The sequence below is a fragment of the Eleutherodactylus coqui genome, chromosome 13 (assembly GCF_035609145.1).
Source record: "Eleutherodactylus coqui strain aEleCoq1 chromosome 13, aEleCoq1.hap1, whole genome shotgun sequence".
In the NCBI taxonomy this organism is placed as follows: Eukaryota; Metazoa; Chordata; class Amphibia; order Anura; family Eleutherodactylidae; genus Eleutherodactylus; species Eleutherodactylus coqui.
The window spans coordinates 122,973,043-123,098,547 of record NC_089849.1 but is presented as its reverse complement, the minus strand read 5'-3'; the positions used below and the strand labels follow the sequence as shown (position 1 = coordinate 123,098,547).

General features: G+C 46.6%; 2 protein-coding genes across 7 annotated transcripts; one reads left to right on the top strand and one right to left on the bottom strand.

Moving 5' to 3' along the window:
- The first annotated feature begins 41,350 nt into the window (after window positions 1-41,350).
- Window positions 41,351-82,800, top strand: LOC136588088 (zinc finger protein 436-like). Of its 3 annotated transcripts, none has more exons than XM_066587034.1 (8): window positions 41,351-41,649; window positions 64,854-64,987; window positions 67,136-67,303; window positions 67,389-67,512; window positions 67,630-67,760; window positions 71,146-71,251; window positions 73,094-73,486; window positions 81,297-82,800. In XM_066587034.1, exons 2-8 carry the CDS (start codon window positions 64,910-64,912, stop codon window positions 82,064-82,066), a joined length of 1,770 nt encoding a protein of 589 aa, XP_066443131.1. In that variant the 5' UTR covers window positions 41,351-41,649; window positions 64,854-64,909; the 3' UTR covers window positions 82,067-82,800. The 3 variants fall into 3 exon arrangements, with proteins under 3 accessions (XP_066443131.1, XP_066443129.1, XP_066443130.1); XM_066587032.1 differs by having other exon boundaries at window positions 81,294-82,800; XM_066587033.1 differs by having other exon boundaries at window positions 41,352-41,649; window positions 73,097-73,486; window positions 81,294-82,800.
- Window positions 82,801-89,929: 7,129 nt separating this feature from the next.
- On the bottom strand, window positions 89,930-112,193 carry LOC136588100 (uncharacterized). 4 transcript variants are annotated; one of them, XM_066587058.1, is made up of 13 exons: window positions 112,112-112,131; window positions 109,020-109,114; window positions 108,865-108,917; window positions 102,122-102,216; window positions 101,943-102,033; window positions 99,428-99,505; window positions 99,223-99,305; window positions 94,310-94,412; window positions 92,226-92,268; window positions 92,066-92,131; window positions 91,800-91,990; window positions 91,426-91,618; window positions 89,930-91,280 (listed from the first exon to the last, which is right to left on the bottom strand). In XM_066587058.1, exons 4-13 carry the CDS (start codon window positions 102,173-102,175, stop codon window positions 90,605-90,607), a joined length of 1,578 nt encoding a protein of 525 aa, XP_066443155.1. In that variant the 5' UTR covers window positions 102,176-102,216; window positions 108,865-108,917; window positions 109,020-109,114; window positions 112,112-112,131; the 3' UTR covers window positions 89,930-90,604. The 4 variants fall into 4 exon arrangements, with proteins under 4 accessions (XP_066443155.1, XP_066443154.1, XP_066443156.1 ...); XM_066587057.1 differs by lacking the exons at window positions 108,865-108,917; window positions 109,020-109,114 and having other exon boundaries at window positions 112,112-112,193; XM_066587059.1 differs by lacking the exons at window positions 108,865-108,917; window positions 109,020-109,114 and having other exon boundaries at window positions 92,226-92,265; window positions 112,112-112,193.
- Between the last annotated feature and the right edge of the window lie 13,312 nt (window positions 112,194-125,505).

The window sequence follows — 125,505 nt, the reverse complement described above, 5'->3', positions numbered from 1 at the left end:
ACCAAGTTGCTGCCTTGCAAATCTGATCTATCGAGGCCCCCCTGCGTTTGGCCCAAGAGGTGGCGAGAGCCCTGGTAGAGTGGGCCCTCGTCCCCTCCAGAGCCACCAAACCTCTGGCTTTGTAAGTCTCCTGGATCGCTAACCTGATCCATCTAGCTATTGTATCTTTAGAGGCCGCCTGGCCTTTTATTCGTACCCTGAAATTGAAGGGAAAAAAAATTTCTGATTTTTCGAAAGGACTGAGTAACTTGTAAGTAGGCTTTGACTACTCTACAGACATCCAGACTATGTAGTTGCTGTTCCTTTATTACTGAAATTTTGACGGAAGGAAGATGGCACTATCTCCTGATTCATATGAAAAGAGGACATGACTTTTGGTAAAAAGTCTGGAGTAGTTTTAAATATTACATGGTCCTTTAAGACCCTTAAATAAGGCTCTATGCTTCGATAATGCCTGTAATTCGCTGACTCTTCTAGCAGATATAATCACAATCAATAAAGCAACTTTCATAGATAAATTTCTAATGGAAATTTGTTGAATGGGTTCGAACAGGGAATCGCAAAGGCCTTCAAGAACCACATTAAGATCCCATGTGGGTGTCAACCCCCCTCACGAAAGGTTTTAACCTGTCTGCTCCTTTTTAGAAACCTTTTTATCCACCTATTTTCCATTAGCCTGACATTAAACAGGGCACTAAGGACTGCCGTCTGTACCCGTAACGTTCTAGGGCTGAGACGGTTTATCTAGCCCCGCTTGCAAAAAATCTAGACTCTTAACATAATATGAGTAATCTACATCCGGAATCTCTGGTTTATACCAGGCACAAAATTTTCCCCATACTTTATAATACATTTTTGAGGTGTAACTACTTTCCGACTCCTGAATACCGTATCAATCACCTTATCGAAAAGACCTTGTTTCCTTAGCCTCTGCCTTTCAGCAGCCAGGCTGTCAATTTTAACCAATTTTCTGAAAAAACACTGGGTCCTGGGATAGGAGGTCTTCAATGAGAGGTAGCGCTATTGGGGTTTGTATTGCCAGAGAGTTCAGCATTGGATACCATTGTCTTTTCAGCCAGACCGGGGCAATGAAGATTACGGTAATCGGACTGTATAGAATTTTTTGGAAGACCTCTAGATATTAGTGGTAGAGGAGGAAATGCATACGCCAGGGACATCTCCCATTCCTGGGATAGCGCGTCTAGTGCTAACGGGTGGACAGTAGGGTCTAGTGAAAAGAAGTCCCGGCACTTGGCATTTTTCCCTGTTGCAAACAGGTCTATTGGAGGTTGGCCCCACTGGTCTGTGAGATAGTGAAACACTTCTACGTTGAGAGCCCAGTTTCCGGGATCCAACCTCTCTCTGCTTAGGAAATCTGCTACTTGATTTAGCGACCCTTTTAGATGGACTGCCATAAGAGATGCGGTGTTGTCCTTTGCCCATGATGGGATTCTTCTCGCCATGTGCTGTAAGCGGGGGTGCCGGGTGCTTCCCTGGTGGCAGAGAAAGGAAACTGTAGTCATGTTATCCGACAACACCTTTTACGTGTTTTCCTCGTAATAAGTCTCCTGATCTAATTAAGGCCTTCCAGACCACCCTCAAATCTCTAAAATTCAAGTAACGGGCGCTAGTGAACTTAGACCAGGAGCCTCACCTGCTACTTGGGCCCCCCAGCCCGAACTGCTGGCATCCGTGGTCACTAACACAAGGAGATAATGACCACTGGACCCCTCTCCTCAGATTGGTGGCTCTCACCCTCAAATCTAGGAATTTTTTTTACCCACTGAGGTAACTCAAATTTTGAATCCCGGGAACTCTGGGATCGATCCCATGATGACAAAAGTTTCTCCTCCAGGGATCTAGAATGAAATTGGGACCACGGTACTGCTGGAAGGCAAGCCGTCATTAGGCCTAGGACGCGCATCGCTTCCCTCACTGAAACAGATTTTTTTTTTCTATTTAAACTTCCGAATCGCCCCCATACTATGGGAAATTTTAATCTCCAGTAAAAAAAGACCGACTTTTTTCTGAATCCAGAAGGATTCCCAGGAATATCTTTTTAGTCTCTGAAATAAGACTGGATTTCTCCCGATTGACAATCCAGCCTAAATCCCTGAGAAGATCTAGAATTTGTTCTAGATGGGACCTCATGGTGCTTGCATCGTTCGCGATTTAATAACAGTTCATCTAAATATGGAATGATCCTGATATTCCTTTCTGAAGGAAATTAATTGGCTCTATCATAACTTTCGTGAAAACTCTTGGTGCTGAGGAGACGCCTAATGGCAAACAAACGAATTGAAAGTGATAAATAACGCTCTTTATACGAACAGGGAATCTCAAAAACTTCTGAGATGCTGCATGGATAGGGATGTGGAAATATGCATCCCTTAAATCTATTGTACACATGACGTGAGCGGGACCTATTAAGGGGACCGTAGAACATATTGTTTCCATTTTAAATGTAGGATTATTCACATATGCATTCAGTGATTTAAGATTCAAAATAACTCCAAAGGAACTAAACATAAACGGGAATAATAACCTCGGCCCTGTTCTAGCACCGGGACAGGTACAACAGCTCCTATCTTAATTAAATTAACGACTCCCTCCTCCAATTGCTCTTGGAGGCCGGGAGACTGAAGAGGTGTTTATGCAAAATTTTTCGGGGCGGGTTTTGAGGCTAGTTCTATTTTGTAACCTGACGAGACTACACTCAATACTCAGCGACTTTCGGAAATCCGATGTCAATTCCCTGAATACCGAAGAACCTTGTTCTTTCCCGTTGGATAGTAATCCCTCCTGAAGGGTACTGCTTTCGTCGGAAGATAATCGGTCGTAAATCCCAACTTCTTGTCTGCCGCCTTCTCTTGAATCTTGTCCAGGGTAGGACCAAAGAGATACTCGCCCTGGAAGGGGATTGTGTATAGTTTACTCTTTTACGTCGGGTCCCCCGCCCATGACCTGAGCCACAGCGCTCTCCTGGCAGAGTTCCCCAGCCCCGCACTTCTTGCGGCTAACCTAACTGACTCCCCCGACGCATCAGCTAAGAAAGCCGTAGCTTTTCTAATCAGCAGCAGGCACTTGAAGATTTCTTCCCTAGGGGTCTTCAAGTGGAGGTGGGACTCTAATTGGTCGAGCCATAAATATAAAGATTTTGCTACGGATGTGGCAGCTATGTTGGCTTTAACGACTGTGGTAGCGGACTCCCACACCCGTTTTAGAAAGCCCTCCATTTTTCGCTCCATCGGGTCTTTAAGTTGAGAACTATCCTCGAAAGGGAGCGATGTTTTCTTTGTTAGTTTAACCACTTGTACGTCCACCTTTGGGATCGTACGCCAAAGGGAGGCATCCTCTGTAGCAAAGGAAAGTCTTTGAATTCCTTCTGAACAATCGAACCCCGTCTGCGTCTATGCCACTCATCCAGAATCATATTTCGAAGATTCTTATTAATGGGAAAACTTTTTTTTTTTACGATGGGTTCTAAGACCCCCGAACCTCTCGTCTTGTACTGATCTGATTTGCGGTACATCCATAACTTCCATGGTATTTCGTACCGCAGAAATTAGCTTGTCTAGATCCAGTTTAGAGAAGTAATATTTTTTTCTCACCCTCAGGCGCAGGAGCTGACACTTCAGATGAATCGTCTGAATCTTCCATCTCAGAGTGTTCAGGTGAAGAGACCTCGTAATCCCTAGTGCGGGCTCTTTTCCTGGACGGCCCTGGCTGGGAGTCAAAGGATTGTTCCTTAAGAACCTGCACTTCCTCTTGGACCATGTCCCAAATTCCTTGTAACAAATTTTGCTGCTCGTCCTTCACAATTTTAGATATACATTCCAAGCAAATTGGTCTCAACGTTATCGTCCAACTTTTTGGAGCATAACGCACACCTTTTAATCCTCTCTTTATCTTGTTTGGCTTTTAATGCTTCCTCCTACAAGTGAGAAGCCATTACCAATACCAGATAAAATAACTGCTCACCCATACCGCCAACATTTTGTCTAAATGGACTACTTACAGCTGGCACACTCCCCTTTTCTCCCTCTGTGCTGTCCATGGTGCCTGCAATAGGAAAAAGGAGCCTGTGGAACATGGAGGAGTCCCAGGATTTGAATTTGGTGCTTTAAACACCGGCGCTCTGCTGACGTCATCGCGCATGACGCAGTGCCGCTACAATCCCGGAAGCCGGATGCCACTGGACGCCGGGGAACAGGAGCGCAGAGCAGACGCCCCTGCAGCTCCCTTCACTGGTGCTGATCAGCCAATAAGACTGCCTGCGCCGGGCTGGATTCTCCACGCCTCGGTGAGTAGTGCCCACAGGAAGTGGGACAGGAAGACACACGAGTTAATCAGTGGGTGGTGGCCTTTTAAAAAAACTCTCATTCCCGTCCCAAGGAACACAGGCGGCGCAATCTCCATGTGTGCTGTCAGGATGGACGTGATGGAAAAAGGGCTTTTACCACATATGCTGTATATGTAAATGACCTGACTCCCCACAGGCGGCTGGTCCAAGTTACTATAAGGGCACGTTCACACACAGCGGGATGGGTGCAGATTTTCCATAGAAAATCCTCAAAATACGTATTAATTTCTGCAACAAAAAACAAGTTAAAATCCGTATCATTCGTGTTGATTGTGATTAGAGATGAGCGAACGTACTCGTCCGAGCTTGATACACATTCGAGTATTAGCGTGTTCGAGATGCTCGTTACTAGAGGCGAGCACCACGCGATGTTCGAGTTACTTTCACTTTCATCTCTGAGACGTTAGCGCGCTTTTCTGGCCAATAGAAAGACAGGGAAGGCATTACAACTTCCCCCTGCGACGGTCAAGCCCTATACCACCCCCCTGCAGTGAGTGGCTGGCGAGATCAGGTGTCACCTCAGTATATAAATCGGCCCCTCCCGCGGCTCGCCACAGATGCATGCTGATAGAGATCAGGGAAAGTGCTGCTGATGCCGGAGCTGCTATAGGGAGAGTGTTAGGAGTGATTTTAGGCTTCAAGAACCCCAACGGTCCTTCTTAGGGCCACATCTGACCGTGTGCAGTACTGTTGAGGCTGCTTTTTGCAGTGTTGCACTTTTTTTTTTGTATATCGGCCGTGCAGAGCATTGCATCCTCAGTCTGCAGTCATTGTACAGAGTATAGGGCCAGTACTGGTGAGGCAGGGAAAGAGATATTCAGGCTATATAGGCAGTGGGCTTTTTCCAAAAAATTGGGGAAAAATACTATATTTGGGCTGCCTGTGACCGTCTTCAGTTTACTGCGTGTCTGCTGGGGGTAGTAGTCCTAATTAATACGCAGCTAAGCGTTACAGCAGGCTGGCGCAAAATTGTTTCCTGGATCTGCTGCCTCTGTTACATCAGCGCCGTCATCCCGCCAGAGGGAAACAGTATACATAATATTATACGCTGCCTACAGTATCTGCTGGGGGTAGTAGTCCTAATTAATACGCAGCTAAGCGTTACAGCAGGCTTGCGCAAAATTGTTTCCTGGATCTGCTGTCTCTGTTACATCAGCGCCGTCATCCCACCAGAGGGAAACAGTATACATAATATTATACGCTGCCTACAGTATCTATCTGCTGGGGGTAGTAGTCCTAATTAATACGCAGCTAAGCATTACAGCAGGCATGCGCAAAATTGTTTCCTGGATCTGCTGTCTCTGTTACATCAGCGCCATCATACCGCCAGAGGGAAACAGTATACATAATATACGCTGCCTACAGTATCTATCTGCTGGGGGTAGTAGTCCTAATTAATACGCAGCTAAGCGTTACAGCAGGCTGGCGCAAAATTGTTTCCTGGATCTGCTGCCTCTGTTACATCAGCGCCGTCATCCCGCCAGAGGGAAACAGTATACATAATATTATACGCTACCTACAGTATCTATCTGCTGGGGGTAGTAGTCCTAATTAATACGCAGCTAAGCGTTACAGCAGGCTTGCGCAAAATTGTTTCCTGGATCTGCTGTCTCTGTTACATCAGCGCCGTCATCCTGCCAGAGGGAAACAGTATACATAATATTATACGCTGCCTACAGTATCTATCTGCTGGGGGTAGTAGTCCTAATTAATACGCAGCTAAGCGTTACAGCAGGCTTGCGCAAAATTGTTTCCTGGATCTGCTGTCTCTGTTACATCAGCGCCGTCATCCCGCCAGAGGGAAACAGTATACATAATATTATACGCTGCCTACAGTATCTGCTGGGGGTAGTAGTCCTAATTAATACGCAGCTAAGCGTTACAGCAGGCTTGTGCAAAATTGTTTCCTGGATCTGTTGTGCGTTCCGTAAGGGAAGTCAGCCTCCAACCACAGGCCATTAAGCGGCACATTTAATTACAGCGTTCTGTTTCTGCACTACTGGTAATACAGCATGCTGAGGGGTAGCGGTAGGCCTAGAGAACGCGGGGGCGAGGACGCGGAGGCCCAAGTCAGGGTGTGGGCACAGGCCGAGCTCCTGATCCAGGTGTATCGCAGCCGACTGCTGCGGGATTAGGAGAGAGGCACGTTTCTGGTGTCCCCACATTCAACTCACAATAAATGGGTCCGCGCGGTAGACCTTTATTAGAAAATGAGCAGTGTGAGCAGGTCCTGTCGTGGATGGCAGAAAGTGCATCCAGCAATCTATTGACCACCCAGAATTCTGCGCCGTCCACTGCTGCAACTATGAATCCTCTGGCTGCTGCTCCTCCTTCCTCCCAGCCTCCTCACTCCATTACAATCACACATTCTGATGAGCAGGCAGACTCCCAGGAACTGTTCTCGGGCCCCTGCCCAGAATGGGCAGCAATGGTTCCGAATCCTCTCCCACTGGAGGAGTTTGTCGTGACCGATGCCCAACCTTTGGAAAGTTCCCGGGGTCCGGGGGATGAGTCTGGGGACTTCCAGCAACTGTCTCAAGAGCTTTCAGTGGGTGAGGAGGACGATGACGATGAGACACAGTTGTCTATCACTCAGGTAGTAGTAATTGGAGTAAGTCAGAGGGAGGAGCGCACAGAGGATTCGGAGGAAGAGCAGCAGGACGATGAGGTGACTGACCCCACCTGGTTTGCTACGCCTACTGAGGACAGGTCTTCAGAGGGGGAGGCAAGTGCAGCAGCAGGGCAGGTTGGAAGAGGCAGTGCGATGGCCAGGGGTAGAGGCAGGGCCAGACCGAATAATCCACCAACTGTTTCCCAAAGCGCCCCCTCGCGCCATGCCACCCTGCAGAGGCCGAGGTGCTCAAAGGTCTGGCAGTTTTTCACTGAGAGTGCAGACGACCGACGAACTGTGGTGTGCAACCTTTGTCGCGCCAAGATCAGCCGGAGAGCCACCACCACGCGCAGACATATGATGGCCAAGCACCCCACAAGGTGGGACGAAGGCCGTTCACCGTCTCCGGTTTGCACCGCTGCCTCTCCCTCTGTGCCCCAACCTGCCACTGAGATCCAACCCCCCTCTCAGGACACAGGCACTACTGTCTCCTGGCCTGCACCCACACCCTCACCTCCGCTGTGCTCGGCCCCATCCAGCAATGTCTCTCAGCGCAGCGTCCAGCCGTCGCTAGCGCAAGTGTTGGAGCGTAAGCGCAAGTACGCCGCCACGCACCCGCACGCTCAAGCGTTAAACGTGCACATAGCCAAATTTATCAGCCTGGAGATGCTGCCGTATAGGGTTGTGGAAACGGAGGCTTTCAAAGGTATGATGGCGGCCGCGGCCCCGCACTACTCAGTTCCCAGTCGCCACTACTTTTCCCGATGTGCCGTCCCAGCCCTGCACGACTACGTCTCCCGCAACATTGTACGCGCCCTCACCAACGCGGTTACTGGCAAGGTCCACTTAACAACGGACACGTGGACAAGCACAGGCGGGCAGGGCCACTATATCTCCCTGACGGCACATAGGGTGAATTTAGTGGAGGCTGGAACAGAGTCAGAGCCTGGGACCGCTCACATCCTACCCACCCCCAGAATTGCGGGCCCCAGCTCGGTGGTGGTATCTGCGGCGGTGTATGCTTCCTCCACTAAACCACCCTCCTCCTCCTCCTACGCAACCTCTGTCTCGCAATCAAGATGTGTCAGCAGCAGCACGTCGCCACCAGTCGGTGTCGCGCGGCGTGGCAGCACAGCGGTGGCCAAGCGTCAGCAGGCCGTGCTGAAACTACTCAGCTTAGGAGAGAAGAGGCCCACGGCCCACGAACTGCTGCAGGGTCTGACAGAGCAGACCGACCGCTGGCTTGCGCCGCTGAGCCTCCAACCGGGCATGGTCGTGTGTGACAACGGCCGTAACCTGGTGGCGGCTCTGCAGCTCGGCAGCCTCACGCACGTGCCATGCCTGGCCCACGTCTTTAATTTGGTGGTTCAGCGCTTTCTGAAAAGCTACCCACGCTTGTCAGACCTGCTCGGAAAGGTGCGCCGGCTCTGCGCACATTTCCGCAAGTCCCACACGGATGCTGCCACCCTGCGCACCCTGCAACATCGGTTTCATCTGCCAGTGCACCGACTGCTGCGCGACGTGCCCACATGGTGGAACTCTACGCTCCACATGTTGGCCAGGCTCTATGAGCAGCGTAGAGCTATAGTGGAATACCAACTCCAACATGGGCGGCGCAGTGGGAGTCAGCCTCCTCAATTCTTTACAGAAGAGTGGGCCTGGTTGGCAGACATCTGCCAGGTCCTTGGAAACTTTGAGGAGTCTACCCAGATGGTGAGCTGCGATGCTGCAATCATTAGCGTCACCATTCCTCTGCTATGCCTCTTGAGAAGTTCCCTGCAAAGCATAAAGGCAGACGCTTTGCGCTCGGAAACAGAGGCGGGGGAAGACAGTATGTCGCTGGATAGTCAGAGCACCCTCCTGTCTATATCTCAGCGCGTTGAGGAGGAGCATGAGGAGGAGGGGGAAGAGACAGCTTGGCCCACTGCTGAGGGTACCCATGCTGCTTGCCTGTCATCCTTTCAGCGTGTATGGCCTGAGGAGGAGGATCCTGAAAGTGATCTTCCTAGTGAGGACAGCCATGTGTTGCGTACAGGTTACCTGGCACACATGGCTGACTTCATGTTAGGATGCCTTTCTCGTGACCCTCGCGTTACACGCATTCTGGCCACTATGGATTACTGGGTGTACACACTGCTCGACCCACGGTATAAGGAGAACCTTTCCACTCTCATACCCGAAGAGGAAAGGGGTTCGAGAGTGATGCTATACCACAGGACCCTGGCGGACAAACTGATGGTAAAATTCCCATCTCACAGCGCTAGTGGCCGAAGGCGCAGTTCCGAGGGCCAGGTAGCAGGGGAGGCGCAGAGATCAGGCAGCATGTACAGCACAGGCAGGGGAACACTCTCTAAGGCCTTTGACAGCTTTCTGGCTCCCCAGCAAGACTGTGTCACCGCTCCACAGTCAAGGCTGAGTCGGCGGGAGCACTGTAAAAGGATGGTGAGGGAGTACGTAGCCGATCGCACGACCGTCCTCCGTGACGCCTCTGCCCCCTAGAACTACTGGGTGTCGAAGCTGGACACGTGGCCTGAACTCGTGCTGTATGCCCTGGAGGTGCTTGCTTGTCCTGCGGCTAGCGTCTTGTCAGAGAGGGTGTTTAGTGCGGCTGGGGGAATCATCACAGATAAGCGTACCCGCCTGTCAACCAACAGTGCCGACAGGCTTACACTCATCAAGATGAACAAAGCCTGGATTTCCCCAGACTTCTCTTCTCCACCAGCGGACAGCAGCGATACCTAAACAATACGTAGGCTGCACCCGCGGATGGAAGCATTGCTCTCTATCACCATCCAAAACGGGGACCTTTTAGCTTCATCAATCTGTGTATAATATTCATCCTCCTCCTCCTGCTCCTCCTCCTGAAACCTGACGTAATCATGCCGAACGGGCAATTTTTCTTAGGCCCACAAGGCTCAGTCATATAATTTTTGTAAACAACTTTTATACATTTCAATGCGCATTAAAGCGTTGAAACTTGCATCTGAACCAATTTTTATTTTAACTGGGCTGCCTCCAGGCCTAGTTACAAATTAAGCCACATTAACCAAAGCGATTAATGGGTTTCACCTGCCCTCTTCGTTGGGCATGGGCAATTTTTCTGATGTACATTAGTACTGTTGGTACACCAATTTTTTGGGGCCCTCGCCTTCAGTGTAATCCAATTAATTTTTTGCCCACCTGCATTAAAGTTGACGTTACATCAATGGGATATATTTATGTACCGCCGGTGGGTTCCAGGGAGCCACCCATGCTGTGGGTCCACAGGGAGTTGTAACTGCATGTGTCTACTTCTAAAGAACCCCAGTCTGACTGGGGCATGCAGTGTGGGCCGAAGCCCACCTGCATTAAACATGACATTACCTCAGCTGTGATGGGCAATGCAATGGGATATATTTATGTACCGCCGGTGGCTTCCTGGCACCCACCCATGCTGTCGGTCCACACAGAGTTGTAACTGCATGTGTCCACGTCTAAAGAACCCCAGTCTGACTGGGGCATGCAGTGTGGGCCGAAGCCCACCTGCATTTAATCGGACGTTACCTCAGCTGTGATGGGCAATGCAATGGGATACATTTATGTACAGCCGGTGGCTTCCAGGGAGCCACCCATGCTGTGGGTGCACACGGAATTCCCATTGCGGAGTTGTACCTGCCTGTGACTATTTATAAAAAACCACGGTCTGACTGGGGCATGCAGACACCTTGACAGAATGAATAGTGTGTGGCACATAGGTTCCCCATTGCTATGCCCACATGTGCAGCTCCTGATGGCGGTGGCACAGGATTATATTTCTCATTGCTTCTGCACAGCATTGTGGGCTATCGCCCCGCCCCTTTTAAAGAGGGTCGCTGCCTAGCCGTGCCAACCCTCTGCAGTGTGTGCCTGCGGTTCCTCGTCATGGCAGACGCACTTATAAATAGACATGAGGGTGGTGCGGCATGAGTGCAGCTGAAGGCTGCGCAGGGACACTTTGGTGTGCGCTGTGGACACGGGGGGGGGGGCAGCATGTAACCCAGGAGAAGTGGCAGCGGAGTGTCATGCAGGCAGTGATTGTGCTTTGTTGGAGGTAGTGTGGTGCTTAGCTAAGGTATGCATTGCTAATGAGGGCTTTTCAGAAGTAAACATTGTTGGGAGGGGGGGGCCGACTCTTGCCGCTATTGTGGCTTAATAGTGGGACCTGTGAACTTGAGATGCAGCCCAACATGTAGCCCCTCGCCTGCCCTGTCCGTTGCTGTGTCGTTCCCATCACTTTCTTGAATTGCCCAGATTTTCACAAATGGAAACCTTAGCGAGCATCGGCGAAATACAAAAATGCTCGAGTCGCCCATTGACTTCAATGGGGTTCGTTACTCGAAACGAACCCTCGAGCATCGCGAAAATTTCGTCCCGAGTAACGAGCACCCGAGCATTTTGGTGCTCGCTCATCTCTAATTGTGATGCATATTTCACTACTTCAATTGAAAGGTTGAAATCTATTGCAGATTCACATCAAAATCTGCAGTTTTGACATGCAAAATTTGTTACGGTATTGGTTCGGATCCGCACCAAAATAAGCTACGCGAGAACACATCCAATAAGGCTGCTTTCAGATGAGCATATAAAAACACTGTAGAAAGGAATGAGATGGGGAACAGCACTTCCAATATAGATCCAGTTGCACTTACAGGCTTGAAGGGTGCACGATCCACAGCAAAGGTCTGGACCCAAAGACCGGAAGAAGCAGGAAATCCTTACAAGATATGTTGAATCAGCACTCCAGGGGTTAATTATGAATAAAATAGCACTTTATTCCTCAAAGGTAAAACATAGCTGCAACGTTTCGATCCTACACACACTGGATCTTTGTCAAGCATAGAGCAGCATACCAACCCCCATAGTTAAATACCCCCACATAAAACACACAAAGCCAATCAAAAATCTTAGGGTAGGTTCACACCCATCCCACAGAGGTAGTCATAGGGCCAGGAGTATGCAGTACAGCTGAAGAATATGTCAGAAAATGAGCAGCAGAAGTAAAGACAGGTGTAAGCACACACAGGTATACATACCTATACTTGTACTCGCGTTCGTTCTACCCCAGAGCGCAGCCGCACAACATCGGCCAATCAGTGAGGTGCCCATACCCTCACTTAGCCTTTGAGGTCAACTGCGCATGCGCTAATGTCACAGCCCAGTCGCCATACAATGGGGAGTCTGACGTCTGCCCATAAGGACTCAAAAGAGCTACTGCGCATGCGCTGATGACGCAGCGCAGCGGCCATACTGTGGGGAGTTTAACATCTACCCGTATGGACTCAAACGCGCTACCGCGCGTGCGCCACTGACGTCACCGTCAGTGACGTAGCGCAACCCTTTTTAGTGTGGGACATAAAACATGCACATATATCGGCAGTAGGACACTATTGCACATGCTTTCTTAGCATTATCAGGATTCACTATAACCCAAATCCAATCCCAGTATCAAAGATATAGCCCATTGCATATTGTGGTAAATCAACCCAATACAGGGCTATAATATAAAGCAATAAGCTGCGATACTAGAACAGAGACATGCAAGTCTGTGCCTATATATATATATATATATACATATATACCTCTAAAACTACGTACATATATATATCTATACATTGCACAATCTCCTACAAGTGTTAATTAATAATCCCAGGGAGCATAACCTGTTACATAATAACCAATAATTTAAATGGTCCTTTATAATCCCCCCCAAAAATAGAATTTGTTATAAAAAAATGATGTGCTACACCATGATTGCTGCTCAAAATAAATATTTATTTATTAATATGTTTACTCAAAAGAGATTTATTTATTCAGTAACATAACCAAATTTGGTATAAAAATCATCAAATAAAGAAGAAAATTGATCAGCCTTCTGCATAATACTGGTTCCCCATCACCACCTGTAAACAAACAAACAATTAATAAAATTCAAAATCCCAAGATTTCATAGTCCTCAAACGAGCATCATCATAGATTTACCAACATCCTCTATACTATACCGTAAGCGCAACAAGAAGCATATATATACGGGAATGATTGGGATCACTATTTTTAAAACCATTTGTGGAGAATAGCAAGTCATATATTCGTGATACCACATCGTTTCTGCATAAGATTCAGGATGTTGAAATCAATGTAGGATGTATTTTGGGCTCGTTCGGTGTGGTCTCCCTATATACAATCATAGATCACCAGTATGGTCTGGAAGCAGTAAGATGGCACCTAACAAAGTCTCAATTAACTAATAACCAACTAAATTTCACGTTAAGCCTATTGGAAGATGTGCTTTGTAAAAATGTATTTACATGTGACGGCAGTCTCTATAGGCAACAACGTGGGACGGCCATGGAGTCCAATATGGCCCCCAATTATGCCAATTTGTTTCTTGCACATGTGGAAGAATTGTTCATCTATACCTCCCCAGCCTGGACCTTTGTCCAGGCTTTGTGGAGGTATATCGATGACATATTTTTCATCTGGAGGGGTTCGGAGGATGATTTGAAATCTTTTCACACTGAATTAAATACACTATTGCCCTCGCTTAAATTCACTGTCACATACTCGCGTGAGGAGATACAATTTTTGGATGTCAAAGTACTTAAGCAGAATAATAAACTAATTACTGACATCTATCGTAAACCGACAGACAAAAACAATGTCTTGAAATACTCTAGTTTTCACCCTCCAGGCACTTTAAGGTCCCTTCCATGGCGCCAAATGCTCCGTGTGAGGAGAATCACTAATGATGAATTTTTTGAAACCAGACTGGAGGAGATGGCGGCTAGATTTTTGAATCGAGGTTATCCATACGAGTTGGTACAAGAGTATAAAGAAAGGGTAAGAGACAAATCGAGAGAAGACCTACTATCTATTAAGAAACCCAAGAGGGGCTGTAGTCGCATTCCTTTTGTACTACTTTTTCTATGATGAGTCCATCTGTCTCGAACATCTTAAGAAGACATTGGCATCTTCTGAAGATCAGTCATCCTGATATTCAGGAATTCCAAGAGCCTCCACTCATGTCATACCGAAGGGGACCTAACATACGAGACAAAGTAGTCTGCACCAACAGAGTGATTTCCCATAGTGTATCTGATGCCCTGAATGCCCGTAGTCGGGGGTGTTTCCCCTGTATGGGTTGCGCGTCTTGTGGGAATATGATTAAAGGAGACTTCTTCACACATCCAAGAACGGGACGAAAATACTGCATTAGGGGCCTATTTTCGTGTCGCTCAACATATGTCATTTATATGATCGTGTGCCCGTGTGGGCTGATATACGTTGGGGAGACAACGATGGAGATACGTCAGTGCATCTCCAAGCATAAAAGCACGGTCCGCACAAAAAACAAGGATGTTCCGGTATCGAAACATTTTGAAGAAGCTGGTCACACCGTGAGTCAGCTGCGTTATCGGATCATAGATGAGGTTCGTGACTCTCCCAGAGGGGGTGATCGAGAGGGGAAGTTAAAACTCCTTGAACTGAAATGGATCTATGAACTGAATTCCCTGGCACCTGAGGGCTTAAATTTGGAATTTAATATGACACCGTATATATGAATTGGTCAATATTCTTTGGACATACTGTCTATTTTGGCTGATTTTTATTCATCCGTTACTTTTGACAACGTTTGCTATAGTCTATGTACACTTCTTTAGTGATCCCAATCATTCCCGTATATACATGCTTCTTGTTGCGCTTACGGTATAGTATATAGGATGTCGGTAAATCTATGATGATGCTCGTTTGAGGACTATGAAATCTTGGGATTCTGAATTTTATTAATTGTTTGTTTGTTTTTTTACAGGTGGTGATGGGGAACCAGTATTATGCAGAAGGCTGATCAATTTTCTTCTTTATTTGATGATTTTTATACCAAATTTGGTTATGTTACTGAATAAATAAATCTCTTTTGAGTAAACATATTAATAAATAAATAAATATTTATTTTGAGCAGCAATCATGGTGTAGCACATCAATTTTTTTTTTATAACAAATTCTATTTTTTGGGGGATTATAAAGGACCATTTAACCCCTTAGTGACGAAGCCTGTTTGCGCCTTAGTGATGGAGCCAAATTTTGAAAATCTGACATGCGTCGTTCAACGTAGCATAACTCCGTAAAGGCTTTACTTATCCAAGTGATTCTGACATTGTTTTTTCGCCACATGTTGTACTTCATTTTGGTTGTAAAAAGAGACCGATATAATTTGTGTATATTTATTAAAAGCACCAAAATTGGGAAAATGTTGAAAAAATTGTCATTTTTTCACATTTTTAACTGTAATATCTCAAATATGTCCAAACATACTGTACAAATTTTTTATAAGATATATATTTCCATCTGTTTACTTTATTCTGAATGCACACTTGAAAAACTTTTGTGTTTTTTTAACCATTTAGAGGACATACAAATTTAACATTACTTTTCAGCATTTTGAGGAACACTTTGTTTTCCTGCACCAAGCCAAGTTTGCAAAGGCTCATTAGTGTCAGAATAATAGATACCCCCCCAAATGACCCCATTTTAAAAACTACACCCCTTAATGTATCCACTGAGGGGGTCATGAGTATTTTGACCCCACCAGTTTTGTTTCAGGAATTAATTCAATTTAGAGGAGAAAAAATAAAATTTCATATTTTTGCAAATATGTCATTTTAAAGACATATTTTTTCCTATAGTGCCCATGAAAATGAGGATTTACACCCCAAAATGGATACCCACGTTTCTCCCGTGTCCAGAAACATACCCATTGTGGCCCTAATCTTATGTCTGGATGCACAACGGGACCCAAAATGAAAGGAGTAGTCGGTGTCTTTCAGAACATAAATTTTGCTTGAAGGCGTTTTAGGCCCCATAGCACTTTTGTAGAGCTCTTGAGTGGCCAAAACCAAAGAGAACCCCCACAAATGACCCCATTTTGAAAACTAGACCCCTTAGCGAATTTATCCAGCGATGTACTGCCCATTTTGACCCCACAGTTTTTGAATGAATTCAAGCAAAGCAAAAGGAAGAAAATTGTGATTTTTGTTTTTTTGTCAATTCTGTCATTTTAAAAACAGCTTTTTTTGTACAGCACACACATGAATGAAGCCTTGCACCCCAAAATGGATACCCCTGTTTCTCCCGTGTTCAGAGACATACCCATTGTGGCCCTAATCTTATGTCTGGATGCAAAACGGGGCCCAAAATGAAAGGAGTTGTCGGTGTCTTTCAGAACAGAAATTTAGCTTGAAGGCGTTTTAGGCCCCATGGCGCATTTGTAGAGCTCTTGAGCGGCCAAAACCAAAGAGAACCCCCACAAGTGACCCCATTTTGAAAACTACACCCCTTAACGAATTTATCTAGGGGTGTATTGCCCATTTTGACCCCACAGTTTTTGAATGAATTCAAGCAAAGCAAAAGGAAGAAAATTGTGATTTTCGTTTTTTTGTCAATTCTGTCATTTTAAAAACTGCTTTTTTTGTACAGCACACACATGAATGAAGACTTGCACCCCAAAATAGATACCCCTGTTTGTCCCGTGTTCAGAGACATACCCATTGTGGCCCTAATCTTTTGTCTGGATGCACAACGGGGCCCAAAATGAAAGGAGTAGTTGGTGGCTTTCAGAACAGAAATTTAGCATGAAGGTGATTTAGGCCCCATTGCCCACTTTTAGAGCCCTTGAGTGGCCAAAACGACAGAGAACCCCAACAAATGACCCCATTTTGAAAACTAGACCCCCTAACGAATTTATCTAGGGGTGTACTGTGTATTTTTACACTACAATTTTGGAATAAATCTAAGCAAAGCAGTAGGAAAAAAATTACAATTTTCATTTTTTTGGCAGTTGTATCAATTTAAAAACTGTTTTTTTTGTACAGCACACATAGGAATGAAGACTTTCACCCCAAAATGGATACCCCTGTTTGTCCCGTGTTCAGAACCATACCCCTTGTGGCCCTAACCTACTTAAAGGACACATGGCTAGGCCTATAATAGAAGGAGCACCCATTGGATTTCAGGGTACAATGGAATAAATTCCAGGCCCCATTGCCCGCTTGTAGAGCCATTGAGCGGCCAAAACGATAAGGAACCCCCACAAATGACCCCATTTTAAAAACTAGACCCCTTCACGAATTCATCTAGGGGTGTACTGCGTATTTTGACCCCACAGTATTTGAATAAATCTAAGCAAAGCAGAAGGAAAAAATAACGATTTTCATTTTTTTGGCAATTTCGTCAATTTAAAAACTGTTTTTTTTGTACAGTGTACATAGGAATGAGGACGTTCACCCCAAAATGGATACCCCCGTTTGTCCCGTGTTCAAAAACATACCCATCGTGGCCCTAATCTACTTACAGGACACATGGCTAGGCCCATAATGGAGGGAACACCCGTTGGATTGCAGGGCACAACTGAATAAATTACAGGCCCCATTGCCCACTTGTACGGAATAAAAATTGACACCTTAAAAAAATATCCCTACACATACCCCTACCCCTCCGCGCCCTTTTCGGCGTTCCCTAAATCTTAGATAAAAGTAATAATGTGAACTGTGTAGTATTTCCAAAGACAGGGGTAATTATGGAGGCTGGTTGGGATGGGTACATGGGGCAATAAAACCGGGTATCCCCCCTCCTCTCATGCTTTTTGGGGGTATTTCGTGACCTCAGTGGCGGGTATGGGGTGTAAAAAGTGAGGTTCCGTGAGTCTCCGTAAGCTTGATAAGGTGCGGCGGTCTCACACAGAAGGCGCTCAACAAGCTGCTCCTGGAACTGCATGAAGGCGAGCATTACCGGGGCTTCTTGTAAATTGCGTATTACAGGTAGCGGTCTTAATAACGCCGGGCTCACACGGCCGTAGGTGAAATCCGCTTGCGGAGGCCCACAGCGGATCCCAGCTGTGAGTCGGCCGTGACTCTGCGTACGGCCGCGTAATGTACTGCGCATAACTGCATACTCACACAGGCGGTCATGCGGAGTACTTTTTTATTGTTTGTATTACCCGCACCGTGGCTTAGCGATGACACAAGTACCCACAGCCCGTATACAAGGTAGTTGCGTATGGGCTGCGAGTATATTCGCGACCACAGAGCACAATGGGCTCTATGTTGCGGATATCTGTGGTAAAATAGAACCTGCTGCGTTCTCTTTTCTGCGAGTGGATTACACAATTCCGACCCGCTAATGTGAGCGGAATTGTGTAATCTAATGCGATTGATCTGCGTATTACCGCGGATCAGACGCATGCGGAATCCGTAATTCCTATCCGGTCATGTGAGACCGGCCTAAGGTAGATTGCTACCTTTTTATCACGTGACCGGGGACCGCTCAACGAGGCCACCCGTCGCTGCTCCAGGCTTTCGGCGACTGTTGGTCGCTGGGAGTAAGGAGATTTTAAATTTTCGGGGCTCCCCAACTCCTGCGCATGTGTCCGGTGTTTTGCCGGCAGTCGCATGTGCAGAATCCGGGAAGGTTCACGGAGGAAGATCGCGTCGGGGTTCAAATACGCAGGCCTCCGGTAAAAAGTTTCATCTCCTCTCACCGATCGCATCGGTGGGGGGAGATGAACCTTCACCTTTTTTTAACTTTTACGTGATTGCCGTTATCCATTGGATAACGGCAAACATGTGATCAGGAACCGCTCACCGCGGCCCCCCGTGAAATCTCCAGGCTCTCGGCTAAGTTTTGTAGCCAGGAGCAGGGAGATTTTAAATTATCACAGCTTTTGCGCATGCGCCTGCCATTGTGACGATGGCGGCGTGCTTAGAAGCTGGGGTAAGGTCCGCGGATAACTCCGCGGGCCTTAGGTACGTCATTTCATCCTCCCTCACAGATATGATCCGTGGGGGGAGATGAAATGCAAGCTTTTTGTAACTTTTGAAAACTTTTTTAAACTTTTTTTGAACTTTTTACCCTTTTTTTTTTTACTTTTTACCCTTTTTTTTTACTTTACATGATCACTGTCATCCATTGGATGACAGTGATCATGTCCCTGGTGACATCTCTCTGCTCATGGCTACACATGGCAGCCAGGAGCAGAGGGATTTTAAATTTCCCGGGGCTCGAGCCCCTCTGTGCACGCGCCCGATGTCAATCATCGGGCGCGCATGCGCAGACAGGCACTTCGGGTCCCGGGACATCGCAGAGGACCTGAGGTGAGTATTTTCACCTCCCCTCATGGATCCGATCCATGAGGGGAGGTGAAACTTTACTTTTTTTAAACTTTTTAAAACTTTTTCGCGATCGCGGTGATCGCGTGCCCGGGGACCGCTCACAGCGGTCCCCGGTAACACCTCCTGGTTCCCGGCTACCTTCAGGAGCCGGAAGCCAGGAGTTTTAAAATTTGCCGGGGGCTCCCGGGCTTCTGCGCGTGACGTCATCGTCTGGCGCGCATGCGCAGAAGGCCGGCGGCGGGTCCGGGAGGACCAGATCTTCAGCGGGCAGCGAGGAGAAGGCGGGTACATATTTTCAGCTGCGCTGATGGATCCGATCCATCAGGGCAGCTGAATATCTAACTTTTTTCACTGTTTTATTTACTTTTTTGCGATCGGCGCTTTCCATTGGATAGCGCCGATCGCAATGCTGGGGGGGACTGCCCGCATCCTGGGATGACAGCTCCATGCTGTCGGCTACCTGCGGGCACCGACAGCATGGAGCTGTCACGTCCTCAGGCAAGTGGGCATCAATCCAAAGAGGATGCATAAAACTACGTCCTCTAGGATTAAAGCCCACTTACTGAGGACATAGTTTCCCGATGGGGCCGTCGTTAAGGGGTTAAATTATTGGTTATTATGTAACGGGTTATGCTCCCTGGGATTATTAATTAACACTTGTAGGAGATTGTGCAATATATATATATATATGTACGTAGTTTTAGAGGTATATATGTATATATATATATATATAGGCACAGACTTGCATGTCTCTGTTCTAGTATCGCAGCTTATTGCTTTATATTATAGCCCTGTATTGGGTTGATTTACCACAATATGCAATGGGCTATATCTTTGATACTGGGATTGGATTTGGGTTATAGTGAATCCTGATAATGCTAAGAACGCATGTGCAATAGTGTCCTACTGCCGATATATGTGCATGTTTTATGTCCCACACTAAAAAGGGTTGCGCTACGTCACTGACGGTGACGTCAGTGGCGCACGCGCGGTAGCTCGTTTGAGTCTATACGGGTAGATGTTAAACTCCCCACAGTATGGCCGCTGCGCTGCGTCATCAGCGCATGCGCAGTAGCTCTTTTGAGTCCTTATGGGCAGACGTCAGACTCCCCACTGTATGGCGACTGGGCTGCAACATTAGCGCATGCGCAGTTGACCTCAAAGGCTAAGTGAGGGTATGGGCACCTCACTGATTGGCCGATGTTGTGCGGCTGCGCTCTGGGGTAGAACGAACGCGAGTACAAGTATAGGTATGTATACCTGTGTGTGCTTACACCTGTCTTTACTTCTGCTGCTCATTTTCTGACATATTCTTCAGCTGTACTGCATACTCCTGGCCCTATGACTACCTCTGTGGGATGGGTGTGAACCTACCCTAAGATTTTTGATTGGCTTTGTGTGTTTTATGTGGGGGTATTTAACTATGGGGGTTGGTATGCTGCTCTATGCTTGACAAAGATCCAGTGTGTGTAGGATCGAAACGTTGCAGCTATGTTTTACCATTGAGGAATAAAGTGCTATTTTAGTCATAATTAACCCCTGGAGTGCTGATTCAACATATCTTGTGAGCATATAAAAACACATCTGTAATACAAATCCATATTAGAAGAATTCAAAAACTTATCTTAAATTGTTGCTTTCTTCATGTTCAATTTCCCCCCACTTGCACTGCTACAACATCCTTCTCTGTGACCTCCCACTCAACATTCTTGCACTCCTTCAATCCACCCTCAAATCTGCTGTCTGGCTAATCTACCGCTCATCGCTTCTCTGCTAATGCCTTCACTTGCTGCGTATTGCCCTAAAAATATTCTGTTCATAACTAGAGATGAGCGAGCGTACTCGTCCGAGCTTGATACTCGTTCGAGTATTAGCGTGTTCGAGATGCTCGTTACTCGAGGCGAGCACCACGCGATGTTCGAGTTACTTTCACTTTCTTCCCTGAGAAATTTGCGCGCTTTTCTGGCCAATAGAAAGACCGGGAAGGCATTACAACTTCCCCCTGCGACGTTCAAGCCCTATACCACCCCCCTGCAGTGAGTGGCTGGCGAGATCAGGTAACACCCGAGTATTAAAATCTGCCCCGCCCGCGGCTCGCCACAGATGCATTCTGACAGAGATCAGGGAAAGTGCTGTCTTGCTGTAGCTGCTATAGGGAAAGTGTTAGGTGTTATATTCGTCTTCAAGAACCCCAATGGTCCTTCTTAGGGCCACATCTGACCGTGTGCAGTACTGTTGAGGCTGCTTTTAGCAGTGTTGCACTACTTTTTTTTTTTTTGTATATCGGGCGTGCAGAGCATAGCGTCCTCAGTCTGCAGTCATTTTACAGAGTATAGGGGCAGTACTGGTGAGGCAGGGAAAGAGGTATACTGGCTATATAGGCAGTGGGCTTTTTCAAAAAAATTGGGGAAAAATACTATATTTGGGCTGCCTGTGACCGTCTTCAGTGTACTGCGTGTCTGCTGGGGGTAGTAGTCGCTAATTAATACCCAGCTAAGCGTTTCAGCAGGCTTGCGCATAATTGTTTCCTGGCTCTGCTGTGCCTGTTACATGACCGCCGTCATCCCGCCAGAGGGAAACAGTATACATAATATACGCTGCATACGGTGTCTGTCTGGTGTTTCACCTCACCATTTGAAAAATAGAAGCAAAATACTTAAGGCCTACCACTGGCCTTTGGCCACTTGACTGGTTCTGCGCTGTGAATTCCAGTAGCTCAGTCATACGCACCTACGTCTCACTACAGGCTTGCGCATAATTGTTTCCTGGCTCTGCTGTGCGTTCCGTAAGCGAAGTCAGCCTCCAACCACAGGCCAATAAGCGGCACATTTAATTACAGCGTTCTGTTTCTGCTCTACTCGTAATACACCATGCTGAGGGGTAGGGGTAGGCCTAGAGGACGTGGACGGGGGCGAGGACGCGGAGGCCCAAGTCAGGGTGTGGGCACAGGCCGAGCTCCTGGTCCAGGTGTATCGCAGCCGACTGCTGCGGGATTAGGAGAGAGGCAAGTTTCTGGGGTCCCCAGATTCATCTCACAATTAATGGGTCCACGCGGTAGACCCTTATTAGAAACTGAGCAGTGTGAGCAGGTCCTGTCGTGGATGGCAGAAAGTGCATCCAGCAATCTATCGACCACCCAGTCTTCTACGCCGTCCACAGCTGCAACTCTGAATCCTCTAGCTGCTGCTCCTCCTTCCTCCCAGCCTCCTCACTCCATGAAAATGACACATTCTGAGGAGCAGGCAGACTCCCAGGAACTGTTCTCGGGCCCCTGCCCAGATTGGGCAGCAATGGTTCCTCTCCCACTGGAGGAGTTTGTCGTGACCGATGCCCAACCTTTGGAAAGTTCCCGGGGTCCGGGGGATGAGGTTGGGGACTTCCGGCAACTGTCTCAAGAGCTTTCAGTGGGTGAGGAGGACGATGACGATGAGACACAGTTGTCTATCAGTGAGGTAGTAGTAAGGGCAGTAAGTCCGAGGGAGGAGCGCACAGAGGATTTGGAGGAAGAGCAGCTGGACGATGAGGTGACTGACCCCACCTGGTTTGCTAAGCCTACTGAGGACAGGTCTTCAGAGGGGGAGGCAAGTTCAGCAGCAGGGCAGGTTGGAAGAGGCAGTGCGGTGGCCAGGGGTAGAGGCAGGGCCAGACCGAATAATCCACCAACTGTTTCCCAAAGCGCCCCCTCACGCCATGCCACCCTGCAGAGGCCGAGGTGCTCAAAGGTGTGGCAGTTTTTCACTGAGAGTGCAGATGACCGACAAACTGTGGTGTGCAAGGTTTGTCACGCCAAGATCAGCCGGGGAGACACCCACCACCAGCCTCACCACCACCAGCATGCGCAGGCATATGATGGCCAAGCACCCCACAAGGTGGGACGAAGGCCGTTCACCACCTCCGGTTTGCACCACTGCCTCTCCTCCTGTGCCCCAACCTGCCACTGTGATCCAACCCCCCTCTCAGGACACAGGCACGACCGTCTCCCGGCCTGCACCCACACGCTCACCCCCGCTGTGCTCGGCCCCATCTCAGCGCAGCGTCCAGCCGTTGCTAGCGCAACTGTTTGAACGCAAGCGCAAGTACGCCGCCACACACCCGCACGCTCAAGCATTAAACGTGCACATAGACAAATTGATCAGCCTGGAGATGCTGCCGTATAGGCTTGTGGAAACGGAGACTTTCAAAAACATGATGTCGGCGGCGGCCCCGCGCTACTCGGTTCCCAGTCGCCACTACTTTTCCCGATGTGCCGTCCCAGCCCTGCATGACCACGTCTCCCGCAACATTGTACGCGCCCTCACCAACGCGGTTACTGCCAAGGTCCACTTAACAACGGACACGTGGACAAGCACAGGCGGGCAGGGCCACTATATCTCCCTGACGGCACATTGGGTGAATTTAGTGGAGGCTGGGACCGAGTCAGAGCCTGGGACCGCTCACGTCCTACCCACCCCCAGAATTGCGGGACCCAGCTCGGTGGTGGTATCTGCGGCGGTGTATGCTTCCTCCACTAAACCACCCTCCTCCTCCTCCTACGCAACCTCTGTCTCGCAATCAAGATGTGTCAGCAGCAGCACGTCGCCACCAGTCGGTGTCCCGCGGCGTGGCAGCACAGCGGTGGCCAAGCGTCAGCAGGCCGTGCTGAAACTACTCAGCTTAGGAGATAAGAGGCACACGGCCCACGAACTGCTGCAGGGTCTGACAGAGCAGACCGACCGCTGGCTTTCGCCGCTGAGCCTCCAACCGGGCATGGTCGTGTGTGACAACGGCCGTAACCTGGTGGCGGCTTTGCAGCTTGGCAGCCTCACGCACGTGCCATGCCTGGCCCACGTCTTTAATTTGGTAGTTCAGCGGTTTCTGAAAAGCTACCCACGCTTGTCAGACCTGCTCGGAAAGGTGCGCCGACCTGTCTGGCACAAAGGCACTGACTGACTTGGGTAGGGGGCAGAGCGCTGACGGCTTTCCCCTTGCAGTGTGGATTGAGCTATGCGACACCTTGACAGAATGAATACTGTGTGGCACATGGATTCCCCATTGCTATGCCCACGTTTGCAGCTCGTGACGGAGGTGGCACAGGATTGGAGTTCTCATTGCTTCTGTACAGCATTGTGGGCTATCGCCCCGCCCTTTTAAAGAGGGTCGCTCCCTGGCCCTGCCAACCCTCTGCAGTGTGTGCCTGCGGTTCCTCCTCCTGGCAGACGCACTTATAAATAGACATGAGGGTGGTGTGGCTACGAGTGCAGCTGAAGGCTGCGCAGGGACACTTTGGTGTGCGCTGTGGACACTGGGTCGTGCGGGGGGAGGGGGGGTTGGGCAGCATGTAACCCAGGAGAAGTGGCAGCGGAGTGTCATGCAGGCAGTGATTGTGCTTTGTTGGAGGTAGTGTGGTGCTTAGCTAAGGTATGCCTTGCTAATAAGGGTTTTTCAGAAGTTAAAATTGTTGGGGGGGGGGCACTCTTGCCGCTATTGTGGCTTAATAGTGGGACCTGGGAACTTGAGATGCAGCCCAACATGTAGCCCCTCGCCTGCCCTATCCGTTGCTGTGTCGTTCCCATCACTTTCTTGAATTTCCCAGATTTTCACAAATGAAAACCTTAGCGAGCATCGGCGAAATACAAAAATGCTCAGGTCGCCCACTTCAATGGGGTTCGTTACTCGAAACGAACCCTCGAGCATCGCGGGAAGTTCGGCTCGAGTAACGAGCACCCGAGCATTTTGGTGCTCGCCCATCTCTATTTATAACATTAATGGTGATGTACGAGGCTGTTCACAATCTGTGCCCTCGGACGTAATCTCCTTATACCTTCTCGCACTCTTTCTTTGTTCTTCTCTTGTCTTCTCTTCACACAATCGTCTCCAAAATTTCTCCCAATTATTTTTTATTATTTGAAACTCTGTACCCCAAACAATCAGATTCCTTCACTGTCAAAACCTTCCAAAGTAACCTGAAAACCCATCTCTTCAGAAAAGGCTTCAGTCTTCCAGCTGCTGCACCATCGGAGCACCCTCTACCTTCATCTGTTGTCTCCTTCACCCTTCCTTTGTAGGTTCTGAGCCCTTGCAGGGAGGTCCGCTCTCTGCACGTCTCCTTTCATTTAGACATGTTTTTTTCATATGTACACTTGTCTGGAATTAAGGGGGCCTTGAATATAAAAGCTCCCATCATGCCTGGTGACTATCTGTGGAGCCAGGAGATCTTCCTAGTTCTCACAAGATCTCACATCTATGGCTGATACAGGGCTGTATACAGTATGTATATAGCTCTATATTTGTGTATGTCTACATGGATCTAGCATTGTATAAATACTATCTAAGAGGTTTGGCCACCATAAGTGCGCTTCAGTAGACTCTAGGTGGGTCTGGCTTCTAGTCAGAACCAGCTTGGGCCCCATGCACACCTGCGTTGGGGGCTTTCAGGCACAATTCTGTTCTGATTTTGGAACAGAAAAATGCAATTAAACTTTTATGGTTTTTGATTTCCATGGTTTAAAAAAAAACAAGAAAACGAAAAGCTGTGCGCTATTTGTTTCAGTAAAACAAATAGAAGCAGAACAGAAGCAAACTGGAAGACCTAGCAACTGCCCCAACAACAAAGGAGCAGATGGAGCTCTTACTGCTTGCACCAGATTTAGGCATTTAGCACAAGCATTCAACACTACTATTTCCTATATGATTTTATCTTTATGACCTTCCCTGTTTTGTGATTGGTGTCATTTTTTTTCGTGTGTCTTTTGTGTCTGAATTGATTACAAATTGTGTGTCTATGTCCGTTTACTCCGATAAAGAGCAATTCCCACAAAACCTATTATTCTGGACTATATAATGATGCTAATTTACTAAGCATTCCCAATACCAGGCTTAGTACAATTTTCCTCGGCACACAGTGTATTGAATACATGACAGACCGCACAGCTCGTCATGTATTGAACGCACCTCCGTTCACCCTCTCAGAAATGTATGCCAGGTCCGACCTAGTCTACATTTTTGGTATAATTTACTGTAACTTTTATAAATCCAAAATTCCAAAAAAGTTGGTCTGTTGTGTAAAATGTAAGTAAATGTTAAGAAAAAAAGGAATGCAATGATTTGGAAATGTCATATAGCCATATCTTCTTCACAGTAGAGCAGAGAACACATATTAGAGGGGGAAAGGGAGATATTTTTCCATTTAATTTTTAAAAAATTTTTAGAAATGGATGGCAGCAACTTATCTCACAAAAGTTGGGACGGAGCTGTGTCCACCATTGTGTGGCAGTCTTACAACAGTCTGGAAATGTCTGGGAAGTGAGGAGTGTTGTGGTAGGAATGTTGTCCCATTCTTGTCTGATGGAGGATTCTAGCTGCTCCACAGTCTTCGCTCATCTTTACCAGATATTTAATTTCCTAATGTGCTAAAGGTTTTCTATTGGTGGAAGGTTCGGACTGCAGGCTGCCGGTTCACCCCGGACTCTTCTTCTGTGAAGCCATGCTGTTGTGATGAATGCAGTATGTGGTTTAGCATTGTCTTGCTGAAATCTAAAAGGTCTTCCCTGAAAGAGACGTTGTCTGGATGGAGTATATGTTGTTCTACAACCTCTATCTACAGCTCAGCATTGATATTGGCTGTCAGGATGTGTGCGCTGCCCCTGCCATAGGCACTAATGCAACCCCATAACATCAGAGATGTAGAAATGTACGCTGATAACAAGCTGGATGGTCCTTCTCCTCTTGAGTCTGCAGGACACGGCGTCTTTGGTTTTCCAAAATTATTTAAGATTTTGATTCATAGGATCTCAAAACAGTTTTCCATTTTGCTTCAGTCCATTTTAAATGGGGTTTGACCCAGAGAAGACGCCAGCATTTCTGGATTGTGCTATATGGCTTCTTTGCATGATGTAGCTTTAACTTGCATTTGTGGATTGCACGGCGAACTACATACACAGACAATGATTTTGGGAAGTATTCCTGAGCCCAGAATCGTGCCTGTTTTTAATGCAGTGACACCTGAGGGCTCGTAGATCTTGAGCATCCAATAATGATCATTGGCCTTGTCCCTGATGCACATGAATTTCTCCATATTCTCTGAATCTTTTGATTAGTTGCTGTATATGGTAGGATATTCAGTCATCGCAATTTTATATTGGGTAGCATTTTTCTAAAATTGTACCAAAATTTTTAGATGCAGTTTTTCACAAATTGGTGACCTCTGCCCATCTTTTCTTTCTGAGAGACTCTGCCTCTCTAACATGCTCTTTATATACAGTCATGTTACTTAGTAGAAAGTTGACCCTCTAGCTGTTTTTCATTAGTAGCGCTTGCCTTATCAGCCTTTTGTCACCCGAGTTATTTTTTTTCTAACTCAAAGAGAAAAATGTCTCCCTTTTCCCTCTGATGTTCTATTGTGAATAAAATAGGGTTAGATGAAAGTCCTAAATCACTGCATTCTTTTTTTTTTCTTTACATTTATTTACAGTTTACAGGATTGGGGTTGCAGTTTCTGACCTCAATTATAGATAAGTCTGTCGGTCTCGGAGACCATACCCCCTCCCAACAAGCCCGTCCACTCTTCAAAAAACAAGCGGCTGGGCCAGTGCAAAATAAAGCAAAGTTGCAAATTTTTGTGCAATTTTTTTAACTGAGGAAGGACCCTGCTTGGGTTTGAAAAGCATTTTATTTGGCACACAAATTAAAAGAGGGATTTTGAACTGCAACTTTATTTGTTGATGACAGCAGCAAAAAAGACATAGTTGTTAGCTTTTGTAACCAGCAAAATAGTGTCTGAAGCAAAGGGCTAACGAAGCAGAACCATCGCCAGCAGTCCCAACTAATCGAAATTGCAGAAGAGCACTGTCCCTTCAGCACAACCACAATAGGTAAGTGGAAAACTTTCAACATCCACCACACTGACCCTTTTTTTTATAGGATTCTGCATATGAAGCGCTTCTTTTATATTCTACTTGCCCGTTACAAAAAATGAAAAGGACATTATAAAAAATGATTTCCGTGTAAAGCAGGCAGATAGCAAATGTTAATTGACATTATTGTGGTATAACTGTCCTACAAGCAAAAATTAACCAGAACTGAAAATTTATTGCAATTTTAGAGACATTTTGGTGTCTCTCACAAACGCAATTTATTTACCAAAATTTACTATTAATCTAAAGTTCGTATCATGAAAAAAAATAGTCCCAATACGGCTGCCTTCACATCTGCGCTGCAACCTCTGGTACAAAATGCAGAGCCTTTTCTTACGGTAAAGGCCGGGCAGCTGAGTGGAAACCGAACGGACCCCATTATAGTAAATAGGGTCCGTTCAGTACTGTTTGGTTCCGTCATAAAACAGACGTATTTGGCCAGGGCATTCCCTTTTCCTGCTCCCCAGACGGAGCAGAACGGACCCCCGCTGCAGATGTGAAGGCAGCCTAACTCAGATCATTAAGAGTATTCCGTTGTTCGCATATAAAGTTACACGTTGATAGCTCGCCTGCTATCTCCCTGGAACTCTTAGAGCCTTTTACACGTCTGACCGTTGCTCTAGCGATAATCGCACTTGCGCTTTCACACAGCAGCCAGGATTACTAAGGGACCGGTGGCAAAGGGGCCTGGAGATCGGTCTAAACAGGTTGTCATCCATAGATAAACGGCTGCCTTTTTACACGGGCCGATCATTACTTGATTTTTTTTAATGCTAGCACAATGTACATGGACAACAAATAACGTTCGTTGTTCAGAGCAAGCCGCCATTTACACTGAACGACTATTGTTTAGATTCCCGAAATTCAGTGAGAAACTGAACAGAGTAGGATGCGAGGCTTTGGCTGCCACTCTATGCTGACGACAACCTCAAACTATTAATGGGCTTATAGAGGTTATAAAGTTGAATTCTGATATTTTTCAAGGTTCTGCAATTCGCCCTGGCCCAAATCCTGACTGAGAACAGCCTATTCTTACCTAGTCAGTGCTTGGAGGGTTTGTTTGTGCACCCGCTTTGAAGGGGGCTTCATCAGAGAAAATACTGTACAGGGATTGAACTGCAGAGGACTGGGGTAAAGTTATATTCTCTAATGAAGCCGCTCCAGACTGTTTGGGACAGCTGGAGGATGGATTGTCCAGAGAAGAAACTGGGAGTAATACCATGAGTCATGTCAACAGTGAAGCATTCTGAGACCATTCATGTATGGGGTGGCTTTTCATCCAAGGGGGTGAGCTCACTTAGAATATTGCCTAAGGACACTGCTATGAATAAAGAAAAGCTCGCTGTTCCTCTGAAACGGAGCACAGATGAGAAATCTCTGACACACTCCATACTCCTCAGTCATTTCTGAAGAAGAGGTGTATCCCCAAAACGCGTTATATTGGCTGTTTTTAAATTTATTCATAAAACAACTGGGGGTAATACTTATTGAAATATTTGTGAGAGTTGCGCCAATCAAGTCTACAATTATTTCTTCCTCCTCCCAGTCTACTCGCTACGCTCTATGTATATGGGGTTGGCGTTGGTGGACACCTCACTCCATTTCTTATAAGGAATATTAAACCTAGAAGCTCAAGGAGCTCCAACCCTACCCCTTTTTGTCATGAATAAAGAAAAGGCATCTAAACCTCCTCCAAGAGCAACTTCTCCCAACCATCCAGCAACAATTTGTTGATGAACAATGCTTTTGATGGAGCACCATGTCACAAGGCAAAAGTGATAACTATGTGGCTCGGTGAAGAAAACATTGAAATTGTGGGTGCATGGCCAAACTCCCAAGATCTCATCCCATTGAGAACCTGCAGTCAATCCTCTAAAAGCAGGTGGACAAACAAAATAGACAGAAATGATGGTAAAGCCAATAGTCAAGATTTGGCTCAGAAGCTGATCTCCAGCAATGAGGTTTATAAATAGGGAACATTCGGAGGTGTGGTGTAAATTTTCGCTCTTGAGATCGTTTTGGCACGCTGAATAGCCTACAAAAACGTGCGTTACCTTCCGATGGAAGTCTGGACGCAGATCCCATTGCAAGTGTAATAGTATAACAATATTACAGCAAACCTAAAAGAATTCAAATTAAACCTTTTTAATGTATACTCTATATCCATAAAAACAAATTCCTAATATAGAAACCTAGTTTAGTGTTAGCAGCTTGTGCTGATACAGAGGAGCGGTGATTGGTGATTGTTGTAGGGAAAACATTTGCACCTTGAAGATGATAAGAAGCAGGATTCAGTTCCTACAGCCAGCAGAAAAAAAAAAACTCTAAAAAACAATTAAAAGATAATATTGATAATGAGCGTTCTATAATACATAGTAACATTGCCTTGTTCAGCCTAACATACTATGTCCATCTAGTTTAGTCTGTTTCCACCCCACCCCCTCCTTGTTGATCCAGAGGAAGGCAAAAAAAAACCCAATGAGGCCGAAGCCAATTTAGCCCATTTGGGGAAATAAATTCCTTCCCAACTCCATAATGGCAGGGATTATAACAGAATTAAAATCATATAAGATAAATAAAAGTGTTAAAAGCCCTTCATGGATAACTTATTGACATAGAACTGAAGAAAACAGGAAGTGATCATAAAACAATATAAAATATATATTAACCCCTTAATGACACGGCCTATTTTGGCCTTGAGGACGCAGCGATTTTTGGTATTTTTTCATTTCCATTTTTCAAAAGCCATAACTTTTTTATTTTTCCGTCGATGCGGCCGTATAAGGGCTTGTTTTTTGCGCGGCGAACTGTAGATTTTTTGGTTCCATTTTTGGGTACATAGACTACATTGTAAAACTTTTATTATTTTTTTATGATCGTAGGGAGAGAAAACGCATCAATTCTGCCATAGATTTTTATTTTTATTTTTTTTAAAGCGTTAATTATGCAGCATCAATGACACACTACATTTTTTTCTGCAGGTCAGTACGGTTATAACGATACCAAAATTCTTATTTTTTTTAGGTTTTTCCACTTTTCCACAATAAAAACCCTTTTTTTTTGGAAATTATTATTTTTTTCTAAACTCACTGCATTCAAAGTCCTATAACTTTTTTATTTTACCATGGATGGAGCTCTGTGAGGGCTTATTTTTTGCGAGACGAGCTGTAGTTTTTATTGGTACCATTTTGGGGTACATACGTTTTTTTTGATCACTTTTATTGCGTTTTATGGGAGGCAAAATGCTAAACATTAGCATTTTGCCTCCGTTTTTTAGCACTTTTTTTAACGTTTTTTGCCGTGCAGGATAAAAAGCATGTTCAATGTATTGTACGCGTCATTACCAAATATGTGGAGTTTTTATTATTTTTTTATGCTAATATGAAAAAAAGCATTAAAAAAAAGGGGTTTTTAACTTTTTTTTTTACATTTTTAGTTTTTGAACTTTATTTTTCTCTATTTTTAAACTATCTGTGTCCTTCTGAGGGACTTTTACTGTAGCACTTCAGATCGCTGCGATAAGGCATGGCAGGACTTCTTCCCTGCCATGCCTTATCGCTTACTATAGCGATCATAGGCTATGGCAGTACAGGACGCCGGTATCCGGTATCTCGTGATAACATCATGAGAGCCGGCTGGAGAACCCTCTTCCTGCCGCAATCTCCTTGGATCGCGGCAGGGAGGGGGTTAACAGCGGGGGGTGGCATCTCCAATGCCCCCCGCTGTTGTGGCTACTAGTGACAGCTGGCTCCAATGTGGGATAGCGCGAGATTTGCTATGATCTCTCGCTATCCCCATGACGTAAGGGTACGTCATTTTGCAGGAAGTACCCGCCTCCCATGACGTACCCTTACGTCATGGGGCGGGAAGGGGTTGAACATATGACTGCAACTCTATGACATATAAGATAAACGGTGTGGTTGAAATGCCAATAAAAGATTAATACAATGTAAAATATATGAAATACACAATTGTAAAAATGCATGATTCTTAATGTTTTTCTAACCCAATGAGATTAACGCCGTGACTAATGACGTATTACTTTCCTGTATTAGAAGTAAACCAAGTCAATAACCGCTCAGTGTACGCACGCCTTAAGCAGAGTGAGCTGTATATCTGCCGCGGCTCAAGTCTACGTATCTGTGGGAACTGATAACTATCTTTGTGTAGTTTTTGGTCTCCTTCATGCATCCAGGTACGAACTAATTTGGACCTCAAGACCTGAAAGGTTATGTGGCCGCGCAGCGGTCCTTAACAGTTGGCGTAGTCGGCAGGATTTACCGATTGACTCTTGTGTCACTCATCGGACGACGACATCGGACTGGGAGGACATATATCCACTGTGCCAATCACCCTCCCTCACACAGCCCAGTAAGTGTCATATTTATTATATGATGTCTGCCGTTGGTCTGTTTGGCTCAGTTGATTGACAGATTCCCATGTCAGTCGGATGTTTGATGTTTGGTATTATAGTTGTCATCGGTAAAGAAGTTTACCTCAGGTCTTGAGTGGTCTATGACACTAGGGGACAGAATCTTTTAGGACGTTATAAATTGTATTATCGAGCATACTTCTCAGGTACTTCAGATCCCGGTTGAGAGACGGCTTCGAGAGTTTAGTTTATTGAGCATACTTCTCAGGGACTTCAGATCCCGGTTAAGAGACGGTTTCAAGGTTTAGTTTATTGAGCATACATCTCAGGGAGTGATTGAGCAAACGGCATCAGACGTGACAATTGTGATTACGTGATTGAGCATACGGCTTCGGACTCCAGGTTGAGAGACGGCTCAGAGTTTAGTTTCGGAACATGTTTAAATTAAGGTACCTGACAGTGGTCTGTTTGATCCTGTCCACTTGGTGTCATGTAGAGGTGGTAAGGAGTATGTTAAGAAAGTCAAGAAGTTATGTGAAACTGTTGGTATAGTCATTGAGCAAAAGGCTCAGGCACTTAGAGATATACTTCCCAATGTGTCATTGAGCATAGGGCTAGGCATACGCAGTTGGTAGTATGTAGAGTCAATAAGTGATGTAAAGTTGAAGTCAGAAAGTTGCAGTTTCAAGATGGCGATTATTCATATGCTTTGATTTGAAGACAAAGGAAGGCAGCCCTTCTTCACCATCTGAGGGCACCGCCCCGGCCGTGTCATGGATGATGTTTTTTTCCCCTTTGCTCTGCCCCTAGATGGCCGTGTTGTTATTGGGGCCAATACCAGTCGGTATATCTTGATACGTGTCTAGTATGTAGTATTCCTGGACCCTCCCGTCACCATCGCCCAGTCAGGCCACGCCTTCGGTGGCCATTTCAGTGCCAGCCATGGCCCAGCGGCCATTTTAGCATCTGCTGTAACAATACCTTCAGCTGCTGCTCAGGTGTCATCTTAGCTCCGCAGCAGAAATGAGCTGGCCTCTGACCTCCCATCTATGTATGTTTTTACCTGGCATACCAATTCCTTGCACTGCAATGACGAGTGCCTTTTCTAAATTTTGCATAGAAACAGTCAAGTCCCCTCATCGTGCCTGCAAACAGCCTTCTCCCGATTATCTGTTCTGCAGTCTGTGTTTAGCACCCCCATCCAAAGTAGGTTTGTGCTTAAAATTGTCCACGAATGTAGTTGTCGCAAAAAAAAAAAAAAAGGGGGAGAAATGTGTCATGATGCGTTGTCCATTTCTCAAAAGTCAGATACTGCTGAGCAGACGGCAGTAGAAAAACTTACAGAAGGAAGGAGGGGGTCAATACGTGATAATATATATAGGAATAGATAGAGGGTTAACACTTGATTTGTGTAAAGCTCTGTTCCCCCTTGTCACCCCCCCCTTCCCTTCAGAGTTTAATGAGATTGAAGTGAAAGCCTTGACTTCGCAGAGAAGGAATGTGTGCTTCTCAAGGCCAAACATTAGAGCGGAGAACCCTGGACAGTAGCTTTGTTTGCTTGCTTGAATAGAATAGAACCCGTAATGAATCCAGTGAATCATACTGTCTTAAAAATAGGAAAGGTAGGAATTCTAAGGTATATTCTTGCTGTTGTGTAAATGTCAGTTCTGTGATTGGTTGGACGTGTGTGTAATTGCTAAATGTGTGTTCCTTTTATGGGAAATATTAGTGATGAAGTGGTTGTTGTGGAATCTGGTGTACATCTCTAGTATTACAAACAGTTAAAGTTTGATTGATTCCAGGGAGAGATGGGAATGATTGAATGCACTTGTTTGCAAGATTTGGACAGTTGCATCATATGCGTTACGTCCTGTGTGAACTCTTACTAACATTTGAATGAGAGAGACAGACTTGACCGCATGGATGGATGAGAGTTCGTGACCCATGTTTGGACTGTGATGAATGTAAAATGTATGATGCAGATATTTACTGGGGATTGAAGTGTTTTTTTCTCCCTCTGCATGGGACTTTGCTTGTTTGTGATGTGGATGGGCAGACTGTGGAGTTTGAACGAAAGTGTGAAGAAAGACACAATCGGCCAGTATCAAAGGGGTGGAGCTAGATGATGTAAAAGTACATAATGGGAGGGGCTGAGAATCTTGAGCAGCTAGTAAAAGTTTTTTGTTTCCTCAAATTTGATGAGACATTGCAGGCAGGATCAGATTAATAATGAATTTGCTTAAAGAATATCACATTCCAAATATTAATAGATGTTTGTAGATTATTCTGCCCTGATGTAATTCATGCCTCTGTTATTGGCACTGATATCTTACAGGCCTTATCTGCATCCATCCAGTTCTCACCAGATGGATCGGTACGGGTTGAGACCTCAGGTGCCGGTTCAGAAGAGTTTTGTAAACTAACTGCTCCAACAAACACCCCTCTTTTTTTCCAGTCCAGAAAAGACACTAAAGGGTCAGCCAGGCACCTACCGCATGTAGGCGCTGTGTGCTGATGATCTGGAAGCCTGCCAACAAGCCACAATTTCACTGTTAATTTTTCTTGCAGAAAATGTCTGTAAAGCTTCTAAAGACAAACTCCAGTTCTGCAAAATAAAGGTTGTTCTCCTGGGTCACTACTTAGCCCAAGGAACTGGACATCTGACATAGGAACAAAAGACTGCTGTCCAGGCCATACCTGTATCTACATCCGTTGCCAAAGTCCGCACCTTTCTGGGCCTTGTTTCATGCTGCCGCCCATGGATCCACTCGGTTTCCTCTCTCATGCAACCACTCTGACTGTCTTTCAATCATTCTTTTCTCTCTCACCCCTGAAGCAGCTCTCTAGCCTTGGGTATTCCCAACTACACTTTACCCTTTACTCTTTTCTGTACTGAACTTTCTGGCCATGTGACGACAGTGTTGACACAAAAGGACGACCACGGCCACTTAGATACTACTCCATGAGGCTGGATCCAGTGGCTCGAGGAGCTCCCTCATATGTTTGTGCGATGGCAGCAGTACAGGCAATGGTTGACAAATCTTCTGAGTTGGTATTGGACTACACCCCCCCTTCCTAGTGGTCCTCACCCCTCATGACATCCAGAGCATACTCACGCAAGTGCAACCCAAGCACTTATTTCTGGCCTGTCAGATCCGGCTACAATGTGCTCTTTTCATTCTTTCTAATGTTGCTACTACTTTGAACCCGATTACTCTTCTTCCAATTGAGTATCCTGGTTCAAAGGGGGGAGGAGGAGAAATAGGTGATCTAGATATTGCAGATCAGCTATTTTTAATGTTTTTCCCAGCAAAGATTCTGATCTATTTGAAATAGAATATCAGCATGATTGTCTAGCAGTGATGCAACAAAAAAATTTAAGTTTTAAAAAAAAGTTACTGAAACCCCTTGTTAACAATGCATATTTTGAGTTGTTTTTTATAGATGGTCCCAGGGTGAGGATGGACAACTCCACACTGGATATGCAGTGGTCACACAACAAGATGTCCTAAAAGCAGAATGCCTCCGCATGTCTCAGCACAAGAAGCGGAACTGAAGGCTCTCACTGAGGCGAGTAGAGTGGCAGAAGGTAAGACGGCAAACATGCACACTGACTCCCGGTATGCATTTGGCATAGCTCATGATTACGGCCCAACATGGAAGGCCAGACAGTTTTTTACCTCAGCAGGACAACCAATTAAGAATGGTGCAGCGGTGCAGAGTCTCATGGAGGCCCTACTACTACCTGGCAGTGGAGAGTTCACACCAATTCCTACACCGGAGAAGCAAGAGGCAACGCCATCACAGACCACACAGCAAAGGCAGCGGTCCTGAAGCCATGGAAGAAAAGAAGAATTTGACAAAAATCTTGGACATTGACTAAACTTTGGACTTTGACAAAACTTTGGACATTGATAAAAACTTGGACTTTGATAAAAACTTTGGACTTTGATAAAAACTTTGGACTTTGATAAAAACTTTGGACTTTGATAAAAACTTTGGACTTTGATAAAAACTTGGACTTTGATATGCTGAAGACTTTACAGTTACAAGCCAGCAAGGAAGAAAAAGACAAATGAACTAAATATGGGAGCAGCAGAAACAGGACGGTGTATGGCGAACAGTCAACAGAACTTGCCTACCACAGTCCCTGTGCCCCGTGATGGCCCAGCTGACGCACGGAAAGACACACCTCTCAAAGCAGCAATGATGTTGATGCTTGAACGAGGACAGGTGGCTCCTGGGTTTTCTGTAGCTGCTGCATCATTTGTCCAATTTTGCATGATCTTTGCCGTAAGCAACAGGGCAGAAGTAAAATTTGCCACATAACACTTGCCTGGGCCACTCTACCCATTTCAGGGATTGCCAATTGGCTACATTCAGCTCCTACTTGTTGGGAAGTATGAATATGTGCTTGTTGTTGTTGATTTCTTTTCAGGTTGGAGAGACCTACTCTGTTACCAAAGTAAATAAGCAGGTAACCGCACGGAAGCTCATGAATGAGGTAATCCGCAGATGCGGGGTACCAGAAGTGATTGAGTCAAACAAAGGTACACACTTCACTGGTTAAATAATGCAATACCTCATATCCACTTTGGGTATATCCAAGGCCTTTCACACACTTTACCATCCACAGAGTAGTGGGAAAGTAGATCCAAAAGGCAATGGAGGAAATGGGCAAATTTTGAATTGAGTGTCTTCCATTAGTTTTTTCTTTTTCTCCGGAGGGTACATGCCACAGTGGCCAAGTTTGGGAAATGATTCTCTTGTTAATTTTGTCATAGGTCTCTCCAAGGAATTGTCAATAACGCATTCTGCAGTCTCTGCTTTTCTCCTAGGTCCTACAGACGAGCGTCACAATCTGAAACCAGGTGACAGGGTCTATGTGAAAAAGTTTGAGAGAAGAGCCCGGTTTAAAGGTCCCTACCAGATGCTGTTCACCACCCCAACTGCAGTCAAGCTTGAAAGAAAGTCCACTTGGATCCACACCTCGCACTGCAAGAAGGCCCTGGGTCCCAGAGCACAGAACTCATGATCCTGCATATCCTTTACAGGCTATGGGCAGGGTTGGGGACCTGGGCGGAAGTGGCTGTCACAGTGACATTGTGGTACAATTCCTCTAACACACACAAGTAGCCATGTACACCTTTGACTACTGTACACTAGCCCCCTGTTTCAGGGATCAGAACAAATTAATACAATCAATAAGACTACACTGAGGGTGAGAACCCAACAGCGCATCATGCTAAGAGAGAAATAGACGCTCCAGGTAGCAGTTTTGATCTACATGTATAAATAGATGCAATAGGAGTGCCAAGGGGGGTGCCAGATGAGTTCAAGGCCAGACCCCAGGCAATGGCTATATGCCTATAATACAACAGGGCGATTTGTCCCCTTATGGATCTGTCTCAACAGAAACAGGGGTGACCACTCTAGTTTTCCAGCCATTAGAATAGAATAGCATGTGTGTTGTAGATCCCTTCTGTGCCTATTAGGTCTTCGCGTTTAGTTAGTTAGGATTAGTTGTCGGGGAAGGGATTAGCCCTTGGACAGCTGGCCAGCAATGATAGGTAGGGCATAGATCATAAACTAGAGATAGGGAAAGCAAACCTTACCCCGCCCAGTAGAAGTTATAAGGTATTGTTTATTTTGAGACAGTTTCTAGGGGGGATTGAGAAAGTACAGGCTCATAAAATGGAAGAATCTGTCTCAAAATGGCCGCTAGATACAAAATGGAGCATTATAAGATGTAAATAAGCTTGTGTGTAGTGAAACAATAATTCAAGCAGAAATAGCTTTAGAGCATGAGATTCGGTGCAATGTCTAATGATTTGTCTCTGTTCTTTTTCATGAGAACCAAGTCTGGACGCAGTTGTTATCAGAAGAAGCCCTCCCACACCTCCATTCGGAGACTTGGACAAAGGAACTGACTGTACTACAGCCACCTGAATCACAAAGTGAATACAAGGGAGGACCAGGGAGGACCAAGATAACGCTGGGAGAAACAGACATTTGAAGAACATTACAGATATATTCTCACTACGCTGATTGCTGAACAATGCATGATTCTTAATGTTTTTCTAACCCAATGAGATTAACGCCGTGATTAATGACGTATTCCTTTCCTGTATTAGAACTATACCAAGTCAATAAACGCTCAGTGTACGCACGCCTTAAGCAGAGTGAGCTGTATATCTGCCGCGGCTCAACTCTATGTATCTGTGGGAACTGATAACTATCTTTGTGTAGTTTTTGGCCTTCTTGATACATCCAGGTATGAACTAATTTGGACCTCAAGACTTGAAAGGTTATGTGGCCGCGCAGCGGTCCTTAACAATGCTGTGTGAAAACTCCCTTACAGAACATCTACAATGGAGCTACAAGTCCTTTAACATCATCAGCGGTTCAGGGGCCACACTGACGGGGACTGTTTCCCTCTTTAGAGCAAACTCCCTGTTTGTCTATGAGATCCTCACAGCTCTGGAACTTCTAGCCTCTTTTTTAGGGATCCATTCCCTCTCAATGATGATTCGTCCTCGTCTTCAACGGAAACTCTAAGATCTGTAACACAGGAACAGCTTTTCCTGGTCCTTACCCGAACATCTATGGTCTGTTTTACAGGTTATAGCAGGTAACTATTGCCTGGGCCCTTTTGTTCATGGACTCTTGGCTGCTCTCACTTGACCAGATGAGATCCCGCAAATGTTTGATCTGCAGCAATACACGTATCAATGAGGTGCATTGGATTAGCCCATTAACCCCTTGAGTGGCAAGCCCAGAAATTTTCCGGGACGAACTCCACTGCCCATAGCGATATAGCCCTGAAGATTTCGGGGCTATGTATCACTATGGGAGCTGCAGAGCACAATGCCATAAGCTGTGGCATTGTGCTCTGCATGTACAGACCCACACAGAGCAGTGCAGGACTTTGAAAAACAGAAGCAGGAAGATATTGCCGATCTGCCGGCAATCTCCTGTTTCTGAATTCCAACTCGTGCACTGGTTTGTTTACAGGTTGCCATAGAGACCATCGGCTTGTCAGAAGTTAGCCAATGGTCTCTGTGGCAGGAAGAGCTGGTGCTTGGCTGTCAGAGGATAGCCAGGCACCAGCTCTACACAGCAAAGAATGGAGAAAACCTCCGATCTCTGCTGTGTTAACCCTTTACATGCAGCGGTCTATGCGACTGCAGCATGTAAAGGCCTGTCACCATCGGACCCACGGAATGTGATCAGCGGGTCCTGATGGGTCTCTGTGGAAGTCTCCTAAAGGGACTAAAAAATTTTAAAAAGTAAGAAAATTATTAAAAAAATTAAAATAAAAACACTTGTCTCCCTTTACTTTGTAAAAAATGTAAAACAACATTACACATGTGGTATCCCTGCGTCGTAATGACCCAGAAAAGGAAGTTAGTACATTATTTACCCCTTAATGACACGGACCCTTTTTTCTTTTTTCCGAGCCGTGCGGGTGGCATGGCAGAACGCCTATCAGACCGCAGTATAATGTAATGCTATGGCAAAAAAAAATCTAAACTATTGCAAAAAAAATAAGTAAAACAAGTTTGAAATAATAATAAAAGTAATAAAAGAATCTGAATAATAAAACAAAAATACATATTTAGTATCGCAGCCTCCGATCTATCAAAGTAACACATTATTTACCCCGCGTGATGAACGTTGTCAGAAAAAAAAGAAAGGCAGAAATGCGTTTTTGTGGTCATCCTGTCTCCAAGAAAAAATGCAATAAAAAGCGATCAAAAAGTCGTATGTATTCCACAATGCAAACTACAGGACGTTGCGCAAAAAATGAGCCCTCACACAACTATGGCGATGACAAAAATGGCGGCAGAAAATAATTGTAAAAAATAAGTATCTTTGAAAAAAAAAGGAGTACAGCAAAAAAACAACCCATAGAACTTTGGTATCGCAGTAATCTTACCGAGCCAGAGAATGACGTCATCAGGTCATGTCTGTTAAAGTGTGTACGACATAGAAACAAGACGCACCGAAAGATGGCGGAATGTCGCTTAGGTGGGAACTATCAGAGGTTGGTCCAGGGATTAGTCTGACTGCCATTACATAGTAACATAGTATGTAAGGCTGAATGAAGACAATGTCCATCTAGTCCAGCCTGTTAAAAAGTAAAGCGCGCTGGGCAGTAATCCACCTAGTCGTGATGGCGGTATGCCTTCAGCTGTCACTCTACCCCCCAGCAAGCTGGGTACTCATTGCACCAACCTCGGAAGGACAGAAGGCTGAGTCGACCCTGAGCCAGCTACCTGACGTACGCGGGGATTGAACCCGCACATCTCAGGTCGTGAGCGAGAGCTTAGCACTGCGTAAAGCTGCCCTAATGGTCTGCCCCACACGAGGCCCGGTCTGTGCCACACGAGGCCCATTATGGAGTCAGGAAGGAATTTTCCCCCCAAAAGGGCTGATTGGCTTCTGCTCTTGGGTTTTTTTTGCCTTCCTCTGGATCAACAACACAGGAGGCTAGACAGGCTGGACTAGATGGACATTGTCTTCATTCAGCCTAACATACTATGTTACTAATAGAGATGAGTGAGTATTGTCCTTAGCGAGTACCTGCCCACTAATCCTCCCCCTCTTCCCTAGTGTTCCCTATCCCTCCTAGCTTTGTGTCATCAGCACATTTGGTCATTTCCCCCTCCATCCCCCTTCTGTGTCCATGCAGCACAGAATGACCCCAATACTGGCATCAACCCGAGGAGAGACTCCTAGGCAACTCCAGCACAGGAGTCACATGGATGCTTCCATGGAACTCTAACCCCGCCCACATGAGTCACATGGGCGTGATGTCACCGCAGGTCCTTCAGCCTCTAGTAGTGAGCTGGCTGATGACGTCACTGTTCCTGGACTGTCCAGCGTGCATATTAGCCTTTTACTCCCCACTTCTACAGGAGCCAACCTAAACAACCAATCAGCAAAACCAAACAACCAATCACCATGAAGCAGCCAACCCAAATAACCAATCACCGGGAATGAGTCAATTCAAATGACCAATCAGGTTGCGAATGGTGCGGATTTGGGGAGTAATATAGATATATGCGTCTGGCGCTGTATGACAGCAGACACTTCCTGCACAATGTGTCTCCAGCTGCGGACGGCAGCGGCCATCTTCCTGTAGTCTGTCCCTACTGTCATCCATCCATGTGAGCAGCTGCCTCCTCCTCCCCTCCCAGAGCCGCTGTGGATGGTTGCTGCTCCCACAGGTAGGAGCTCAGGCTTGACTTGCATTCCCCTTTTCCTGCGGTGTCCTTCCAGATCTCCCCCTGACGTCTGCAGGGAGCGCTGAAGGCAAATCGCATTGCAGACGCAATTACAAAACACATACTGTTCTACGCAGTCCAGCTGGTCACGTGGCTGCACAGCGGTGGTGGCACTACCGTCATGGCAGCCGGCAGCGTGGCTTCACAGCGGTGGCCGCACAACCATCATGGCAGCCGGCTGCTTGATTTTACAGTGGTGGCGGCACGACCGTCATGGCAGCCGGTGGCATGGCTTCACAGCGGTGGCTGCATTACTGTCATGGCGTGTGGCTTCACAGCAGCGGAGGCACTACCGTCATGGCAGCCGGCAGCGTGGCTTCACAGCGGCGGAGGCATTACCGTCATGGCAGCCGGCAGCGTGGCTTCACAGCAGCAGCCGCACTACCGTCATGGCAGCCGGCGGCGTGGCTTTACAGCGGTGGCCGCACTACCGTCATGGCAACTGGAGGCATGGCTTCACAGCGGCGGCCGCAATACCGTCATGGCAGCCGGCGGCGTGGCTTCACAGTGGCGGCCGTACTTCAATCATGGCAGCCGGCGGCGTGGCTTCACAGCGGCGGCCGCACTACAATCATGGCAGCCGGCGGCGTGGCTTCACAGCGTCGGCCGCACTACCGTCATGGCAGCTGGCGGCGTGGCTTTACAACGTCGGCCGCACTACCGTCATGGCAGCCGGCAGCGTGGCTTCACAGCGTCGGCCGCACTACCGTCATGGCAGCCGGCAGCGTGGCTTCACAGCGTCGGCCGCACTACTGTCATGGCAGCCGGCAGCTTGGCTTTACAGTGGTGGCCGCACTACCGTCATGGCAACTGGAGGCGTGGCTTCACAGCGGCGGCCACAGTACCGTCATGGCAGTCGTCGGCGTGGCTTCACAGCTGCGGCCGCACTGCAATCATGGCAGCGGTCGGCGTGGCTTCACAGCGGCGGCCGCACTACAATCATGGCAGCCCTCGGCTTGGCTTTACAACGGTGGCCGCACTACCGTCATGGCAACTGGAGGCGTGGCTTCACAGCGGCGGCCGCACTACAATCATGGCAGCCGTCGGCGTGGCTTCACAGCGGCGGCCGCACTACAATCATGGCAGCTGGCGGTGTGGTTTCACAGCATCAGCCGCACTACCGTCATGGCAGCCAGCAGCGTGGCTTCACAGCGGCAGCCGCACTACTGTCATGGCAGCCGGCAGCTTGGCTTTACAACGGTGGCCGCACTACCGTCATGGCAACTGGAGGCGTGGCTTCACAGGGGCGGCTGCAGTACCGTCATGGCAGTCGTCGGCATGGCTTCACAGCGGCGGCCGCACTACAATCATGGCAGGTGGCGGTGTGGTTTCACAGCGTCAGCCGCATTACCGTCATGGCAGCTGGCAGCGTGGCTTTACAGCGTCGGCCACACTACCGTCATGGCAGCCGGCAGGGTGGCTTTACAGCGTCGGCCGCACTACCGTCATGGCAGCCGGCAGCGTGGCTTTACAGCGTCGGCCGCACTACCGTCATGGCAGCCGGCAGCGTGGCTTTACAGCGTCGGCCACACTACCGTCATGGCAGCCGGCAGCGTGGCTTTACAGCGTCGGCCACACTACCGTCATGGCAGCCGGCAGCGTGGCTTTACAGCGTCGGCCACACTACCGTCATGGCAGCCGGCAGCGTGGCTTTACAGCGTCGGCCACACTACCGTCATGGCAGCCGGCAGCGTGGCTTTACAGCGTCGGCCACACTACCGTCATGGCAGCCGGCAGCGTGGCTTTACAGCGTCGGCCACACTACCGTCATGGCAGCCGGCAGCGTGGCTTTACAGCGTCGGCCACACTACCGTCATGGCAGCCGGCAGCGTGGCTTTACAGCGTCGGCCACACTACCGTCATGGCAGCCGGCAGCGTGGCTTTACTGCGTCGGCCACACTACCGTCATGGCAGCCGGCAGCGTGGCTTTACTGCGTCGGCCACACTACCGTCATGGCAGCCGGCAGCGTGGCTTTACTGCGTCGGCCACACTACCGTCATGCCAGCCGGCAGCGTGGCTTTACAGCGTCGGCCGCAGTACCGTCATGGCAGTTGGTGGCTTTTCAGCGGTAGCTGCAATGAGGGTAGTGCCGCCACTGGTGGCTGCCGTGGCTGCCACCGCCGCTGTGAAGCCACGCCACCGCCCGCCACCAGCGGCGGCACTACCCTCATTGCAGCTGTCGGTGGTGGCACCACCGTCATGGCAGCCGGCATCGACACTACCCTCATGGCAGTCGGTGGCCTCACAGCGGCAGCCACACTACTGTCATGGAGATTAGGACTCCTACATATTTGGTTTTCTTATTTGGCTGCACTTAGTTTTTCTATTCAAAATGAATAGGAAATAGAATTATAAATGTGATCTCCGCCCTCCTCCGATATTAGCGGGCGCTCCGGCGTGAACCCTAACAAAGCTCCGTTGTTGGTGGCACACTTGTGTTAAACTCTTGATTAATATTTGAAAACAAATTCTTCAAATTTTGGGCAACTCATGTCAAGTGTGCACAGAATGAATTTCCCCAAGGGATGCCTGGGCGCGGGGCTCCCCCAGGGGACGGCCGGGCGCGGGGCTCCCCCAGGGGACGGCCGGGCGCGGGGCTCCCCCAGGGGACAGGCGGAGAGCTGCACATGATTCTTGTGCTTTATAAAATGTTTGTTTTGTGAGAAGGAGGAGACAGACGAGGATGAAGGTCCCAAAACTCTTGGGGGTACCATGAAACACGGACCATAACTTTTGGCTTCACGACCCACATGCAGGACCTGGCCAAGCTTCCTAGACCATGTATCTGTAGTCTTCTGCAGCCTACCCACTGAGAAAGTTCTGCAGTGTCAGACACTATAAGCATCTTACTGGAACCTCAGGTCTGGAGAGTAGTCGCCAGGAGCCAGGAGTCAGCAACGGAAGTCTCAGTTTGCAGCACAAAGGGGTAAATTAGTCAGGTGAAAGCCAGAGGTCATTATCAGGAGGTCTTGTCACAATAGGGGGGGGAACAGGTAGAAGAGGAACTGATCAGTCAAGCTGTAGAGCAGAATAATCAGTGGCAGGGTCAGGCTTTTATAGTGAGCCTGATTAGGAGCAGGGGGCGGGGCTAAAATGCAGACAGGAAGTTGATTTAACAGGAGCAAGGACAATGCAAGGATCAGCAGATCACTGCGAAAATTGGGGTAGGTATTACTACCGGGGAAACACGGTAATAATGGGTCAATACACAAAACTACATGTGTTTTTGACACGTATGACCAAGAGATTATTTACATTCCAATGACAATCACTATCGCTTATACCACCGAGTTTTTTCATATAACTTTCGCAATTCCTTAACATAGATCGCCTATAATGGGCTTCTTTTTTCTAACTTTTATATTAAAGACATCTCGTTTCTTTCTGTCGCTGCTAAGCAGCCCGGTTTTCTTTAAAGACAGGATAAGCGCGCCCACGATTGTCACGACCCGATGCAAAGAAGCTCTTTTTTTCCCCTTCACTAAATGCGCACGCCGTTCAAACAAACTATCGCTCAATTATGGTTTAATTATCGTTTAATGCAAACGCTACACAACTATAATCTAACAATTGAAATGCCGGCTGCTGCGTCCATTTTCCAAAAATTTTCATTAGGTAAAAGCATCCATCTTTAAAAGCAAAAACATTGTTCACTTTTGATCATCATAACGAATTTTGAGCGATAATCGTCGTCTAAATGACCCTAAGGAGAGGAGTAAATACTTAATTAGTCCACTGATAAGGATGTGAAGGATTTATGGTCCCTGAATTAGTGTTAGGGGGTCACCTGGCCAGCGTGTTATCTGTTTTGTAGATTTCTCATACTTCCCACTCATGCATGAATCCTCTTGAAGAATTTAACCCTCTATTGAACGTGTCAAAAGTTGTTGTAAATTTGTACTTCCAAATTCTTCTATGACTTTGTGACTTGAACTTGCCTCTTAATATGGTGACTTTCATGTGTTCTAAGTTGTGTTCGTGACTAGAACAATGCTGAGTCTTGGGTAATTCTGTTTTTCCCCTCTTTAATTGTGTGGTGATGTGATCTCATCCTGCTCTCAGTTTTTGTCCTGTTTTCCCAATATAAAGCCCCCCAACAGGACATTTACTGCACATGATCAGGTACACAACATTGGACGAAGAACATGTGCATGTCCCTGGGATCTTATAGTCCTGCTGTGTGTTGGGGATCCGTATCCTGTCTGCAGTCTGTACATGTCAGCAGGTCTTACAGCTCCTTACCTTACAGGGATCCATTCCTTTTTGTGTGTCCGAGGGCAATGGACTCTTGATTATAAGGTTCCTAAAATTTGGAGGTTGCCTGTAACACAGAAGCGGAGGGTCCAGGATATAGTTTTCAGACGGTCATCCTTGTGCAGGGTATGATGGAGTTTCTTTGCGGTTTTCCTTAGTACCTCTAGCTGTGAATTGTAGGTCACTACCAGGGGTACACAACCATTTTCCTCCTCTGTGTAGTTGAGTAGTTGATTTCTGGGTGTCCTGATGGCTCTGGTGATTTCTGGGTGTCCCGATGGCTCTGGTGATTTCTGGGTGTCCCGATGGCTCTGGTGATTTCTGGGTGTCCCGATGGCTCTGGTGATTTCTGGGTGTCCCGATGGCTCTGGTGATTTCTGGGTGTCCCGATGGCTCTGGTGATTTCTGGGTGTCCCGATGGCTCTGGTGATTTCTGGGTGTCCCGATGGCTCTGGTGATTTCAGGGTGTCCCGATGGCTCTGGTGATTTCTGGGTGTCCCGGGGGCTCTGGTGATTTCTGGGTGTCCCGGGGGCTCTGGTGATTTCTGGGTGTCCCGGGGGCTCTGGTGATTTCTGGGTGTCCCGGGGGCTCTGGTGATTTCTGGGTGTCCCGGGGGCTCTGGTGATTTCTGGGTGTCCCGGGGGCTCTGGTGATTTCGGGGTATCCCGGGGGCTCTGGTGATTTTGGGGTATCCTGGTGATTTGGTCATCAGTTGAGGTGGGATAGTAGCTTTGATTTAAAAATGTCCCATTAAGATGGTATAGATGTTTTTCTCTGTCTGTTGGGTTGGAGCAGATCCGGTTGTATCTGATGGCCTGGCTGTGGACGATGGACTTTTTGTTGTGTTTCAGATGGGAACTGTCCCATCTGTTGCTGTTCATACACGTGGTGTTGAGGTTGTTTATGTTCTTGCGGAATTTTAAACACTGCAGATCTTACAAATAACCGCAGATGATGATAGGAGAGCGGTCGCAAAGAATCCCCTTGCTGCACAAGTCCTGTGGCCAGACTTAGCTGTGGGCCTGATGTTGCTGCAACTAATAGTAGCTGATGCTGACATTATGGCTCTTATGTTTGTTCGTGACACCCGCCTCCCTGTCTTGACATGGTGCTGCCTTGCAATGTCTTCCTTCTCTACCGCGAGCTGCTATCAAAACTCTCCGTCTGTCCATGTTAGATCAAGCACCTTATCTTCCCCCTCCTCTTCTTCGTCGTTCTTTTCTCTGGCCTCTGTCACAGTTCGCACCAGGAGCTGGCACCTCCGTTTCCCCCTGAGTACACATTGCCTGTGGAGGGCTGACCGCTGTACTGATTCCCTCTGCTTGCTGTGTAAGGCCTGGTGACTTTGAAGGACATCTGAGGCCGCTGACACACACTGTCTGTATTTGCTGTTTCCCTGTTTTGGTTTCTTTTTGTTTTATATTCACACAGAACATTACTGCCAACTAAATAGGACACGACCCCTGGGATGCGCAATATGTGAGAACATAAGGCCACAGAGTATAGCTTGTATCTTTATGAGCTGCATCTGTTTGACACAGCTAATTGAATTCCCCTCACCCCCACTTCTATCTGTGTAAGGCCTGCAAATAATTTGTAGTGGCCTAACTCGTGATTGAGTGATGTCTGCGGTTGCTGATACGCACTATTTATATTTGCTGTTTCCTTGTTTGGTTTTCTTATGAACCTTACATTCTCGCCTCCAGGACCTCTTCAGAGCAGCACCAGTCCTCTGGAACGCACTACCCCAAAACATGCGGACAATCCCCGACACATGGAACTTCAAACACGTCTTTAAAATGCACCTCTTCAAAGAAGCATACAGAGGCTACAGAGTATAGCTTCCATCTTTGTGAGCTGTCCCTGTTTGGCGTAGCATAATTGAATTTCCCAAATCCCACTGCTAACTGCGTACAGTCCACAAATAATTCTTAGTGGCCGGACTGGCAACGGTGAACTACATTTGAGGCCACAAACGGAGAACTGCAATATTCCCCACGCCAAGGCCTAGTCTGTCTGTCTACTTTGTTGCTATATACATTGACAGCAGCAGAAATATCCCCTCTCCCAATATACAGACCTGATTTTGTATGGACATATAAATGTGATGCAGCTGCTTCTTCTCAATGATAGAATGACCACTGGTTACACTGTGCCTATGTTATATATGGCTAGGTCATGTGATGCAGGTGTCCAATGAAACTGCTGCCCAAATGCAAGATCTAGTCGGCCTGGCAGCTGATTGGCTGCACTTTGACCTGACCTGAATATATTTTTTGAATGTTTTGAATGTATATTAATTTGGATTAATATATTCAACAGATGTTTGGCCCTCCCCCAAAAAGTACTTCGTTTGGTTTGCTTACAGAACTATTTATTGCTGAAATCAAGAGATTTTACTATAAGTGATTGTTTTCTTTAAGACTGTAAAGTATACAGTCAGGAGGATGAACCATGATCCTCTTCATTATAGCTGTGTGACAGGAGACGCTAATCATCATCAGCAGTAATCTGATAAAAATTCAGGGGAGCGCTTCTTCAACCCCTTAAGGACATGGCCTATTTTTCAAATCTGACATCTTTCACTTTATGTAGTCATAACTTTGGGATGCTTTTACTTATCAGTGCGGTTCTGAGACTGTTTGTTTTTTTTCACGACATCTTGTAGTTTATGTTAATTTCCATCACTAAATTTTGTCTTCGTGAACAAAAAAAATCTACATTTACTGAAAATTTGGCAAAATTCAATAGCACAGGGAAGATCAGCTGATGTTAAATTTACTTTCTGAGAGAAAACAGATACAAATAAGAATTTTAAGAGTTTGGCCTTTTCAACATAGATTTTTATTTTTAAATTAATATTTATGGATTTTAAAAGTTTAATGGAAAACAAAAGAAAAACAAAAATTGCAAGTGACAAATTTGTTATAATGAAAGGCAAATTTAGCAGAATGCTGTATAATTGTTGAGCATGTTCTACCTTGTTAGATCTGGATAGACAAACAGTAATGTTCAGGTCTGGCAGATAGTAAGTGACAAACAAGCAGGAATGTCGCCAACGTATAAACCCGTAACTAGAACCAATGACTCGTGTGCACTACTACACATTTAGATATTTTAAGACGTGAGGATTTATAGTGAAGGCAGAGAGTCCAAAACCATCCGAGATGCCTAGGACATTCGGGACAAAGTAATATTTGAAGAGAAGGGCGATGGGGAGGGGGGATTCAAATCGCGGCATGCTGCGATATTTGCTGCGATTCTCCACTGTGAGCCTGGCCCTAGCCCCCCCCTCACTAGCAATATTCCGTTACAGCCGCGGACAGGCAGCCTAATAACTTCCCATTCTTCATCTTTTAGGGATTGTTAACGATTGCAAAATGAGATTCTCAAAGCACAATATTTCCTAACCACCTTGGACATTTCTGTCCTTAACTCCTTAGTGACAAGCCTGTTTGCGCCCTAACGACCAGGATTTTGTCACTTTAACATGTAATAACACCGTAAAGGTTTTGCATATCCCAGTGATTCTGACATTGTTTTTCCACCACATGTTGTACTTCATTTAGGTGGCAAAAATAGACCGGTAGAATTTGTGTTTATTTATTAAAAGCGTCAAAATTGGGAAAACCAGTCTGTAAGGGGAGCTGAAACTTTAACTTTTATTTACTCTACATTCACTTTAATGCGATCGCCAGTATCTGGGGAATACCACCAATCACGTGACTGAAGGAGGGGTCCTGCAGCGCGAGATGACAGCTCCAGGATGTCAGCTACGTCCGGAGCTACCTCATGGAGCTGTCATGTCCACAGCCTGTAGGGCTTTAATCCCCAGATGAAGCATGTTTTTACGCCCTCAGGGATTAAAGCCCATCATGCCAGGATGTAAAAAACACTATGGACTGGTCACTAAGGAGTTAAAGTGGTTTTCCAGGGAGAAAACTATTGATGACCTGCAGCCTTCTCAGGATAGGTCATCAATGGTTGATCGGCTGGGGTCCGTCGCTCGGGACCCCGACCGATCAACTGAACGGGCGCATGCTGTCACTGCTGCAAGTACACAGAGGTAGAAGCAGCGGAAGTCTCTGCGCGGACCTCTGTGTATTTGCGGTGCTGACAGCATGTGCCTGCTCAGCTGATCGGTCGGGGTCCCGAGTGACGGACCGCAGCCGATCAACTATTAAAGACCTATCCTGAGGATATAGTAACAAACATGTTTCGGCACCCGACACACACAATATCTGCAAAGAAATGCATAATGCCTTATTGTACTAACCACATAAAAATGTCAGGTACTTGGTGCACGATTTGATCAAATCCATGTAAGCCCATCCACCACGTCAAGGCGAACTTTAATGGATGGGTACCTAGCTCTATAGACATGAATGGGAACGCTGAGTCCCTGGCTTATATACCATCACTGAACCACCTGGGGCAGATGGGAAGTTAGAGTGCAGGACAGAAGTGCAGGCAGCCGCTCCGACACAAATGCATTGCGTACAGAAAGTAAGTCTGCACATCCACCAATATGGTGCCCAGGGGGTTCAGTGATAGTATATAAGCCGGGACCCAGTCTAAAGAGCGGTGTCTACACCAAGGACCTTACATTTTTATCCGGTTAGTACAATAAGCCATTATGCATTTGTTTGCAGATATTGTGTCGGGTGCTGAAGCATGCTTGTTATTGTAGTTCTTGCAGCCGTGCCTTATTGTGCAGCTTCACACTTACCGTATATACTCAATTAAAAAAATGTGCTGAAAAAGCCCCCCTCGGCTTATACTCGAGTGAGGTATGAAAAAAACCCCGCAATACTCACCTCTCAACTGGCGTTGGTGTCCCCAGCGCGATGTTCTTCCCGGCGGTGCAGCAAGCTGCTTCAATCTTCTCCCCGCAGTCATCTCCCTGGCTCGTTCCATTTCCCAACCATCAGCGCTGTGATTGGATCGAGTGCCGGCCAATCGCACCCATTCAGTGATTTTACTGAATGGCTGTGATTGGTTTATCGAGCACTGGCTGTGATTGGCCAGCGCTCGATCCAATCACAGCTCTGGCTCCTTCTCCTGTCGCATAGCCGCGGAGTAGCCAGGAGGTCTTCTCATCCTTCCGCTGCCGGGAGTCCCCATCCCCCGGTGAGCGCTGCTGCCGATTTTCCCCCCCTCCTCCCGGCCGGACTGTCCTACAATACAGAGCGCCGCACAGTCTTCCGGGCCCGAGGACATAATGGTGAGTGGCTCTGCAGCCCAGAGCTTCTACTGCACCCGATGGAGGGAAGATTCATCCTCCTGTATGTATGTAGTCTGCCCATATTGGGGGTATATGGCTGCATACTATGTATGTGTGTATATATGTGTAGTCTGTTCATATGGGGGGGGGGTATATGGCTGTATACTGTGTGTGTGTGTGTGTGTGTGTGTGTGTATATATATATATCTGTATGCGTGTATATATGTCTGTATACTACACTGTACAGTGTGTGTGTGTGTGTGTGTACATACACATATGAGAGTATATGTGCCAGATCCTATATTCCTGTATTGATGGTGTGTGTGTATAATAAATATATATAGACAGACAGACACCGTCTATACAGGAATATGGGGAATATATATATATTTATTTTTGTTTTGAGAGTATGTGTGTCAGACCCCATATTCCTGTATAGACGGTGTGTGTGTGTGTATGTATGTATTGTGAGGGATTAGCGTTTAGGATCGATAGCAGCCTGGGCATAGGCAGTCAGAGACAGTGACACATAGGATAAAGTCTTTAGTCCAGGCTTTGCCTGGGTTTATTTCCAAGCAAACAAAGCAAAATAGAGGCCTTAACATCAGGCAAACATAACGTAACTCCTGCTCGTCTGAGCACTTACTATACATGTAGCGTCTCTGTCTACACACTGGTAACCAACTGGCTCCTGCACACAGCCAGCCAGGACTCTCAGACCTGCAGAGGTCTCAGCTCTCCTCCTGGCCCTGTAGGCCCAGGCTTTATAAGGCCTGGTACCAGCTCCACCTGGTACGTGGGAGTGACCATCCCACCCTTCACTTTGGTCACTCCAGGAAAAGCCGGCCCGGATTATGTGGCTTGGAGCCACTTACATACTACAACGTGTTAGTGGCTTAATGCTACTAACACTATACTGCCGGCTTCCTCCACCGAGCCCAGGCTGCTCAGTGGCACGCATCTGCCCAAGCGCTCCCCAAGGCAGCATAGGAGAGCATCCTAGGCGACACATACCTGCCCTCCAGCACCTTGCCGGTCACCGTCTCACAGTGTATATGTATATGTGTGTATATATGTATATATATATATATATATATATATATATATATATATATATATATATATATATATATATAAAAAATATACCGTATTTTCTCGAGTATAGCTAGGCTTATACTCGAGTCAATAAGTTAATACGTTTTACCAGTTTTTTTGTGGTAAAACTTATTGACTCCAGTCGGCTAATGCTCGAGTATATATGGTAATTTGTTTGTTGGATGTGCTGACTTTTATTTTCTATATGCTATCCTGAGGATAGGACATCAATGGTCTTCTCCCTGGAAAACCCCTTTAAGAACATCCAGCCATTGGATTCTTCCTCTCCTCTTTCTCAGTTCATTAAAATCTGCCTTTCTGAAATCCAACATTGAGGTCTGAGTTTTCTCAGGTCTTCCTCCCCTTGTTATCCAACATCCAAGGATATCATGATCACTGCCTCCTAAGGTCCAGCCACCCTTACTTCCTCAACCATTCCCTCCTGTTGGTAAGAATTAGGTCTGAGATAGCAGATCTACTTGTTTTCTCTTCGACCTTCTGGAAGATAAAGTTGTCAGTAAGAGCAGATAAGAATCTGTTGGATCCATTACTTTTACCTGAGAGAGACTCCCAACAAATGTCTGGATGGGTAAAATCTCCCATGATCACTATGTTGGGCTTTTTTGAGAGCTTGGCCCTCTGATGTAGAAAGAGTTCCTCCATATCTTCTGTTTGTCCAGGTGGCCTATAGTAAATGCCTACAATGGTGTCCTCTCTGTTCTCTCCTTGTATTCTTACCCAAACAGTTTCTACAGAACTCCCAGCTCTGAAGCTTGAATCTCTGTGGAGATGAATGTTTCCTAACATACAAAAATGCAACACCTCCTTCTTTATTATTACATCAGGGGAAATATAAAAGAAATTAAAAACAATCTCAGAAAATGGCCGTTACTTACTGAGTGAGGAGCATATAGATGCATCCTCCTCTCACCATGCAGGTAGCTGACTACCAAAGGAGGAGCGAATTACACCTGTGTGAGTGGTTGTTATATCGGTGCCCTCACAGGTGTTATTGGCTCCTCCATTTGGTAGTCCGCTACCTGCATGGTGAGAGGAGGACGCATCTATATGCACTCCTCACTCAGTAAGTACCGGCCGCTTTCTGTGATTGTTTGTTTTTAATTGATGTTTATAGTTCCCCTTCTGTGATGCATTTATATTAGTGTAGGGACCCACTACAACGCAAGGAACCATGAAGTGGTTAGTGGCCTCATGTATCTTGGCCAACATCCAACCAATGCCTTGCATTTATTATCTATCATTCACATGCAGTGTGGCATTAAGACTCCAGGGGGAGCCCAGGGTGGCAGTACCAATGTGGTTCACTGATGGATATGCAGGGCAACCCGCCGAATTATCATGGCGTCATTAATAGGTTGCTGGTCTGCATGCTGAACTACATATATCAGAATGGTCTGGCACCCTGTATCCACTATGTGTGAGAGGCAATGTGAGTGCTTGTCTCATCGGAGTCCCACACAGGTGTAATTCGCTCCCCCATTTGGTAGTCAGCTACCTGCATGGTGAGAGGAGGATGCATCTATATGCACTCCTCACTCAGTATGTAACGGCCATTTTCTGTGATTGTTTTTAACTTCTTTATTATTAGGTCTACTTTTTTAGGCCGCTTTTACATGAGCGACAAAATTGTGCGATTTTTTTTTTTTTTTTTTTTTTTTTTTCTCCCCCCCCCCCCCCCCCTCTGGATACGAAGTCGCATGTATGTGAAACCCATGTTTTCCTATGGGTTCCTCCACATTCATGATGTTTTCTTTGATGCTGCGTTGCGAGAAAATTTTTTGCCATGCTCTATATTTGAGCAACTTGCTTTTTTTCTTTTTTGTAGCCCATGTTTCCCTATGGAGCCTCCTTGTTTATCACATTGCATCTCACGAACTAGCGATTTTCGTGTGTTGCGATAAATTTCCCTACCCCTAAAATAAGCCTTAGCTGCATTCCCTTATATAAAAAAAAAAGGAATACTGACTTAGTAGGCATGGCCCGGGTCCTCCTGCCACTGTCCAGAGCTCCACTGTGCATCTTGCGGTTCTTGTTTGCTCACAGAAGATCACTTCCTGATTGTGGAATTCAAAAATCCCGCCTCCAGAAAGCGGTGTCTCTGATTGGCTGAGTAGTGTTAGATGACCCAATCTATTCAGAGCAGGATGAACCAATCACAGCCCTCACATTGGTTTATGCAGCTCTGCATTGATTGGCTGAGAAGAGTTTGAAGAACCAATCACATTGCAGAGGCAGGATTTCTGAATTGGCTAAGCCTACATTATTTATTAAAGGGCCAACACTTTCAGTATTAATCTTTTCACTATTTATATTGTTGAAGAACAGTTTAGGGTTAGTTTTGCTCTATTTGGCGATAAGTCTCTGTCTCCATCTTTGATGCTTTTTAGTTTCAATGGGTTTTATTAGGATACAAAAATTGATACATTTGTCATTCGTGCTTTCATTTTACCCCACGCAGGGGCGGAATGACGAGTAGAAGGAATAACAGTGATCTATCTTCATACATTTTGAATATTTCTTTCAAATATTTTCTTCTAATAAACAGAATTCTATAATATCAAATGATCCTGATCTAAACTAAAACCTAGGTCTTTACATTCTTCATTAAAGCAGTAGTGACGGTAGGTAGCAATTCAACATAAGCCCTTTAAAACCTAAATGATCATCGGGAAAGTTCTAGGTGGAGAGCAGGTTATGACTAAGGCCTCATGTCCACGGGGAAAATCAGATCCGCTGCAGATTCTACATGTAGAATCTGCAGCGGGTCCCTCCTGCCCCGCGGACATGAGCGCCGAAAATAGAAATTTAAAAGCATTTACCTATCCGGCGCGGGCGGCGAAGGTCAGCTGTTCCTCACGGCCGGATCTTCATTTTCAACCGGCGGATGAATTCCTGACGCCGGCGGCACGTCGCCGGCACGTCGTCGACGTGCCGCGCGCATGCGCCGGGCACATCCGCCGAGCCGAAGCAAGGGAGATGCGGCCGTGAGGAAGAGCAGAGCTTCGCGGCCCGCTGCGGGTGAGTAAATGCTTTTAATTCCTATTTTAGGTCTCCCGCTTATCCGGACGGCTTCCATAGGCTTCAATAGAAGCCCGCGGGAGCCGTCCCCGCGGGAGACCCGCATGAAAATGGAGCATGGTCCAGATTTTTTCATGCTCCATTTTTTTTAAAATGCCTTTTATTGACGATCCGCGGGTATTTATCTACCCGCGGGTGGTCAATGCATCCCTATGGGGTGCGGATCCGCGCGCGGGAGATCCGCTGCGGATTTTAAATCACATTTTGCCCGTGGACATGAGCCCTAAGGCTGGGAATATCAATCATCTCGATCCAGGGTCTCCATAGTTTCCCAAATCTCACTAGAGTGTCTGATTGTATGGCATGCAGCAATCTGAGAGATCCAATTCTGGACATCATTAAATGAGAGGGTGGGCTGCTTCCACCTAGCGGCTATAAGGATCCTGGTTGCCATGCATATATACTGGATCAGTTTGTGTGTTTGGTATCTAATTCCTGGAGGGCGGTCTCCCAATAGAAACAGCATTGGGGATTTTGAAAGTGGGTCTATAAACAGTCTCTGTAATAACCTGTGAACCTGGGACCACAGTCTGGCCACCACCGGATATCTCCGCCATATATGCGCCTGGGACCCCATTTCTGGACAACCTCTGAAACATAGCGGTGAAACTGAGGGGAAAATGTATTTATCCTAACTGGAACAAGATGTGTCCGATGCAGGATCTTGATGGATGTCTCCATTAGGGAGACCTGATGGCTGCCCTTGGTAATAGTTTCGCAGCAGTGGCGCCATCTTTCTTCTGACATGTGAATTTGTAATTCTGTTTCCCACTTTCCCATAAACGGGAGCTTGCCTTCTGTATTGGGATTATTTAACCCCTTAGTGACGGCCCCATCGGGAAACTACGTCCAGCCTGACTGGGCTTTAATCCTAGAGGACGTAGAATTTTGCGTCCTCTCAGGATTAATGCCCCTCAGGCTCTGGACGTGACAGCTCCATGCTATCGGTGCCCGCAGATAGCCGACAGCATGGAGCTGTCATCCCGGGCTGTGGATAGTCGCCCCCGGCAATGCGATCGGCGCTATCCAATCGATAGCACTGATCGCATAAAAGTTAAAAAAAAGTTTTAAAAAAGTGAAAGACTCAGCTGCCCTCATGGATCGGATCCATGGGGGCAGCTGAAATTACTCACCCCCGTCCGCCACACTGCTCCCCGCTGTCCTTGTCCTCCGGGTCCCAAAGCCAGCCTTCTGCGCATGCGCGCCAGGCGGCATTACGTCAGCCGCATGCGCAGAAGGCCCGGAGCCATGGGAAATTGAAAATCTCCTGGCTCCCGGCTCCTGTAGGTAGGGCCACAATGGGTATGTCTCTGAACACGTGAGAAACAGGGGTATCCATTTTGGGGTGCAAGGCTTCATTCATGTGTGTGCTGTCCAAAAAAAATGTTTTTAAAATGACAGAATTGCCAAAAAAACAAAAATCACAATTTTTTTCCTTTTGCTTTGCTTGAATTCAACTCCGATCGGCTAACACCCTCAGACTAAACACCCCTGTAATACGAACCTCACACGCTCGCCTCCAGGACTTCACCAGAGCAGCACCCATCCTCTGGAATGCTCTACCCCAAGGCATCCGGACAATTCCCGATGCACGAAATTTCAGACGTGCCTTAAAAACGCACCTCTTCAGAGAAGCATACCAAATCTCCTGACCTAGTCCCTCGCCCCTCACTATGGTGCCCCACCCTGTTTGCCTTCTAATAAATGATCTGTACATGAAATCCCCTATTGCCTGTGTTCCCCACCCCCTGCACCTCCTGTACCCCCCCCCAACCCATTTGTGTCTAACCCAATGTACCTCACATTGTAATTGTTGTATTGTTGTATTGTTTGCATTTATCCATGCCTGAAAGCGCTGCGGAATAAGTTGGCGCCATACAAATAAAGATTATTATTTATTATTATTAATTCATTCAAAAACTGTGGGGTCAAAATATGCAGTACACCCCTAGATAAATTAGTTAAGGGGTTTAGTTTTTAAAATGGGGTCATTTGTGGGGGTTTTCTTTGGTTTTGGCTGCTCAAGAACTCTGCATGTGTGCTATGGGGCCTAAAAGGACTTCAAGCAAAATCTATGTTCTGAAAGCCACTGATTACTACTTTCATTTTGGGCCCCGTTGTGCACTCAGACATAAGATTAGGGCCACAATGAGTACATTTATGAATACGGGACAAACGGGGGGGATCCATTTTTGGGGTGTAAATCCTCATTTTCATGTAAACTATAGGAAAAAAATGTCTTTAAAATGACATATTTGCAAAAATATGAAATTTTACTTTTTCTCCTCTAAATTGAATTAATTCCTGAAAAAAAACGGTGGGGTCAAAATACTCATGACCCCCTCAGTGAATACATTAAGGGGTGTAGTTTTTAAAATGGGGTCATTTGGGGGGGGTATCTATCATTCTGACACTCAAGCCTTTGCAATCTTGGCTTGGTGCAGGAAAACAAAGTGTTCCTCAAAATGCTGAAAAGTAATGTTAAATTTGTATGTCTCCTAAATGGTTAAAAAAACACAAAAGTTTTTCAAATGTGCATCCAGAATAAAGTAAACTGATGGAAATATATACCTTAGCAAAAATTTGTGCCGGATGTTTGCACATATTTGCATAATTACAGTTGAAAATGTGAAAAAATGACAATTTTTTTCAAAATTTTCCAAATATTTGCACTTTTAATAAATATTCATAAATACTATCAGTCTATTTTTCCACCTATATGAAGTACAACATGTGGCGAAAAAACAGTGTCAGAATCACTGGGATATGTGAAGCCTTTACGGAGTTATGCTATGTTAAGTGACACATGTCAGATTTTCAAAATTTGGCTCCATCACTAAGGGGTTAATAAGTTATATAATAAGGACAAGGTTCCCTTTCTTAGGGGTCATATTTGCATATTCTTTCGAACACTGTCATCTTGGGAATCACCCGTGGCAAACTCAGAGAATGCAGAAAATGGAAAATCTGATTTGCTCGATAAAATTCTGTGGCTGGAGGATTAAATTTAGTTTGAAATTGGGTTAGCATTAATAGATGGGATCCCAGATAGAGATGAGCGAGTACCAAAATGCTCGGGTGCTCGTTACTCGGGACGAAATTTTCGCGATGCTCGAGGGTTCGTTTCAAGTAACGAACCCCATTGAAGTCAATGGGCGACCCGAGCATTTTTGTATTTCGCCGATGCTCGCTAAGGTTTCCATTTGTGAAAATCTGGGCAATTCAAGAAAGTGATGGGAACGACACAGAAACGGATAGGGCAGTGCTCGCGCTGCCGAGGTCTTCTGCGCATGCGCAGACCAGCTCTCCATCACAAGCACGCCGGAGCGGCTCCATTGAACACAGCAGAAGACCGCACCGCGCAAGCGCGTCTAAATGGAAGGAGAAGACAGCGTTAGACGGCACCATGGAGACGAGGACGCCAGCAACGGAGCAGGTAAGTGTATAACTTCTGTATGGCTCATATTTAATGCACAATGTACATTACAAAGTGCATTAATATGGCCATACAGAAGTGTATAACCCCACTTGCTGCCGCGAGACAACCTCTTTAAATTTTTTGTGTTTTCTTTTTTTTGGGGGGGGGAGGGGTGCTGTGGCACCGAGAAAGCGGTGTCTCTGCTGGCTCAGCACTTGTAGACCGCGTTGCTGCGCTTTGCGGCTCCCCCACCACCGCTAGCAGTCTCTCCGGAGCCCCCTTTCACCTCCCTCCGCTAGACGTCTCTTCACCGCTCCTCGCGGCAGCGGCACCCGACCTTCTTCTGCCGGATCGCGGGTCTCTCCGCTCCCGCGGCCGCAGGAATCGACCGCTGCCACACCTCCCGCTGTACTTCCTGCCGGCGGGCTTAAACTGTTCCTCTCGGTCCTGGGAGGCTACTGAAGAGGTTTTCGAGCGCCCTGGCTGCAAGGGACTGCTCTGGACGCGCCTCTGCAGAGGAAATCCGAGGTCAGCGTCTGTTCCGCTTCTTGCTAGGCCACGCCCCCTTTTTCTGCTTTTTACATAATGTATTTTTTTCCTAATGGGTATTTAGTGCTTCTTCGCTGCCTTCTTTATATTTGCTGTTTATTGCCCCCTTTACATCTTTATTGGGCCACATTGGTTTTGTCCTATTCCTAACTCTTTTATCCCGCTACGCTACGAACCTCTTAGGGCTCATGTCCACGGGGAAAATCAGATCCGCTGCAGATTCTCCATGTAGAATCTGCAGCGGGTCCCTCCTGCCCCGCGGACATGAGCGCCGAAAATAAGAATTTAAAAGTATTTACCATCCGGCGCGGGCGGAGAAGATCAGCTGTTCCTCACGGCCGGATCTTCATTTTCGGCCGGCGGATGAATTCCTGACGCCGGCGGCACGTCGCCGGCACGTCGCCGACGTGCCGCGCGCATGCGCCGGGCACATCCGCCGAGCCGAAGCAAGGAAGATGCGGCCGTGAGGAACAGCTGACCTTCCCCGCCCGCGCCGGATGGTAAATACTTTAAATTCCTATTTTAGGTCTCCCGCGGATCCGGACGGCTTCCATAGGCTTCAATAGAAGCCCGCGGGAGCCGTCCCCGCGGGAGACCCGCACGAAAATGGAGCATGGTCCGGATTTTTCCATGCTCCATTTTTTTTTAAATCCCTTTTATTGACGATCCGCGGGTATTTATCTACCCGCGGGTGGTCAATGCATCCCTATGGGATGCGGATCCGCATGCGGGAGATCCGCTGCGGATCTTAAATCATATTTTGCCCGTGGACATGAGCCCTTACAGTAAGTAGTTAGGATTTTGTTATTTATAAATATTTTTAGTTATTGTTTGTACTCTTATTTTTGAGGCTATTATTCCAGTCGATAAGGTTTAGGGCATCTATAAGCCAATTGAACCTGGCCTTCCTAAAGTTTAGTATTTTTGTATCGCCCCTATAAAACTCTCTATTGAAATACAAGTTGAAATGTATTCTATTGTGGTCACAATTTCCCAGGAGGCCCCCAACCTGCACCCCTGTTATTCTGTCAGGTCTGTTGGTTAATATTAAGTCCATATTGGCTGTTCATCTACTTGGGTTCTGTACATTATTGACAGAAACTTGTTATCTTCATGAGTTCCGCAGGTTTCGGCTTCCCAGTTTATATCCAGATAAAGTTCCCCATAATTATCACCTCGTTGTGATTTACGGTTTCATCGATTTGCCTCAGTAATTTCCAGTGGCTTCTGTTATATTTGTTGTCTATAGGAAACCATAGTGAGGATTTTAGTATTTTTCGCTCCATGTATTTTCACCCGTAGAGACGCCACATGTTCATCTCCCTCCCATATATCTTCCTGTAATGCGGGCCTTCGTACAGGATTTTACATAAAGACAAGCCCCTCCCCCTTTAAATTTTTTAGCTCAGAGGAGTTAGTCGGTGTGACCGTGTGTGGAGCTGAGAGGAGTTAGTCGGTGTGACCGTGTGTGGAGCTGACAGGAGTTAATCGGTGGGACCGTGTGTGGAGCTGAGAGGAGTTAGTCGGTGGGACCGTGTGTGTAACTCAGAGGAGTTAGTCGGTGTGACCGTGTGTGGAGCTGAGAGGAGTTAGTCGGTGTGACCGTGTGTGGAGCTGAGAGGAGTTAGTCGGTGTGACCGTGTGTGGAGCTGAGAGGAGTTAGTCGGTGTGACCGTGTGTGGAGCTGAGAGGAGTTAGTCGGTGTGACCGTGTGTGGAGCTGAGAGGAGTTAGTCGGTGTGACCGTGTGTGTAACTCAGAGGAGTTAGTCGGTGTGACCGTGTGTGGAGCTGAGAGGAGTTAGTCGGTGTGACCGTGTGTGGAGCTGAGAGGAGTTAGTCGGTGTGACCGTGTGTGGAGCTGAGAGGAGTTAATCGGTGTGACCGTGTGTGGAGCTGAGAGGAGTTAGTCGGTGTGACCGTGTGTGGAGCTGAGAGGAGTTAGTCGGTGTGACCGTGTGTGGATCTGAGAGGAGTTAGTCGGTGTGACCGTGTGTGGAGCTGAGAGGAGTTAGTCGGTGTGACCGTGTGTGGAGCTGAGAGCAGTTAGTCGGTGTGACCGTGTGTGGAGCTGAGAGCAGTTAGTCGGTGTGACCGTGTGTGGAGCTGAGAGCAGTTAGTCGGTGTGACCGTGTGTGGAGCTGAGAGCAGTTAGTCGGTGTGACCGTGTGTGGAGCTGAGAGCAGTTAGTCGGTGTGACCGTGTGTGGAGCTGAGAGCAGTTAGTCGGTGTGACCGTGTGTGGAGCTGAGAGCAGTTAGTCGGTGTGACCGTGTGTGGAGCTGAGAGCAGTTAGTCGGTGTGACCGTGTGTGGAGCTGAGAGGAGTTAGTCGGTGTGACCGTGTGTGGAGCTGAGAGGAGTTAGTCGGTGTGACCGTGTGTGGAGCTGAGAGGAGTTAGTCGGTGTGACCGTGTGTGGAGCTGAGAGGAGTTAGTCGGTGTGACCGTGTGTGGAGCTGAGAGGAGTTAGTCGGTGTGACCGTGTGTGGAGCTGAGAGGAGTTAGTCGGTGTGACCGTGTGTGGAGCTGAGAGGAGTTAGTCGGTGTGACCGTGTGTGGAGCTGAGAGGAGTTAGTCGGTGTGACCGTGTGTGGAGCTGAGAGGAGTTAGTCGGTGTGACCGTGTGTGGAGCTGAGAGGAGTTAGTCGGTGTGACCGTGTGTGGAGCTGAGAGGAGTTAGTCGGTGTGACCGTGTGTGGAGCTGAGAGGAGGTAGTCGGTGTGACCGTGTGTGGAGCTGAGAGGAGGTAGTCGGTGTGACCGTGTGTGGAGCTGAGAGGAGGTAGTCGGTGTGACCGTGTGTGGAGCTGAGAGGAGGTAGTCGGTGTGACCGTGTGTGGAGCTGAGAGGAGGTAGTCGGTGTGACCGTGTGTGGAGCTGAGAGGAGTTAGTCGGTGTGACCGTGTGTGGAGCTGAGAGGAGTTAGTCGGTGTGACCGTGTGTGGAGCTGAGAGGAGTTAGTCGGTGTGACCGTGTGTGGAGCTGAGAGGAGTTAGTCGGTGTGACCGTGTGTGGAGCTGAGAGGAGTTAGTCGGTGTGACCGTGTGTGGAGCTGAGAGGAGTTAGTCGGTGTGACCGTGTGTGGAGCTGAGAGGAGTTAGTCGGTGTGACCGTGTGTGGAGCTGAGAGGAGTTAGTCGGTGTGACCGTGTGTGGAGCTGAGAGGAGTTAGTCGGTGTGACCGTGTGTGGAGCTGAGAGGAGTTAGTCGGTGTGACCGCGTGTGGAGCTGAGAGGAGTTAGTCGGTGTGACCGTGTGGGGAGCTGAGAGGAGTTAGTCGGTGTGACCGCGTGTGGAGCTGAGAGGAGTTAGTCGGTGTGACCGCGTGTGGAGCTGAGAGGAGTTAGTCAGTGTGACCGTGTGTGGAGCTGAGAGGAGTTAGTCGGTGTGACCGTGTGTGGAGCTGAGAGGAGTTAGACAAGCGAGTTATATAGTGAAGATCTTCTGGTGTCCATCAGAGAGAGCGACAGTGTTAGGCCTCATGCACATGGGCCCGCTGCCTGCGACCCTGCCTACCTTGCGTACCTGTCAGATGAATCTTCTTTCTGTATGCGGATGTGTCGCCTTCGCACATGCGCAGTATAGAGGACGCCGCACCGTCGCCTACGTGATGACGTGGATCTGCGACACTTCTGCTCATTGCAGAAGCGCCGCGGGAGGGACGGCCTTCCATTGACTTCAGTGGGAGCTGTCCATACGTATCCGCTCTAAAAATAGAGTATGCTACGGTTTTATTTCGGCACGGAGCGGCCACAAATAAAATCCGCTGGTGAATGTGGAGGGAGGAATCTCCACACACATCAATGGCACATTGAGCAGCGGATCGCCGGCGCCTGCTGACAGGTGTGGAATCCGCTGCTCAGTTTGCCCCGTGTGCATGAGGCAAGTCTGTATAGAGAGTAAGTTAGGATTACCGTGAGAAGAAAGATCTCGGTCAGCATTCCAGTCAGGAAGCTGCCGGAAGTTACCGGAAGAGTTGTTGGATCCAGAGGTGAGTTGCGGCCGGTCACAGGAGAGCCCCTGCGAGGCGGCCGAGAGGTAAAACACATTTTACCGTGAGGAGAGGGCCCTAAATACAGAGCATAGTTATAACTGTGGACACCGTAACCTGCGCCAAAGCGGAGGTGTATACTGCTCACAAGGAAAACTAACAGCACTGCCATATGTTACCCAGAGCATCATCTCTGTCTTTTTAACCCATTAAGGACCAAGCGTGGTAAATATACGACGCCTGGTCCTGGGCTTAAAGCCCCGCCGATAGTAAAATTACCGCAGAGATTGAAGCCTCAATCAGAGGCAGGACTGGTTGTCAGCTGTTAGTAACAGCTGATAACCTAGAGGAGAAGGCAGGAGAGGTATTTAACCCCGCCCCGAGGAAACAGCGTGCAATGAGCGCTGTGTAATAGAAAGTGAAAGTACAGTGTAACTTCCACTACAGGAGACGGGAGGTCATGTGACCACTGGGGTTCCCTGCTATAGCAGAGCTGGAGGGTCATTCTAGACCCTGATCAGCTCTGCCAGTGACTAATGTCACTGCAGAGGTTGTTTCCCCTGTAACTGGGGCTCCTATGGATGCGGCTCCTATGGATGCCCCAGCTACAATGGGAAAGTGTCAAATAAAAAAAACAAAACATGTGAAAGCCCCCCAGAGGTCTTATGTGTTGTCATGGGGGACATAGATAGTAAAAAAACATAATTACATAAATAAGTATAACAAAATTACAGAATAAAACAACAATCTATACGTAAGAAAGAAAATAACCCAAAACTGACGCCAACCAAAACCGTCGCCGTATGCGCCTCGTAATCCAAAACCATACATACTATATATCAAAACATCTGAAACAAATAGAGGAACCCGTTCCCATACTTTATTTTATCGTAAATATACTAATATTAAAAAAATGACTATAAATGTTTACATAAATTTTTTTTTAGCTTTTTACCCCCAATAAAACTAAAAAAATGGAAAAAAAAGTCAGTGAAAAAGATATTTTAAAAATTGCCCTATATATCAAGGAAACAAAATGCAGCAAAAATAATTTTGGTAGCCAAAGGAAAAAAAAAAAGGGCAGTAAAACCGCCACATGGGTGAAATCCCTAAAGTGTCTGGTCCTTAAGGTACAAAACGGCCTGGTCCTTACGGGGTTAACCCGAGAATCCCAGGTACATTATTCCTGTAATGATACTCCTAACCACTGTTACTGCAAGGCTTGTCTGTGTCACTGATCGCTACTGACAGCAACAAAGAGATGGAGAAGACAGTAATTACATATCAAACCCCGGCCGCTGGGATTCTTTATTGCATCACATTCACCATTCTTGCGCTGATGTAGTGCTGGCGTCACGATTTACTAATAAAATCGCAGTAGCGCCACTAAGAGGCCGTTGTGACTGACGCAGACGACAAGCAGCCGCCTCTTACACACAGACCACAAGCAAGTATAATTGTCTGTAAGCTCCTAGAAGCGGGGTGATAAGCTGCTGCATGTCCTATGCTTTGTCTACAGAAGCGACCTGCGGTTCACCACCCTTCCTATGAAGATTGGACCCCCTAGCCTTCAGGATGTACAAGGACCGGAGCCATGTAACTGAGACGATACTAAGCCTGACCCTGGAGATCATCTACCTGCTGACCGGAGAGGTGAGGCCTTCTGGGGACTCTGTCCGCACTCTTACTATTAGTAAAGCAGGGAAGTGACTGCGAGGGATGAGGGGGCTGCGGCGCTTCTACGCAGTTGGGTCACATTATTATGACCGGCTACCACTCTCGACGTAGGCAGTGCATAGCCCATGAAGGCAGTGACGTCTGGGGGGCTTGGTGGGTATGTAAGGTGTGTGATCGCCATCTGCTCACATATCACCTGTTGTCAGGGGTAAAAGGGGCGATTTATGGGAGCTGCAAGAAGGGCCGATGATTGGCTTTCGGGCCGAGGGTGGCGGTATTTCTCAAATAGCGCAGTTTGGGAACTGTTCACATGCTGCTGCGGTGAAAGTGCATTGTGAGCGGACAAATGGCACCATTGGGAATAACCAGCGTGGAAACTGCCGAGCACCTCGTGCCATAGATGTGACAGGGCCAACAGCGGAGCAGCTCTCCATGGAAAAGAGCCAGGGGGGAATTACCAGCGAAGCGTACGGCGCTCCGTAGCAGATGGATGGTCACTACATCTATGCTAACAAAGGGGCATCGGAAGAAGAGGCTTCAGTTTGCACGGCAGTATCAGAATTTGACCACCGCTGATTGGCAACAGGTTGCCTTCTCTGATGAGTCCTATCTTCTGCTTCAACGAATGGATGGAATTCGACAGGTCAGGCAAGAAACATCAGAGAACAAACACAAGCTGGTGGCGGCTGCGTTACGGTCTGGTGAATGTTTTCTGGCATTCTCTGGGCCGCTCATCCACGTGGAAGGCACTCTGACCCGGTTTTATTATGGATCCATCCTTGCAGATCATGTACACCCATACCCCATACATGATGTGTGTCTTCCCTGGGGCAGATGGGATCTTCCAGCAAGACAATGCAACATGTCACACAGCTAGAAATGTCCGACAGTGGTTGGAAGAGCATGACCAAGGCTTCCAAGTACTTTCAAAGCCCCCTAATTCCCCAGGCTTGGACACCATTGAGCATCTGTGAGACCACCTTCATCACCGTGTTTGCTCTACGAATCCTCCGCCACCCACCCTGCAGTAACTGTGGGATGCACTGCAGTCAGCATGGCTCCAGATACCTGAGACCACCTACCAGCACCTTGTTTGGTCCCTCCCAGCTGCTGTCCACACGGCGGTTACTCTGGATATTAGCTGGTGGTCATAATAAAGTGACTCGACTCTCTACTTGGCAGTGGGACTCCCACTGATCAGACATTGATAGTAGATCTGATTGGTTTGCCATCATTGTTAGTCATTTAAAAAGAATTGCGAATTACAGTACTGTGTAAAAGTGTCAGGCAGGGGTGGAAAAATGCTGTAAAATCTTTTTCAAAGGTAGAAGGTGATTGACTACAAATGTATGTTGCAGCAGGACAACGACCCCAAACATACAGCTAATGCAATTAACAACTATCTCCAGTGTTGGGAAGAACAAGGAGTCCTGGAAGTGACGCTACGGCCCCCACTGATCTCACATCATCCAGTGTGTTCGGGAGTACATGAAGAAACAGAAGGATTGGAGCGAGCCGACATCCACAGAAGGGCTGTGCTTAGTTCTCCAAGATGTCTGGAACCTCCCTGCTGAGTGCCTTCAAAAACTGTGTGCAAGTGTATCTAGAAGAACTGATGCTGTTTTGAAGGCAAAGGGCATTCACACCAAATATTAATGGGATTTTAGATTTCTCTTTTGTTCAGTCACTTTGCATTTTCTTAATTGACAAAAAACATTAACACCCCTATTTTTGAAAGCGTTCTTACTTTGTACCATGTTTCTACACCTGCCTAAAACTTTTGCGCAGTACTGCATATCACATGACTTTATTATACTGAGATTTTCTAAAGGTTTAAACAATTGGTGGGGAAATCACAACAGGTTGGTCGCCAGAATCCAAAGCCACCGCATAGAGCTAAAGGACATGTTACTTCAATTAAAGGTTCTTCACTACGACTTACCTTCTCATGAGGACGTTCCCAGTGCTGCTCAGAACTCCTCCTGTTTGATGTCTGTATTCTCTTGCTGTCCACCATTTTTAGTGGGTTTGATGTAGCATGGTTGGTCCTATAGGTTCCAAATTAAGACGGTCCCACCTCTTCTAAACCAGCACTAACTTTGGTTGTCTGTTAACAATCTATAGGATTATACGTTTGTAAAGGAATTATCCACTAGCCTTATTAAAAGAAACTGTAGTGGTTCTCATGCATCTGGAGGATGGAACAGGAAACGGAACCCCCCCACAGGAAGAAACAACGAGCAGAAGATCCTGGAGCTCACCAACAAGATCGTAGAGCTGCTGACGGGAGAGGTGAGCGCCGCCGGGGAGGATGGGGCCGTACTTAGTATTGTCAAAGGAGGGGTTTGAATAATGATGGTATTGATGTGTGTGTCAGGTCCCCATAAGGTGTGAGGACGTCACCGTCTATCTCTCCATGGAGGAGTGGGAGTATTTAGGAGAACACAAGGATCTCTACAAGGACGTCATGATGGAGAACCACCAGACCCTCACATCACCGGGTAAGAGTGGGCTTTTATGTATTGGAAACTAAGCTCATTTCGAGGGTCATCTAGGTACTTGTCGATCAATCCTCTTATATAGACAATGTATTCATTCACAGTGCTTGAATTCTACAGATAAAACCGATAAGAGGAAAAAACCAGAGCGATGTCCTAGTCCCGTTCATCCAGATGATTCTACTGATGAAGATGGTGACCACCCTCAGACTGATATAATTACAGATCTACCCCAAAACCAAGATGACAAAGTGAGTCTACACCTTGTGATCCGGAATGCTCTGTGTGGTGTCAGCAGTTAAGCTCTTTCTTCCCTATCGTTAGTTTTGGTGTGGGGTCCTCGTTGCTCATAGTTATGTTATTGCTGAGGCTAGAATAAGTCACTTAAAGAAAGGTGAATCGCTTACTATTTTTAACTTTTTTTTATATCAAACCAGAGAAAGAAAAGCAAAATCATCAGTGAGACTTTTTACCCGCTAGGCCACGATGAAGGACAGTCTTCTTAGCCCCTTCTTGCTGTCAGTAGTTTCAATGTCCCTCATGAATTGGTTATTTTAATATTATCACAACTTCCTTATAAACAGGTAGAAATAGGAGGCATGAGGCAGCGGAGTAGACGGTAATGTTGAGGACTCCACACTTTGACTGCAGTCTGTTCACATCTTGTTCTTATTCTGCTTATTTCTTATATGCTCTGCTTGAGAATTGTGAGGCAAAAGCGAGATTCCTCCAACTGAGAACGCTGTCTTTGAACCAGAGCAGAAAGCCGTTGCAAGTAGACTCTCGTTCTGGACTACCTAGAGGTCCCTTTACACAGGACTACGTGAAGGAAACAACCTGGTAATTAGGCACTGCTCGCCCATAAATGTCAAAAGACAGTGGGATAAATTAGCCAACTTCCTTCATTGAATCCATTTAAAACCAACAGATACGCATTTTGGGAGAGGCCCCTTCATCAGACAAGCTGGGTAGAACATTCATCTTGGGGCTGGGGAATGTGGACCCAAAAGCACTAGTGGAACCAGGAGGCATGGGATGGCAGTACTGGGAGCACCAGGAGAAGTGATGTTCTACCCAGCTTGACTGATGAAGGGGCATATCTGCTGGTTTTAAATTGATTTAATAAAAGAGAAGCTGGCTAATTTATTTCAATGTCTTCTCTGGGCCGGTTTTATTATGGATCCATCCTTGCAGATCACGTACACCCATACCCCATACATGATGTGTGTCTTTCCTGGGGCAGATGGGATCTTCCAGCAAGACAATGCAACATGTCACAATGTCTGGAAAGTAGCACCTAATTACCAGGTTTTTTTCCTTCACTCACCCCACTTGACCACCATTGGTGGATCCATCTCATTGGCACCACCTCCTTAGTGCAATTTGGTTCACACACATTTAAATATTTTTCTTCAGCTCCTTTTGAGGTTTCTGAGCCATGGACATCTGCCTTGATCCCAGACCCTTAACTTCACTGGGTTTGCTCCACCTCTTCTCTCCCTCTCTTCATCCTTTACACAGGATGACTGGCGGGCACATAAGCGTCCAAAATCCATCCCACAGACTGCCACCCGACTATTGCTCTCGCACTTACACAGCAGTGATAGGCGTTCACGAGAATGGAGACAGAGCGGGCCGGGATCAAGCATTGAGTGGCTCCTGTTTACATGGGTCGATAGTCGCTCAGCTTTCAGTTTTGCTAAAGACGAAGCGACTCTGACAAGTAAGCGATCTCTCACATAGTGCCCTGTTGCCGGGCACGTTTACATGGAACGATTATTGCCCGAATTCACTGCTTCCCGCGAGAATTCAGGTGATCACCCCGTGTAAAGTAGCCGTATTTTGAATTAACTGAACAACCGCAGGTTTGTGAGGTCACCATATGATTTAGTGTAAATAGTGTCTAATTTCCTAGTAGCCGACAGACGTGGGCGAGCGGACTCCCTCATGGTTGTCCAAGTGGCGGAGTGGAGTGGTCTCTATGCAGGATTATAGAAGATTACGGAGGAATGGCAAGAAGTGAAGCTGGCTGGGATATTAGTGGGAGAGGAAGCAGCTAGCTTGTCGTTGTACGTAGATTTAGTAATAAGCTAGAGAAGTACAGGCTGGGCCGCAGAAAAGTAGCCCGCTTCCAATGCCACACTCTTTGGAGGAGGCCATAGTCCTTTCATTTTACCTCAGCAGTATAAGAAACAAAAGCTGCGATGTGATTGGTTGCTACGGGCAACAAAGACAGAATTTCTTTTAAACCACTTTCATAAATTTTACCCATGGTGTTCTTCCTGCAACAGCGAATAGTTATTGTGGAAGGCTATGTGATCAATTAGGGAAACGCAAGAAGCCTTCGCTGACAAGAACTCTGGTACAAATCCACCTGTTAACTGTTATAGTCAGAGCCTGGTTCAGCAATAGCGTCAAACTGGGTCTGCCACAGACATCAAGAAGCCGAGGCCTCCGTCAGACTGGACATTCCAAGTTGTGCATGGCATTCAGCAGCTGATTACCAATAGTCCTCAGAAGTCCAAAGAAGTTGATGTATCACGTATGATGCGATGTGAATTCACAGATTACGAGGCACTGGTCTACTGAAAATCCCCACCTGACTCACGAAATACCACTGCATGACCAGAAAATTGGTGCATAGTGTCAGGAGAACAAATAGTGGGCCCAATTATCTTACAGTCCACTGAATACTTCAGCTTATCTGTCTATCAACAGTTTTATGATCAACTAATTCCAGAAGAATGTACTGCTTTTTCCCAACAAGATGGGGCAACATGCCACACCTCCTGCAACTCGCTGGCATGGGCTCATGAGTTCTTTATGGAAGAATGGACTGTGAGCAAGGAGTTATGCCCACCATGTTTCCTGGGCTTGTCCTAATGCAATTTTTTTTTTTTTTTTAAGCAGAAAGTGTATGCTGATAATCCACATGCCCTGGAGGAACTCAAGGAAAACACCATGAACACTATCCACAACATCACTCTTGAAGAGCTGAAGGCAGTATCAGCATACAACTTCTCAAAGGGCAACACGTTATTAATCGTTAGCCTTGAAACGCATATATATGTGTTGGTTTTAAAATAGAGAAGTTAAGCAATAATTCTATTGGTGTGCTTGTATATGTCCACAGGTTGAGCCTTACACCCAGTTTTTATAACCCTTTTGTTACATACTGTATATACGTCCACCCTAAGGGTTCAGACGATCAGTTGGGATTGGCTACACCCGTTATGTAGAGACCGGTCTCTTAAAAAAGCAGACCTCCTTTTTTATTTTTGTAGAGGACATAGTCCTCCGTTCTTTCATTTGGGTTGCTCCACCTTTCTTTTTTTCCATACTCTACACTAGAAGTGAACATGGACCACCCATTGTAACATGAAGGTAAATCAAAAAAGCGTTGGAAAAAAACAATCCACTTGCTCATTCTTCCTGACGCAGTATTGTCAGGGGTGGGCTACATTTCTGTGGCCCACCCTATAGAAAGTTAATACATTGCAGCAGGTTTATTCTTCCCTAAGACACCTAAATTCTGATGTAATGCACCAAGGGGAATCCATGCTGCCTGCAGCTGTATCACTGTCTCATGACTGCTCTGTAAATGTATTTACTATTGTCATTGTTTGGGCTGTATAGGGGGAAAAGCACATTGGTGTTAAAGTTGTAGATGGAGGACAAGAGGAGAGTTTGATGGATTTTCATCAGTGTAAAGAGGAGGAAAGTCCTTTAGAAAATAATCCAGGTGAGTAATGGACACCAAGTGTAAACTAATTCCTACATACAATGGAGGAAAGGTATGCAGGTGCTGAACCCCTTAACAGCAAAGGGGGGAAAATTGCCACAACAGGTGTTCACGGAAGATTTCATGAAGTCATGGTTACTTTAGAGGAACCAACGAATAAAATATGTAAAATAAAAAAAAGCGAGTGTTAGATTCTCCTCAGGCTGCATGTACCAATGTCCCTCTGCAGAAAGTGCCACCGCTCACACTTTCCTCACTTAGGACCTAAAGAATATTCGTGCTAAATTTCACGCTTTTGGGACACCGGGAAGTTACATTACATAGACGTGTTCTTACTTTTGCAATTAGCATTGAATAATCGAGTTGTGACCCCATTACATTCCCTATTTAGGACCTAATAAAGGCTCCTGTCAAATTTCATGTGCGTACGACACCGGGAAGTTAGAGAATAAGTGGCGAGTGAGTGAGTCAGTGAGAACTTTCACCTGTGTGTGTGTGTGTATAGAAAGAGTGATTGAGGGTAACTTTACACAGGCAAGCGTGCTATGGTGCCGTGAGTCATGCTCCCATATCATGCTCCCTACCATGTGAATTCCCGGAGGATGCAAGACGTTTTCATGTCAAAACAGCCGCGCATCACTTCGGGGATGCGGGGATCCTCTGGCGCATCTTATTTTCAAAACCTCCCAGGACCTCGCATCTCATCGTGTGCCCCTAGCATGTGGTGCGATGCTGCAAGATAACGTACAAGATAGAACATGCCGTGATTTATTTCCTGCATCGCATTGTGGTGTCATGAAGGGTAAACATCGCTCATGTATATGAGCCCATTCAAAAGAATGGGGTTCATATTTGTATGAGATTCATGTGTCTCACAACGCACAAGTCTCATGTGATTTTCTCGCCTGTGTGAAGGCGGCCTTACAAGCCTCCATCCACATGTATTGTACTGCAGTTTGCTGCACCTGCAGCAGATCCCCATCTACTCCCCTTGTAATAGATTTCATGGGTGTAGTTGCCTCCGCTGGACATTGGTTGCTGCAGTCCGTCTGCTGTCGGCTATGCTTCCAAGTGCCTTTTCCGTGCACATTTTCCCATGTAGTAACCACTCTCCTTTCCCAAGCGCATAACCTTCTAACAATCAGTGTTACACCTTCTGAGTCTATAGATTTGTAACATAGTACTCTTCTCCTTTCTGTTAGATCTGTACCATCTGAGACTAATCTTCCTTAAGCCCATACTGATATGGAGATACTCCAGGATAGCATCTAGATGATGAGCAGCATGGTGGCTCAGTGGTTAGCACTGTTGCCTTGCTGTGCTGGGGTTCAGACCGAGGACAACATCTGCATGGAGTTTGTATGTGTTTGGGTGGGTTTCCTCCAGGTAATCCAGTTTCACCCACAAACTCCCAAAAAAATACATACTAATAGGGAACTTGGACTGTGAGCCCCAATGGGGGCATTGATGATGTACAGCGCTGCAGAATAAGTATGTGATATAGAAATGTGTAAAATAAGTGATGTGGGCGGCGTGTATGGACAATCTAATACGCTGCCCCTACCAGTGTATAGCGCTCACACTGCGTACGAACAGAGAGGAATACAGCGTGCTGCGACTTATTTCTCTTGTGTGTCGATATGCAGTGCCCACACGCCGGTGTGCATGGAGCAATGTCAGAACATGGACTTTCCTTGACTCCATTCACTGCAGGATGTACACAATGACAGTACGCCGTGTGAACGATCCCTGAGACTGAGCGAACAGAGCGCAGAGGAGGAAGTTGTTTGGCCAGATATGCAGTGTGGACATGATTGGTCATTGTTTGCCTTCTTCTGTTAGCAGATGTATACTCGGGCATGAACAGCTCAGAGGAGCACATCATCATATCTTCAGATTATGAGACCGAAGACAACGACTACAGAGAATTGTCTGCAGGAGAAAACCCCATGGTCCCAAATATCTTTCCAATGTTCCCTGACCTAGATCTGCCCACCAATCTCTTTGAACAAAGGGTGCGATTTCCTAATTTCCAAGACTTTATCCCGTACCGTCCCCCATTCAAACACTTCAAAACGTATCATTGCCCTGAATGCGATAAATGTTTTAACTGGAACGCCGAACTTATTCGACATTTGCGCAGTCACACCGGTGAGAAGCCGTATTCCTGTCCGGAGTGTGGGAAGTGTTTTACACGCAAATCTACTCTGTTTAGACACCAGAAGAGTCACTCAGGTGAGGTTCGTTCTCTTGTTGACTTGTAATCTTATTTTATTTCTTTGAAAAACCATAAGACGCTCCTTTGGGCCACTGTAGCTGTCTGTTCTCAGTCGTGTGGGGGTCTAATGTCTGTGAGACATTACAGGATCATGGGGAGAAATGGACACAAGAACTGCTAATTCATGAGAGATCATGGATAATGCAGTGTGAGACTTCTTTATTAAAGAATGTGTGTAGCCATGGGATGTATACATCTTGTACCACCTTTAGCTTGGATACAAGATGCGATACGGGTGGGCACGGAGGCTCTAGTACCCTGTTGTACTGCCTCTAGCTTGGATACAAGATGTGATACAGGCAGGCATGGAGGCTCTAGTACCCTGTTGTACCGCCTCTAGCATGGATACAAGATGTGCTACAGGCAGGCATGGAGGCTCTAGTACCCTGTTGTACCGCCTCTAGCATGGATACAAGATGTGCTACAGGCAGGCATGGAGGCTCTAGTACCCTGTTGTACCGCCTCTAGCTTGGATACAAGATGTGATACAGGCAGGCATGGAGGCTCTAGTACTTTGTTGTACCACCTCTAACTTGGATACAAGATGTGATACGGGCGGGCATGGAGGCTCTAGTACCCTGTTGTACCACCTGTAGCTTAGATACAAGATGGGATACAGGCGGGCATGGAGGCATACAGGTTCTGTATAGTATCCTGCCGCATATCGCTCCACATTTGCTATAACTGAGTTTCAAGATCTACATGTTCTATTGGTGATTAAATCTGGCTACCAGCAGGCCACAAAAGTGTGACAATATTGTGGGGGCTTCCTGTTACCCCCTTGTATGTGCAGCCGAGCATTATTCTGCTGCCTCTTGGAGGCCCTGTCATGAGAGGAACACATGAGGCTGCAGGATGTCCAGAACATATCGCTGAGCTGTCATTGTCCCTCGTGCCACTACTAAGGGGGACCGACTGTTGTATGCGATGGCCCCCCAGATTATCACACCAGCAGGGGGTGGTGTGCCACTCCACAGCAAAGGTGGTCTTTACTGGTGGTCTGTCGGGGGCGTCCTGATGCCCTCATACATCCACTGGTCCCAACACCTCCTAACAGTCTGGTCAGAACGGCCTCGGAGGGGAACAATTCGTCAATACGACCATCCAGCTTCATATATCCCAATAGCTATCACATCCCAATAAGGGGGCCTTCACACCTGCAATCGCGATATCGCTGCATTTGTTTTATTTAACGTGAATGCCAATAGAACTTTCTAATGTTAAAAACATATTGCACAAAAATTGCAAGTTTGTGATTTGTGATTTCTTTTTTTTTTTTTGTGCAATGCGTTTTTAATAGAGATGAGCGAACGTATTTGGTAAAGCACTACTCGTCCGAGTAATGTGCTTTATCCGAGTACCTCCCCGCTCGTCCTGAAAGATTCGGGGAGCGCCGCGGAGCGGGGAGCTGCAGGGGAGAGCGGGGAGGAACAGAGGGGAGATCTTTCTCTCCTTCTCTCCCACCCGCTCTCCCCTGCTCCCCGCTGCGACTCACCTGTCAGCAGCGGAGCGCCCCGAATCTTTCAGGACGAGCGGCGAGATACTCGGATAATGCACATTACTCGGACGAGTAGTGCTTTACCGAGTACGTTCGCTCATCTCTAGTTTTTAACATTAGAAAGTCTTGTTGGCATTCGCGTTAAGAAAAAGCAAGTGTGAAGGCAGCCTAAGGCGCCCCCTCTCAGACTCTGGTAACGGGGTGAAATCTCTTCTCTGCATCGTAGAGGCGTCTAGTGGCCAACAAGCTCTACAAGCGGAAGGAGAGGCCACTACTCACAAGGGGCCTCCGAGAGCCTCTTATAGGCCAAGGGGGGAACCAGTTTTAGGGCCTCCGGTGACAAGACCGTTCATCTAATCACACCACAACTCTCATCATCTTATCTGCCTGAGATGGAACTGCATGCCGAGTACTACAGCAAAACAACAACTTCTGGGGGCGCAGGAATGTTTTTGAAAAACAGTGTATTATCTGGATCAGCACGATTCCAGCCTTTTTCAAATTTAAACACCAATTTTTTTTTTACTTAGGATTTAGTTATGTGTTGCTGCACCACCCCATCCCTGAACCTCCACCTCCCCTCACCTCCACCCCATCCCTGAACCTCCACCTCCACCCCAACCCTGAACCTCCACCTCCCCTCACCTCCACCCCAACCCTGAACCTCCCCTCACTTCCACCCCATCCCTGAACCTTCACCTCCCCTCACCTCCACCTCCCCTCACCTCTAACCCAACCCTGAACCTCCAGCTCCCCTCACCTCCACCCCATCTCTGAACCTCCACCCCACCCCTGAACCTCCACCCCACCCCTCCCCTGAACCTCCAACTCCCTACCCACCCTTCTCCTGCCATTGGAGCTCTATGAGGCCTTGTTTTCCCCTCGTCATCCTGACAGCATACACCTGGAGGTTGTCCGCTGGACACCTGTTGGGACAGGAAGCAGAAAAACACAAAAGGTAACTCCCACCACCGGCTCACCAGTGTCTTCCTGTCCCTACAGGACAGTCCAAGCAGAGCCTCCAGGTGTATGCTGGAGGTGAACAAGGAAAAAAGAAGACTCCCATGCAGCCTGTCTGCCCCTGGGGGGACGACTCTCTGGTCGGGCTGACAGGGCTTGCGCGGGTGAGACCCTACGAGGGGACCCTCACCCGCAGGATCTACCAGCACTGTTTCCCTTGTGGGAAAATCCTCCCCCAGTACGCTGCCCAGAGGGTAGTCGTACTGGTAGAAGCAGCCCCGGTACCTGGAGGGCTTGGAACAGAAGCCCGGCGTCTCCAACGGGGATCCAGCAGCACCATCAGGCAGAGGTATGCGGGTGCCGGCGTTTATAGCAGGGGCTCGGGTGCCGGTCTGGACGGCGTGCGCGCGGCAGCGGCTCCATGTGTTCCTCCTAGTCGGCGTCCCTGTGTATGCGGCGTATCCCCCGGGTCCGGCGCGGCGGGGTGACGTCAGCGCGGCCGCGCCACGTAGGGGGCGGGGCCTCACTTAAAGGGGGCGTGCCGGCGCCAAATTTGAAATTTAAAAGGCTGGATTCCCCTGCATGTCTCCTGTCTGCACCTTTACTAAAGATGTCAGCCAGAGAGGACGCTGAGAGCAGCCTCCTGGTGAGTAGACCTCCTTTGGGTCTTGTACCGGGGGGGAGGAAGGAGAGACAAATAATCAAGGTGCTGGAAGTTCCTTTTGCTGTCTCTATCTCTTTAGGACAGAGATGTGCAAAAGGTTAGAGAGGCCAAAAGAGCGAGTGCGCAAATGTCTGGTCTGCTTGCGGCGGCTAGAAGAGGTCCACACCAAGCTACTATGTGCGGACTGTACGGAAAAAGTGGTCCATGAAGAGGGCTCCTCTGCCATGACGGACATTCGATCCATGATTCACGAGGAAATTGAAGCCTCTCTCTCCTCTCTTTCTCTTCCGCCCCCCCATGAAAAGGGCGAGGCAAACACAAATGGAAGATTCTCCCTCAGAATCCATGCCACCAATGGAAGATGTAAGGAAATACTTCTTCTCATCGGCGGACCTGGGTCAGCTGTTAAACACGGTCCGACGCACCATGCAGGTGGAGGAAGAGGTGCCACAGCAGCCATCTTTTCAAGATAGCCTGTTTCAGGGGCTCCTACCGCAACAAAAACCGTCATTCTCGGTTAATGACATTTTAAAACAGTTGATCCTGACAGAATGGAAGCAGGCAGAATAAAAAATTCTTCCTGTCCATAGAATTTAAGGATCGAATGGTCTTCACACCAGAAGATATCGAATTGCTGGAAACCGACCCTAAGGTGGACCTGGCGGTTGCCAGGGTCTCAAAGAAAGCAGTCCTCCCCTTTGAGGACATTTCCCAACTGCGGGATCCACTAGATACCAAAGTGGATTCAGCGATGAAAAAGGCCTGGGAGATTGCGGCCCTGACCGTTAAAGCTAACATCATGGCCACATCTGTGGCAAGGTCTATGACTGTCTGGTTGGACCAACTTCAGACGCTGATCTCTCAGAAGGGCTCTAGGGAAGACCTCTCCAACTGCCTTCCCCTCCTCCAACAAGCAACTGGCTTTCTGGCAGACGCCTCTATGGAGTTGGTGAGGTTCGGGGCCCGTTCAGCAGCCCTCTCTAACACAGCCAGAAGGGCCATCTGGGTTAAGGCCTGGACAGGGGATAACGCATCGAAGAACAGGCTCTGTTCCCTGCCCTTCCAAGGATATAGAATCTTTGGGCCTTCCTTGGATACCCTCCTGGAGAAGGCATCGGATAAAAGCCAGGGACTACCAACGGAGAAGTCCTTCAAGCGGCCTTCCTCCTCCTACCCTCCATCCTTTATTCCCTCTAGAACATACAAGGAAAAGGGAAAACTGGATGCTGGTCCTATCCCAAAGGTGGAAAGGGTGAGAATCCACCCTCCAAGACCCTACAAGTAGGGGGTAGGCTGATGGGGTTCGCCCTTAAATGGAATGAGGGGACCTCCAATCCCTGGGCCTTACGCCTAGTCTCGGAAGGCTATAAAATTGAATTCTCCTCCTCTCCTCCCCGGAGGTTCATGGTCACCCCCTGCCAGTCACCCTCGTCCGCTCAGGCCCTCCAGTTGGGGGTGCAGGAGCTGTCGTCCCTAGGGGCCATCACTCGGGTTCCCACAGAAGAACGGTTCAAGAGGTGCTACTCCGCCTTGTTTCTCGTTAAAAAACCCAACGGGTCTTATAGAACCATCATTAATTTGAAATTCCTAAATAAATCTATCTCATATCAAAGATTTAAAATGGAATCGGTGCGGTCAGCAATCCCCTTAATCGCACCAGATGGCGTCATGGCCACCGTGGACTTAAAGGACGCCTACTACCATGTCCCTATACACACAGATTTCCGGCAGTTTCTGCGATTTGCCCTGGTGATTGATGGGTCTGTCTCTCACTTCCAGTTTACGTGCCTGCCGTTCAGGATTTCCTCCGCAACCCGGGTGTTCTCCAAACTGGTGTTAGAGATGGTGGCGGCACTAAGGACTAACAAGGTGTTGATCGTACCTCGATGATTTCCTGATCATAGCAGGATCAGCTTCAGAACTCCGGTTCCAGGTCAATCTCACACTCCGTTTGTTCGAATCACTGGGCTGGATGATCAACACCGTTAAATCTAGTCTCCTGCCCGAACAAAAGAAAAAATTCCTGGGAGTTATTCTGGATTCACACCGCCGGTGTTCATCCCTTCCCCTAGAAAGGCAAAAAGCGATCCTGGACGAGTGTCGGGCACTTTCTCTCGCCACCAAAGTCTCCCTTAGGAGAGGCATGAGGGTCCTCGGCCTCATGACATCTTGCATCGGGGTAGTCCCTTGGGCCCAATTACATTGTAGAACCCTCCAGGACTTCATCCTGAGCAACTGGGATAAATCACCCGCTTCCCTTGATCAGATAGTCGTCCTTACCCACAAGATAAAGTCCTCCTTGGAGTGGTGGATGTCCATTACCAACCTTGCCAGAGCCACGGTTTGGTACTCCGCATCCCCAGTATCCATCTTTACCGACGCGAGTGCAACTGGCTGGGGGGCCCACTTAGGCCGTCATTACATCCAAGGGGGCTGGAACCGGGAGGAAGCTACTCAGTCCTCCAACTACAAAGAACTTTGCGCTGTCTGGAAGGCCATTCGGGGCCTCGAGACAGAGATCAGGGGTAGACACATTAAGATCTTTTCGGATAATGTAACAACTGTGTCCCTCATTCGCCACCAGGGATCCACACGGAACCCCTGACTCCAAGACCTGGCGGCGAAAGTTCTCGGGTAGATAGAGCAGCGGACACCTTCCGTCACAGCGTTCCACGTAAGGGGCCCAGAGAACTCCATGGCAGACCATCTCAGCCGCAGGAAGATAGATCCAGGGGAGTGGACTCTACATCCACACGTACTCCAGCTAATTATAGAAAGATGGGGGACACCAAAGGTGGACTTGTTTGCCTCTCGGGAGAACACCAAGTATCCCCGTTTTTTCTCCAGGGGAGCAGACGGGAGCTCCCTGGGAATAGACGCACTGTCCCAGGCTTGGGATTGGGACCTTGCATACGCCTTCCCACTCATCCCCCTGATCCCTCTGGTCCTAAGGAAGATTCAGGGGTCCCCAGGCTCCGTTATCCTGGTAGCCCCATTTTGGCCCAAGAGACCCTGGTTCCCACTCCTGGCCGCTCTCTCGACACAGGATCCTCTACATCTGCCGCAGAGAGACGACCTCCTTCAGCAGGGTCCTCTGATATGCCCAAAGGTCCGACAGTTCAGACTGGCGGCCTGGAAGCTGAGCGGGTAAAATACCTGAGCCAGGGCCTATCAGGGAGGGTAACCAGGCGAGAGCCTCAAAAAATCCACCAGAGATATATACACTAGGGTTTGGGATACCTTCTCTAGGTGGTTGGGGCATAGTATCCATGACCTTCAACAGCCTGACATTAACAAGATATTGGAGTTCCTACAGGATGGATTAGATATGGGGCTAAGACCTAGTACCCTTAAGGTCCAGGTGGCCGCCCTTGGAGCCTTCTTTGACTCCCCCTTAGGCGACCATAGGCTAATTAGGAAATATCTTAAAGGGGCAGTCAGACTCCACCCCTTTGTAAGGGAAACCATGCCCCCATGGGACCTGAACCTAGTTTTACAGGCCCTCTGCGCACACCCCTTTGAGCCCCTGGAAGATCTGTCAGTTAAGATCCTCTCCTATAAGGTAGCTTTTCTAGTCGCCATCACATCCGCTAGATGGATTGGGGAGATCCAATCCCTCTCTATTAGGGCTCTGTATATGACCATCTTCCCGGATAAAATAGAGTTCAGGCCTGACCCCTTTTTCCAACCTAAAGTTCTCACAGACTTTCACAGAGAACAGCGCATAGTCCTTCCCTCCTTCTGCCAGGAACCCCGTAACACCACGGAACAGAGGTTCCATAATCTAGATGTTAGACGAGCAGTCCTGAAGTATTTGGAGGTCACACATTCCTTCAGGAAGTCTAACAACCTTTTTATTCAATTTCAGGGTCCACGCAGAGGAGGGGCCGCTACTAAAGACTCCTTAGTGCGTTGGGTCAGGAGGGCCATAGAAGAGGCATACAGATCCCAGGGGATTCCACTCCCGGGCAACGTTAGAGCCCATTCCACTAGGGCGGTCGCCTGTTCCTGGGCGGAGAGAGCCCAGGCAACAACCGACCAGATCTGCAGGGCCGCCACATGGTCGAGCACTCATACCTTCACTAAACACTATCGCCTGGACCTGGGGGCCAGCCGTGATATGGCCTTTGGGCAGAAGGTGCTACAGGCAGTGGTCCCTCCCAAAAGCCCTTGGTTGTTGGCACTTCTCCAGGTGTATGCTGTCAGGATGACGAGGGGAAGACAGGAATTAGGTCCTACCTGTTCATTCCTTTTCTTGAAGTCATCCTGACAGCATAGGGGCTTTTCCTTCCCCTTGAGTTATTTTTACGTGAAGTAACGTATGGTACTATGATTTCTGTATTAAAAATTATTGGTTAAGCAAAGCCGGGTCACTGTAGTCATTTGGTACACACTGGTGAGCTGGTGGTGGGAGTTACCTTTTGTGTTTTTACGCTTCCTGTCCCAACAGGTGTCCAGCGGACAACCTCCAGGTGTATGCTGTCAGGATGACTTCAAGAAAAGGAATTATCAGGTAGGACCTAATTCCTGTCTTTTGTGGGATTAGCTCTAGTCCGCGTAGTCGTGGCAGGCAGCATTGCAGTAGGTATTCATTCCTCATGCTAAGGGAATATTTATATTAATTTATTTCATTTACCTCCAGCAGAGACGAATAAGAGTACGTTAGAGGAGGATATGGCATTATCTCCTCCCTGTGACATTGATGTCATCAACATCAAACAAGACCGGAAAGGGGAAATCCCAATTACTCCGGATATATATCCCATATTTCACAGTCCAGAAATGACAACCAATCCCTCTGAACAGCATGCCTGCTTTCCAAACCGCTCGGATATAATTCAGCGCCACAGGCCGTTTACACGCTACAAGATATATCCTTGCTCTGAATGTGGTAAATGCTTTAACTGGAACGCTGAACTCATCAGACATCAACGAATCCACACGGGGGAGAAGCCGTATCCGTGCCCTGAGTGTGGAAAGAGTTTTGCCCGTAAATCAACTCTTTTTAGACATCAGAAGAGTCACACTGGTGAGAAACCGTTTCTCTGTTGCGAATGTGGCAAATATTTCACCCGAAATGCAAACCTTCTTTTACATCAGAGAATCCACACAGGCGAGAAGCCGTTTTCATGTACCGAGTGCGGGAAACGGTTTTCTCAAAAATCCTATCTCATTGCCCATCAGAAAACTCACACCGATGAGAAGCCTTATTCGTGTGCTGAATGCGGAAAGAGGTTTTCCCAAAAGTCCTGCCTACTCCTGCATCGAAGAATTCACACGGGGGAGAAACCATATTCCTGTTCAGTATGTGGGAAGAGCTTTGCACGGAAGGGAATTATGCTGAGCCATGAAAGAACACACTCGCAGATGAAGAGCCGGTTTCATTATCTGAATATAGACCATTACTCTAGTTGAAAGTAACTTTCACAGAAATTGTGGTGTTTGTTCCTGCAATTTTTAATTATTTATTCATTAATTAAGATGTTTTAAAGGGGTATTCCCACCGCAGCACGTTATCGACTATCCAGTGGGGACGGGGCAAGCTGCTGCCCACTGGGACCCCCACTAATCCTGAGAACACAGCCCGAAGTGTGGATAGGGGATAACTTGCTGAGGTGGGACTACCTCTTTAATGTAATGCTGTCTTCCCAACTTCACAATGAATGCCCATTGCTGTGACACTATTGTTAAAGTTGATCACTATGCAGACATTGAAGGGGCTGTCCAACTATTAGAAATGTGGTTTTGTTTTTAAGCATCTGCAAACCTTGTAAAACAAGCAGTACTCTGCTGTTCTTTCCTCCGGTGATCCAGTGCTGAAGCTCCGATGGTCCTCCTGGCTACTATATGACCACTGCAGCCAGGCAGGGGCCACATACCACACTTCTGGCATGGTTGCTCCCATCATCTGAGATGCTAGGAATATGGCTCACCGCTGATTGGCTGTAGTGTTCACTGGAGGAGCTCAGAAGCTTCAGGGCTGGATCGGTGGGGGTATAACAGGCGCGGAGAGCTTCTCTTCTTGTTCTACATTTCCAGCAGCTGGGTAACCCCCTTAAATATCCCATTGAATAGTAAATTGTTGAATATCAGAGTAAATATTACTTTGTCACAAAATAAAGTACAGAAAATTAAAATCCTGCAATTAATTTTATTTGTAATCTAGTTTATTAGAATGTTTGAAAAGTAAGTTTTACAGAAGGAAAAACCCAGAAATGGAACACATTGCGGTGCTGAGCAGAGTATTGGTGAAGTAACAGACTGCAGACCCTGAAGCCAACATAATGCTAGGGCTCATCTATTCTGAGGAGTCCGAGGTATAACCTGAGTGCAGCAACGTGCTGGAAGAAGAATGCCGCGCCCGGAAGTAGAAGTTAATTTTACTAGATTTAGAACACTTCTGTATTACAAATATCCGTTATCTTCCCAAACAGAATACAAGTTCATTGGAATTGTGTTTGTTGCAGTAACTTTTTACTGTCTTTCTAGAATATTTCATGTCATGGTACTTGCCCAATGATCAGCTACCAGCTGTGTCGCAGCTACAAGGGGATTGTCACAAATTAGTTTCTGTACTTTGGTGTTTCATTTGACATCCACTTCCCTTTATTGCATCAATTGTGGTGAAATTAAGCATGACTTTAGGGCCTCCTTTACACGGGCGACAAAGTCACGCTGCTACAATGCTACAAATCACATGTACGGGAAGCCCATTCTTTCCTATGTGTTCCTTCACACATGCAATGTTTTGAGCATGTTATACCCCAACACAAAAACCTCACAGGTCCAGCGATATGCCCGCGACTCACGAGGTTTTGTAGTCCATGTTTCCCTATGGAGCCTTCCTCTCTGTTGCATCGCATTGCACGAAAACGCTATTTTAGTGCGGTGCAACTTTAACAGTAGAAAATCCTAATGTCAAAGCCTAAATTAAAGGGATTGTCCCGCGCCGAAACAGGTTTTGTTTTTTTTCAATAGCCCCCCTGTTCGGCGCGAGACAAACCCGATGCAGGCATAAAAAAAACAAACCGTCCAGTACTTACCCGAATCCCCGTGCTCCGGCGACTTCTGACTTACCTTGTGAAGATGGCCGCCGGGATCTTCACCCTCGGTGGACCGCAGGTCTTCTGTGCGGTCCATTGCCGATTCCAGCCTCCTGATTGGCTGGAATCGGCACACGTGACCGGGTGGAGCTACGAGGAGCCGCTCTCCGGCACGAGCGGCCCCATTCAGAAGGGAGAGGACCGGACTGCGCAAGCGCGTCTAATCGGGCGATTAGACGCTGAAGATTAGACGGCACCATGGAGACGAGGACGCTAGCAACGGAGGAGGTAAGTGAGTAACTTCTGTATGGCTCATAATTAATGCACAATGTACATTACAAAGTGCATTAATATGGCCATACAGAAGTGTATACCCCAACTTGCTTTTGCGGGACAACCCCTTTAAGCTCTAGCTGCAGGGAGAAAAATAACAAAAAAACACACTCCCCTTAGAAGCGCTCTCCGCTGCAGCTTCCCCGGGTCCCAGCCAATCACAGCCAGCACTTCCAGGACCCGGAGATTTTTCACTCCCTGGCCAGAAGATGAAGAGAAAGCAGTGCCCCAGACAGTGCGGCAGAGGTGATGTGTACTTTTTTTTGTTGTTTTCTCTTCAGCTACAGCTTATTTTCGGGGTAGGGCTTATATTTCAAGGGCCCCGCCCCCTTATCCCCTCCGTCCCCCCCTTCCCCCCCGAAAATCCTTGCATCTGATGCTACAAAGTCGCGTGACTTTATAGTGTCACATGCGACATTGTAGCGCTACAAAATCACGGTATTGTTGCGAGAAGACGCGGCGATGTCGCTGTGATTTTTCTCATGGCGATGCCGTGTCGCCCGCGTGAAGGAGGCCTCAGTCTGTTTTAATATTCCTTGTGAGATGCCAAAGTAGTGAAATAGAGATTTATTTTGTAAATGTTGGACATAAAAGCTTTTATAGGATTTGTTCTCAGATTTGGACACAAAGCAGGTTCATTCTTGCCGCACCCCTGTTAGGGCTTTCTGTCAGTTCTTTCCCATGTTGACCTTTCGACAGACTGCAGGCTTATGAATATTTGGCCTTCTTTTTGTTTATTACGAGTTTTTATTGTCCAAATTAACCCCTTCCAACCATGTGCTGCACATGTGCCCTGGGGGCTGGCTGTGTTATAATCACCTGTCTGCAATGCGTGGATCACCGATGACTTTGGTCCTGGTTGTTTAATCTCTTAGATGCTTCAGTAACTATTGATAATGGCATCAAAGTGGTTAGACGGAGGGAGAGTTGCTCCCTCTTACAGCAAATCACTCCACCACCCTACAAAGCAATCAATTTGGGTATTGAGGGGTTATGGCAGACAGTGCCTGAGTGAAGACCATAAGGTTATCACACCTCAGAGCTGGGGGTCTCATACAATATACTCACTGCTCCAGCCAAGTTCTACTTTGCACTTATGTAGATATTCCTTGGTATCCATCCAGAGCAGATGTGTAGTAATGTTCCATAAGCATCCATGTGACCCAGAGGACAAGCAGCCCCGTGCCGCGCCAATCCCATGCCAGAAGAAGCTGGCAAACTCAACCTGAGTCGGGCTCTGCACGTTTGCCGCTGACTGCTTGCTCCTGTTTTATGTCTGCTTTTTCTTCTACTCTGGTGCGTATGTGAAGGTTTCTCCACCACCTCAGGCTACCTGCACACGGGCGAGCCCCACATCTGTCCATCAAACTCTGCCTAATACCGCACTTGCCAATGTGCAATTTACCCACGGCTGCGAGGGATTTTATGGCAAAACCACCTCCCATCACTTCAGTAGAAGACCTCAAAGCCCCATCGGAGGATTGGCAAGTGTTCCCATTGTTTTAAATGCAATATGTTTTATTGTCGAATTGAAAACAATGGGCGATGCGTTCTGAGGAACGTGGGAAGATAAGACATGTAGACATTTCCTTACCACAGAGTGATGCAATGCGGGAAAGCATCGCTCACGTATATGATGTCATACAAAAGAATGGAGTTCAGATTTGTGCGTCTCACAATGTACAAATCTTGCACAATTTTCTCAGCCGTGCAAAACCGGCCTCAGTCAAGGGTTACTGCGCCATATTTTGCTACGTATGTGTTCCTCCCAGTCATGTTGGCGCTATACCTTTAAAGACCTGTGAATGGGATTGGAACGGCACTGGTCTTCTTCTCTTCTGGATCTGATTGATAGTTCTGGAACATTACAACACATGCTGGGAACAAGAACGCGTCTTCTCTGGATGAATACCAAGAAGCGTCTCCATAAATGTAAGGGGGCTTTCTCACGGCCAAGAAAATCTCGCACGAATATGAACCCTATTCTTTTGCAGTCATATACATGTCGATTTTTTTAATTTATTTTTTGGGAGGGGGGATCCCAGCATCCCGGTGGAAGAATCATAAAATGGTAGAGTTGGAAGAGACCTCCAGGATCATCGGGTCCAACCCCCTGCTCAGTGCAGGATCACTAAATCACCCCAGACAGATATCTGTCCAGCCTTTGTTTGAAGACTTCCATTGAAGGAGAACTCACCACCTCCTGTGGTAACCTGTTCCACTCATTGATCCCCTTCACTGTCAGATCGTTTTTTCTAATATCTAATCTGTGTCTCCTCCCTTTCAGTTTCATCCCATTGCTTCTAGTCTTTCCTTGTGCAGATGAGAATAGGGCTGATCCCTCTGCACTGTGACGGCCCTTCAGATATTTGTAGACCGCTATTAAGTCTCCTCTCAGCCTTCTTTCTTGCAAGCTAGGCACCCCCCTCCCCCCCCTCTCAGTATAAGGTGTATGAGGGGTTGTTCCATCAGTATTTTGCACCTGTGCTATGCTCCTCCATTTAGCAGGTTGGTTGTCTGCATGCTGAGGGTTGTAGTGCTTCTACCTGCCCTTCCATTTTGCATTAGTATATCAGTAAGTATTTGGGCACTTTTTGTGACACTTTTTTTTAGTTTGTTTTGCCTCAAAAACTGCAGCATTTTTCCAAGAAATGTTGTGTGCAGAACCAGCTTGTGAGCCATAAAACCTAAAACTAGATACATTTGGTATTGTCTAAATCTTACTGACACTGAGTAAAGCTGGCTATTTTACCGCACGGGGAACGCTCTAATCCCTTCTATCCAAAGTGTTTATTGCATAAGAGCCTCGTTACATTACGTACTACAATAATAAATTGTGCCAGTAACAAACAACTCCTATTGCTGTGAAGGAAAAATACATTTTTGGTAATTGGAAGGTATGGAGGGAAAAAAAGATTACTTACCACCAAAAAATGGCGGGGATATGTGTTATATTTTTATTTTAACTGCTGCACTGCCAACAGATGTTTTTCTGTTGAAACCACTCAATCCCTTTAAGTAGAGTAACCTTTTTTCCCCTAATATTTACAATGTTGATGCTGATTTCGTAGTGCTGGACGTTCACTATCCATCGTGGAGATTTTATTTTTTAACCCCTTGAGTGGCGGGTTTCTTACCACCCTGTCAAACCCACCAGGGCAGGTTCTTTAACCCCTTCAGTGGCGGGTTTTTTAAATGGTTTAATCCTTTAATTTCAACTAAGGGTGACTACCCACTACAGGTTTTTTTCACAGCGAAATTCGCAGCATTTTTTTCTGCAGGGGTCTATGGGACGCGATCATGATTTTAACACTACAAGTCCCATAGACCCCCTGCAGAAAAAAAAAACGTTGCGAATTTCGCTGTGAAAAAAAACTGTAGTGCATAGTCACCCTAATTTTGCAGTCGCGTTCCAAGAGCCATAACTTTTTTATTTCTCCACTGACACGGCCGTATAAGGGCTTGTTTTTTGCGGGACAAGTTGTACTTTTTGACAGCATCATTTTGAGTATATATAATTGTGAGGTACTGAGGGGCGTGATAGTGGATGGTCGCTACGTCGCCCCTAGGTTCCGTTATTATGCCTAGTGGGGCTGGAGGAAGTCCATGTCCCGCTATTAGAGACATGAAAGTCCAGGAGGGCAATGTAATCTCCAGTAAGTAGTTGCTGGAGGTTTCCCTTTAAAAGTCTTTGGGCCTGGATTTTTGGAATGGATGGCAGGTTGGTAGTGGGGCCATCTATTCCACTTCCTCCACTCCGGGTTATGTGCAAGGTTAATCAGCAAAGGTGCTGAGGCTGGGCCAGGAAGGGCTGTCACCATCAGACCCCCAGAATGATCACATTCCAAGCGTCTGATGGTGACAGCCCTTTACATGCTGCAGGCGCATAGACCACAGCATTTAAAGGGTTGACACAGCAGAGATCGGAGGTTTTCTCTGATCTCTGCTGTAAGCGCTGGTGCCTGGCTGTCCTTCTGACAAGCCGATGGTCTCTATGGCAACCTGTAAACAAATCAAAACTTTGAATTCAGAAGCGGGAGATTGCCGGCAGATCGGCAATATCTTTTTGCTTCTGTTTTTCAAAGTCCTACACTATTCTGCGTGGGTCTGTTCAGGCAGAGCACAATGCCACAGCTTATGGCATTATGCTCTGCAGTTCCCATAGTGATACATAGCCCGGAAATCTTCCAGGCTATATCACTATCGGCGGTGGAGCTCGTCCTGGAAAATTTCCAGGCGTGCCACTCAAGGGGTTAATACAAATATCTTGATTTATTTGAAAAATCATGGCAGGCTGAAGCCCCTCGAGGGGGTCCTCGAGGAATGTGACTGGTAAGATCATATCAATCAAAGTACATAGCAGACATAAGGCTTGCAGAATTTTATCCACCTAGTCCCAAATATTTCCCAGCATCCTCCACTACAAACCATCTATCATCTTCTTTGGAGTTCATACAAACCAGCCTATTGTTCCAGGTCACTGTTATGTTCTCGTGAGGACACCGTCAGCATCTGCAGATCTGCCATGGTTCCCTGACCCAAACTACCTGCAGCACAAAATATTGGCCAACCTCCTAGGCAAGAAACTAACTCTGTGGTTGCCAAATGCAGTCATGTTATCTTATAGAGTACTATTATTTCGTGTTTGCTCCATTTACTCCTCCTTTTAGGAATCTGGTTGGCCTTGGAAGCATCATCAGCTGTTGGGTGTGATAGCTAACCGCACAGCTCTGATTGTGTAAAGGGCCTTTTACGTGGCCTAATTGCTTGGAACATTCTGGTGCTTAATGGGCTGAACACAAGTGACAGCAATCAGACACCAAGTGAATTCTTGTTCCTTGCATGATGGGTGATTTTTTTTTTTTAGTAAGCATAAAACTGCTTGCTGGTGGCTGTACATCTTCCCGTGAGAATGGCGAGTTGTACAGATGGCCAGTGGCAGCTCTACGGTAACAAATGATTATGGCAACAATCGTTTGTCCACGTACAAGCAATTCTTGGCCAGTATAAAACAAATCCAAATGACAGGGACAGGCCCACTCAATCCGCGCTTGTTACTCTAGGCCAGTGGTGGCGAACCTATGGCATGCGTGCCCTCCCTGCTGGCACGCCCCGACATCGTCCGTTCACCACGTTAGTAAATATCGTCAGGGGCCGCGTCTTCCCTGACAGTATTCACTCAGCTGCGCTACTAGCAGCACTGATCCCGGCGCACACTGTGATGTCTGTGTGCAGCTGGGATCCTCCTTCCCCCTCCCCTGACGTCTCCTCTTAGGTTCCGCGAGAGCAGGGGGAGGAGGTGTCCGGCAGCACACTGACGTCAAAGTGTGCACATGGCATCAATGCCGAGCAGCGGAGCTTCCACAAGTAGGAGGGGGTATGTGGGTCTCGGGGGGCCGCTGTGGGATGTCACTATGTTCCAAAAAGCAGTCAAAATCTGCACACTATCTATTTTGAAGCAACCCGGTCCTTTTTAGAACGTTGGGGATAAAATCATGTTGTGATAAGCCCCACCCCCTGACCTGTTGGCACTTTGTGATAAATAAGTGATTTTTGAGTTGCAGTTTGGGCACTCAGTCTCAAAAAGGTTCACCAGCACTGCTCTAGGCCAACAACTGACCAATGGAAGAGGCCCCTAAAGTGTGTTATGTACTTTCACCATACATCGCTGGCTGGTAACCGGAAACCAGGCCAGAATTCTAAATTGTTCTTTGGATAAGACTGGAGACCAAAACTTCATGTAGCATATTGAAAATTACTCAACGGTCTTCCTCTAAAGTTTAAACCATTCTTCATTAGTAGAGTGTCCTCAGCATGCCCGATGTACGCAATACTTGTTCTATGACAGCATCAACCCTGTGCTTAGTTCTCTATATGATGGAAAAATAAAGAATCACCAAACTTATAAACAAATATAAAGTTTATTGCTAAATTCCACTTTTTAAACCAATATATAAATATACATACATACATACCTCCCCTAGAAGGAGTGTGTATATATATATACTCCTATGTAGTGGATGAAACTTTCTCTCTGTGATTGTAACATTGTTATAAGTTAGTGATTACAATATCATAGCAAAAGGGTCATTTATTTTGGAGAACTGACCCTTGTAGGGAGCCTCTAGTACCCCGTTGTACCGCCTCTAGCTTGGATACAAGATGTGATACAGGCAGGCATGGAGGCTCTAGTACCCCGTTGTACCGCCTCTAGCTTGGATACAAGATGTGATACAGGCAGGCATTGAGGCTCTAGTACCCTGTTGTACCGCCTCTAACTTGGCTACAAGAGGTTATATGGGCGGGCACAAAGAGGTTACTACACACAAGGAGCCACCAGGAGCCTCCTATAGGCCAAGGAGGGAGCCACTTTTAGGGCCTCCGGTGACAAAACTGTCCATCTAATCACCCCACGACTCTCATCATTAACAGATCTGTCTGAGATGGAACTGCATGCCGGGTTCTGCAGTAGAACGACAACTTCTTCTGGGGCTGGAGTGTTTTTGGCAAAGTGTATATATAACTATATTTGTTTTTAATAAACTATATATACATATTTTGTAACTTGGCATTCTTTTTAATAGTCCCCAAATGAGCTGTCGGCCTCTGTGTCTAGGCTCGCCTGACTTGACAGCGTCTGTGAAGAGCGGGATAGGGGGCTTTGACAAGAAGATTCAATGGGTGAATGCGGCTGGCTGAGAGGGACAGGCAATATGGAGGAATCTGAAGGATTGTGTTGGTGGTTGGAAGGAATGTAGGTTGGTGTTGGGGAGCGCCTGGAGGAATGGGAGTGAGAGGTTTCATAGGGATAGTGGGGGTGAGCAGGTGGGTGTGAAGATGGGGAAATATGAGTTTCTGGTGTGTACGATGAGTGGTTGAGTTGAGGGAGGCAGGAAGAATCAGTCTGTTGGTCAAGAGAATGCATCTGGAGCAGCTCCATAATCTTCATTCTGAAAGCCCACTTCTTCTCTGGAGAGAATTTCTTTGTCACAGCCATGATATACATGTAGAAGTGATAGTCTGCATCTTTCTCTAGTTCTTGATGCTCCTTAACAACTCCCTTGGAGGTTATGGGAGAATTCAGAGTGGAGCTGGACTGCTTCTCCTGCCTTCTCCTCTTTGGGAGCTGTTCTTGGTGGGGACTTTCCATTAATGTTATAGATGTAGCTCCGGACCTTGTGGTTACACATGTGGCAGACGACTTTGGCTCCAACATTGATTCCTGTTTCTTACCTCTGAGGTTTCTAGGAAGGCTGTGAAGAAATAAAATAAACATTTCTTGTCATTAAAAAGATGAAAAGGTTAGGGTTTCTTTGCTTGCATGGTCATGGATTCTATCTATAAAAGACCCATATTAACAAGTAAGAAGCATAGACTGAGTATGAAAACAAAACTTGCCAGTCCCCCGACTTCTGTTTCCAAACTTGTCTCCGTGCTTCCAAAACAGGCTTCAAGAAATGGAGCTGGCGAAAATACAAGTAAGTCTTCCTCTTTATGGTGGTTCCCCCAGTCTTCTCTGCTTTCCTCTGCTGCTGGAGCTCCCTCCTGTAACAGTCCTTCAGAGAACGCCATCTAGTTTGCAGATCCTTTACTGTTAAGAATATATATTAAATGAAATTAGCTACATAGCCCACACTATGAGCCTGGAAAACTAGACAGAAGGAGGAAGAAATAAGAGCTACGATGCAGATGAGCAGCACCGTACTTGTGCCACCTGAAGTCCCTGCTCTGATCTGATTTTTGGGAAGAACTCTAGCAACACATTTACTTACATCGTCGGTCTCTGGTCCTTGTATGCAAGTCATCCCAGTCCTCAGTCACTTCCTGACACACACTCTCCCATGCATGGGACCTCTTAAGCCGGTCCATGTAATTGGGGTCCCTGGCATCCCAGATTGCAGGCTGATGGGACACTGCCGTTATCAGGCTGTTTACTTCTATATAACCTCGACTATCTGACATCCTGCAATAAAGAAACAAGTATCATTGTAGAGTCAGATTTGAAGGAGTTTTTGACGCTTGAGAAAATGTTACCTACCTCATTGCAGACGGTCTCTTTCGAGTGCGTAAGAAAGTGCTGGATCTGCCATTACCGCTTGTCCGACTAGGGCAGAGAAAATGACATGGGTCCATTTGTTAATGTCCAATACATGGGGCAAGAAATGGCCTGTATGGTGGCTGGTTGAAAATATACATACTTCTTAACAAGTTGTGAATGAGTCCCAAAAGGTTCGGATGCTACTGGAAATAATAAAACAAGACATTATTTGTGGCGTAACAATGTCCAGTCTTTTCTATAGAACGCTTGCATCTACTAAATGGCATGGGGTAAAAGGCGAATTCCCACTAAAGTCAGTGCAGCAGTCCGGACGTTGTTATTGGGCCCGCTACTACGCTTCCAGCTCTGACCGCAATGAGGAGTCAGAAGTGTCATAGGGGGTCATCACTGCCGTGGATTTAAATGGGAGTGAAGGCGGCTATCAAACTTCTGGCCCTGGCCACTAACGACTACGTCTGGTCCGCTGTCAGAATCAGCTGTTTGGCGGGGATCACAAACAAGGATCCCCACCAATCAACTAAAAGTCCCAGACTACCCTTTCAAGGTGGAATTTCCCTTTATGACATGACAATTACACGAATGAGGAGGTCCAGTAATTACCATTATTTACAATGAGTCTCTTTTATAAGTGAGATAATTGCCTGGAGTGTCACCAACGTGCATCTCCGGGCCAAAGTCAGAACATGGCCTCATTGGGAACAGTCAGATACTTTTAAAGGGTCAGTGGTTCAATAGTTGTAGTTCCCAATATATAGCTCTCCTTAAAGGCAATTTACATGGCCCGATTATCAAGTATGAATATTCCTCCACCCTACAAGTGAGCCATGTAAAAGGGGCCAACAATCAGCCCATAAATAAGCAAAAGCTCATTCGCCAGCTGATCGTTGATTGTCGGCAAGCAGAAAGATGCTCCCTGATTAGCTGTACTTCTTCTTGGGTGAGAATGGAAATGTGCAGCCAGCCAATGGGGCAAGCCACATTGCACTGAGACTCGGTCTGTGAAAAAGGACCTTAATAATGGGAGATAAGTCTTTAGCGTTCCAGTTCACATACATGAGAGTATGTATGAGTTCTGTTCACATACATGTCATGGTTCCAGTTTATATCAAAAGCAGATTCATCCGGTGCCCCGTGGGTTTATAATGGAGTCTGTCGTTTGGGCAGGGAGAACAGCCTTGTATGCAGTGCTATTCCTCCCGGCAAACCCGACAGAATGCAATGGAGATCACAAAGGAGAGGTGAACAGAGCTTTACTGCAGAGACAATCCGCTTTAAGGGATTGTTCATATGTTGCGGAAACCTTTACTGTTAAAGCGAATGGGATTAAAGCAAATCCTGTTCACATGTGAAGAAAAACGCTGCGAATTCTCTGCTGTAACTGATTCTTCACAATGGATTTATTAGAGATACAACCAATTCCATAATAGTACTTGCAGTCCGTTTTTGGGTACACTCATCCCCCTTTCTCAAGCACAATTAAATTCTGAAAGGAAGGCGCTTCCTAGACATGCAGTCCAGATTCTAGAAGAGGACAATCCAGTAGTTTCCCAGCACGGTGTACCCTTGGTCCTCGAAATGTGCTGCAAGGCTTATTTTGGAACTGGTTGTACCTCCAATAAACCCTTTGTGATGAATCTGGCTGAACTTCCTGATATTAAGGACTTGGGAAGTCAGATGTATATTGCTGAAGACTGCAAGATATCTTTAGTAGGGAGCAAGGTATCTCTCCAAATTGATATCATCCATCTATCCTGCTTTTGACTTTGGCTCAATAATACTGAAACTGGTTGATATACAACAGCCATAAAACGTTTAGGCCGGCAGTGCTGTACGGATTAGCCAATTGTGTTTTGTCTCTGGAATGGCAGTGATGGTGCCAAAGCTGGCAAGGTAAACTACAGGTGTCCCAATCACCGACTACACGAGGGGGTCCTGATCATCATTGAGTAAGGTATATTTCAACCAAATTTCATGAAAATGTATTCGTTTATTCTTGGCATTAAAGACGATTTTTCCAGGCCTCTGGTGAGTGGGACCCCCTGTATCTGCCTACACGAGCTGCCGGCCGTCCTGAGGACTGCATATTAGTAGAGGGCTGATGGCGTCTGATGCCAGTGTACTGGGTCGGTAGTTTGTACTGATCGAAGACTGTGTACAATAAGACACTGAGGTAGTGAGTGAACGAGGCGTACACTGAAGGTATGCTTAGTTGCTATTCCTCACCGGGGCTGAAATCTAAAGGAATTTCCTCTTCCTTATCACCCACGTAAGAACCATTTCCATCAGTCGTTGGATCGGTATTAACTAGAATATTCAATCTTTCCTCCTAAAGTAATAAGAAAATACGTTAATAAACTCCTTCTGATATCTTGGTATTCAACTTAAAGGGGGTTTCCAGGTTAGTGGAAAATTCTGGAGGGCCCACTAAATGGTTAAAAACATTAATCCAAGTTATACTCCCCACTCTGATCCCCAGCCAGTCCAGCGCCCATCCCATCTATACACACGACCACTGTAACCACATCGCTGGCCTCAGTGCTCTCGAGCTGTACATTGCTGAGCTCAGCGATTGGCTACAGCAGTCACATGTGTATACAGAATGTCACCACTGCAGCCAAAGTAAACACAGATTGGTGATGAGGACCCGCTGGGCATCGAAGTGGTGGGTAGAACTTACTTTCTTGTGTTTACCCCATTTACTGCGCCCTCCAGAAAGTTTCATTAACTCAGAAACCCCTTCAATGGAGAAAGTAACAAATAGGGAAATTATCTGTTCTTGGGTGGAACAAAGTCATCCTCCTAATTTTCAGAAGATCCCCTGTTAAAGGGGTTGTCCGGGTATATATTGACATTATAAAATTAAGTCCAAATTAGTCAACACAATAAAACAAAGGGTACTTACCCGTCCTCGGTGCCTGCGATCCAGCCCCGCTGTTCTTCGAGTCAGGTGTCAGATAAAGCCGGAACATCATTGTTCCAAATCCCAAGCATTATGGCACCCAGGATTAGAGGGCTGATGTCAGGAGAATGGGTAGTGATGCTGCAACCTCCGATTGGCAGGCAGAGGTCACCTGACTTTCGCTGTCAATAGACACCAGGAGAATCGCAATGCTGGATTTCAGGTGCTGAGGACGGGCAAGTACTCTTGGATTTATTGTTTTAAGTCATTTGGACTTAAAGGGATTGTCCGCTTACATATACATTTAAAAATTAAGTAATCCTCCCTCTGGAGTGAGATGACAACGCTCTTCAACTACACCAATCACACAAGGGTGTCGATGACTCCAAAACTAGCTCTACTCTCACTATTTCCAGGGTCGGTGAAAGACGCCAAAACAGGCCTATTAAGATACTTCATAATAGCAGCGAGGAGATTAATCCCGAGGTTCTGGCGCTCTCCAACCACCCCTACTAGAGGCATGTGGGTGGAGGAACTCCATACCCTCATGAGCTATGATGAGGTAGGGGCCAACGATCCCAAAACCAGGGAAACCACCCATAAGACCTGGCAGCCATGGGTAGCGTTTAGAGACTCGGACAATCTCAAAAAATGGGTAGCCCAAGGCTCACTTGATTAGACAATAGGTCAAAGGATAAACAGAAGAGACCAGGTGGACCTATCCAGCAGTTCTTCTCGTTTCTCCCCCATTCCCCCCCTTTTCCAATCCCCCCCCTCCCCACCTCTCCTTCCTCAGTTAAGTTTCACATATTCGAAGGGAGAACAACCCATCACATTCCCGACGGGGGCCATGACAAGTCTCCTCATCACGAACACCAAGGGTAGATGAGGTAGAGGGAATGCGAAAGAAGGAGTTATTATGAGATCTAACTATCTCTCCAAGCTCCACCAGGGATAAACGCTCCCCCTACAGACCCACCTTACCCCTTCCTTCGACTTCTCTATTCTTTCAAAGGTTTACACATTTTTGGGGGGATTTTTCCATGACTAATGCAGAAATTAACTTTGTCTGATTTATATATTCAATAAAATTTATTTGAATCTAAAAATCAAGTAATAATGAGCTGAGAATCAGGTTGGTGGTTCAGGACCTTCATCAGTTAGCTGGAGGAGAAAGAGGCTACAAGGCATCTACCTCTGGAGCGCCAGTCTGTGCATCACACAGACAGCCCAGTCATTTCATTGGGTACCAGGTCATGCTTTGCGTTCCCTGGGACGGTGCTGCAGACAAACTGAACTGCATCGCCTGCATATTACAGCTGATTGGGGAAACCGGCTAACAAAAAGAAACTACAGTAAACATCCCTTTGATTGCATATGCCGATGAGCGATTCATAACTGGTTAAACAAAAGCATCATCACCAACTACAAGGCTTTTACTATCAGCTACACTGAGGGCGTTGGAGTCAGATTGCTCCCGAGACGATCAACAAGGAAGGTCGAGGGACTGGAAAGCTTCACAAGCCAAATAATACAAACTAAAGAGGAATCAGAGTCAACGTCTGGAAGAGAAACATTCAATGGCCAGCAACGTAGAAGAGGTTTACATCCCCCCACCAAGAAAGGAAGTACTGTATAGTCAACTCAGACTACAGCGCTGTATGGGCCGATAAGGAACTAGAGAAATGGTGGATACTTGATAAAGGAAGGAAATTCTGGGAGTTCTTGATTGCGCTGAAAGCTTTCCAAAGCCCAAAGCATTATGGGATATGTTCAATGAATGAAACATACCTCTGCAGGGGGGGGGGGGGGGAGGTGAAACATACCTCCATGGGGGGGGTGAAGCATTGAAGCATACCTCCGCGGGGGGGGGGGGGGGTGAAACATACCTCCGCGGGGGGGGGGGGGGGGGGGGGTGAAACATACCTCCACGGGGGTGTGGGGGTGAAACATACCTCCACGGGGGTGTGGGGTGTGAAACATACCTCCACGGGGGTGTGGGGTGTGAAACATACCTCCACGGGGGGGGGGGGGGTGTGAAACATACCTCCACGGGGGGGGGGGGGTGAAACATACCTCCACGGGGGGGGGGGGGGGGTGTGAAACATACCTCCACGGGGGTGGGGGGGGGAAACATACCTCCACGGGGGTGGGGGGGTGAAACATACCTCCACGGGGGTGGGGGGGGTGAAACATACCTCCACGGGGGTGGGGGGGGGGTGAAACATACCTCCACGGGGGTGGGGGGGGGGTGAAACATACCTCCACGGGGGTGGGGGGGGGTGAAACATACCTCCACGGGGGTGGGGGGGGGTGAAACATACCTCCACGGGGGTGGGGGGGGTGAAACATACCTCCACGGGGGTGGGGGGGGTGAAACATACCTCCACGGGGGTGGGGGGGGTGAAACATACCTCCACGGGGGTGGGGGGGGTGAAACATACCTCCACGGGGGTGGGGGGGGTGAAACATACCTCCACGGGGGGGGGGGGTGAAACATACCTCCACGGGGGTGGGGGGGGGGTGAAACATACCTCCACGGGGGTGGGGGGGGGGTGAAACATACCTCCACGGGGGGGGTGAAACATACCTCCACGGGGGTGGGGGGGGGTGAAACATACCTCCACGGGGGTGGGGGTGGGGTGAAACATACCTCCACGGGGGTGGGGGTGGGGTGAAACATACCTCCACGGGGGTGGGGGTGGGGTGAAACATACCTCCACGGGGGTGGGGGGGGGTGAAACATACCTCCACGGGGGTGGGGGGGGGGGTGAAACATACCTCCACGGGGGTGGGGGGGGGGTGAAACATACCTCCACGGGGGTGGGGTGAAACATACCTCCACGGGGGTGGGGGGGGGTGAAACATACCTCCACGGGGGTGGGGGGGGGGGTGAAACATACCTCCACGGGGGTGGGGGGGGGTGAAACATACCTCCACGGGGGTGGGGTGAAACATACCTCCACGGGGGTGGGGGGGGTGAAACATACCTCCACGGGGGTGGGGGGGGGGTGAAACATACCTCCACGGGGGTGGGGGGGGGTGAAACATACCTCCACGGGGGTGGGGGGGGGGGTGAAACATACCTCCACGGGGGTGGGGGGGGGGTGAAACATACCTCCACGGGGGGGGGGGGGTGAAACATACCTCCGCAGGGGGGGGGGGGGTGAAACATACCTCCACAGGGGGGGGGGGGTGAAACATACCTCCACAGGGGGGGGGGGGTGAAACATACCTCCACAGGGGGAGGGGGGTGAAACATACCTCTGTGGGATAAAATATACCTCCATGGGATTAGGATTTTTAAGTGAAGCTCCAATTACAAACAACAAAAAATTGCCTTTCTCCACTTATCACACTCAGCCCCTTCCACATATAGATAACTCACTCAATTCACTGATACAATCCATATACAGGAGGCAGAGATAAAGGCAGATTATCCTCTTCACAAGGGGATCATTGGGTTAGAGCTGCTGCCCATAGAAGTCTATAGAGAGGGGAGAGGGAGGATGTAATAGGAGCAGGAGACCAGTTGCCATGATGTCTCCAAAACATAGCAAAGAAAGAAGAGAGGAGATTCGGCTCCCCTATCTCACAGACACATTCAGATGCAGCATGGAGGACATTATACTAAAGTAATGAGCAGTGAAGCTGTGACCTGCAGCGCTGCAGGAAGATAGTAGGACACTTCCTAGAAACCATAGCGTCTCTGTGTGTTTGTGCCGATCTCTATCACTGCAGTTGCTGTTTGCTGCCCCATAAGCCTCTCCATAGACCTCCATAAAGAGCAACTGTAACCTGATCTCTCAGTGAAGCTGATAATCCATCTCCTCTTTGCCTCACTGATTTTACCAGTAAACTGGGAGTAAGTGATCAGTACAGGGAGGAGGAGTAACCAAGTCTGATAAGTGGAGAAAGAAGCACCTTTCTGTATTGACATATAAAAAAGTTTCTTATCTGTGCTTGTACTTTTGATTTCTGGAAAGTTGTTTGTAATTGAAGGTACACTTTACGCTTTTGGGAATCCTATGGACGGCAAAGGAAACAACCAGGGGTTATCAAGCTGAACCCCTCAACAGACTGAAGCACCCGGCTCATAGGCCAAAACTGGAATGAAGGAACCAACAATGAAAAACGTATAAAATGCAGAACACGGTGGCAGATTCTCTATAAACACCGTAAAACAAAAAGGAAGCAGGTCATTAAGTGTCACATCCAAAATGTGGCAACAACATACCTTCATGTCCTTGTCTGGCTTCAGGCGATGTGAGTAACGAAGTCTGAGGTGTCTCTCGGGGGGATTCCGGTCAATGGATCCATCTGCAGGATACAATACATGGTAGGCATCACTAATCTCCACCAGAAGTATCAGATCATCATCTTTTTGCTGAAGGCGGCAATCTGATGTGACCCCAGTCCTGATCATAGGACACAGGCCTTACCCTTCTGTCTCTCCTGGGTACACATTGACGGCTGCTCTTCCATAGGGCTCCCATGGCTTCTGTCCTGGTCACACAGACCTAGGAGAGCCCAGGAGAATAAAGCTCAGCAGATGACCGAGTCTTGCTGTGTGCCGACTGCGGAGAGGAGGGGAGTTACCATGGCTGACATTTCCCTACCCTCCAACAGATGGCGGCCAGTAGGACCGCATAGGTCGCACATAGCTAAGGCCAGCCCTGCTACTAACAGTGGTGTAAAAAGAACAGCTTTAAAGAGTAACTGCACTTTTGTGAAACTTTTGACATATCAGAAAAACATGGCAGACGTTTGGATGAGTGGGAGTCCCGCTGCTGCGACCTCTGCAGGGGTCTAGAATGAGGGGGCTGCAGCTCTCACCTGAGCATTGTGTCCCTTTGGCAGTCTTTGCAGCTCCCAGGAGCAATGATGTCCATCCAGGAAACTGCTGCAACCAATCATTAGTCTCAGGGTTGATGTTAGCATGGACAGCATGAGGCCAGTGATTGGTTGCAGCAGTCACATGGATACACAGCATGTCTTCACTGCAGTAGAGTCAACAGAAACAGGCATGGGCCTCCAGAACATCAGCACTGGAGCGTCAAGGGATTTAAAGGGGATGGTTTGCTTTTTGAACATTTGCTGATGTTAAGGTATTTTTTCAAACTAGTAGACAACCCCTTGTAAGCCTTATTACCATAAAGCCAGAAAAGTAACCACACGAGTCAACTGCCCCTCTCACATGGTCCACTCTTAGTCTTGTGCTTTGGAACCTTCATATATCCCCTTATATCGATTAGGGAAGTCCTTGGCATCCTGGTAGTGGAAACAACCAGAAAAACCCACGACTGGGGACATTACCTTACTTACCAGCTCACTTACCTAATAAATAAACGAATGTCTACCACTTCTTGCTGTATAAACGTGGGGTAGGCCACAGCTTTATTAATTAAAACAACATTAATAATAACTTTTAACGATCAAGACCTATCCATGCTGTCCGCAGATCAACTTTATCAGTCCGTAAACCGTCCTCCGAGGACGTTCGTAAGCCCCGGTCCTTCGGCTTGCAAACCTTCCTCTATTCCTTAACCAGCATGGACTAATTCCGGGCCAAACACAAGCTGTGACAACTTCCAACAACTGCCATTTGTTACAGTCCTTTCTCCTCCCCTAACCCAGACCTTCCGGGCGGGTGGGCGGGTGTCTTCTCGGCTCCTATCTTCCTTCTTCTCCTCCTGTGTCTCCTCTCTGGTCTACTTCCGCTCCCCCTCCCTCTTCGCTTCCTGTCCTAGCTCCACCCCCTCTAAACTCGCTTTTCTTAACCCCTCCTATGCCTGTCCCCAGTCACATGCCGTTTTCTAAACTCAGTTCACGGCATACGATTACCATTAATTGACATGAGCAGGAATATATTGAGGACCCAATAGGCTGAGGACAGGACGGCCATCTTAGGTGACATTTATACTTGGGAGATCCATTCTTGGTTCATCATTATTTAACCCCTTAAGGACCAGACACTTTTTTCCATGATATATAGGGATATTTTTTTCACTGACTTTTTTTTCAGTTTTATTGGGGGTAAAAAGTTTTAAAAAAAATTGAACATTTATAGCTATTTTTTTTATTCGTATATTTACGCTAAAATAACATATGGGAACGTGTTATATAATATGTATGGTTTTGGATTACAGGGCGCATACAGTGACGGTTTCTTATGTATACATTGTTGTTTTATTCTGTATTTTTGTTTTACTAATGTATGTAATTATGTTTTTTACCATCTGTGTTCCCCATGATGTCATGTAAGACCTCTGGGAGTCATTCACATGTTTGGTTTTTTTATTTGATACTTTCCCACTGTAGCTGGGGCCATAGGAGCCCCAGTTATAGGGAAAACATCCCTTGTAGTGACAATAGTCACTGGCAGAGCTGATCAGCGTCTGCTGGAACCCTATAGCTCTGCTGTAGCAGCGAATCCTGGCGGTGACGTGACCCCCGGACTCCTGTGGTGGAAAAAACACTTCCACCTTCACTTTTAGTACATATCGCTCATTGAGCGATGTGTACTGAAAAAAGGAGGAGGCAGAAAGGGTTAAAGCCCACTTCTTCCCCCTCCTCCGGGTTATCAGCTGTGACTAACAGGTGACAACCCATCCTGCTTCTGACTTATTACAGAAGCAGGAGGCTTTAATCACTGCCGTAATTTTACATACAAAGCCAGGGACTGGGCGCCGTATATTTACAGTGCTTGGTGCTAAATGGGTTAAAATACAAACAGATCTCAGCACAAAGGGAAAAACGTATGTTCTTTGAGAAAGGTATGGTGGTCGTTTCCATCTCCCTTGCTCTGGCATCCATTCCCAGAACAGAGCCCCAAACACAATGTGACTTCTAGCTATGGGACCGACTTGCCCTACTTTTCCCTCATATGTTTGTACTGATAGGAAGAAGAGAATGTGAGGCTGGAGGAATATTGTCGCCTTGTCGAACATTACTTACGTGGGCAGATATCAGCAGGTATCTCCTCCTCCTTAATCTTCACACACATGATTTCTCCATCTTCCCCTGGTATGTGTATTTGGTCTCCAGCCTAATATAGATTACACAGTTTCATTAGGTTAGTACAATAGTTGTGATTCATCTGTGATGGCAGAAACATGAAATTATACCCAATCTACCTGAGGATCCTGCGGGAGGATCATGTGGCCTTGCTTCAAATCTGTAGAGTCCATCTCATGTTCATGCAGAACAGTCAGGCCATGAAGTGGTAGTCCTGAAATTAGAAGGTCAAAAATACATTGTAGTGGCCCAAAGCTGTGGTGTGAATGTATGTGGAGGAGTCCTGTGTGTGTGTCCCTTTAACTGCGTAACGTGGTCAAATGACTTGAATATTTGAGAAGCTGAGTTTAGTGAGAGGGAGTTGAGAAAATGTAGTCGGAGGTGGTGGACGTTCCTGCACTGAGCTAGGCGTAGAGTAACGGGTCTCCTGCCATGACAAAAAGAAGGGACGCAACCTAAGAAGCCCGAGAACAAAATGGAAAACTTGAGTGAATGCTGTTCCTGAGTCGGGAGGGCAGACCCAACGGACGATCTATCAGATCACTGAGACTGAAGATGTCTGGAGTTCAGAGGGAAGAGTGTCTCCCAGAAAGCCTGTAATATTGAAAGTGTGGAAGAGAAGTGAAAATCTGTAAAGAAGATTGTGCAAAAATAACAACTTATTACTTGTTGAAGAATCAAAGCTGGAAAGCTGTGTGAGAAGAACAACCGCGCACCTCTGGTTGTTATTCTGGAAAACTCATTATTGGACTGGGGACTCTTTATTTCGCGCTGTGTGAATAGCGGCTTAGAAGAGGTGCTGGCATCACGGTCGTCATATTCTTTAATGCTACGTTTCTGTGCACTGCGAGCGAATGAGCTAGACCAAGCTGGCGCCCCGGGCGGGCGAGATAGTAGAGCCACCCGTGACATCCATCTTGTTTCCCCGTGGTCTCCACTGTCATGGTGGGCCTCCCATTCGGGTCACTGCATCATCAAAAGACAGCTTACCCTCTCTTTGAGGGAGTCACGTTGTACTCCTGGGACCTGTAGTACTATTGGCTTCCTGGAAGACATTGCCACAGATGCGTTGATTGGGCTGGCTGATGGAGTGGAGTTCTCCAGCCAACCAATCACCATGTGTCTGTATATATTAATATCAGCCCGTCTTGCTGTAGGGCATCGGTCATTATCCTCATCCTTCTCTCTCAGTATTCTGTGCCATGCATGCTGCTAGTCTGCGTTGTTTCCCCACCTTTCCTGAAGATGGTCCAAACACCTGATCTCCCGTCTGCATGTTCTGCGGCCCCTTCAGCCTGCCCTTTTATCTGATGTCCTTTATGTTGTCAGATGGGTGATATCTGACACTCTTGTCCCTTTCTTAGTGTTAGGACATGAACTAACTTTTGTTTATCTATGTATGCATGAGGTTCTGAGTGGGTTACTTCTATCTGTGAAGGGAGCGGACTTTGGGTGTGTACGAGGTCCTGCTCAGTGTATGGCTGAAGGTGTGGACTACACTAGGTGTGTACAAGGTCCTGCTCAGTGTATGGCTGAAGGTGTGGACTATGCTAGGTGTGTACAAGGTCCTGCTCAGTGTATGGCTGAAGGTGTGGACTACACTAGGTGTGTACAAGGCCCTGCTCAGTGTATGGCTGAAGGTGTGGACTACGCTAGGTGTGTACAAGGCCCTGCTCAGTGTATGGATGAAGGTGTGGACTACACTAGGTGTGTACAAGGTCCTGCTCAGTGTATGGCTGAAGGTGTGGACTACACTAGGTGTGAACAAGGTCCTGCTCAGTGTATGGCTGAAGATGTGGACTACACTAGGTGTGTACAAGGCCCTGCTCAGTGTATGGCTGAAGGTGTGGACTACACTAGGTGTGTACAAGGTCCTGCTCAGTGTATGGATGAAGGTGTGGACTACACTAGGTGTGTACAAGGTCCTGCTCAGTGTATGGCTGAAGGTGTGGACTACACTAGGTGTGTACAAGGCCCTGCTCAGTGTATGGCTGAAGGTGTGGACTACACTAGGTGTGTACAAGGTCCTGCTTGCTGTATGTCTGAAGGTGTGGACTACACTTGGTGTGTACAAGGTCCTGCTCAGGGTATGGATGAAGGTGTGTACTACACTAGGTGTGTACAAGGCCCTGCTCAGTGTATGGCTGAAGGTGTGGACTACACTAGGTGTGTACAAGGCCCTGCTCAGTGTATGGCTGAAGGTGTGGACTACACTAGGTGTGTACAAGGCCCTGCTCAGTGTATGGCTGAAGGTGTGGACTACACTAGGTGTGTACAAGGTCCTGCTTGCTGTATGTCTGAAGGTGTGGACTACACTAGGTGTGTACAATGCCCTGCTCAGTGTATGGCTGAAGGTGTAGACTACACTAGGTGTGAACAAGGTCCTGCTCAGTGTATGGCTGAAGGTGTGGACTACACTAGGTGTGTACAAGGCCCTGCTCAGTGTATGGCTGAAGGTGTGGACTACACTAGGTGTGTACAAGGCCCTGCTCAGTGTATATCTGCAGGTGTGGACTACACTAGGTGTGAACAAGGCCCTGCTTGCTGCATGTCTGAAGGTGTGGACTACACTAGGTGTGTACGAGGTCCTGCTCAGAGTATGGCTGAAGGTGTAGACTACACTAGGTGTGAACAAGGTTCTGCTCAGTGTATATCTGCAGGTGTGGACTACACTAGGTGTGCAAGGCCCTGCTTGCTGCATGTCTGAAGGTGTGGACTACACTAGGTGTGTATGAGGTCCTGCTCAGTGTATGGCTGAAGGTGTGCACTACACTTAGTGTGAACAAGGTCCTGTAAGGACAGTGTCCGGGATATGGGGGTCCCTGAGCAATCCCGCAACCCGTCCCTGCCTACTTGCCCCCCTGGGCTAACCCCCAGGGCGACAACTGGGCGGCGGTCCCTACCCTCACTAGGGAAGCGGGACACGGGAAGACAAACAGACACTGAAGACAAACAAACGGTAGAATGGTCAGACAATCCGGGTCGGCAACAGGAGGGTACGCAGTACAGAGGGAAAAGCAAAAACGGAGTCGAAGTCCAAAAGCAGAAGTCAGAAAAGCTGGGGTCACAAGAGCAGTCAGAATAACCGTGGCTGCAGCTGGAGAACCAAACTAACACTGGCAAGGGCTGGAAGGAAAACACACACATTTAAATGCTGTCAGAGCTCCCGCCCCAGGAGCTGATTGGGGCGGGGAGCCTGACAGCAGCAGGGCCCATCAAGGAGGTGCTGGGGACACGCCCGCAGCCTTGCTGAACAGACAGTTACCAAGGAAGCATGCTTGGTAGTCAAGGAATTAGAGAAGCACCTGCTGCCTCCCTAGCAACCCGGCGGTGACCAGTTTTACAGTGTAGAGCTGGTGTGGACTACACTAGGTGTGTACAAGGTCCTGCTCAGTGTATGGATGAAGGTGTGGACTACACTAGGTGTGTACAAGGCCCTGCTCAGTGTATGGATGAAGATGTGCACTACACTAGGTGTGTACAAGGTCCTGCTCAGTGTATGGATGAAGGTGTGGACTACACTAGGTGTGTACAAGGCCCTGCTCAGTGTATGGATGAAGGTGTAGACTACACTAGGTGTGTACAAGGCCCTGCTCAGTGTATGGATGAAGGTGTGGACTACGCTAGGTGTGTACAAGGCCCTGCTCAGTGTATGGATGAAGGTGTGGACTACACTAGGTGTGAACAAGGCCCTGCTCAGTGTATGGATGAAGGTACGGACTACACTAGGTGTGAACAAGGTCCTGCTCAGTGTATGGATGAAGGTACGGACTACACTAGGTGTGAACAAGGTCCTGCTCAGTGTATGGATGAAGGTGTGGACTACACTAGGTGTGAACAAGGTCCTGCTCAGTGTATGGATGAAGGTGTGGACTACACTAGGTGTGTACAAGGTCCTGCTCAGTGTATGGATGAAGGTGTGGACTACACTAGGTGTGTACAAGGTCCTGCTCAGTGTATGGATGAAGGTGTGGACTACGCTAGGTGTGTACAAGGCCCTGCTCAGTGTATATCTGAAGGTGTGGACTACACTAGGTGTGAACAAGGTCCTGCTCAGTGTATGACTGAAGATGTGGACTACGCTAGGTGTGTACAAGGCCCTGCTCAGTGTATGGATGAAGGTGTAGACTACACTAGGTGTGAACAAGGTCCTGCTCAGTGTATGGATGAAGGTACGGACTACACTAGGTGTGTACAAGGCCCTGCTCAGTGTATGGCTGAAGGTGTGGACTACACTAGGTGTGTACAAGGTCCTGCTCAGTGTATGGATGAAGGTACGGACTACACTAGGTGTGTATAAGGTCCTGCTCAGTGTATGGATGAAGGTGTGAACTACGCTAGGTGTGTACAAGGTCCTGCTCAGTGTAAGGATGAAGGTGTAGACTACACTAGGTGTGAACAAGGTCCTGCTCAGCATATGTCTGAATATGTGGACTACACTGGGTGTGAACAAGGTCCTGCTCCGTGTACATCTGAAAGTGTGGATTACACTAGGTGTGTACAAGGTCCTGCTCAGTGTACATCTGAAGCTGTGGATTACACTAGGTGTGTACAAGGTCCTGCTCAGTGTATGGGTGAAGCTGTGGATTACACTAGGTGTGTACAAGGTCCTGCTCAGTGTATGGGTGAAGGTGTGGACTACACTAGGTGTGTACAAGGTCCTGCTCAGGTGTATGGGTGAAGGTGTGGACTACACTAGGTGTGTACAAGGTCCTGCTCAGTGTATGGGTGAAGGTGTGGACTACACTAGGTGTGTACAAGGTCCTGCTCAGTGTACATCTAAAGGTGTGGATTACACTAGGTGTGTACAAGGCCCTGCTCAGTGTATGGCTGAAGGTGTAGACTATACTAGGTGTGAACAAGGTCCTGCTCAGTGTATATCTGAAGGTGTGGACTACCATAAGTATGAACGAGGTTCTGCTCAGTGTATGTCTAAAGGTGTGGACTATACTAGGTGTGTACAAGGTCCTGCTCAGTGTATGTCTGAAGGTGTGGACTACACTAGGTGTGTACAAGGTCCTGCTCAGTGTGTGTCTGAAGGTGTGGACTACACTAGGTGTGTACAAGGCCCTGCTCAGTGTATGTCTGAAGATGTGGACTATACTAGGTGTGTACAAGGTCCTGCTCAGTGTATGTCTGAAGATGTGGACTATACTAGGTGTGTACAAGGTCCTGCTCAGTGTATGGATGCAGGTGTGGACTACACTAGGTGTGTACAAGGCCCTGCTCAGTGTATATCTGAAGGTGTAGACTACACTAGGAGTGTACAAGGCCCTGCTCAGTGTATGGATGAAGGTGTGGACTATACTAGGTGTGTACAAGGTCCTGCTCAGTGTACATCCGAAGGTGTGGACTACACTCCCTGTGAACAAGGTCCTGCTCAGTGTATGTCTGTAGGGGTGGACTACACTAGGTGTGAACAAGGTCCTGCTTGCTGTATGTCTGAAGGTGTGGACTATACTTGGTGTGAACAAGGTCCTGTTCGGTGTATGGATGAAGGTGTGGACTATACTTGGTGTGAACAAGGTCCTGTTCGGTGTCTGTCAGTGGGCAGACGTCTGGTGAGAACAATGTTCTATGTTGCTGTTCCCCTGTGTCAGTAGGTGGGCAGACACCTGTTATATGTTATGCCCTCACTTGGTGTTCTTGCCTAAAGGTTCATTTACAAGCAACGATTATCACTCAAAAGTTGTTCAAATAACCGCAAATGAGTGATAATTGTTGCGTGTAAACGCTACCACCCTTCACTCTTTGTCTGAACAATCATTTTTAGATGAGCTTAAAATACATTGTCCAGACTACAGGCTGTTATCTCCATGGGAGCTGGAGATTACAATGTATTCTTTCAGCAGCCCATGCGGTAACAATGGAGCTGATTGCAGAGCTCAGACCACCTGCTGGGCTCTGCAAACAGCTCTAGGAGGCTGAATTACACTCAAATGAAGCTAATAAAAAGTGTTAGTGGAAATGAGTGTCCATTAACACGTTATGCAAAACGATTGCTAAAACTGTCAATCTTTCAATCGTTTGAAAGATTGTCTTTGCATGTAAATGGGGCTTATTTCTATCTAGGTTGAGACAGGTGATTTCTAAGTTCCAGCTTGGGGCCGTACTTATTGGGACAATCGCCCCACTTATAGGCAGGGTTTCCTTTCTATAAGGACTGGCAAGACAACTAGGACCCTTGATGCGTGCTTGTGAGCTTATGTACTTTGGCCAAAATGCTAAGAACTCGTACTTGAGGCTGGATTCAGACAAACGTATATCGGCTCGGCTTTCACGCCCAGCCGATATACGTCGTCTCTCTCTGCAGGTAGGGGGAGGGTGGAAGAGCCAGGAGCAGTGCTCTGAGCTCCTGCCCCCTCTCCGCCTCCTCTCCGCCCCTCTGCACTATTTGCAATGAGGAGAGGCGGGATGGGGGCGAGGCTAATTATCTGAACTTAGCCCCGCACATGTCCCACCTCATTTCATTGCAAATAGTGCGGAGAGGAGGCAGAGGGGGGGCGGGAGCTCAGTTCCTGCTCCTGGCTCTTCCATCCTCCCCCCTGCAGATGAGGACACCGAATATCGGCTCGGCGTGAAAACGGCTCGGCGTGAAAACCAAACCGATATACAGTCGTCTGAATCCACCCTAAGCCTCACATCCATGGTTTCCGCTCACTGATGAAAAATTGCAGCATGCTCCATTTTACTGTGGTTCCCACACGGACGGCTTACATTGAAGTCAATGGTAGCCATCCAAATCTGCAGTTGACACTGCGGACATGCCACGGATTCTGCGGGAAAGCAGGAGTTAAAAAAACCAAAACGGTAATGCACATGTGCAACGGACAGCACTGCCATAGTACATAAAAAAGAATACCTGGACAGGTACGCAGGGTCCTCGGCCGCGGGCAGGGTCACATACCACTGTGGGCTCCCACATGCAGAATCCGACCCACCCGTGGACAAGAGGCCTTATTTGTATTTCCATCTACCTTGTTGTACAATTGGTTAGTATTTTGCCCCCTGGTGTGGTGTAGGGTCTTTGCCTCAGTTTTCCCTTTCTTGTGTGCACAATCGGAATATTCAGTGGCCGAGCCCGTCGTCTCACGGCACACTGAGCATCTCACCTACTCAAGGAAACATGGTAGAATCAAACACCTCTAAGAAGCAACAACTGCAGGCGGCGGAGCTTCTCCGGGACACTCAGCCTATCCCAATGTCCGGATAGTCCATAGCCTCCGCGGCCTACTGAACACAAAGCATCCAGGTGGTGAGAAGGGATGATAATTATGTGACTTCGTCCAATTACTTCTGAGCCTCTGATCAAGGAGGTGTTATGGACAACGACCAAAGTTACTAAATGGTTAACGATCAACGAACTGAGGGTGCATTCACACGAACGTATATCGGCTCGGTTTTCACGCCGAGCCGATATACGTTGTCCTCATGTGCGGGGGGGGGGGGGGGAGGATGGAAGAGCCAGGAGCAGGAACTGAGCTTCCGCCCCTCTGCACTATTTGCAATGGGGAGAGGCGGGGGGGGGGGCCTAATTCTCGGAACTTAGCCCCGCCCCCACCCCACCTCTTTTCATTGCAAATAGTGCAGAGGGGCGGAGAGGAGGCAGAGAGGGGGCGGGAGCTCAGTTCCTGCTCCTGGCTCTTCCATCCCCCCCCCCCTGCACATGAGGACAGCGTATATCGGCTCGGCGTGAAAACCGAGCCGATATACGTTCGTGGGAATGCAGCCTAAAGCTGACACTCACAAATTGTGGCAACGTACAAGGGTGAAAATATGGAAACAGTCTGTATACTTCTGTGTCTGACAAATAGTGACTGCAGGCGGAAAACACTCCAAGCTGACCAAAACTGGCTGATAACAGGGAACAAAAAATAAATTTCCAGGTACATAAAACAGAAATAAGACAAGCTGATAACATGGAGTCACCGCTGAGTTCCGTTAGCTCAGTAGGAGGCCAGATTCACGGGCGAGCGCGATACTCAGCAGATATTTCGCTCGCCAACTTGGGTTTTCCCAGCAAAGAGTTTTTGATTTACAATGCCATGACTTCTGTGACGTCGGGATCCTCGCGGTCGGATCGCAGGGTTTCCTATTAACCTTTTCCAATCCAATTTGTATCCTGTTTTTCCTAGGGGGCTTACTCTTCTTCTGCCGTTATAAAACAGTGCTATCTGCTGGCTAAGGCCAGTACTGCATGAGGTGACACGTTGGATAGGCTCCGACAGCAGAGAGCCTGGCAATATACAGTAAGAGAACCCCGACGGGCGTCTGCCAACATCGGAGCTGTACAGCCTTAAATCATAATGTCTTCACAGGTCAGACAGTGGATTGGAAAAGGTTAACTTCAAATTGAACCCTCGCACTGGACACGGACGTACATGGCGCGGTATGCGCACGCCACACGATGGATTGTGATGTCCCATTGAAAGGGGGTCAGAAACGCTCTTTTCTCCTTAGGGAGAGCAAATATATACTATAAACTAAGTGAGGAGACTCAAATGGCCACGCACGCTCCTCTGGGTAATATGCAAATAAGGGAGATGGAATAAATCCTCCACAGTGCCACCTATTGAAAGGCAGCATTCCTTTAAGGGTGCGGGCAGACGAGCGTAGGCGTATTTACGTTCGCATGAGCGCAACGTATAATCGCCCAAGCGATCGTTTTTCACCGATCACGACCAGAGCTAGAAAGCGTATTTTCGTTTGTTCCTACTTTGCAAACGGTCTTTTCGGCGATCGAATATGCGTTGGCACGTATTTTGGTCGCATATGTTCCGTTTTTTTTCGAATTGCCGTTTTTATGCGCCGTAAAATCGCCCATGTGAATGAATACATTCGAAACCATTGCCTCAGATGGTCACGTATATACGTTTGGTCGCAAAAACGCGCCGTTTATGCGCTCGTCTGCCCGCACCCTTAGTCAAAGTCAGACTTTTTATACAAGCCTTGTTACAATGACTGGGAATTAAAAGCAATGCCAGACCCCATGTACATACAGCTGTTTCTGGGTTATTGCCCTTCATCAGTGTACAGTAGGAGTCTGGCTTTTTGCTAGTAAGAGACCTGGGACGGGGGTCAGAAGAGCTTTTCTGACCCCCGTCCCAGGCCTCTCACTAGCAAAAAGCCAGACTCCTACTGTACACTGATGAAGGGCAATAACCCAGAAACAGCTGTATGTACATGGGGTCTGGCATTGCTTTTAATTCCCAGTCATTGTAACAAGGCTTGTATAAAAAGTCTGACTTTGACTTAAAGGAATGCTGCCTTCCAATAGGTGGCACTGTGGAGGATTTATTCCATCTCCCTTATTTGTCCCATTGAAAACAAAGGACGAGGCGTTCCATGGAAACGTCAAAAACATGCAACACGCTGAAAAAAGTGCTCAAGTAAATTAAAGGGGTTGTCCCGAGGCAGCAAGTGGGGTTATACACTTCTGCATGGCCATAATAATGCACTTTGTAATATACATTGTGCATTAATTATGAGCCATGCAGAAGTTATAAAAAGTTTTATACTTACCTGCTCCGTTGCTGGCGTCCTCGTCTCCATGGTGCCGACTAATTTTCGCCCTCCGATGGCCAAATTAGCCGCGCTTGCGCAGTCCGGGTCTTCTGCAGTCTTCTATGGGGCTCCGTGTAGCTCCGTGTAGCTCCGCCCCGTCACGTGCCGATTCCAGCCAATCAGGAGGCTGGAATCGGCAATGGACCGCACAGAAGAGCTGCGGTCCACGGAGGAAGAGGCCATCTTCAGCGGTGAGTAGAGAAGTCACCGGAGCGCGGGGATTAAGGTAAGCGCTCCGGTGAGCTTTCTTTACCTCCCTGCATCGGGGTTGTCTCGCGCCGAACGGGGGGGGGGTTGAAAAAAAAAAAAACCCGTTTCGGCGCGGGACAACCCCTTTAATGCATTCAAGAGAATGTTTCTCCTAACGGCAGGAGCCTCATCCGCTGGGGTAACATATACGTGCCGCCATAACAGCGCGCTCACAGAACACTGACAGACCCAGCAGTACCGTGACTGCAGGCGACAACCATAATGAGCAGCAGCGACACTTATTACTGCGCTCATTTCTAGGACACGCCGCAGTCCACCTCCAGCAGTATACTCACCGCAGCTGCATCCTCCTGCTTCTACTTCCTACGCAGCTTCCTCACACCACCTTCCGGTCACATGACTTCCTGTTTGCTCCCCCCACACCGCAGCTACAGGCTGGATACTAGCGTCCCGCGCCTCCTGGTGACCAGTTCATCCAGCCTCCTCTCGTCGGATGACCCCAGCAAGAATCTCCCTCTCCTGCTATATATACTATACATACTACAGGGCTCATTGTATAATGTGTCCCCCTCCTGCTATATATACTATACATACTACAGGGCTCAGTGTATAATGTGTCCCCTCCTGCTATATATACTATACATACTACAGGGATCAGTGTATAATGTGCCCCCTCCTGCTATATATACTATACATACTACAGGGCTCAGTATATAATGTGTCCCCTCCTGCTATATATACTATACATACTACAGGGCTCACTGTATAATGTGTCCCCCCACCTGCCATATATGCTATACATACTACAGGGATCAGTGTATAATGTGCCCCCTCCTGCTATATATACTATACATACTACAGGGCTCAGTGTATAATGTGTCCCTCCTGCTATATATGCTATACATACTACAGGGATCAGTGTATAATGTGTCCCCCTCCTGCTATATATACTATACATACTACAGGGATCAGTGTATAATGTGTCCCCCTCCTGCTATATATACTATACATACTACAGGGATCAGTGTATAATGTGTCCCCCTCCTGCTATATATACTATACATACTACAGGGATCAGTATATAATGTGTCCCCTAATGCTATATATACTATACATACTACAGGGCTCAGTGTATAATGTGTCCTCTCCTGCTATATATACTATACATACTACAGGGATCAGTGTATAATGTGTCCCTCTTGCTATATATATTATATATACTACAGGGATCAGTATATAATGTGTCCCCTAATGCTATATATACTATACATACTACAGGGATCAGTATATAATGTGTCCCCTCCTGCTATATATACTATACATACTACAGGGCTCACTGTATAATGTGTCCCCCCACCTGCCATATATGCTATACATACTACAGGGATCAGTGTATAATGTGTCCCCCTCCTGCTATATATACTATACATACTACAGGGCTCAGTGTATAATGTGTCCACTCCTGCTATATATACACTATACATACTACAGGGCTCAGTGTATAATGTGTCCCCTCCTGCTATATATACTATACATACTACAGGGATCAGTGTATAATGTGTCCCCTCCTGCTACATATACACTATACATACTACAGGGATCAGTGTATAATGTGTCCCCCTCCTGCTATATATACTATACATACTACAGGGCTCAGTGTATAATGTGTCCCCCTCCTGCTATATATACTATACATACTACAGGGCTCAGTGTATAATGTGTCCCTCCTGCTATATATACTATACATACTACAGGGATCAGTATATAATGTGTTCCCTCCTGCTATATATATATTATACATACTACAGGGCTCAGTGTATAATGTGCCCCTCTCCTGCTATATATATATTATACATACTACAGGGATCAGTGTATAATGTGTCCCCTCCTGCTATATATACTATACATACTACAGGGCTCAGTGTATAATGTGTCCCCTCCTGCTATATATACTATACATACTACAGGGCTCAGTGTATAATGTGTCCCCCTCCTGCTATATTTACTATAGATACTACAGGGATCAGTGTATAATGTGTCCCCCTCCTGCTATATATACACTATACATACTACAGGGCTCAGTGTATAATGTGTTCCCTAATGCTATATATACTATACATACTACAGGGATCAGTGTATAATGTGTCCCCCTCCTGCTATATGTACTATACATACTACAGGGCTCAGTGTATAATGTGTCCCCCTCCTGCTATATACACTATGCATACTACAGGGCTCAGTGTATAATGTGTCCACTCCTGCTATATTTACTATACATACTACAGGGCTCAGTGTATAATGTGTCCCCTCCTGCTATATATACTATACATAGTACAGGGCTCAGTGTATAATGTCTCCCCCTCCTCCTATATATACTATACATACTACAGGGATCAGTGTATAATGTGTCCCCTCCTGCTACATATACACTATACATACTACAGGGATCAGTGTATAATGTGTCCCCCTCCTGCTATATATACTATACATACTACAGGGCTCAGTGTATAATGTGTCCCTCCTGCTATATATACTATACATACTACAGGGATCAGTGTATAATGTGTCCCCTCCTGCTATATATACTATACATAGTACAGGGATCAGTGTATAATGTGTCCCTCCTGCTATATATACTATACATACTACAGGGATCAGTGTATAATGTGTCCCCTCCTGCTATATATACACTATACATACTACAGGGCTCAGTGTATAATGTGTTCCCTCCTGCTATATATACTATACATACTACAGAGCTCAGGGTATAATGTGTCCCCTTCTGCTTTATATACTATACATACTACAGGGATCAGTGTGTAATGTGTCCCCCTCCTGCTATATATACTATACATACTACAGGGCTCAGTGTATAATGTGTCCCCTCCTGCTATATATACTATACATACTACAGAGCTCAGGGTATAATGTGCCCCCTCCTGCTATATATACTATACATACTACAGGGATCAGTGTATAATGTGTCCCCTTCTGCTTTATATACTATACATACTACAGGGATCAGTGTGTAATGTGTCCCCCTCCTGCTATATATACTATACATACTACAGGGATCAGTGTATAATGTGCCCCCTCCTGCTATATATACTATACATACTACAGGGCTCAGTGTATAATGTGTCCCCTTCTGCTATATATACTATACATACTACAGGGATCAGTGTATAATGTGTCCCCCTCCTGCTATATGTACTATACATACTACAGGGCTCAGTGTATAATATGTCCCCCTCCTGCTATATATACTATACATACTACAGGGATCAGTGTATAATGTGTCCCCTCCTGCTATATATACACTATACATACTACAGGGCTCAGTGTATAATGTGTCCCTCCTGCTATATATACTATACATACTACAGGGCTCAGTGTATAATGTGTTCCCTAATGCTATATATACTATACATACTACAGGGATCAGTGTATAATATGTCCCCCTCCTGCTATATGTACTATACATACTACAGGGCTCAGTGTATAATATGTCCCCCTCCTGCTATATACACTATGCATACTACAGGGCTCAGTGTATAATGTGTCCACTCCTGCTATATTTACTATACATACTACAGGGCTCAGTGTATAATGTGTCCCCTCCTGCTATATATACTATACATACTACAGGGATAAGTGTATAATGTGTCCCCTCCTGCTACATATACACTATACATACTACAGGGATCAGTGTATAATGTGTCCCCCTTCTGCTATATATACTATACATACTACAGGGATCAGTGTATAATGTGTCCCCTCCTGCTATATATACACTATACATACTACAGGGCTCAGTGTATAATGTGTTCCCTAATGCTATATATACTATACATACTACAGGGATCAGTGTATAATATGTCCCCCTCCTGCTATATGTACTGTACATACTACAGGGCTCAGTGTATAATATGTCCCCCTCCTGCTATATACACTATGCATACTACAGGGCTCAGTGTATAATGTGTCCACTCCTGCTATATTTACTATACATACTACAGGGCTCAGTGTATAATGTGTCCCCTCCTGCTATATATACTATACATACTACAGGGATAAGTGTATAATGTGTCCCCTCCTGCTACATATACACTATACATACTACAGGGATCAGTGTATAATGTGTCCCCCTCCTGCTATATATACTATACATACTACAGGGCTCAGTGTATAATGTGTCCCCCTCCTGCTATATATACTATACATACTACAGGGCTCAGTGTATAATGTGTCCCTCCTGCTATATATACTATACATACTACAGGGATCAGTGTATAATGTGTCCCCTCCTGCTATATATACTATACATAGTACAGGGATCAGTGCATAATGTGTCCCTCCTGCTATATATACTATACATACTACAGGGATCAGTATATAATGTGTTCCCTAATGCTATATATACTATACATACTACAGGGATCAGTGTATAATGTGTCGCCCTCCTGCTATATATACTATACATACTACAGGGCTCAGTGTATAATGTGTCGCCCTCCTGCTATATATACTATACATACTACAGGGCTCAATGTATAATGTGTCCCCTCCTGCTATATATACTATACATACTACAGGCATCAGTGTATAATGTGCCCCCTCCTGCTATATATACTATACATACTACAGGGCTCAGTGTATAATGTGTCCCTCCTGCTATATATACTATACATACTACAGGGATCAGTGTATAATGTGTCCCCTCCTGCTATATATACTATACATACTACAGGGATCAGTGTATAATGTGTCCCCTCCTGCTATATATACTATACATACTACAGGGATCAGTGTATAATGTGTCCTCCTCCTGCTATATATACTATACATACTACAGGGATCAGTATATAATGTGTTCCCTAATGCTATATATACTATACATACTACAGGGATCAGTGTATAATGTGTCCCCTCCTGCTATATATACTATACATACTACAGGGATCAGCGTATAATGTGCCCTCTCCTGCTATATATACTATACATACTACAGGGATCAGTGTATAATGTGTCCCCTCCTGCTATATATACTATACATACTACAGGGCTCAGTGTATAATATGTCCCCCTCCTGCTATATACACTATGCATACTACAGGGCTCAGTGTATAATGTTTCCCCTCCTGCTATATATACTATACATACTACAGGGATCAGTGTATAATGTGTCCCCTCCTGCTATATATACTATACATACTACAGGGATCAGTGTATAATGTGCCCTCTCCTGCTATATATACTATACATACTACAGGGCTCAGTGTATAATGTGTCCCCTCCTGCTATATATACTATACATACTACAGGGCTCAGTGTATAATGTCCCCCCTCCTGCTATATATACTATACATACTACAGGGATCAGTATATAATGTTTTCCCTAATGCTATATATACTATACATATAACAGGGATCAGTGTATAATATGTCCCCCTCCTGCTATATGTACTATACATACTACAGGGCTCAGTGTATAATATGTCCCCTCCTGCTATATATACTATGCATACTACAGGGCTCAGTGTATAATGTGTCCCCTCCTGCTATATATACTATACATACTACAGGGCTCAGTGTATAATGTGTCCCTCCTGCTATATATACTATACATACTACAGGGATCAGTATATAATGTGTTCCCTAATGCTATATATACTATACATATAACAGGGATCAGTGTATAATATGTCCCCCTCCTGCTATATATACTATACATACTACAGGGCTCAGTGTATAATATGTCCCCCTCCTGCTATATATACTATGCATACTACAGGGCTCAGTGTATAATGTGTCCCCTCCTGCTATATATACTATACATACTATAGGGCTCAGTGTATAATGTGTCCCCTCCTGCTATATATACTATACAAACTACAGGGCTCAGTGTATAATGTGTCCCTCCTGCTATATATACTATACATAATACAGGGATCAGTGTATAATGTGTCCCCTCCTGCTATATATACTGTACATACTACAGAGATCAGTGTATAATGTGTCCCCCTCCATCTATATATACTATACATACTACAGGGATCAGTGTATAATGTGTCCCTCCTGCTATATATACTATACATACTACAGGGATCAGTGTATAATGTGTCCCTCTTGCTATATATACTATACATACTACAGGGATCAGGGTATATTGTGTCCCCTCCTGCTATATATACTATACATACTACAGGGCTCAGTGTATAATGTGTCCCCTCCTGCTATATATACACTATACATACTACAGGGCTCAGTGTATAATGTGTCCCTCCTTTTATATATACTATACATACTACAGGGCTCAGTGTATAATGTGTCCCCTCCTGCTATATATACTATGCATACTACAGGGATCAGTGTATAATGTGTCCCCTCCTGCTATATATACTATACATACTACAGGGCTCAGTGTATAATGTGTCCCCTCCTGCTATATATACTATACATACTACAGGGCTCCGTGTATAATGTGTCCCCTCCTGCTATATATACTATACATACTGCAGGGCTCAGTGTATAATGTGTCCCTCCTGCTATATATACTATACATACTACAGGGCTCAGTGTATAATGTGTCCCCCTCCTGCTATATATACTATACATACTACAGGGCTCAGTGTATAATGTGTCCCCTCCTGCTATATATACTGTACATACTACAGGGCTCAGTGTATAATGTGTCCCCCTACTGCTATATATACTATACATACTACATGGTTCAGTGTATAACGTGCCCCTCCTGCTATATATACTATGCATACTACAGGGCTCAGTGTATAATGTGTCCCCCTCCTGCTATATATACTATACATACTACATGGTTCAGTGTATAACGTGCCCCTCCTGCTATATATACTATACATACTACAGGGCTCAGTGTATAATGTGTCCCCTCCTGCTATATATACTATACATACTACAGGGATCTTGTATAATGTGTCCCCTCCTGCTATATATACTATACATACTACAGGGCTCAGTGTATAATGTGTCCCCTCCTGCTATATATACTATACATACTACAGGGCTCAATGTATAATGTGTCCCCCTCCTGCTATATTTACTATAGATACTACAGGGATCAGAGTATAATGTGTCCCCCTCCAGCTATATATACTATACATACTACAGGGCGCAGTGTATAATGTGTCTCTCCTGCTGTATATACTATACATACTACAGGGCTCAGTGTATATTGTCCCCCTCCTGCTATATATACTATACATACTACAGGGCTCAGTGTATAATGTGTCCCCTCCTGATATATATACTATACATACTACAGGGCTCAGTGTATAATGTGTCCCTCCTGCTATATATGCTATACATACTACAGGGCTCAGTGTATAATGTGTCCCCTCCTGCTATATATACTATACATACTACAGGGCTCAGTGTATAATGTGCCCCCTCCTGCTATATACACTATACATACTACAGGGCTCAGTGTATAATGTGTCCCCCTCCTGCCGTATATACTATACATACTACAGGGATCAGTGTATAATGTGTCCCCCTCTTTCTATATACACTATACATACTAAAGGGCTCAGTGTATAACGTGCCCCCTCCTGCTGCATATACTATACATACTACAGGGCTCAGTGTATAATGTATCCCTCCTGCTATATATACTATACATACTACAGGGCTCAATGTATAATGTGTCCCCCTCCTGCTATATATACTATACATACTATAGGGCTCAGTGTATAATGTTCCCCCTCCTGCTATATATACTATATATACTACAGGGATCAGTGTATAATGTGTCCCCTCCTGCTATATATACTATACATACTACAGGGATCAGTGTATAATGTGTCCCTCCTGCTATATATACTATACATACTACAGGGATCAGTGTATAATGTGCCCCCTCCTGCTATATATACTATACATACTACAGGGCTCAGTGTATAATGTGTCCCCTCCTGCTATATATACTATACATACTACAGGGATCAGTGTATAATGTGTCCCCTTCTGCTATATATACTATACATACTACAGGGATCAGTGTATAATGTGCGTCCTCATGCTATATATACTATACATACTACAGGGATCAGTGTATAATGTGTCCCCCTCCTGCTATATATACTATACATACTACAGGGCTCAGTGTATAATGTGTCCCCTCCTGCTATATATACTATACATACTACAAGGCTCAGTGTATAATGTGTCCCCTTTCTGCTATATATACTATACATACTACAGGGCTCAATGTATAATGTGTCCCCCTCCTGCTATATATACTATACATACTACAGGGCTCAGTGTATAATGTGTCCCTCCTGCTATATATACTATACATACTACAGGTATCAGTGTATAATGTGTTCCCTCCTGCTATATATACTATACATACTACAGGGCTCAGTGTATAATGTGTCCCCCTCCAGCTATATATACTATACATACTACAGGGCTCAGTGTATAATGTGTCCCCCTCCTGCTATATATACTATACATACTTCAGGGCTCAGTGTATAATGTGTCCCCTTCTGCTATATATACTATACATACTTCAGGGCTCAGTGTATAATGTGTCCCCCTCCTGCTATATATACTATACATACTACAGGGATCAGTGTATAATGTGTCCCCCTCCTGCTATATATACTATATATACTACAGGGATCAGTGTATAATGTGTCCCCTCCTGCTATATATACTGTACATACTACAGGGCTCAGTGTATAATATGTCCCCTCCTGCTATATATACTATACATACTACAGGGCTCAGTGTATAATATGTCCCCTCCTGCTATATATACTATACATACTACAGGGCTCAGTGTATAATGTGTCCCTTCCTGCTATATATACTGTACATACTACAGGGCTCAGTGTATAATATGTCCCCTCCTGCTATATATACTATACATACTACAGGGCTCAGTGTATAATGTGTCCCCCTCCTCTATATATACTATACATACTACAGGGCTCAGTTTATAATGTGTCCCACTCCTCTATATATATATATATACTATACATACTACAGGGCTCTGTGTATAATGTGCCCCCTCCTGCTATATATACTATACATACTACAGAGATCAGTGTATAATGTGTCCCCCTCCTGCTATATATACTATACATACTACAGGGCTCAGTGTATAATGTGTCCCCTTTCTGCTATATATACTATACATACTACAGGGCTCAATGTATAATGTGTCCCCCTCCTGCTATATATACTATACATACTACAGGGCTCAGTGTATAATGTGTCCCTCCTGCTATATATACTATACATACTACAGGGATCAGTGTATAATGTGTTCCCTCCTGCTATATATACTATACATACTTCAGGGCTCAGTGTATAATGTGTCCCCTCCTGCTATATATACTATACATACTTCAGGGCTCAGTGTATAATGTGTCCCCTCCTGCTATATATACTATACATACTTCAGGGCTCAGTGTATAATGTGTCCCCCTCCTGCTATATATACTATACATACTACAGGGATCAGTGTATAATGTGTCCCCCTCCTGCTATATATACTATACATACTACAGGGATCAGTGTATAATGTGTCCCCTCCTGCTATATATACTGTACATACTACAGGGCTCAGTGTATAATATGTCCCCTCCTGCTATATATACTATGCATACTACAGGGCTCAGTGTATAATATTTCCCCTCCTGCTATATATACTATACATACTACAGGGCTCAGTGTATAATGTGTCCCCTCCTGCTATATATACTGTACATACTACAGGGCTCAGTGTATAATATGTCCCCTCCTGCTATATATACTATACATACTACAGGGCTCAGTGTATAATGTGTCCCCCTCCTCTATATATACTATACATACTACAGGGCTCAGTGTATAATGTGTCCCCCTCCTCTATATATACTATACATACTACAGGGCTCTGTGTATAATGTGCCCCCTCCTGCTATATATACTATACATACTACAGAGATCAGTGTATAATGTGTCCCCCTCCTGCTATATATACTATACATACTACAGGGCTCAGTGTATAATGTGTCCCCCTCCTCTATATATACTATACATACTACAGGGATCAGTGTATAATGTGTCCCCCTCTTTCTATATACACTATACATACTAAAGGGCTCAGTGTATAACGTGTCCCCTCCTGCTGCATATACTATACATACTACAGGGCTCAGTGTATAATGTATCCCTCCTGCTATATATACTATACATACTACAGGGCTCAATGTATAATGTGTCCCCCTCCTGCTATATATACTATACATACTATAGGGCTCAGTGTATAATGTTCCCCCTCCTGCTATATATACTATACATACTACAGGGCTCAGTGTATAATGTGTCCCCCTCCTGCTATATATACTATACATACTTCAGGGCTCAGTGTATAATGTGTCCCCTCCTGCTATATATACTATACATAGTTCAGGGCTCAGTGTATAATGTGTCCCCCTCCTGCTATATATACTATACATACTACAGGGATCAGTGTATAATGTGTCCCCCTCCTACTATATATACTATACATACTACAGGGATCAGTGTATAATGTGTCCCCTCCTGCTATATATACTGTACATACTACAGGGCTCAGTGTATAATATGTCCCCTCCTGCTATATATACTATACATACTACAGGGCTCAGTGTATAATATGTCCCCTCCTGCCATATATACTATACATACTACAGGGCTCAGTGTATAATGTGTCCCCTCCTGCTATATATACAGTACATACTACAGGGCTCAGTGTATAATATGTCCCCTCCTGCTATATATATATACATACTACAGGGCTCAGTATATAATGTGTCCCCCTCCTCTATATATACTATACATACTACAGGGCTCAGTGTATAATGTGTCCCCCTCCTCTATATATACTATACATACTACAGGGCTCAGTGTATAATGTGTCCCCCTCCTGCTATATATACTATACATACTACAGGGCTCAGTGTATAATGTGCCCCCTCCTGCTATATATACTATACATACTACAGGGCTCAGTGTATAATGTGTCCCCCTCCTGCTATATATACTATACATACTACAGGGCTCAGTGTATAATGTGTCCCCCTCCTGCTATATATACTATACATACTACAGGGCTCAGTGTATAATGTGTCCCCCTCCTGCTATATATACTATACATACTACAGGGCTCAGTGTATAATGTGTCCCCTCCTGCTATATATACTATACATACTACAGGGATCAGTGTATAATGTGCCCCCTCCTGCTATATATACTATACATACTACAGGGATCAGTGTATAATGTGTCCCCCTCCTGCTATATATACTATACATACTACAGGGCTCAGTGTATAATGTGTCCCCCTCCTCTATATATACTATACATACTACAGGGCTCAGTGTATAATGTGTCCCCCTCCTGCTATATATACTATACATACTACATGGTTCAGTGTATAACGTGTCCCCCTTCTGCTATATATACTATGCATACTACAGGGCTCAGTGTATAATGTGTCCCCTCCTGCTATATATACTATACATACTACAGGGATCTGTGTATAATGTGTCCCCTCCTGCTATATATACTATACATACTACAGGGCTCAGTGTATAATGTGTCCCCTCCTGCTATATATACTATACATACTACAGGGCTCAATGTATAATGTGTCCCCCTCCTGCTATATTTACTATAGATACTACAGGGATCAGAGTATAATGTGTCCCCCTCCAGCTATATATACTATACATACTACAGGGCGCAGTGTATAATGTGTCTCTCCTGCTGTATATACTATACATACTACAGGGCTCAGTGTATATTGTCCCCCTCCTGCTATATATACTATACATACTACAGGGCTCAGTGTATAATGTGTCCCCTCCTGATATATATACTATACATACTACAGGGCTCAGTGTATAACGTGCCCCCTCCTGCTGCATATACTATACATACTACAGGGCTCAGTGTATAATGTGTCCCCTCCTGCTATATATACTATACATACTACAGGGCTCAGTGTATAATGTGCCCCCTCCTGCTATATACACTATACATACTACAGGGCTCAGTGTATAATGTGTCCCCTCCTGCTGTATATACTATACATACTACAGGGATCAGTGTATAATGTGTCCCCCTCTTTCTATATACACTATACATACTAAAGGGCTCAGTGTATAACGTGCCCCCTCCTGCTGCATATACTATACATACTACAGGGCTCAGTGTATAATGTATCCCTCCTGCTATATATACTATACATACTACAGGGCTCAATGTATAATGTGTCCCCCTCCTGCTATATATACTATACATACTATAGGGCTCAGTGTATAATGTTCCCCCTCCTGCTATATATACTATACATACTACAGGGATCAGTGTATAATGTGCCCCCTCCTGCTATATATACTATACATACTACAGGGCTCAGTGTATAATGTGTCCCCTCCTGCTATATATACTATACATACTACAGGGATCAGTGTATAATGTGTCCCCTTCTGCTATATATACTATACATACTACAGGGATCAGTGAATAATGTGCGTCCTCATACTATATATACTATACATACTACAGGGATCAGTGTATAATGTGTCCCCCTCCTGCTATATATACTATACATACTACAGGGCTCAGTGTATAATGTGTCCCCTCCTGCTATATATACTATACATACTACAAGGCTCAGTGTATAATGTGTCCCCTTTCTGCTATATATACTATACATACTACAGGGCTCAATGTATAATGTGTCCCCCTCCTGCTATATATACTATACATACTACAGGGCTCAGTGTATAATGTGTCCCTCCTGCTATATATACTATACATACTACAGGTATCAGTGTATAATGTGTTCCCTCCTGCTATATATACTATACATACTACAGGGCTCAGTGTATAATGTGTCCCCCTCCAGCTATATATACTATACATACTACAGGGCTCAGTGTATAATGTGTCCCCCTCCTGCTATATATACTATACATACTTCAGGGCTCAGTGTATAATGTGTCCCCTCCTGCTATATATACTATACATACTTCAGGGCTCAGTGTATAATGTGTCCCCCTCCTGCTATATATACTATACATACTACAGGGATCAGTGTATAATGTGTCCCCCTCCTGCTATATATACTATACATACTACAGGGCTCAGTGTATAATGTGTCCCCTCCTGCTATATATACTGTACATACTACAGCGATCTGTGTATAATGTGTCCCCTCCTGCTATATATACTATACATAGTACAGGGATCAGTGCATAATGTGTCCCTCCTGCTATATATACTATACATACTACAGGGATCAGTGTATAATGTGTCCCCTCCTGCTATATATACTATACATACTACAGGGCTCAGTGTATAATGTGTCCCCTCCTGCTATATATACTGTACATACTACAGGGCTCAGTGTATAATATGTCCCCTCCTGCTATATATACTATACATACTACAGGGCTCAGTGTATAATATGTCCCCTCCTGCTATATATACTATACATACTACAGGGCTCAGTGTATAATGTGTCCCCCTCCTCTATATATACTATACATACTACAGGGCTCAGTGTATAATGTGTCCCCCTCCTCTATATATATATATATACTATACATACTACAGGGCTCTGTGTATAATGTGCCCCCTCCTGCTATATATACTATACATACTACAGAGATCAGTGTATAATGTGTCCCCCTCCTGCTATATATACTAT

Coding starts and splice junctions, on each gene's coding strand:
- LOC136588088 (XM_066587032.1), top strand. CDS start 64,910: ATGTACAAGGACCGGAGCCATGTAACTGAGACGATACTAAGCCTGACC. Junction 64,988..67,135: donor TCTACCTGCTGACCGGAGAG/GTGAGGCCTTCT, acceptor AACAATCTATAG/GATTATACGTTTGTAAAGGA. Junction 67,513..67,629: donor CCAGACCCTCACATCACCGG/GTAAGAGTGGGC, acceptor TGAATTCTACAG/ATAAAACCGATAAGAGGAAA.
- LOC136588100 (XM_066587057.1), bottom strand. CDS start 102,175: ATGGACTCTACAGATTTGAAGCAAGGCCACATGATCCTCCCGCAGGAT. Junction 92,132..92,225: donor CATTCACAACTTGTTAAGAA/GTATGTATATTT, acceptor TCTCTGCCCTAG/TCGGACAAGCGGTAATGGCA. Junction 91,281..91,425: donor AAACAGAAGTCGGGGGACTG/GCAAGTTTTGTT, acceptor ATTTCTTCACAG/CCTTCCTAGAAACCTCAGAG.